Source organism: Delphinus delphis, chromosome 11 (genome assembly GCF_949987515.2).
Source record: "Delphinus delphis chromosome 11, mDelDel1.2, whole genome shotgun sequence".
Lineage (NCBI taxonomy): Eukaryota > Metazoa > Chordata > Mammalia > Artiodactyla > Delphinidae > Delphinus > Delphinus delphis.
Genome location: NC_082693.1, coordinates 36,579,451 through 36,723,629, shown reverse-complemented (window position 1 = coordinate 36,723,629; position 144,179 = coordinate 36,579,451). Strand labels below are relative to the sequence as shown.

Here is a 144,179-nt window from a genome sequence, read left to right as displayed (position 1 = left end):
TTGTATACCTGAAACCAACACAATATTGTAAATCAACTATACTTTGATAAAAATAAATTAATGAATGAATGAAAGAATGAATAATTAAATAAATAATAAATAAATAAATGCAGATCTCTAAGGTCTTTTCCAGGACAAAAATTCTAATCTGATCAGTGACAATTTTGATGAGTGATATTATTAACACATGTTTAATTAATATCCAAGATTCAAGCCTATTTTCCCAACTTTGTTTACAATGAAATATGTCTAAAGTTTATAGAGCCAGATATCTCAGAGGGCTTTTCTGCAATCTAGACCCTGCATTTGTTGAACTTTATTTTCCCCCCAAATGTTCCTATATGCAATTTTAATCCAGTATCTCTAATACTTATTTTTTTAAATGCTACCCAAACAACTATGAAGAAAGCATTGTCTTCTGGAAAATTAAATCCATTTTTCTCAGTTAACTTACATACAGCAATTATTTACAAGTTATAATGCTATTGTCATTCATTTAATATTTTAACTTCTAGTTCCTAGTTTTCCTTATTTTACAAAGTATATATTGTATATAGGCATCAGTTTGAACTCTTCTGAGTGAGAGGGTTAGGATGCAAAGAGAAGCTGTCATCATGGATTTATTTCAGATGTCTTGCCCGCCATTGTCTAATTGCCTCTTGGGCATCACCAGATAGTCTTAATAAACCCTATGTATCAGAATACTTTACATCACATAATGTACATTGAATTTTACAACCTAAATGGCAGATTTTTATTTTCTGCTGCAATTTTAAACTTCTCTGGGTCTCTATTCCCACTGTTCTTTATTCTTTATACTGTATTCAAACTCTCTCTTGAAATGGGTCTAATGAAACATTTTATATTGCTACTCCAACACCCACTCTATTAATCAAGATATTAAACGTGATGAGAGCAATCCCACTCAAATTCCACTTGGAGTGTCACATGTTGTTATCACCATGACCTCTTTATCTATAGATCCTCAGCCAGTTTTCACTGAATCATTCCATTTTGTGATTGCTCACGTTTGTCTAATCTGAATTATTTAAAATTGCGTGAGGAACTGGCATAGTGAGGAATTTGATAATGTCCAAATATAATTGTCATCCCATAAAGGAATGATTTTATAATTCTATCAAAACTGCAACTGGTTTTGTCGGAAGCCATTTGTTTTATAGAACCCAGTGCTTACTCCAAATTACAATTCCCTTAGCCTTTAGATATTTGCATTTTCTTTTAATGTTTCTGACATTAGGTAATGGTGCTGAGATTAGATTTTAAAATGTATTGCTGTGCTTCATATTTAAATATGATGGTACACTGTTCTATGTATAAGAACAGCTGTGAGACTGAAGGTCATCTGCAGGGTCTGTCTGAATGTTACACACAGAGGATATATATCAAATATTCTCTTTGTGTGTTTGGTTTTGCTCTGAAGGCTGCACGGAACTTATGCTGGGCTTGAGCCACCCAAGTCTCCAGTTACAGTATCTCAACCTAACCTGCCTGCCCCTGTCAATTCCTAGCAATAATCTACTAGGCTCCATTACCCACTCTAGTGTTTTTCCTGGGCCACGTGCTTTCAGATTTCTGGGGTATCTTGTTGTCAATCATTATTCTTGTTGTTACCATTTCATTGTCATTATAACTATCATCAGGCAACATATCCTGAACTTTATATGTGCTAGGTTGGCACATATCACAGAGAAGGCTCTTTTTCTGCTCTTGAAAGAAGATGAAATGGCTATATAGATGTCTTTTATCACTAACCTTGTTTTACCAATAAGTACCATTTATTATTATGTGCCAGATGCCATGTTAAGCAACTTATAAGCGTTATTTTATTGAATCCTCAAGGTATGACTTTTTATCTGCATTTAACAGATGATAGATTGAAATTCACTGGAGGTAGGTAATTTGCTCACGCAGAAATGCATTAGTGAAGCCACCCTTTAATTCTTGTAGGTGAAGGATATGCAGGGATGGAGGGACTTCTGGCCCCAGGAGGACAGGAGGGAGCTGGAAACTGTCACATTTATAGAATGTAGAGTATGAGGCAGATTGGTGGAGGCTCAGGGAGAACAGAGTAGAGAAAGTCTCCTACTTGGACTGATAGAAAGAGAGCAAGGAGGGAAACAGGAAAGAGTAACCTTGTTCTAGAGGTCTTCATTTCATTAATACAAAATACCCTCCTTGGTTTTTTTTTTTTGTGATACGCGGGCCTCTCACTGTTGTGTCCTCTCCCGTTGCGGAGCACAGGCTCCGGACGCGCAGGCTCAGCGGCCATGGCTCACGGGCCCAGCCGCTCCGCGGCATGTGGGATCTTCCCGGACCGGGGTACGAACCCGCGTCCCCTGCATCGGCAGGCGGACTCTCAACCACTGCGCCACCAGGGAAGCCCCCCTCCTTAGTATTATTTAATACTTTTTACCTTGAATTCCAATTCATCTTATTTTAATACAACAGTTGTACTGAATGAGCTGAGATTAGTAGGGTACAGTTATAAAGCAAATGTGTTCTTCTCCATCACTCCTTACTAAACTTGCCCCATCAAACAATCCATATCCTGCCCTTGGATGAAATCTTGAACAGGTCCCATATTTCTTTGGGTCACTGTTAGATAATATACAAATTGTCCTTTCGTTTTTACACACAGAGGACAAATCCAATGTGATAATAGGAAGTGCAAACTCCTTTTTACCCAGATTCTTCCTTATGCTGACTTGGGTCTGCTCCAGTCGTGGAAGTCTGCAACAGAGCAGAGGGGTGTGGTCCACTTCCCTCTCCGTTGCTCACCTCCTTCCTCCAGGGCTGGTAGGAGTATTATCTACTAATACGATTGTGATCTGGACGTTCCAAGCTGACTCATTGTCTTGAGGAGCAATTTTGTGGGTTTCTCAGAGATTCCCCCAGTGGAAACATACCACTGTTGATCCCTTGATACCAGCTGGCTGCTTCTACTCCTCCCTCCACCCTCGGCTTCAATGGATCACCATTGAATTTGGATGCCATCATCCCTCTCAGCCGTCCTGAGGGGGCAGATTCCTCTTCTAGACTTCAGGGAAGCTCATCTATCCCACCCCAACCCCACGTGGTTCATTTCTGGTCCACAGGAAACATGCAAATTGCCCCAGCTGTCATGCCACCACCACCAACTGTGGCGTGCTCCCTAAGCAGCTCTGCTTCTCTCTCCTCTGCTTCTTTTTTATTTTCCTTCAGGCAAGGCTTTACTGGGGCCCCTGTTGCACCAGTGGAGAGTGAGAACAAACAACAGGTTCCCTCGCTTGCTTGCTTCCTGAGGGGAGGGGAGGGATGTGTCCAGGGGTCAGGCCGGAGGGGTGGCTTAGGTGTTTTGCCCACCCCTTAGGTGGTGGTGTGCGCAGGGGGCGTGCTCAGCACCTGCTTTTGCTCCCAACACCCTGTTTTTGCTCCAGGCTCTTCAAAAGTGGCAGTTGGGTTTTTTGGCCTTCTGTATCTTTTTGTCTAGAATTTGCCCCAACTGTGCATGCACGCAGTTATTTTTAGTCCCATATAGTTTCTTAGTATTCTGTTGTCCCAGGAGAGGTGTGTCCAGGTGCAAGCACTGCAGCACTGCAGCAAAGGAGCCCAGGTCTCAGCCTGTCTCATTCCCGCCTGAGAGACTCAACACCCTTATTGGTTTGTTTTGTTTTGTTTTGTTTTTGCGGTACGCGGGCCTCTCACTGTTGTGGCCTCTCCCGTTACGGAGCACAGGCTCCGGACGCGTAGGCTCAGTAGTTGTGGCTCACGGGTCCAGCCGTTCCGCAACATGTGGGAATCTTCCCGGACCGGGGCATGAACCCGTGTCCCCTGCATCGGCAGGCGGCCTCTCAACCACTACGCCACCAGGGAAGCACCTCAACACCCTTATTCTTAAAGGGGAAGGAGCCGAAGTCCTCTTCTTCTGAAACTTCTTCCTGCTGCACAGGGGCTGCAGACCCTAGCCTTCCGTAGAGGTGTAGAAGTCCCTTGCTGACTGTTCCAAAGACCTGTAGGGACCTGGGCCACTCCCTGCTGAATGGGTTGAACTCCTTGAACCATCATGAGCCTTACTTCAAACTGTTGGAGCCTAGAAGACACAAACTTAACCAAAAGTTTAAACAAACAAGGGCCTAAAAGGAGAACAGCAGTAGCCATTAAAGGGCCTAGAAAGGGAAGGAATCAGGTTAACTTTGGGAGGGCTTCCTTAACTGTTGTCCAGACAAGGGAGGTGACGTCGCCCCCGCCAAGAAGCCATTCTTCTTGGGTACATATTTTTGTTAATCTCAGGGTTAAAGTTGAACATGTTTCTCTATTTTTAGAATGGAAGGTCTGGACCTGTTGGCCCCAGGTCTCCTTCTTGGACTGAAAAGCCTTAGTCACACGTTTACAGTAGTAGGGAAGACAACGGAGCACTAGATGAAATATGGCATAAATCAGTATGACTGAAAAGAAAAGGGTTATGAGAAAATGAAAACCTCTTGCCAGAAATTTTTTATACCCTGTGGGATTCAAGAGATCAAACTAGAGAACCAGTTTTCAACTTCCCTGCCCGTATTGAATAGCGAGGATTGGTGGTTATTTGTCTGCTGAAGCCAAGTAGCTTGCTGTCGACTTTTCTCAATGTTGGTTTCTACCTGGTATGGGCATCAGGGCTGCTTTCTTTGCTTCCCAATCTGCCCTGCTGTTCCCTTGGGTAATCTGAGAATTTTCCTTTTGGTGCCCGCAGCCGTGAATGACTGCTCCTAGCTTTGGTTTTTGGTTTATAACTTTTCCTTCCCCCAAGGTTAAGTCTCAAGTTAGGGCTGCTTGGGACCTCCTAATCGTAATACGGCTCCAAGGGACCCCAAGAGGTCTCTCCCCAGTAATGTGGTCGGACACTCAGGCACAACTAAAAAGCCATGTGAGATTAAACGCTGCTCAAATTGGCAAGTGAGAGGCCCAGAGAAGAAACAGGTGCAAGGCTTTCCGTTGACAGCAGTCACAGTACAGCTTTTGGAGGAAAGAGGCCCAGAGGGAGAGAGCAGGACAAAGTAAGTGGCTTCTGTGTCCATTAAAAACTGGTTTTCTTACCTGCCACGTCAAGGACCACCCGGGGCTCCTCGATGGAGATAGACATCTCATTGCGGGGAGCCAGGAGAATCCCAGGGCCGCCTCAGTCATGCAGCACGGCCATCTCAGCAGCAGGAGCTCCCCTTCCGCTTTGGGACTGGGGACAGTCTCACTTCCAATGACCTGTTCGTTTGCAGACTGCGTATGGACCAGGGCGTTCTTTTTGGCACTTTTGGGCCCAGTGGCCAGTTGACTTACATTCGAAGCATCCCCCCTTGCTGGTTTTACCTCTGGATGGATGGTTAAACTTCCTCGGCCCCCTTGGGTAGTCCTGGGGTTGTAAGGCATGGCTGACAGCTTCGGCCATCAGTTTAGCTTGAGTCCTGGCCTGCCTGTTTTCACATCAGTTTCTCTCTTCCTCCTCAGCTTGATCTCAATTATTAAATACCCCAAAGGCCTCTAGGAGTTGGGTCATTGGTGTTTGTGGGCCTAATTGTAACTTTGGGAGTTTCTGCCTAATATCAGGGACAGATTGGCTGATAAAATGTTGTCCCAGCAGGGATTGATCCTCAGGGGTGGATGGATCAATGTTAGTAAATTTTCTAAAAGACTCCACAAGCCATCCCTGAAAGAGGGCTGGATTTTGTTTTTTTCTTGGATCAATCCTTTTAACCTTTTCATAGTTACCTGGCTTTTTGATACACTTTCTCATCCCTTCTAGTACACATTGGACCATGTGCTTCCTGGCTTCTGTCCCCGCCTGGGAATTATAATTCCAGTGGACTCCTGATTTGGGACTGCGTCTCCAGCCATAACAAAATGTTTGTGTTGGTCCCTGGCAAGCTGGTCAGCGTGTCCCTGGGCTGCTGCCCAAGTTCTCTGCTTTTCCTCAGGGGTGCAGCAAGTAGATAAGACTGTTTGGACATCCTTCCAAGTTAAATCAAAGGCCAGAGTTAGGGCCTGAAACCCTTCAACAGACTTACTAGGGTCTTCAGAAAACTGGTCCAGTCTCTGCTTGCATTGGGCTAAATCTGTTAAGAGAAGGGCACCCGTACTCTGATTGTCCCTTTGCCATTTGCCACTTCCCTAAGAGGGCACACTTTTCCTGATCCTGGGTGACAGGAAGTTCCACTAAGCGTTACCCCAGAGGGATTAGTCTCTCCCCTCTGGTGTAATGGAGGGTATAAAGGGACATAGGGAGGCAGAGTGTGGGATTGGTCAGAGGGATCTGGAGAAGTAAACAGGTGGCTCTGGAGAAGCAGAGGATACTTAGTTTTCTCCCTGAAAATGTGGGGAAGGTTAAAAGGGGATCATCTAAAATGTCAGAAGTGGGCTTCCCTGGTGGCGCAGTGGTTGAGAGTCCGCCTGCCCATGCAGGGGACACGGGTTCGTGCCCCGGTCCGGGAAGATCCCACATGCTGCGGAGTGGCTGGGCCCGTGAGCCATGGCCGCTGAGCCTGCGCGTCCGGAGCCTGTGCTCCGCAACGGGAGAAGCCACAGCAGTGAGAGGCCCGCGTACCGCTAAAGAAAAAAATATATATATATATAAAATGTCAGAAGTGTTTTCTGATTCCCCAGGCTTTTGATTACAGGAGCCACATAGAGCAGGGTTTTGGTAAAGGACTATGAAGGCTTGGACATATGGAATGTCAGTCCATTTTCCCATCTTGTGACAGAAAAAATCCAATTGCAAAATGGTATTGTAATTTAGAGACCCATTTTTCTGGCCATTTTTCTCCATCCCCCAACTTATATAAAGACCAGGCAGTGTTACAGTAGAGTTTAAGTTTTTCCCTTTTCAGCCCCTCTATTTTTTAAAATTTCCAGTTGTTTTTAAGGATTCATTCCAGAGATGTTTTTTCTGGCTTAGAAGAGGATCCTCCCATGTTGAGTAACCTGCAAGCAAGGGCGCTCCTAGAAATGAAGTCCAGCATCCCGGAGACATTTACCAGGAGGCTTTTGTTGGAAGGGGGTTGGAGTGTCCTCCAAATTCCCTTCTTACCTAATGGGATTTTGAGCATCCTCTACTGTCCCTCGCCTAACCAGACATCTCTGGTCGTCGGTCCCTCAGGCGAGGAGTCCCTGATAGGGGACGTTTAAACCAGTACCAGTGCATTGCCAGGACTCTCCTTGAGGGGTATCTGTTGTCTGTAAAGCTTATGTCCTATAACAGTTTTCCCTACGTTGTGGTGTAGTCCTTGAGACTGAGCATCTATAAAGCCTAGGATGTGGGCTGCTTGGAAATAGCCAGCTCAGTAGGTAGTCTGTAACAAGGTTTGGGCTGCCAAAGCCTGGAGTGCAGGCCTAGAGGTGCACAAAGGAACTCCTGGAGGAATTGGGGTGGGGCGCAATGGAAAATGCCATGGGGTCAGGACCTGAGGGCCTAGATGTGGGAGCGTTCCCACAGGGGATTTTTTTTGGACGTAGAGTAAGGTGAAAGACTAGATAGCAGAAAACCCATAACCCTTTCCCCTGTCTGGCAGCTACGAGAAAACTGGGGAGAGCCTGATGATTCCATCTGAAACAGGCAACAGTGAATTTGGACAATGTTTCCCGTGTAATTTAACATACCAAATGAATTCAATTAATTTAGGATTTCTCTTTGGGATGCTTGAGGAGCACTTTGAAGCACCCCGAAGTTAGTTGGAAGTCAAAAGAACTTTAGTTAGGGGTTTCCCTGGTGGCGCAGTGGTTGAGAGTCCGCCTGCCGATACAGGGGACACGGGATCGTGCCCCGGTCCGGGAAGATCCCACATGCCGCGGAGCAGCTGGGCCCGTAAGCCATGGCCGCTGAGCCTGCGCGTCTGGAGCCTGTGCTCCGCAAAGGGAGAGGCCACAACAGTGAGAGGCCCGCGTACCACAAAAAAAAAAAAAAAAAAAAAAAAAAGAACTTTAGTTAGAATTTGATATTTGGGAAGTCTATCAAAAAATCTCAGAAAGTTTTAAAACACCTACTCAGAGTCATAAGTCACTGTGAAACAATTATTCCTTGAGGTAAGGTGAAAAAAAATTCAAAAATAAATACAGATCGCTTAAAGGCACAGAAACTCACACAATCTGATATCAAAAGCAACATTCCAGGAAAACTTTGTTCTCTTATGAGAGAGAGAAACCAAATCCAGTCTTACATTAGCCTACTCTTAGTAAAATCCATTTACCTAATTAAATGTAATCCAACCTTAGAAAACCCTGACCACATACAAAATTCTTTTCTCCATGTTCCTCTTCTGCAAACCTTCTGCAACTTTCTGTAGCCATACTTTGTCCCATATTCTTTCCATTTAGAAATAACCAGCCTTAGGACAAAGTCACCCTTTTTCCTTTAACGAAATATATTTCCATTCCTCATACCTTCTTTTCTGAAAACACACATCCTACTTTCCTTAAGCAACCATGAACTGTCTTTTTCATTAGCATTCTATAGATTGGTAGAGAACACCTCAAGGTGGCACTAAACAGCTTTAGTTTCTCTCTTACAAGAAGACAAAAATAGATAAATTTAGATCTGTTTAGCAATTAATGTTCCCAATATTTAATCTTATTTGAAATGGCCTGGATACTCAATGAATTCCTATCATTTAACTTAATTTAGTTTCAAATTTACCAAAATTTGAAGAGACTGTTTTAGTTGGATGTTTCCAAAACATAATTATTCCTATAGAGTTTACCAAAAAGGTCTTATTCCAGTTACATTTACTTTAAAATTTAATCATATCAGGTTATTTTTCCTGTTGACAAATTTCATAACAAAAACAATATGCACTTACTGACTTTCAGTAACCCTAGGTACAATAAAAATATTATACTTCATGCTGATGACTCTAAACACAGGTCTGTATTAATTAAACCCACAAGCTTAAGCCAGACAAACCAACTTCTACAGAACCAAAGGTCTCATAGTTTTCCCACTTGAATTTAAATTGGCCCTTTTTTTCCCTCAGTCTGGGAACTACAGAAGAATCCGATAGTTCCTGAGAGCCCAGGCAGATGGTTATATTGCAAAAGCAGAGGAGACAGATGCAAGTCCCTCCAGCTCAGGCAGAAAGAATAGTTACACTGCAAAGGCAGAGGAGGGGAAAATGCAAGCTCCTTTCTTTTCTTTTTGTTCTCTAAAATCCCACCAAGTAATCCAAGACTGGAGTCTCGGGCAATGTGGGCTGCGTTTGTATTTCAAGGTTTAAATGCTCCACCATGCCCACAATTTCGGCAGAGCCTTGCAGGAGCCGTTAGACAGACAAAACTACATAAAACAAAGATGCCAATGACAAAAACTTAAAGACACAAGCAAGAAGCTTTCAGGATAAAGGGGATGGGAGTGCAGGTATAAGGATCAAGGGAGAGGTAAAGGGATGAGGGACAGAAAAGACTGAAAAAGAAAAAGAGAGACAGCAGGAACATAAAGGTGAGAATACTGGGACAATCAGACTTCCAGCCGCTACACGATATGAGGTTTAAACCTCTATCATTCTCATAAATCTCCGGTCAGGAAGAGCCTGCTGGACCAGGATCTGCATGGTGTGAGGCGAGCCTCTCCCACCTCTGCTTGCCACCCATCAAGGGGAGCCATTGCCGGCCAGAGGGAGCAGGTCTCACAAGCTGAGAGGAGTGATGCTGTAGCTGCCGGATGTCACTCTCTTGGAAGGAGAAGACAGAAGTAACAGAGGACAGAGAGAGAAGAAGTAGAGAGATATTAGGAGAGGGAAAAGGACAAGGGGAAGGGGAAAGCATTGCCTGAATGAGGGTCCGGAGCTCCCCAGGGGCCAGGAAGACAGACTTACCAAACGCAGTGATGCTGAAATAAGAGGTTCAGGTGGCCACTTGTCACCCACGGGGAAGCGGCGTGCGGTGGTCCCGGAGGTGCCCAGATCCTCTCCCCAGAAGGGGACAACGGCCCGACGTAGGATGCCATAAATCTGATACCACCCAGGGTTCTTGGCCTTCCCCAGTCAATAGAAATTGACTAGAGGCCAGACAAGAAATTCAGGGAAGACTTTACTGGGGTCCCTGCTGCAGCAGGGGGAAGCGAGAACAAACAACAGGTTCCCTTGTTTGCCTACTCTCCTTCTCTGCTTGTTTGAGCCAATCTAGCCACAGCTTCTCATACAGTCCTTATGCTCCCCCAACTCCAGACACTCCAGTCAAACTCTCTAAATGAAGCGCTCTTCACTTGACATGAGGTGAAGGGGAATCACACCCTCCCCTCTCCCCATGACAGAGGAAGAAGCACACAGCATCCAAAAACTCTCTCCAAAGCACATCTTTCATTCCCCTACTCTTTGGAGGCTAGGGAATCAGTCCTACCATTTCGTAGCATGTCCTGTTTGGAGAATCTGGCTCCTCCCTTTAGATTGCGGAGTCCTTGGTACCCACTGTACTGTTGTTAGCTTTGGCGCTATCATCCAAAACTGAGACACAGAAGCCACATCAACATCTTCTTCCATCTGCACTGCTGCTCCTGCCTTCTCTTTGTTAGTATTTTCTAGTATATCTTTTCCTATCCTTTTACTTTCAACTTCCCTGTGTCATTTTGCTTTATATGTGTCTATTATAGACAGTCAATTGATTTTTTTAACCTAATACATAATCTCTGTATTTTAATTAGGTACATTTAACTCATTCATTGTGATATTGAATTTATTTCTGCTATCTTATCTTTTCTGTTTTCCATGCCTTTCTGGTTGTTTCTTTTCCCCATCTCCTTTTTTTTTTTTGACTTTGGATGAGTTGATTGAGTTTTCTTTGTTCATTTTTTCTCAAATGGTTTGAAAATTGTATAGTTTATTTCTCTTTTAATGGCTTCTATTATTAACACACATATTAAAATGTTTTTTCTAACAATTGCCAACATTAATCAGAATCTATATCCCCTAAAAAATATAAGAATCATGACAGGATTTTACTGCCCTACGTATTTGACCAATTCTCCCTTTCATCACCCATGTTGATTTAAATGTCTTTGGATTTTAATTACAGATTGTTATTAATTTTTTACAACCAATACCAGTTTCCAGGCTATTGTGCCAATTTTAAAATGTTATTTTCTTAAACAGACTTTTGAGTAAATGACCATCCTCCTCTCTATTCCACATACTTTCTCCACATACTTTTCTTTGAAGGATTTCTAAAAGCAAATGGGGCCAGTTACTATTGGGAGAGAGCAGAGAGCAGAGTGGGTAATACTTCTGTGGCCAAGCCTCAGCTCCTGGCTCTGATCTCCACTGAACCCTTGGAAGGAGCATTTTTTACCTTTTCTCATCTCCTTACCTGCTCTGATCTGAACATCGTCCTGACCACTCTCTATCCAAGCCCCTATACCTCTACCCATTTCTTATTCTTTATTTCTTAGCACTTAAAAGAAAAAGTCTATTTCGTGATTTCAACATAGGATCCAAGAAGCGGGGGGAGTTTGCCTATTTCACTGTAGCCATGAAGCCATTCTCAGCCTAGCCCAGTTTCATGAGATGCCAGCCTCAGTCATTGTCCTTAGACAAAGTAGGAAGTCACTTGGTCTGTTGTACTCTAGCGCTCCGAACTTTTTGTGATCTTGCTTGTCTTGCTGCACATAGGCAGAGCAGCATCCTTAGGGTCTATTTCCTTTGCTTCTTATCTAGCTAATAATTCTCCAGGCCATACGAGGAAATGACTCTGCAAGCTCCCCAAACTCAAGCTCTGGCTCCCTCTAGTGGCCATTGACAGGCTTGCAATGTCAGCACAACTCCAGACTCTCGCCTCTGGGCTGTTCTCAAAGGCATCATTTTCAGTAGTAGAAATCCAACTGCAGGAGCAAGGATAGGAATTGAAAAGGAGAACTCTGCACACTCTCCTACCATCACCTCCAACATCGTCCCCTCTCCGCTACCACTCCTTCCGAAGAAATTCACAGACAGCTTGGACACACTTTAATCTCCCTCTTTTAGAAGTGCTTATCTACGGTTTTCAAGCAAGGCAAGAGGGTTGTCTTCTGGTTCTCAAACTTGAGGGGGTATCTGAAGGTCAGCAGTGCCTCTCTTTGGTAGTGGACATCCAGAAAACCCCTCCAGCGGTACGACCACTGACACCATCTGCAGACTTTGCCAGGAATCCGTCAGCAAACTCCACCCCCAGGAGAGTTGTCTCATCTAAAATCTGAAAGGGAACATTCAGTTGTGAGGGTCTAATTCTTAGAAGGACTCCAGTGGGACTGGATGAAAGGAGGTACTACGTATTGCCGGTAGCTTGGGCTTGCCCTCCCTCCCAAGGACCCACCACTGACCCTCGTCCGGTCCTCCAGCCACGTGTAGTGTGGTTTCCACCTTCTCATGACAGGGCGGTTAGTGGGAGGCCATCTTCTCAGTAGGTATAGAGACTCAGAGATGTTGGGCACCTCATGTGACACAGGCTATACAGATGAACACTAACAATGGGTGACAAAGGACACCATCATGCGGAGAGGACGTGCTGCTGTTGCCACCCTGCGGTCCTCAGCCTTGCTTGACTCAAGGCCATGGTCAGTGATCACCTAGGACAGGGACTGGCAAGCTATGTCCATGGGTCAAATCTGGTCTGCCACTTGTTTTTGTACGACCCATGAGCAAAGAATGCGTTTTATATTTTTAAATGGCTGGGAAAAAATCAACACACAAAAATTATACGAAATTAAAACTTCCATGTCCATTAATAAGGTTTTATTGGAACGTGGCCCTACTCATTCCTTTATATATTGCCTAGGGCTGCCTTCATGTCATAATGGCAGAGTTAAATAGTTGCAGTGAAGACCATATGGCCCCCAAAGCTGAAAATATTTACAATGTGGTCCTTTACAGAGAAAGCTTCCTGACTTCTCTCCTAGAAGATCAATGTCTTCTAGTTCATTGCAAATTTCAGGGACTCGATTGGGTGGGGTAAAACAATGTGCAGTGGAGCCTTGCAGGGAATGAAGGTGAGTTCACATGGTGAAGGCCCTCACTGAAGATTTTGGATTTAATCCAGTGGGCCATAGGGGGTCTTTAGAGTTAGTGCCAGGATCAGAGAAGTACATTCTGGATACTTAACATGACATTAATGGGTAGGAAGGATTGAATGAGAGGAGACGTACGAGGTAGAGAGACTGGTGGTAAGGAGTAACAACTGAGGGCTTGTTGTAAGAAGAGTCCAAGAAGAGGAAGAAGTGGCTACTGGTGGCATGCTGGGGAGAGTGACAGAGAGCAGAAGACAGGCTGTGATCAAAGAGGCAAAGACAAAGAGGCTGAGGACATCAATAGAGTGTAGTAATGAGACACCAGGAGCCTGGGTCCACAGGACTTAGGGACATCCCTGAGGAATCTGGTTTTGCCAACTGGTATCATTCCTAACCAGATAATCCTGCAGGTAGATTTACTTTTGCTTTCCACTAGCATCTTTAAAATACAACATAGAACCTGACAGATTATAGACATGGAACAAAGGGATGGACACAGGAGGTAAGCAATTTGTATACATTCATAGGTAGACATGGCTGGGGAACTCTGAAAGCTAATAAGTCTTTTTCAAATCCCCCTAAATTATCAACTTCTGCCCAGACACCTCTTGGTTCCTTGCAATACATTGTCATTAGGTTGAAATTAACTGGTATGATCAGAGTTATTAAGGAGTGGAAATCATCATAATTTCTAAAGAAAAGTAGGCTACATAATTGTTCCTATAAAATTATATCAGAAGATAAGCTATTATCTCAGCCCTGAAAGTTTCCATGAACAAATCTGCTTATGACAGGAAAGGGGAAAACCATGAATTTAATAGTTTTTAAAAGGAAGCACATTGTAATATGAAAATAACTTTACCATATTACTTGAACTTACATACGGTACTATTTACACCTTTCAGAATTCATCCTCCATTTGTAAATGTACTAGAAAACATAAGGTCCAAATTAAACTTTGAGTTTAAGACTTCAGTGATGTGAACTGTACTGGAAAGAACAGTTGATTTTTATCTTTTACATTTCCATTTTAGGGTGGAGAAATTTTTTCTATGAGCATGACTTAACAGCAGCATAGATCATTGTAATAGACATAGATGGGATTTTTAAAATAACAATTCATTGTTGTAAAATAGTTGCGGAGCACAAATTTAAGGGTAAGTCCCTAAAATTTTTGTATATGTTTACTTTTCTCTCATCAATCGCAAATTTCTTACACTACTCTTAGTTCATCAATTTACTATTGCAGAACGTACTCGCTCAAAATATTTTTTAAAATGATGTTATATCTAGGTCTATAAGACGGGAAGACTTTCTGAGATTTTTAGCCACAAAAAGTCAATGATGCCCAAAGTTATATAAGAAGCAGTGACTGGAATCAGATTAAAACTTTCAGAACACCTAAACTGCACAAATGTGAAAAATTCCAAATGACTTTTAAAAATCATTATTTCAAAAGCAATTCTGAACATAAAAACGTAAACACTTTAGATCTGTATGCAGAAATACCACATTGAAAGAGGTAAAGAAGGAGAGAAATTTAAAAATAGAAAGGCTGTATAAATAAAAGGCAAAAACAGAGAGAACATTGGCCCACTTTTGATGTTCTTTCTGTCCTGGCCTCTCCCAGCACTGGATGACTCATATCAATTTTCCTTCCTCGCAAAAAACTGTCAGTGAAGCTCCTAGTTCCTGGCTCCAGCTGGCTATGGCTTAGAATGTAATATCTTCCTGGTGTTTGGCCAAGATGGAGCAGGCAGACCCTGAGCTCACCTCCTCCTACAGGCTCACTACAACTGCGCCATTTACAGAGCAACCATCTATGAGAACAACCTGAAGATTAACAGGAAAAAGACGTGCACATCTCAAGATGTAAAGAAGAAGCCACAATCACATGGGTAGGAGGGACGGAGACACAGCACAGTCAAGACCCATACTCCTGGGTAGGTGACCCACAAACAGTAGGATAGTCACAATTGCAGAGGTTCTCCCCGAAGAGCAAGGGGTCTTCCCAGCCCAATAGTCCTTCAACAGGAGGACGAGCCCCCAGAACATGTGGCTTTCAGTGCCAGCGGGGCTTGTGTACAGGAGAGCCAGAGGGCTGTAGGAAACAGAGACTTATCTTAAAGGGTGAATGCTAAATCTCACACACTCCAAATCCCGGTGCGGAGGCAGTAATTTGAAAGGAGCCTGAGTCAGACCCACTTGCTGATCTTAGAGGGCCTCCCAGAGAGGCAAGAGGCAATGGGGACTCCTCCTGGGGACACAGACGCTGGTGGCAGCCATTTTGGGGAGCTGATTCTTCCACAAGGACACTGGTACTGGTAAGCACTATTTGGAGTTCTCCCTCTAGCCTGTTTGTTCTGGGGGCTTACCCGCCCACCGGTGGGCTGGCACCAGTCCCAGGACTTCCCAGGCCAAACAGCCAGCCACACGGGGAACCAGCCCCACGTACAAGCACACCCAAAGTAATCGACCCCACCACAGCAGACGGGCCCATGCAGCCCACATAAGGGGCACCCCTTGAGCATACAGCGTGGCTGAACCCCATAGGATGTCTCCTACATAAGGTCACTTCTCCAAAATCAGGAAAAGTAACCAACCTACTTAATACATGGAAATAAACACAGAGAAGTGGGCAAAATGAGGAGACAGAGGAATATATTCCAAATGAGGTAATAGCACAAAACTTCACAAGAAGAATTTAATGAAGTAGAGCCAAGCAATCCACCTAATAAAGAGTTCAAGGTAACCTGATCACGAAGATTCTCAATGAACTCCGGAGGAGAATGGATAAATACAGTGAGAATGTTAACAAAGAGTTAGAAAATATAAAGAAGAACCAAACAGCTGAAGAATACAACAACTGAAATGAAAAATACACTAGAAGGGGCTTCCCTGGTGGCGCAGTGGTTGAGAGTCTGCCTGCCAATGCAGGGGACACAGGTTCGTGCCCCGGTCCGGGAAGATCCCACATGCCGTGGAGTGGCTGGGCCTGTGAGCCATGGCCGCTGAGTCTGCGCGTCCGGAGCCTGTGCTCCGCAAGGGGAGAGGCCACAACAGTGAGAGGCCCGTGTACCGCAAAAAAAAAAAAAAAAAAAAAAAAAAAAGAGCTGAGATTGTGACCACCTAGAGGGGTGGTTTAGGGAGGGTGGGAGGGAGGGAGACGCAAGAGGGAAGAGATATGGGAACATATGTATATGTATAACTGATTCACTTTGTTATAAAGCAGAAACTAACACACCATTGTAAAGCAATTATACTCCAATAAAGATGTTAAAAAAAAAGAGCTGAGAAAAGAAACAAAATAATTCAAAGAAGAGCTTATAAGCCAATAGAAGGGAACTAAAAAATAGTGAGCCAAGAAAGCTTAGGAGAGAAATGAAAGAAAAATAAAACTGTCACAGAGATAAAAAGCCACGTTAGAAGCAATGAAAATTGACTAAACAAAATTTAAACACATTTCTGGGGGACAGTATGTATGAGGAAATAAAATAAAATGGAACAAACTACAGAGATAATTCTTGTGAACATGTTAAACATGGTAGACACAGTAAATACAAAATAGCTACTACTTGTGTTTCTGAATAAGAAAGCAAAACAAAGGCAAAAATTTTTAATCTGATAACAGTGGTAATTATAATAATAGTTACTATTTATTTAAGCACTTGCTATGCACCAGGCACTGTTCTAAGTATTCTGAGGATTACCTTGTTTAATCCTCATAACAATCCTGGTAAGTACTATTATTCTTCCCATTTTAAAGGTGAGAAAATTGAAGCAGAGAGAAGTTAGGTAACTTCCTAAAGTCACACAGTAATGGTAGAGCCAGGATTTAAAACGAGGCAGCCTGATTTAACAATCTGTACTCTTAAACACTCAAAACATTTCTGAAGTCAAGAAAGTCTTCTAAAATTGCAGAACTAGAAAGCATATCCTATCCCAGGAAAAACTGATTCATTGTAAATAACACTAGTTTATCTCTTGGTATAGAGACTAAAATTTCAGGATAAAGAATGATGGGAGCATCCCAGTGGAAAAAGCAGGTCATAGACAAGGAAAAAATTGGTTTGGCCTCAGAATTCACCATAACCAAACTTGATGCTCTATGGTAGTGCTGCAGTCTATAAGGGTCTGAAAGACAGGAAGTGAACTATGAAAAGCTTATAGCAAGCTAAGTTGTTCTGTAAGTATAAAACTAATGAGAGGGCTTCCCTGGTGGCGCAGTGGTTGAGAGTCCGCCTGCCGATGCAGGAGACACGGGTTCGTGCCCCAGTCTGGGAAGATCCCACATGCCACAGAGTGGCTGGGCCCGTGAGCCATGGCCGCTGAGCCTGTGCGTCCGGAGCCTGTGCTCCACAACAGGAGAGGCCACAACAAGGAGAGGCCCGCGTACCGCAAAAAAAAAAAAAAAAAAAAAAACTAATGAGAAATATTTTCAGCATGTAAGATTCCAGGAAATTCAGTACAAGTTGACTTGTATCATTCTCCTACTTTAGACCATTCAAGACTATGGGTTAAAGTCCAAACTCTACAGTCAGCCTTTATGAGTTCCTTCACAGTCTCTCTTCTGCCTACTTTTTCAATCTTATCTGGGGCCAGTCGTTCCAGAGCTCTTGCTCTGCTAAATGTCATGCTCAGTTCTAAACCTTCCTTCATTGTTTTCAATTCAATAGATACTTACCAAACACCTCGGATGTTGCAAGCCCTGTGCTAGGCACTGGGGTACAACAATTCTGTAACTGAGCAGGACCCTATGGGACCTTCTTGGGACAGACCCCTTTCCCCATGTCCTCTGCCTGCCTCTTGTTTGTAGAAAAGCTGTAGTCACCCAGGCCTCCCCTGAGTCACAAAAGCCTGGCTGAAGAATTAACAATGAAAGGGTGTGAATGTATAGACAAAAATAGCGGTTGGGCCAGGAGAACGGGTAATAATTCAAACAGTAAATCAGCCATATAGCAGTCACAGAATCTTAAGCTCCTCCCTGAAGTACCTAGATAACAGTATCTGATGCACATTTCCTGAGTTGTTTTACAGATACTAAAACCCCCACCAAATAGACGTTAACTACTTGATGACCATGAGCACATAACCCCCAGACCTACTGGAGCCTGAAGATTGAAAATGTTAACCCCTGTGACACCACCTTGTTGCCTCACCATCATCCAGAGAATTGTACAGGAGCTGATCACACACCCCATGATTCTCCTCCCTCATGTTGCCTTTATAAACCCTTCCCTGAATACTGTCAGGGAGTTCAGGTCTTGAGCACGAACCACCTGTTCTCCTTGCATGGCCTTGAAATAGACCTTTCTCTGCTCCAAACTCCAATGTTTTGGATTGTTTTCTCACTGTGTGTTGGGCACATGAACTTGAGTTTGACAACAATCCTATCCTTAGGCAGCTTATAATCTAGTGGGGGAAGTCAGAATAAACAATAATTGCAAGTAGGATGCATGCCACAAAAGCGGAAGCACAGTGTGCCGTCTAGGATGCCAGGGAAGGCCTTCCTGAAAAATTGGCATTTCCACTGAAGGCTGAAGTAGAATTACCTGGGCAAACAGGGAGAAGATGGAGGTTGGGGCTTGAAGAGAATTGCAAGCAGAAGGAAAAGACCCAGAGCTGAGAGAGGGTATTATCTCTTTAAGGGACTAAAAATATCTAGTATGGCTAAATGTAACAGTTAAGGGAAGAGTGGTATGAGATGTGTCTGCAGAGGAAGCAAAGGAGAGCTGACCAGCTATACCTGCAAGTTATGTGAATGCCTTTGTGTGAGTGTCTCTGGTCACAGCTGTTTCCTGTTTGTCTTCAGTAAGGGTTATTAATAAAAATGTCTACTGTGACTGCTGAGGGCAGGGCTCTAAGTCCAGAGCACCCCACCACTGAGGTCTCCTCTGACTTGGTGGGCACAGTCTCATATGCTCTGTTGATGCCTAGGAAGACCTTATCCACCTATATCACCCACTAATGCATCCTTACGTGATAAGTAAGTTCCATGTCTTTTTGAAAAATAAACTTTTCATTTTAGAAGACTTTAAGCTAAGTTACAGAACTGTTGCAAAAATAGAACAAGAACTTCCACATACCTCCCACACACTTTCCCCTTTTGTTAACATCTTACATTAGTATGGTACATTTGTCACAACTAATAAACCAATATTGATACATGATTATTAACTGAAGTCCATATTTTATCCTGATTTCCTTAGTCTTTACCTAGCGTCTCTTTTTTGTTCCAGGATCCTATCCAGGATTTCATACTACATTTAGGCATTATGTCTTCTCTAACAGTGAGAATTTCTCAGACTTTCCTTGCTTTTAATGACCTTCACTGTTTTGAGGAGTACTGGTCAGGTATTTTGTAGAATGTCCCTCGATTTAGGGTTTGTCTGATGTTTTTCTTATGATTGAACTGGGGTTTATGCATTTTGGAGAGAAAGACTGCAGAGGTAAAGTACCAGTCTCAACACATATCAAGGGTACCTACCACCAACATGCTGGTGTTGACCTCGATCACCTGGCTAAGGTAGTATTTGTCAGGTTTCTCCACTGTAAATTTACTTTTTTCCCCTCCTTTCCATACTGTATTCTTTACAAGGAAGTCACTATGCACAGCCCACACTTAAGGGGTGGGGAGATATGCTCTACCTCCTTGAGAGCAAAGTATCTATATAAATAATTTGGAATGCTCCTGCATAGAAAATTTGTAATTATTTTATTTATTTATTCAATCATTTCTTTATATCAGTATGGACTCATAGATATTTATTTTATTATTTAGGTTATGATCCAATACTACTTATTTGTTTTGTGGCTAAAATTGTTCCAGCTTAGGCCATTGGGAGCTCTTTCAGTTGGCTCTTGTGTCCCTCTGACATACCACATTGTTGTGGTTTTTATTTCTTTGAGCGTGTCCTTACTTTCTGGAACTACAAAACACTACAGGATCATAATGTATGTTCCTTGTCCCCGCTCTAGAATAACCTTTTCTCCAAAAAACCCTGGTTCCAAGGAGAACAGTATTAGAAACCAAGATCTGGGTGTTGGGTGTGTCCATTGCTACTGGGGTGTCATAGCTTCTACGCTCTCTTAGCTGACAGAGAAAGGAAATACATGTTTGTGTGCTGACCCACATATGCACACATATCTGAATATTTATGTATCCCTCTGTACCTATATTAGGCTAAACATGAGTTCATATTGACATTTGTCACTGAAATCCTTGACCACATATATAAATCATTCCAAACTTTGCCTCTTTTCTTGTCTATAACCTCCTACTTCAACAGTAAGAAACGTAGCTCCCACAATCTGCTATTCATTCACGTAATTCCAGCATACATTTTTAGTGATTTCAGAATTGTTAACTCATACCTCCATGAAAAATGACTTTACCAACTAGAGTACAGTGATTATGTACAGTTCCTTTTACGTTTAGTCTTTGTTCCCACTCATTTCCAAAGTTAGTTAGGTCAGCACATCCCCTGACCCCACTCCCTGAAACAGTTATATTCTTTTCTCACAGTCTGCATTCCACCCTGGGATTCCCCAACCTCCTAAATAATTTTTAAATTATTTAAATCTGCTATCAATACATTAAGGTTCCCTCTTTGTGTTGTAAATTTCTTTGAATTTTAACAAATACACAATGCCATGTATTTATTATTACAGAGCCATACAGAATATCTACCACCATAAAAAAATCTATTTTACCTATTCAAACCTCCCTCCTCCAAAACTGATCTGTTTACCATCTCTACAGGTCTGTCTTTTCCTGAATGTCATATAAATTGAATCATACAAGATATAACCTTTTCAGACTAGCTTCTTTTTCTTAGCAACATACATTCAAGAGTTACCCATGCTTTTGCATGGTTGATAGCTCATTCTTTTTTTATGGCTGAAGGGTATTCCATTGTATGGAAGTACCATAGTTTGGTTATGTGTTCAACTATCAAAGGACATTGATTGCTCCCAGCTTTGTGACAATTATGAATAAACCTGCTATCGACATTTGCATGCAAGTTTTTGTGGACATAATTTTAAATTTAATTTGATAAATACTTAGGGACATGATTGCAGAATCATATGGTAAGGCTATGTTTAGCCTTGTTAACTCTAATATTATTTACTTCTTCTGCTTGCTTTTGGTTTAGTTTTCTCTCCTTATATAAGGAACTTATTCTAGTTCCTTCAGGGGAAGGCTAGGTTATTAATTTGAGATCTTCTTTCTTTTTATATATAGTTGTTTGCAGCTATAAATGTTCCCCTTAGCACTGTCTTTGCTGCATCCCATAAATTTGGGTATGCTGTGATTTCTTTTTTCCCCCAAATTTATTGAGGTATAATTGAGGTATAACATTGTGTAAGTTTAAGACAAGTTTAAGATTTAATACACTTATATATTGAAAAATCATGACTGCCATACTGTTAGCTAACACCTCCATCACATCATATAATTACTATTCCTTTTTTGTGGTGAAAACATTTAGGATTTACTCTCTTAGTAATTTTCAAGTATATAATACAGTATTATTAACTATAATCACCATGTTGTATATCAGATCCCCAGAACTTATTCATTTTACAGCTGGAAGTTTGTACACGTGGACTGACATGTCCCCATTTCTCCCACCTCCAGCCTCTGGTAAGTGTTGTGTTTTCATTTTTGTTTGTTTCAAGATATTTAATTTTAATTTGCTTCATTTTGTTTTTATTTTAATTTGTTTCAAGATGTTTTCTAATTCCCCATGTGATTTCTTCTTAGACCATTGTTTAAGATTGTGTTATTTATTTTCCACATATATGTGAATTATCCAGACTTCCTTCTGTTATTTATATCTACTTTCATTCCATCATGATTGGAGAAGATACTCTGATTTCTGTTACTTTCAATTTATTGAGACTTGTTTTGTGGCATAACATGTGATCTAACCTGTAGAATGTCCCATGTGCACTTGATAGGAACATGTATTCTGTTGTTGAACAGTGTTCTGTATGTCTGTTAGGTCTAGTTATTTTATAGTGTTCTTCATGTCTTCTATTTACTTCTTGATATTCTGTCTAGTTGTTCTATCCATTATTGAAAGTGAGGTGGTGAAGTCTCCAACTACTCTTATTGAATTGCCTATTTCTCCCTTCAGTTCTGTCCATTTTGCTTCATATATTTGGGGGCTCTGTTGTTAGGTGCATATATATTTATAATTATTACATCTTCTTGATAGAGTCACCCTTTTTTTTAACATCTTAATTGGAGTATAATTGCTTTACAATGGTGTGTTAGTTTCTGCTTTATAACAAAGTGAATCAGCTATACATATACATATATTCCCACATCTCCTACCTCTTGCGTCTCCCTCCCACCCTCCCTATCCCACACCTCTAGGTGGTCACAAAGCACCAAGCTGATCTCCCTGTGCTATGCGGGTGCTTCCCACTAGCTATCTATTTTACATTTGGTAGTATATATTAGTCCATGCCACTCTCTCACTTCATCCCAGCTTACTCTTTCCCCTCCCCATGTCCTCAAGTACATTTTCTACATCTGCATCTTTATACCTGTCCTGCCCCTAGGTTCTTCATAACCTTTTTTTTTTTTTAAGATTCCATATATATGTGTTAGCATACAGTATTTGTTTTTCCCTTTCTGACTTACTTCACTCAGTATGATAGTAGAGTCACCCTTTTATCAGTATATAATGTCTTTTGTCTTTAGAAGCAATTTTTGGGTTAAAGTCTATTTGGTCTGATATTAGTATAGCCATCCCAACTCTCTTTTGTTTATTATTTGTATGGCATAATCTTCTCCATCCTTTCATTTTCCGTGTATTTGTGTTTTTAGATCTAAAGTGATTCTTTTGTAGACAGCATATGGTTGCATCTTTTTTAAAATTCACTCTACCATCTCTGTCTTTTAATTGGAGAGTTTAATCCATTAGCATTTAATGTAATTACTGATGAGAAAGGAATTACTTTTACCATTTTTCTATACATCATATCTTTTTTCCCCTCAATTCCTCTATTACATTTTTGTATTTCATAGATATTTTCTGGTGTACTACCTTGATTTCTTTCTCATTTCTTTAATTATATATTTTTAGTTGTTTTCCTAATGATTACCTGGTGATTACAATTAACATCATAATTTATAAGAACTTAGTTCAAATCCAGCTTAGTTTCAGTAGTCTACAAAAATATAGCTTCTATATGGCTCCATCCCCTTTATAATATTATTGTCACAAATTACATCTTTATACATTGTGTGCCCATTAATATATACTTATAGTTATTGTTTTATGCATTTGTCTTTTAGATCATGTATAAAAAAGAGGTGTTACAAACCCAAAATATATTAATACTAACTTCATATTTATGTGGTTATCTTTACAAATGTTCTTTATTTCTTCAAGTGAACTTGAAGTACTGCTTAGTGTCCTTTCATTTCAGCCAGAAGAACTCCCTTTAACATTCTTATAGAGCAGGTCTATTAGCTATCTGTGTTTATCTGGGAGTGTCTTAATTTCTTCATCCCTGAATGATAGTTTTGCTGGATATAGAATTATTGGTCATTTTAGACTGCTAGGGCTACCATAACAAAATACACAGACTAAGTGGCTTGAACAACAGAAATTAATTTTTCTCACAGTTCTGGAGGCTGGAAGTCCAAGGTTGAAGTGTCAGGCAGGATTTATTTCTTGTGAGGTCTCCCTCCTCAACTTGCAGATGGCATCTTCTTGCTATGCCCTTGGATGGCCTTTATTCTGTGCATGCATGCCGTAAGAGCAATCTGTGGCATCTCTATCAGATCAGGGCCCCACCCTTATGACTTTATTTATCTTTTCACTAAACTTAAGGGTTTTCTTTTTCTATATTAATGGTTACTCTGTTTGTTGTGAGCTTTTGTTTAGATTTCATATTCCTCCAGAAGTTTACTCTGACAGTTTTTGCCAGCTTATTCACTGCTTTTGTTGAGGGATAGACTTTTGGGGTTCTCTACTCTACCATTTCACTGATACCTCTCTTTTGCCCATTAAAAAAATTGTTTTTCTTATTGTTGAGTTCTTTGTATATTTTGAATACAAGTCCTCTATTTAATATGTGATTTGCAAATATTTTCTCCCAGAAAATGACTTGTCTTTTCATTCTTTTAACAGTATCATTTGCAGAGCAAAATATTTGAATTTAAATAGAGTCTAAAATCCATTTTTTTCTTTCATGGATCATGCTTTTCCTGTTATATCAAAAACCTCATCACCAAACTCAAAATCATGTATATTTTCTCATATGTTTACTTCTATAAACTTTACAGTTTTGCATTTTATACTTAGGTTTATGATCCACTTTGAGTTAATTTTTGTGCAGGTGTAAGGACTGTGTCTGCATTCATTTTTTTGCATATGGATGTCCAATTGTTCCAGCAATATATGTTGAAAAGACTGTTCTTTCTCCATTGAACTGCCTTTACACCTTTGCAAAAATCAGTTGACTATATCTGTGTCACTCTATTTCTGGGTTCTCTATCCTGTTTCATTAATCTATGTGTCTATTATTTTTCCAGTACTATGCTACTTGATTACAGTAGCTTTTACAGTAGCTTTATAGCTTATAGATTTGAAATAGGGTAGCGTGAGTCCTCCAATTTTATTTACTGTTCTTTTTAAGTTTTGTCTTGGCTAGTCTATGTTCAGATCTGTATTTTTTACTTTAATTATCTTTTTCAAACACACCATACCAGAACAATTGCCAAGCATGGTGAACTTTAAAGTACGTAATATTAGGTAAATGTGTTTGAGAAAGAGGAATAAAGGTGTTCCAAGGGTCTCTTGCTAGGCAATCATAAAAAGCACAGAAAAATTTGTTGAAAAAAACATAAGGAAGGGCAGAAAATTTACAAGGTTTACTACTCTAAACCACTGTGGAAAATGTGGAGTTATTAAAACTGCCATCCTAGATCCCTACATTTCATACGTGATTACCAGGCAAAAGATTTTTTTAGGTCAGTGTTTGAAATTGTGAACCTATTCACTGTAACCAAAACCTCTTATAACATTATGATTGACAAAGATACAATTTTACTAGAATCAATATACACAAGTAAGCCTATCCTTTAAAAATAGAATAACTAAAAATGTTGGAATTTTGATAAAAAACAATGTCTATGACAAAAATCACCTAAGAGATAGTGTGTCACATTCTATACTAGTTTTTCCAATGATAAAATTTTAAAATGAATTTGTTGCTAAGATGAACAAGTGCCTATACTTATTCCTGATGTCTCCAGAAAAATTTAATAAATCTGAGAAAAAGAATCATTATGACAGAATATTCTTCCAAAGAACTATAAGAGCTTCTTCAGCTTAAGGGGCAATGCAAAGTTGTCACGTAATTAATGTTCCTCCTTCCAAATTAGTCAAAGTACTCAGAATGATGGATTTTTCAAACAAGCAAGAAAGCTCAGGAAATTTTATTTTTATCACTGTCTAGAAAGAAACAATGCTCATTTCTTCCTTTGAGTAATATAAATTTTAGCGTCTTCTCCTTAGTACTAAGTGTTTCAGAATCTTCAGAAAATGTTAAGAGTTAGAACTAAAATAAAATGATATTAAAATAATCAGTGGTGATCCCACTTGAAATAACTTGATCTCTACTTAAGGGAAAGCATCTATTTAATATCTTCCTTAGGAGACAATATGGCAAAGTAGAATTTTATATTCAATTATCTAACATCTCATTTCCTTGTTCCTCCAAGACACAGGAACTCTTTCTTATAGGTTCTACAATGAGAACTTTTTCTGTTGGATGCTATTAAAATTTCCTTTGTGTGTTGTAATTTGGAAGGAAAGGTGTTAATGTTGGTGGTCTCTACATTAGCATTGCCTTTATTTTCAGCTGTGTTTGGGAGTGGCGTGAGTCATTTTTCAATTTCTTTAAAAGAAATTAGGATGAGTCCTTTTTTTAATATGGCTAATAAAAAACTCATTTTGAAAGTGGCATATTGTGACTTATGGGTAATTAATACTGGCTTGCTTTACCCCTTTTGACACGAGTTTTACTTTATCCCTTTATCAGCTGAGTATATGTCATTTTAGCAGGGATTCTTTTACTTATTTGTCTCATTCACTCATTGATAACAGCTTTAGGCTAAGACAAAAAATCTGCTGCTTTTTACTAATAGTAACAAGGGTAAAAAGGGCTTACATGTCAAGATATTGAGTAGATATTAATATAATGTAGCCAAGTTTCACTTGACATCACAAATTATGTCACATTTTTACTAAGGCCCAAATTTTACTGCTTAGTTACTGCATAGTGATGATGTAGATTCTCTGATTCCTTGCAAAGTACCCCCTAAGTAGTCCACAGATGTCTTGTTTGTCCTTAACTCCCACCATATTTATTCTATTAGAGTACAAAAAAACAAAAACGCTCTCCCACTGTTCTATCTAACAAAGTAATTCTTTGCTGATGACTACTGCTGCCCTGTTGAGCACTGGTGGGAACTTAATACCATCACATGCTGTTCCTCTGCATTTCATTGTCCCTCCTACAGCTTTGCCAGGCACAGCAGTTTTCCAGAGACAACCACACTTAGCTCTCATGGTGCCCAAGCTGCATTGTTGTCCAGAGCAGGAATGGGCAGATGGTTCCCTCAGATTTCTAAACTATTCTAAGTGCAGTGCCAAAAACGTTTGGGACCCAGTGGGTTAAAGATTTTAGTAAAAGAGTTCTTTCTGTTTTTACTTAAAGCCATTTAGTTTTCTCTTCCTGTGACCCAGAAATGTGTCCAGGGAGCTAGACCCAAGGTAGACTGAGTAATAATCACTGAGCTATACTCAGAACCCTATTCCGCCAGCAGAAAATATGACCATGTCTCAAGCTGAGAATCTCTATGTTCAATTAGAGGAAAGCATTGATAAAATGTTTTTTCTTACTAAATATACAGAGGAATAATATTTAAATTGAATACTGATAATATTTGAAGTGTACAGAAGGATAAGATTTGAATTTTAAACTATTGTTTCTTTTATTCAACAATTCTTTGTTACTCCTCAGTCTTTTCATCATTAAAATAATATCACAGAACTTCTGGTTTCCAATCCAACATATAAGGAGGTTGGAAGTTGCTACTCTATCCCAACAGCAAGTAAAAAGCTGAACAAAACGAAAAATCAAAAACTCTTTATAGATCTGTCAGAGAAGTGAGGTCACAGGGCAAACCACTCTTCCCCAAATTAGAGAGACATAGAGACAGATACAAAGAATCACAACTTACCGAAGCAGAAACCCACAAGCAGAAATCTCAGTGGGAACCATGGCCAGGGTAGGAAAACCAAAACCATCACTGGTGGATTTCTGGAAGCTCAGCGTGGACAATTCTGATTGTTAAAAACTCCAGGGAGACCTGGTCACAGAAAGGGTCCTGATACTTTGATGAGTATTAATTTGGAGCCCTACCAATTTCTTATAAGGACTATGGAGGGAAAATACATTTATGCTTCCAGCAGGGGGAGAAGGAAAGGAACAATTCTGAAATATGCCAGAGCATCCTGTTCTTAACAGAGCCTACCCTCAAGAGAAATTAGTTTGGCAGAGCATAAACTATCGGAGTTGAGAGTCTAACTCACCTGGGGAAGGGAAATATCCACCTCCAGCACACTCAGTCATAATGTCCCATTTAGGAGGAAGTGAAAGGGCTAAGAAGAACCTGTGAGGTTCACAGTTCAGAGGCATAGGCGCACTAAAGATTGAGACCTAATCATTAGGACTACAGAAGGCTTCACTTCTCCCCAAAACTTACCACCATAGTATAATATTAAAGTCCTATTTAAAGGAGTTACTTTAACCCGGTATGTCTTAGTCCATTTGGGCTACTATTACAAAAATACCATGGACTGGCTGGCTTATAAAAAACAGAAATATATTTCTCAGAGTTCTGGAGGCTGGAAAGTCCAAGATCAAGGTGCCAGCAGATTCAGTATCTGGTGAGAGCCCACTTCCTGGTTCACAGGCAACCAACTTCTGGCTGTGTCCTCACATGGCAAAATGGGCAAGGGAGCTCTCTGGGGCCTCTTTTATAAGGGCACTAGTCTCATTTGTAAGGGCTCCACCCTTATGATCTAATCAAAGGCTCTACCTCCAAATACCATCACATTGGTTTCAACATTTTGTGGGAAAACTTTGAATTTGGAGGGACACAGACATATAGCACAGACTGAATCAAGAAAAAGAATTATAAGTCATTCTAAAGGGCAAAAGACAGTTTGAAAAGACAGAGCAAGCATCAGAGAACCAGACTCAGATGCAGCAAGGATATTACTATTATCTGTCCAGGAATTTAAAACAACTATGATTAATATGACAAAGGCTCTATTACAAAGTAGACAGCATGCAAGAACAGATGGGCAATGTAAACAGAGAGATGGAAATTCCAGGAAGGAATCAAAAAGAAATGCTAGAGGTCAAAAACACGGTAATAGAAATGAAGACACAACTGAGGAAAGAAAAGCTAAGCTTGAGTATATTGCAATAGAAACTTCCAAAACTGAAAAGCAAAGAGAAAAAAAGAACAGTAAAAAACAGAATAGAATACCAAGAACTGTGGGACAACTACAGCTGATTTTTGAACAACACAGGGATTAGGGTGCTGATCCCTTGTGCAATCAAAAATCTGCATATAACCTTACAGCTGGCTCTCCTTATCCATGGATTCAACCAACTGTGAATGGTGTAGTATTGTAGCATGCATTTATTGAAGAAAAAAGTCATATGAGTAGATTCAATATGGTTCAAACCTGTGTTGTTCAAGGGCCAACTGTGATGTGAAATAATAGAAAAAAATATATATATATATATATATATGTCTCTGCCTTAGTTCCTGGCACCAAGCTCCCAAAACCTTTGTAATTTCCTAAGTGATAAGAATATTAAAAGCATTTTTTCTTCTAATATTTGGTCTTTGACCCCTGTCACTGACACTGAGCTCCTAAATCCCTTGGAATTCCTGAGTAATAAGAGTGTCTTTTGTTCTAATGAAGACTTGGTGGACTCCTGGATAATTTCAGGATGGGAGCTGTTCACCAGAAACACCAAGTCATGATTAGAAGTTGGAACTTTCTACCCCAGCCCTATCTTCTGGGAAAGGGAGAGGGCCTGGAGACTGGGATACCACCAGGAAAAAAATCTGCAAATTATTGAGTCCTAGAAAAAGAAGAAAAGGGGAAAGGTGTAGAACACTTATTTAAAGAAATAATGCCAGGAAGAGATTTGGACATCCAAGTTCATGAAGCCCATAGGTCCCCAAACAAACTCAAAGAGACATTCTCCAAAATATATTATAATAAAATTGTCAAAAATCAAAGAAAAGTGCTGGTAAGGACGTGGAGAAAAGGGAATCCTTGTATACTGTTGTTGGGAATGTAAATTGGCTCAGCCACCACGGAAAACAGTATGGAAATTCCTCAAAAATTAAAAATAGAACTACCATAGGATTCATTAGTTCCACTCCAGAGTATGTCTCTGAAGGAAATGAAATCACTATTTCAAAGAGATTTCTGCACCTCTATATTCATTGCAGCATTATTTACAGTAGCCAAAACATGAAAACACCCTAAGTGTTCATTGATGGATGAACAAAGAAAATGTGATACACACCACACGAACAATGGAATATTATTCAGTCATTAAAAAGGAAATTCTGCCATTTAGGACATCATGGATGAACCTTGAGAGCATTACACTAAGTAAATTAAGTCAGAGAAACACACATAGTGTATGATCTCACTTATATGTGGAATCTAAACACACACACACACAAAACAATAGAAACAACAGATTGGTGATCATGAGGGATGGGGTGGGAGAAATGGGTGAAGATGGTCAAAAAGTACAAACTTCTGGCAATAGGATGAATAAGTTCTGGGGATATAATGTACCACATGGGGAATATAGTTAACAGTACTGTATTGTATATTTGAAAGTTGCTTAGAGAGGAGATTTTTAAAGTTCTCACCTCCCACCCCTAATTGTAACAGTGGGAGGTGATGGATGCGTTAACTAGACTTACTGTGGTAATCATATTGCAACATATACATACATAAGATCACTACTTTGCACACCTTAACTTTACACAATGTTATATGTCAATTGTATCTAAATAAAGCTGGAAAATATATTTTAAAAAAATTTAATGCACAAGAATAATGGCAACAATGTAATCATATACATTTATCTATATAAGTGAAATGAGTGACAGCAATAATATATGATACAAGGGATGGGATGGAGGAATTAGAATTATTTTATCATATAAGGTACCCATACTACCTATGAAGCAGTATAGTGGTGAGTGTGGACTAGGATTAGTTGTAAAATATATTGCAAATTCTAGGGCTACCAGTAAATTAACAAAAAAAGTGAAACTACCATGTTAATAAAGGAGAGAAAATGAAATCATGTTAAATGCTCAATCAAAACCATAAAAGGCAGAAAAAGAGTAGAAGGTAAAATAGAAACAAAGAACAAGAGCAGCAAATAAGAAACAGTAAAAAATGTGGTAGATATTAATCCAACTATATCAATAATCACTTTAAACATCAATGATCTAAATCAATCAAAAGACAGATTGACAGAGTGGATAAAAACCTGTCATCTACATGAAACTCACTTTTTAAAAAATTGAAGTATAGTTGATTTACAATATTGCGTTAGTTTCAGGTGTACAGCATAGCGATTCAGTTGTGGGTTTTTTTGCAGATTATATTTCGTTATAAGTTATTACAAGATATTTGGTATAATTCCCAGTAAAATCCTTATTGATTATCTATTTTATAGATAGTAGTTTGTATCTGTTAATCCCATACTCCTAATTTGTCCCTCGCCTTTCCCTCTACCCTTCAGTAACTATAAGATTATTTTCTATGCCTGTGAGTCTGTTTGTTTTGTATATAGATTCATTTGTATTATTTTTTAGATTATAGGAAATAGTATATCACTTATCCACATATCAGTGATATCATATAGTATCTGTGTTTCTCTGACTTATTTCACTAAGCATAACGTCCATCTCCAGGTACATCCATGTTGCTGAAAATGGCGATATTTTATTCCTTTTTATGGCTGAGTAATATACATGCCACATCCTCTTAAGCCAAGTGTCTGTTGATGGGCACTTGGGTTCTTTCTGTGTCTTGGCTATTGTAAATAGTACTGCTATGAACATTGGGGTGCATATAGCTTTTCAAATTAGAGTTTTCCAGCTGTATACCCAGCAGTGGGAATGCTGGATCATATGATAGCTCTATTCTAGTTTTTTTAAGGAAATTCCACACTGTTTTCCATAGTGCTTGCACCAATTTACATTCCCACCAACAGTGTAGGAGGGTTCTCTTTCTCCACACCCTCTCCAGCATTTGTCATTTGTAGACATTATGATGACAGCCATTCTGACTGGTGTGAAGTGATATCTCACTGTGGTTTTGATTTACATTCCTCTGATAATTAGTGATGTTGAGCATCTTTTCACATGCCTGTTGACCACTTGTATGTCTTCTTTGGAAAAATGTCTGGTTACGTATTCTGCCCATTTTTTGATTGGGTTATTTTTTCAATACTGAGTTGTATGGGCTGTTTGTATATTTTGGGTATCAACTCCTTGTTTGTCTCATTGTTTGCAAATATTTTTTTCCCATTCCATAGGTTACCTTTTCATTTTGTTGATAGTTTCCTTTGTTTTACAAAAGCTTTTAAGTTTGATTAGGTCCCATTTGTTTATTTTTGCTTTTATTTCTTTTGCCTTAGGAAAATAAGAAAACATTGGTATAATTTACGTCAGAGAATGTTTTACCTATGTTCTCATCTAGGAGTTTTATGATGTCATCTAGGTCGTTAATCCATTTTGAGTTTATTTCTGTTTTTGGTGTGAGAGAATGTCCTAATTTCAATGATTTACATATAGCTGTCCAGCTTTCCCTATACCACTTGTTGAAGAGACTGTCTTTTCTCCATTGTATATTCTTGCCTTCTTTGTCATAGATTAATTGACCCTAGGTGCATGGATTTATTTCTGGACCTACTATTCTGTCCCAATCTATATGTTTGTTTTTGTGCCAAAACCATGCTGTTTCAATTATTGTAGCTTTGTAGGATAGTATGAAGTCTGGAAGGGTTATGCCTATAGCTTTGTCCTTTTTCCTCAGGATTGCTTTGGCAGTTCTGGGCCTTTTGTGGTTCCATACAAAGTTTAGGATTTTTTGTTCTAGTTCTGTGAAAACCATCCTGGGTATTTTGCTAGGGATTGCATTAAATCTGTTGATTGCATTGGGTAGTATGGCCATTCTAAAAATACTGATTTTTCCATCCAAGAATGCTAGGTACCTTTTCATTTCTTTGAATCAGCTTCAATTTCCTTTATCAATATTTTATAGTTTTCAGTATATAGGTCTTTTACCTCCTTGGTTAAGTTTATTCCTAGGTAATTTTTTGGACACAATTTTGAATGAGATTGTTTTTTACCTCCTCTTTCTGATATTTCATTGTTAGCATAAAGAAACACAACAGATTTCTGTATATTAATCTTGTATCCTGCTACCTTTCTGAATTCATCTATTGGTTCTAATAATTTTTGTGTGGAGACTTTAGGGTTCTCTATATAGAGTATCTTGTCATCTGCAAATAGTGATAATTTTACTTCTTCCCTTCCAATTTGAATACCTCATGTTTCTTTTGCTTTTCTGATTGTTGTGGCTGGGACTTCTAATACTATGTTGAATAGAAGTGGTGAGAGTGGTTATCCTTGTCTTGTTCCTGAATTTAGCAGGAAGGCTTTCACTTTTCACCATTGATTATTACGTTGACTGTGGGTTTGTCATAAAAGGCCTTTAATATGTTGAGATATGTTCCCTCTATGCCCACTTTGATAAGACTTTTTATCATGAACAGATGTTAAATTTTGTCAAATGCTTTTTCTGTGTCTATTGAGAGGATCATATGGTTTTTGTCTTTCCTTTTGTTAATGTGGTGTATAACATTTATTGATCTGGGTGTGTTGAAGCATCCTTGGGTCCCTGGAATGAATCCAGCTTGGTCATGGTGTATGATTCTTTTTATGTATTGTTGGATTGGGGTTGCTATTTTGTTGAGAATTTTTGCATCTGTACTCATCAAAGATATTGTTGGCCTCTAATTTTTTTTTTCCTAATGTCTTTGTCTGCTTTTGGTATCAGGGTGATAGTGGCCTTATAGTATAAATTTGGGAGTGCTCCCTCCACTTCAAGTTTTTGGAATCATTTAAGAAGGATAGGTATAAGTTCTTCTTGGTATGTTTGGTAGGATTCCACAGGGAAGCTATCCAGTCCTGGACTTTTGTTTGCTGGGAATTTTTTTTTATTATTACAGATTTTGTTTCACTTCTAGTGACTGGTCTGTTCAAATTATCTGTTTCTTCTTGACTAAGTCTTGGCAGGCTGTGAGTTTCTAGAAACTCATCCATTTCCTCTAAATGGTCAAATTTGTTGTCACATAACTGTTCATAGTATTTTCTTATGATATTTTTGTATTTCTGTAGTATCAGCTGTTATTTCTCCTCTTTCACTTACTTTGTTTATCTGGGTCCTCTCTTGGTGAGCCTGGCTAGAGGTTTGTTGATTTTGTTTATCTTTTCAAAAATCTATCTTAGTTTTGTTGATCTTTTCTATTGTTGATTTGATCTCTATTTTATTTATTTCCTCTTTGACCTTTATTACTTCCTTTTTCTGCTGACTTTGGGTTTTGTTTGTTCATTTTTGGTGGGCTAAGTTGTTTATTTGAGATTTTTCTTGTATCTTGAGGAAGGCCTGTATCACTATGAACTTCCTTCTTAGAACTGATATTGCTGCATCCCATAGATTTGTAAAGTTCTGTTTTCATTTTTATTTGTCTTGAGGTATTTTCTGATTTCCTCTTTAATTTCATCATTGACCCATTGGTTTTTTAGCAGCATGTTGTTTAGTCTCCATGTGTGTGTTCTTTTCTGGGTTTTTTTTCTCTAGTTGATCTTTAATTTCAAACCATTGTGGTTAGAAAAGATGCTTGAAATGATTTCTATCCTCTTAAATTTGTTGAGGCTTGCTTTGTGACCTAGTATGTGGTCTACCCTAGAGAATGTTCTACGCAAAGTTGAAAAGAATATGTATTCTGTTGTTTTTTGTTTTTTTGGATGAAGTGTCCTGTAGATATCAATTAAGTCCAACTGGTCTATTGTGTCATTTAGGACTTATGTTGCCTTATTGATTTTTCTGTCTGGGTGATCTGTTCATTGATGTCAGTGGGGGTGTCTCCTACTATTATTTTATTATTGTCTATTGTGCCCTTTATTTCTGTTTCTATTTGTTTTATATATTTAGGTGCTCCTATATTGGATGTGTATATGTTAATGTGTGTAATATACTCATCTTGTATTGATCCCTTGTAAATCATATAATGTCCTTCTTTGTCTTTCTTTTCGACCTTTGTGTTAAAGTCTATTTTGTCATTTTTACCCTCACTTATTTTTTCCATGCCCTCCTTTTCAGACTGTGTGTCTTTTGCCCTGAAGTGAGTCTCTTGTAGGCAGTATATTGTAGGTTCTTGTTTTTTTAACCAATCTGCCACTCTATGTCTTCTTATCATTTAGTTCATTGACATTTAAAATAATTATTGACAGATTTGTACTAATTGCCATTTTAATCCTTGTTTTCCAGTTGTTTTTATAGTTCTACTTTATTCATTTCTTCTTCTTTTTGTGGCTTGATGATTTTCTTTTAGAGTATGCTTGAATGCCTTTCTTTTTGGATTTTGTGAATCTATTGTATATTTTTGATTTTTGGTTGCCATGTAGTTCAAGTATGTGGACCTATAACTATATCTACTTGCTTCAAACTGATAGTTATTCAAATTCAAACACTTTCTAAATGACCTACATTTTTATACTCTCCTTCCCCACATTTTGTGATTTTGATGTCCTATTTTACATCTCCATGCTTATTCTTTTACTATTTATTGTACTTATTATTGCGTTTACAATTTTTGTGATTGTTTTTAAATCTGTGTACTGGCTTATTTAAGTGGTCTTCAATTCTTGCTATATATTTTCCTTTCCTATTGTGATTTTCCCTTTCCTATAGATTCTTGCCTCTTTTCTATTTAGTGAAGACCCTTCAATATTTCTTTTAGGGTAGGTTTAGTATTGCTGAATTCTTTTAGTTTTTGTTTGTCTGAAAAATTCTTTACTTCTCCTTCTAGATTCTAAATGATAATCTTGCTGAGTAGAGTGTCTTGGTTTTCAGGTTTTTCCTTTTCAGGACTTTGAATATATCATGGCACTCCCTTCTGGCCTGCAAAGTTTTTGTAGAGAGATCAGCTGATAATGGGGGTTCCCTTGTAACTGACTCTTAGTTTTTCTTTTACTACCTTTAGAAACCTCTACACTCTCTCTCTTTCTCCTCTTATTTTTTGTGTAGAAACCTCTCTTTATCTTTATCTTTTGCCACTTTAATTATGATATGTCTTGGTGAGTGTCTATTTGGTTTCATCTTGTTTGGGACCCTCCCTCTGTGCTTTCTGTACCTGGATATCTGTTTCCTTCTTTAGGTTTGGAAAGTTTTCAGCCACAATTTCTTCAGATATATTTTCGATCCCTTTCTCTCTTCTCCTTCTGAGATCCCTATTATGGGTAGGTTGGCATGTTTTATATTCCCATAGGTCTCGCATGTTGCTTTCGTTTTGGTTTTTTTTTCATTTGTCTTTCAATCTGTTGTTCTGATTTGGTGGTTTCCATTATTGTATCTTCCATTTCACTTATTCATTCTTCTGTGTCATTTAGTCAGGTATTTATTGCTTCTAGATTGCTTTTTATCTCAGTGATGAGTTATCTATTTTTGATTGGTTCATCTTTATAGTTTCTAGCCCATTGTTACAGTGATCTGCATTTCTGTTGATATTCTGTCTTAATTCAGTTAACATATTTATTACCACCTTTTTGAACTTGGGATCTGGTAGACGGGTGAACTCTGTTTTATCATTTGTTCTTTCAGGTGATTTCTCTTGCTCTTTAACTGGGAGTAGTTCCTCTGCCCATTCATTTTACTTTTCTTTCTGTATGAATTTAGGAGAAAAAGTTATCTACTGTGGTCTTGAAGGGGTGTTTTTATGTGAGAGTATCCTTGTGTAGATTGTGTGTGTCCAGTGTCTTTAGTGCAACAGCTGGTTTTGATATGAATGATGCCAGTCAAGTCTTTCCTCAGTGTGTGCTGACTGTTATCCCCTTGATAAGGGGTGTGGTTGGTGATTGGAAGATCTAAAACCTGTGCAGGGTGTGAGGTGGGAGTTCCTTTCTGTTGCATGGCCATCGCTGCCCTGTCAGGCATGGGGACCTCCTCCCCGGTTGTTGGAGTAGAAGCTCTGAGGGTCAGGTTCAATCAGGCTCCATTGCCCTTGAGTGCATGCCCTCCCTCAAAAAAGGTGAATGCTGAAGCAAATGAGACGTGGTCACAGAGGACGTATGCGCTGACCATGTAGGTATCTGTGGCTCTGCTCAGAAGCAGCCCAAGGCCTCATTCCTTCCCTTGTTGTTTTGTTTTCACCCCAGATCTAGTGCAAGCCTAGCCTGGGGTTGGGGGGTCAGGGCATTGTGGCTGCAGAAACTGAGGAAGCTGCACTGCTGTCAGAGACCAGGGCTGCCTCTGTGGCAGTCTTCTCCCAGGGCCTGTCTGCCTCATATCCAACACTAAGCTCGGATGTGGAGTGGGATCAGGCCACTCTTGCTGGGAGAAGAACCACTGTGTGTTCCTGTGGTGCCCCATGTATACATTGCCACTGCTGCCCCACCCAGACCACATCCCAAGCCCCCCAGGCTGTCTCTACATAGCTAGATCGAGTCCTCTCCCAGGGCCCGTCTGCCCAAGTTTCAGCGCTAAACCGCTGCACATTCTTGTGGCACTGTTCCATGCTTGTGTTGACAATGGCTATTGCTGCCCCCCCCAAATCACACCCCAGGTCTCCCCCATGCTGGTCTGTCTCTGTATACCTAGACTGAGTATTTTTCCAGGGCCTTATTGGCCCAGACCTCACTCCAGGCTATGATGTGGAGTATGCAGGGTTACAGTGTTCACCCTGTTTGGATTGGAGAGTGTGGTGAGGCAGTAGCCGCCAGTACAAGAGTCTTTCTACCCTGTTGGCAAGTCAGTACACACACACTCCTTGCAAGTAGAGTCTAGGCTTCTCCAACCCTTCTGTCTGTCCCAGTGGTTCTTCCAGCAGCCAAGTGGGCTTGTCTTCTCCACACAGGACCCCAGGACTGGGATACCCAGATTGTGGCTCACCCTGCTTGCTCCCCAGGATGAGGATCCACCTCTGTGGACCTCCTTTTCCTTTAAGAGGGCTCCCAGGAGCTCAGGTCGCAACCAGATGCCTTTTCTCCTTCCTACCCAGTTGTGTGCTGATCTTTCTTGCAGCTTTGTTTGTACAGAAGTTCTTCTGTCAGTTTCCATGACAGCTGTTCCACATGTAGATGTATTTTGATGTGTTTGTGGGGGGAGGTGAGCTCCACATCCTCCTACTCCTCCATCTTGATCCTCCTCCACAAAAACCCACTTTAAATGTAAAGACATATATAGAGTAAAAGTAAAGGGGTAGAGAAAGATATACCATGCTAAAACTAATCAAAAGTAAGCAGGAATAACTATATTTATTTTAGACACAGCAGACTTCAAGGAAAGTTATCAGGGATAAAGATGGGCATACATAATGATAAAGCATTCAATTCTCCAAGAAGACATTGCAATCTTTAATGTGTATGTGCCTAGTGACAAAACACCAAAACATATGAGGCAAAAACTTATAGAACTGCAAGGAGAAACAGATGAATCCACTTGAATCCAGTTGTTGCAGGCTTCAACCACTCTCTATCAGAAATGGACAGATACAGCAGGTGGAAAATCAGTAAGAAGATAGTTGAATACAACAGCACCATCAATCAACTGGATCTAACTAACATCTATTGATTACTTCAACTACGATCGGATACAGTCTTCTCAAGCTCACATGGAATATTCACCAAGATACTACATTCTGGGCCATGTTACACACTTTAACAAATTTAAAAGACTAGAAATCGTACGATGCCTGCTCTCAGACCACAGTGGAATTAAAGTAGAAATAAATAACAGAAAGATAACTGGAAAATCCCAAAATATGAGGAGATTAAACAACATGCTGCTGTATAATACATGAGTCAAAGAAGAAATCTCAAAAGAAATTCAAAACTATTTTGAACTAAATGAAAATAAAAACACAACTTATCAAAGTTTGTGAGATGCACCAAAAGCAGTGATCAGAGGGGACTGAATTCATTATAGCATTGAATGCAGCTTTCCAAATACCAGCAACGAATAAGTGAAATTTTATGTTATTTTATTTTTTTAAATATTTACTTAATTACTTACTTATTTATTTATTTATTTATGGCTGCGTCGGGTCTTAGTTGCAGCACTCAGGATCTTTTGTTGCGGTGCATGGGCTCTTCGTTGCAGTGCACAGGCTCAGTAGTTGCAGCACATGGGCTTAGTTGCCCCGCGGCATGTGGGATCTTAGTTCCCTGACCAGAGATTGAACCCACGTCCCCTGCATTGGAAGGTGGATTCTTAACCACTAGACCACAAGGGAGGTCCCTGAAATTTTAAATTAAAAACACAATTCCATTTACACTAACACTCCCCAAAATGTGATAGTTGCATATAAATCTAACAAAGTACATACAAGATGTATGTGAGGAAAACTACAAAACCCTGATGAACAAAATTGAAGAACTAAATAAAAGGAGAGATATTTCATGAGAACTCAGTATTGTCAAGATGTCAGTTCCTCACAACTTGATCTATATAATCAATGCAACTGCAATCAAAATATCAGCAAGTTCTTTTGCAGATATCAACAAACTGAATCTAAAGTTTATATGGAGAGGCCAAAGACCTAGACGAGTCAACCCAATATGGAAAGAGGAGAACAAAGTCAGAGAATCAACACTACTTGACTTTAAAAATTACTATAAAGCTACAGTAACCAGGACAATGTAGTATTGGTGAAAGAATATACAAATTGATCAATTGAACAGAATAGAGAGTGCAGAAATAGACCCACATAAATATAGCCAACTGATCTCTGACAAAGGAGCAAAGTCAATACAGTGAAGCATAGATGAGCCTCTTTAATAAATGGTGGTAGAACAATTGATGCAAAAAAAAGAAGAAGAAAAAGAAAGACTATAGACATAGACTTTACACCCTTCACAAAGATTGACTCAAAATGGGTCACAGACCTAAATATAAAATGCAAAACTCTAAAACTCCTAGAAAATAATATAAAAAGAGAAAAAGATAGATGACCTTGAGTATGGTGATGACTTTTTAGATACAATACCGAAAACACTATCAATTAAGGAAATAATTGGTAAGCTGAGTTCAATTAAAATTGAAAATTTGTGGTCTGCAAAACACATTGCCACAAGAATGAAAAGATAAGACACATAAAGAAGAACAAAGCTGGAGGTATCACACTCCCTGATTTCAAACTATACTGCAAAGCTACTGTCATCAAAATGGCATGGGACTGGCACAAAAACAGACATAGATAAATGGAATAGGATAGAGAGCCCAGAAATGAACCCACACTTATATGGGCAGTTAATCTACAACAAAGGATGCAACAATATACAATGGGGAAAATACAGCTTGTTCAATAAATGGTGTTGGGAAAACTGGAAAGCTACATGCAAAAGAATCAAATTGGACTACTCTCTCACACCACGCACAAAAATAAATTCAAAATGGATTACATACTTAAATATAAGATCTGAAACTATAAAGCTTCTGAAAGAAAATAGTCAGTTCTCTCTTTGACATTGGTTGGAGTAATGTTTTATTGGATATGTCTCCTCAGGCAAGCGAAACAAAAGTAGAAACAATCAAATTGGACTATATCAAACTAAAACGCTTTTGCACAGTGAAGAAAACTATTAATAAGAAAAGCCACCCACTAAATGGGAGCAGATATTTGCAAGTGATATATCTGATAATGGGTTAATATCCAAACAGCTCATACAATCAACAGCTCATAGAACTCAACATCAGAAAAACAAACCACCCAATTAAAACATGGGCAGAGGGTCTGAATAGACATTTTTCTAAAAACAACATATAGATGGCCAACAGGCACATGAAAAGATGCTCAATATCACTAATTATCAGGGAAATGCAAATCAAAACCACAATGAGATAACCACCTCACACATGTCAGAATGGCTATTATCAAAAAGACAACAAATAACAGGTGTTGGTAAGGATGTGGAGAAAATGGAACCCTCATGCACTGTTGGTAGGAATGTAAATTGGTGCAGCTACTGTGGAAAACAGTATGGAGATTCCTCAAAAAACTTAAAATGGAACTACCATATGATCTAACAATTCCACCCCAATTGCTAGATTGGGGGGAGGGGGAATTGGATAAGGGCAGTCAAAATGTACCATAAACTTGTAGTCATAAGATTAATACGTACTAGGGATGTAGTTATAAAATAAGTAAGTAGGGACTTCCCTGGTGGTGGAGTGGTTAAGACTCCATGATCCCAATGCAGGGGTCCCAGGTTTAGTCCCTGGTCAGGGAACTAGATCCCACATGCATGCTGCAACTAAGAGTTCACATGCCACAACTAAGGAACAGGCAAGCAGCAACTAAGGAGCCTGTGAGCCACAACTAAGGAGCCCACCTGCCGAAACTAAGGCCTGGCGCAACCAAATAAATAAATAAATAAAATATAAAATAAATAAGTACTATCATATACAACATAATAAATATAATTAACACTGCTGTGTATTATGTATGAAAGTTGTTAAAAGAGTAAATCATAAGAGTTATCACACACAGAAAACAATTCCTATTTTTTTAATGTTGTATCTATATGAGATAATGATATTCACAAAACTTATTGTGATAATCATTTCAGGATGTATGTAAATCACATCATTAGGTTGTACACCTTAAACTTATACAGTGCTGTATGCCAATTATATCTCAATAAAACTGGAAGAAAAAAAAGACAAGCCACAGACTGAAGGAAAATATTTTCAAAAGACACATCTGATAAAGTACTGTTATAAAAAAATATAGAAAGAGCTCTTAAAAGTCAAGAGTAAGAAAACAAACAACCCAAATAAAAAGTGGGCAAACTAAAAGATCTTAACAGACACTTTACCAAAGAGATATGCAAATGGAAAATAAGTCTATGCATATTAAGTATAATGACATTATATGTCGTTAGAGAAATGCTAATTAAAACAATGAGATACCATTATATACTTATTAGAATGGCCAAAGTTCAGAACAGTAACAATACCGAATGCTGGAAGGATGTAGAGTAATAGAAATTCTCATTATTGCTGGTGAAATGCAAAATAGTGCAGTCACTTTGGAAGACAGTTTAGTGATTTCTTAAAAACTAAACATATGCTTACCATACAATTCAGGAATCACACTCCTTCCTATTTACCCAAAGGAAATTTATGTTCATACAAAAACTGAATGTGGATGCTTACAACAGCTTTATTCATAATTGCCAAAACTTTGAAGCTACCAAGATGTCCTTTAATAGGTGAATAGATAAACTGTGGCATATCCAGACAATGGAATATTATTCAGTGCTAAAAAGAAATGAGCTATTAAGCCATGAAAAGATATGGAGTAACTTTAAAGGCATATTACTAAGTGAAAGAAGCCAATCTGAAAAGGCTACAAACTGTATGAGTCCAACTATAAGACATTGTGGGAAAGACATAACTAGGCACACAGTGAAAAGATTAGTGGTTGCCACGGGTTTGTTGGGGAGGGAAGGATGAATAGACAGAACACAGAGGATTTTTACAGCAATGAAATTATTCTGTATGATTCTATATTGGTAGAAATATGTCATTATACATTTGTCAAAACCCATAGAATGTACAACACCAAACGATACACTTTTAGTGAAAATGATGTGTCATTGTAGATACATCAACTGTAACGTAGACACCACTCTAGTGAGGGATGCTTCTAATAGGGGAGGCTATGCATGTGTAGGGGTAGGAGGGAAATTTCTGTACCTTCCACTCAATTTTACTGTGAACCTAGAACTTCTCTAAAAAATAAATTTTACAAATTTTATATCTGTCTATCTAGATATAGATCTAGAGAGATGATAAGACTGAGGTGTATTGCTTAAAGAGTCAAGTATCCCCAAGTGGGCTTTTGAAATTCTTAAGAGGGTCAAAATTCTTGGATGTTAAGGTTTTTATTGATAAGATTCAAGGATTTCAGTAATTGCAAGAGCTAAACTTTGCTTAAAAAGGGGGAAGGATTGTTTTAAGTTCTCAAAAGCTGTGAGCCTTTATGCCGTAAAAAGCACAATTGGGCAAATTGGGGACGATGTTAAGTTTCTACAATCCAAAACTAGATTAAGGTTTATCAGCCTTAACGGGAGAAGGAGAAAAGAGAAAAAGGAGAGAAATAGGCACAGATGCGAGGGCATACCGCATACTCACCCTGGGAAAAATTCTGGATTGGTAGCCAGAGAAACCCCAAAGAAGCTTTGAGGCTTTGGGGAGGTAAATGGGTCAGGCAGCAAGCCTGATAGAGAAATCCTCCATACAGATTAGTGAGGTTAGTCCTAGCATGTCTAAGCTAGGAGGGCCAGAAATCCCTCCCCCAAACTCTATGAGGACCCCCAAATGATCAAGGGAGAGCATATGAAAATTTTCCAAGACCCTGAGGAGGGCACAAAGTGGCTTGGAGAGACCAGTGGGTGGTGAGAGGCTCCGGATCATGCTGAGTGGATGCCATTGTGTTCCCCTGACAAGTAAGAAGGGCCACAGATATGAGCAGATGCATCACAAACAGAGGCTCATGCCCAAGGACCTACTAGGAACAAGGTACACCTTCCTGTGATGAATCTGTGGAGGTCAGAGATCACGAATGAGATACCCTTTTATCTACCATGGTTTGACTCCTAAGTTCTCCCAAAACTCAGAAACTTCCCTAGAAGAGGGAGGTAAAAACTGAATTAACGAGGTTTATATTAAATTCAAACATGAAATGGCAGCAAAGCACTGCTTTGACTGAGTTGATCTGGAAGTGACGAGATTAAGTTCTCTGAATCAGTTAGAAAGGGGCCTTGAGACAGGAAGTAAATTCAATTATATAAAAATAAAGTTATATTTTGTAGTCTAAGTTTCTGATTACAGATGTTCATACCCACTTTTTGATGACTCTCCTCTACTCAGTAATCACATCCTAATGATGCAGAGGACACCTTAACTATCGTCCAAGTCCACTTTCAGCTACAGTTGAGTATGGTGAAGAGGCTTCTTTGCACAGGGCTGCTCCTTTGGGCATAATATTTTGTAGCCAAAACGCATTTTGGGAGAATAAGCACAAACTACCGAGCCTGAGTCAACTCAATCCAGCGCCTGTCTCATTTGGCTTCCTTTTTGTGAAATTTAACTCAAATAAAACCAAAGCATTTAAGCCTCCCATGTATTGGAAAATATTTCTTTTTCATAAAAACAGAGTCTATCTCAGTACTCTCATGACATATCATCTCCACCAAACACACTATAGTGGAGTAGTGGTAAGCACCCATCACAACCCCTCTCGGGTGTGCCTACTTGAACTGTAGAGGCTGGGGAACTAAAACTACATTTCCTGGTGTCCCTTACACCTAGGGCTCCAGAAGTGGCCTGGGTCCCTCCAGGCAGACAGAGCTGCACAAGACTTAATAGGAACAAGTGAGCAGTGTGAGATAAGTCACACATGAGGAAATTGATCCTTCTTGCAAACATGATGGCAAAGTTACTGGTTTTTCTGGAGAAGTTCTGGAGGAGGTGCTAATGTCTGGTCCTAGAATAACAGGTGACAGTCAGGGTGAGGTAGTGGCAGTGGGTATTTTGCTAGGACAGTCCTGTGGTGTGGTTGGATGCTTCTTCTGGCTGCTACTGCTGTTGGCTGTGCCGCAACCCACATCTAGTTCTCCGGTCCTCTCACAGTTTTTACAGACTACCTGTTAACCTCTAATAAATCCTTTTTGCTTAAACTTCCTAGAGTAGATTCTGATATATGCAGTCAAAATCCTTGATCCTTTATATTAGCCCATGCCAGAGTATAAAGCAATCTTGATGAAACACTACTAAGGTTTAAATTATATTAACATCACAATAAATTCAATCAATTCTATCTAAATGTCAATCTGGGTATCTCTGTACTTATGCACACACATATATAATGAATGTTCTGGCATTGTGTTTAAACAGCCAGACACATACAGATCTGTCAGGCAAAAGTCTCATATCTCTGGAAAAGGGTTAAAGTTTTATATGATCAAAAGGGAAAAGATAGATTAAATTAGTTATAAAGAGCTCAACTGATGTGAGATTTAGGAAAATTTATTCTTCCAGCTATGCAAGTGACAACATGATTAAATAGGCCTCGGATAAGATAAACTTATAATTTCCAGCTAAATATTCCAAGAATGGTCGTAAAGTCAGCTGCATTTTAAAAAATCCAGTCCTGTTATTCTGTTTTCTATTTTATCATGGAACTACTCCCAGTTGACTCTAATGACTCACCATACAAGGAAAAGAGATCAGTTACACAAAGCTTTAGAGTGTTGTCATAAAAAAATGTGTCATTAGTTGTTTTAATAGTGGAAAATTCTCTTCTGTGTTCTTCTCTGATTATTTATAATGCTCGCAGGAAACTCTCTTTGTATGAGGAATTCACTAAACAATTTCCAATAATAGTGGCTCTAATCCTCTGTAGCAAAAGATTCTAGTCTTCTTTTAATCTAGGAGGATCGTAAAACCAGTATGGAGGCTGCTGTTTCTTTCTCTTTGCTAATCCAGACTAGGGCTGGGGTCTGAGGTGGCAAGAACTGATGGGAAATGTCACTTCTATCTTCAAGACATTATCTTCCCATATGCTATATGGTTAGTCAAAAATCTAGATTTTGAAATCACTAAAAATTTGGTAGGTGTGTATATGTTAACCTAGAGATTTGTCCAAGACACATTTCAGAAAAGAAAGCTCCGTAGCAATGGGTATAGTTTGAGTTCATTTTTTTAAAAGAAAAATCCTGTCTATTTTAACATAACAGCGTGTAAGTCTGGAGATCTGGTAAGGAGGGAGACAGTCTACATTGTTAATAGTAGACACCTCCAGTGGGTGGGAGTTGACAAAGAGAGGAGAAAAGGAGTAGTTGTTTTCTTTGAATATGTCCATATTCCTTGGCGATTTGCAGAGGGCACTTGTGAGAATTTATTAAACAGCTTTTCAAAAGAAAAAAATTGAACAGGAAATTGTTTAGGTGACTGAGTTAGTTCCTAAAACACTGATTCTTCTACAGATAACAAGTATAAACTTCCGACAAAATACAACAATTACTTGAAGATTCTGGAGAGTAAGTGCAGTAAGAAACAACAGGCAATTCTTGGAGGAAAATTTTAAAATTGAGAGATGGAGTGGCACAAGGCGTTTCACGTTTTGGGGTATAAGATGGTTTAGCCTGAGGTCAGGCCACAGTTGTGACCATGTTCAGGACTCAAATAATCTGTAGTCTATCTGACCTACAGAATGAAAATACAGAGTTCAGGGCAACCTGAGTCCTTAGAAGGTGTGAGTGGAATCCTAGAAAAGAGAGAACCAAAGAGGGATGCCTAAATTCTGTATCTAAAATATAACCAAGTTTCTAGCTGATCCCTGAAGCATGAGCACACTGAAAATAGCTCAGGTATAAAAGAACTAAACTGAGATTTGGCCTGTCACTAAAAGAGTCTGCTGTTTAAAACCTGAGTTAACTGCAAGCTCATCCAAAGAGATCAGCAGTCTTTATAACAGAATCCAAAATCTCCACAATGTAAAATTCATAATATTCAAGATACAATCCAAAATTATGTGGCATGGCATATGAAGGATCATGAAATGTGCTTTACTCTCCAGAGAAAAGACAATGAATGGAGGCCAATCTAAAGATGACTCAGATATTGGATTAGCAGACCTAAGTCAGCAGACAAGAACTTAATCTAGCTATCACCACCAGACTTAATGAGGTAAAGAAAAATGTACTGTAATAAATTGAAAAGAAACTCACAAGAGGAATAAAACTTATGGAAAAGGATCAAATGGAAACCCTAGAACTGAAAAACACGATATCTGAAACAAAAATTCACTGGTTTTAACAGCAGAATAGTGATAACAAAGGAAAGAATCAGTAAACTTGAAGATATATCAATAGAAATTATCCAATCTGAAGAACAGAGAGTGATTGAAAGAAAATGAAGAGACATTAACAAACATGTGTGAAAATACCAAAGTCCCAAGATATTTGAAACTGAAGTCACAGAAGGAAAATAAAAAGAGAATGAGTCAGAAAAAATTTTTTGGAAAAATAATGGTTGAAAATGTACTTAATTTTCCAAGAAAACAAAAGAAAGAAAATGTCAGGTTCATATGGATTCACTGGTGAATTCTGTAAAATATATAAGGAAGAAATACTACTAATGTTACACAAACCTTCCAGAAATTAGAGAATAAGGGTACACTTCTTAACTCATTTCATGAGGGCAGCATTCCCTAACACAAAATCTGACAGACAGTATTAAATAAAATACATGAAGCTTTCATGTTAAAGGGGCTGGAAATAAATACTTCTGTAAACAAATATTCATCCCCAAATACATGTAAACTCACATCTATGAACTTGCAGGCTCACACTTTTCTAGTAAGACCTAGATTGTCTTATTATTAGACACAGCTGTACGAAGGAATATTGTGGAAACTTAGAGCTATTTAATTAAATTAACACTATTTCTTAGCTTCTTTATTAAACACTTTACAAAGCTTTATTTCTATTTCAATAATCTTTTTGTTTTTATACAGCCTCAAATCGTTTTTCAAGTATGTGAAATATAAACAAAGACATAACTGAAATATTCTAGTAGCTAGAAAGAAAAACAGTTAATTAAATTGTGAAACATCCTCATAGGAATATTGTAGTAACTCAATTCATGTCAATCAAATGACAATAGCAAAAGTTTTATGCCATAATAACAGAAAAATAAAAACATAAAATGTATAAACACTTGAATTGTAACTATGTGTACTATATGAAGAAATATTGAAAGAAAACATGCATAAATGAAAAAAATATTATACGAGTGGGATGATGATTGCTAATTTCTCCTGCTCTGTATTCTAGAGTTGTTTTACTGTTGCTCTCAATGTTCATCATAATTATTGGAAGGGAAAAATTAAGAACAAATTCACTTTTATTTATTGTAAAAAGCAGGTGTAAAGAGGCAGGTTCTGAAGATATTTCCCGGACGTTAGAGCTTAATCAAAGTAAAGACTGTGTTTAAAAGTTTTTTGTTGTTATAGAAAGCACTGAGGCTAAATTTGTTTGAAACCAAATCCAACTAAGAAAAGATTCAATTTGGAAAATAACCAATTATTGCCTGTTTGCATACTAAAATAGATCTTTCTGAGAATAACTTCATCTCAAAGATGTTTGTTATATTATTTAAAAATGAATCTATAATAGAAAGCAGAAATCAGTGAAACTCATTTGTGAATTCAGAAGAAATGCAGACATATATATATAGAATGTTAATATTCTGCTGGTTTGAGAGGTGTGCAAATATGCTTGTTAAAAATAATAAGATAAAAATTCCTTACATATTCTGATAAATAATAAAAAATAATAATTTATGTAGCTGGCAAAGTATTGTTGTTAGTTGAATATGAATATGTAATTTTTTTTTTTTTTTTTTTTTTTTTTTTTTTGTGCGATACGTGGGCCTCTCACTGTTGTGGCCTCTCCCGTTGCGGAGCACAGGCTCCGGACGCGCAGGCTCAGCGGCCATGGCTCACGGGCCCAGCCGCTCCGCGGCATGTGGGATCTTCCTGGACCGGGGCATGAACCCGTGTTCCCCGCATCGGCAGGCGGACTCTCAACCACTGCGCCACCAGGGAAGCCCTGCCAAATATCATTTTAAGAAAGAATATGGTAGCTTTTTTGAATACCCTGTTTTCTGTTGGCTCTATTATAGGGTAGCTCTAGGGTAATGGGACTTAAGTGGCTAGTTTATTAAACTGATGTAAATTTTCCCATACGTTTTAATAAAGGAATTTCTCAAGGGTGAGCATATATTTGTCTAATAAATCCCATTGTGTCTTTTGGGTTGTCAGTGTTTGAGAGAGTATTTTCTTCCTATTTCCTAAGAGAGCTTCTAGAAAATAGCCAGAATCTTTAAGGAGTAAAAAATCTCACTTAACATTAAATAAAAATTTTAAATTAAACAAAGTACCACTATTTAGGACTGCTTTGAGTAGAACTGCCATCTTTTCTGTAGTCTATTTCTATCTTTAATTAGTTGTATAAACATGGGCAAGTCATTTTATCAATCTGGACATCAGCTTCTTAATTTTTAATGAATTACAGATGGAGAAGGAAAAAAACAGGTAAACATGTATATGATCTTGGGGCCAGAGTCAGTGGGAGAAGCTTTTCTAAGCATGGCACAAATCTGGACATCATAAAGGAAAAGTTTGAAAGTTTTTATTTCCTAAAAACCAAAACCAAAATTTCTGCTTGGTAAAACAAACAAAACTTCATTATAAACAATGCCAAATGGGGAATTCCCTGGCGGTCCAGTGGTTGGGACTCTGTGCTACCACTGCAGGGGGCATGGGTTAGATCCCTGGTCGGGGAACTAGGATCCCACTTGCCGTGCAGTGTGGCCAAAAAGAAAAAACAAAGCCAAATGGCAAACAACCACCCGGGGAAATTATTTGCAATATATATGATCATATATTAATATTCCCTATATATAAAGAGCTTGAAAGAATTTACAAAATAACAAGAAAAAAATATTCAAATAAGAAAAATGAGTAAAATCACAGGTAATTTCCAAAAGAAGAAATGTTAGTCTCCAATTTTTAAAAAATGAAATGACTCAACAAATGCAAGCTTTTATAAGTGTGATATCTTTGTTACTTGTCAGATTGGTTATGACAAAACAACAGGGAATGTCTAGCATGGTGGAATGAAAAAAAAAAATGTGACTAGTTTGTTTTAGGGAAAGAGCTGCCTTTGCATTAAGTCCCCTACATACGAACAAGTTTCATTCTGAGAGTGCATTTGCAAATCCAACAAAGTTAGCATAGGTACCCAACTAACACAATAGACTATATAGTATTGTACTGTAATAGGCTTAAAATATTTTTCACACAAATAATACATTAAGAAACGAACACAAAAAATAAAGAAAACATTTTTAATCTTACAGTACAGTATCTTGAAAAGTACAGTAGTACAGCACAATAGCTGGCGCTTCTTAGCAGTACCAGCTACATCACTGCTGCTTTTACACTTGCTTCTGGACCTCCTGGGCTTGAAATAAAGGTACTGTACTACTGTACTCTATACAATACTGTAAAGTACACAAAAGCACAACCACTCGTAGAGGATGCATGCACGTGACAATGTACGCCAGACACGTGAACACGTGATTGGACATGTGAACACATGTTCGCATCTTTGAAAGTTCGCAACTTTAAAGTTTGTATGTAGGGGACTTACTGTGAAAATATCTTGGTAACTTATTTGGGATTGGCAAAGTAAAGAGAATTAGATAAGTCATTCTACTTAAGAAATAAACAGGGATTTGGGGATGGGGCAGGGAGAAGAAAAAATAAAGAGAATGGGGTAAAGCTCCTTACAGAAGGCTGAAGCTTGTTTTGGGAGAAACGGCCAAGGTTCTTTTTTTTTAAAAAGGGAAGCCAAGTATTCAATTCTAAATTATTTGCTCTACGGTTTTTTGATGAGTCTCTGACATCACCTCCTGAATTAGCAGTATAAGTTAAGTAACATTAATGTCTTGCCTTTATCTGACAAGGCTACTAGTTGCCATTAATAAAAGTGGACTCTGTCTGAGTTAAGCAAAAAGGGATTTATTTTAAAAAATATTGGGCAGCTTACCGAAGCACAGAAGGGCTAGAGAACTGGGCCTGGAAAAAACACCCAAATCATGCCTGAAGCCTGGTTCTGGTAGGGAAACACTTATCACTGTGGAGAGAGAGAGAGAGAGAGAGAGTTTTACCTTACTTTTAGTGGCATTAGATCTCAAATTATATACAAACTAACGTGTGTCTGATTGATCGTATGCCCCTGTCCTAGAACCAAAGGAGGTTGCAGAAGTGAACTGCTTTAATTCCTGCAGTGAGTAATGGATTTTTCTCCTTACCAAGACTCACAAGAAGTTCAGACTTCAGGTACCAGGTAAATGAGAAATGATCACTACAGCGGTATTTGGAGGAAAATCAAGGAGAAGTAGCCATGCCCCATATTTGGGCTAAGAGCTGGACATTGATGAAGAATCAATTGCAAAAGACAGAGGTGAACTAACAAATTGAATGCAGCTACATATAAAAAGAATCGTACACCAAAACCAAGTGGAATTTATCCCAGAAATGCAAAGTGGTTAATATGAGAAAAATCAATTAATGTAATGCACCAGAATCACTAGAACAAAGGACAAAAACGGCATGATTGTTTCAACAGATGCAGAAAGAGCATTTGACAAAATCCAACACCTCTTCATGATAAAAACATTAAACAAACTAAGAATATAAAGGAACTTCATCAACCTGATGAAAGACTTCAGCGAAAACCCACAGTTAACATCATACTTAATGATGAAAGACTGAACGCGTTACCCCTGAGATTAAGAACAAGAAAGGATGTCTGTTCTCACTGCTTTTATTCATATTGTACAAGGGCAACTAGGCAAGAAGAAGAAATAAAAGACACCCAGATTGTAAAGAGAGAAGTAAAACTTTCTATTTGCAGATGACATAATCTTGCATATAGAAAATCCAAAGGAATCCACTAAAAAAACTATGAGAACTAATAAATGTGTTAAGCAAGGTTGCAAGATGTAAGATCAATACACAAAAGGCAACTGTATTTATATACACTTGCAATGAACAATCTGAAATGAAAGTAAGAAAACAATTCCACTTGCAATAGCATCAAAAAAAAATAAAATATAAACTTAACCAAAACCCCACAAAACCTATTCACTGGAAAGTATATAACACTGTTGAAAGAAATGAAAGGAGACCAAAATAAATGGAAAGGCATCCCATGTGTTAGATTGGAAGACTTAATGTTAAGTCTTAATGTTGTTTAGATGGCAATACTTCCCAAATTGATCTATAGATTCAACCTGATCATTATCAAGATTCCAGCTGCCTTTTATTTTGCATAAATTGATAAGCTGATCCTAAAATTCATAAGAAAATTCAAGGGACCCAGATTAGCTGAAACAATCTTGAAAAAGAAGAACAAAGTTGAAGAACCCATACTTCCCAATTTCAAAACTTACTACAAAGGTATAGTAATCAAGACATAAGATCAGCTGGCACAAGAGGAGACATATAATTCAATAGAATAGAATTGAGAGTCTAAAAATAAACATTCACGTTTATAGTCAATTGATTTTTAATAAAGATGCTTGACAATCTAATAGGGAAAGGAAGTCTTTTCAGTAAGTGATGTTAGAACAAATGGATATCCACATGCAAAAGACTGAAGCTGCATAAACTCAAGATTTATACATATATGCATACAAAAATTAACAGATCAAAGACCTAAATGTATGAGCTAAAACTATTAAACTCTTTGAGGAAAACATATGCATAAATCTTTGTGACCTTGAATTAGGCAATGGTTTCTTATATAAGACACCAAAGCACAAACAACAAAAGAAAAAAATGGAGGGAATTCCCTGATGGTCCAGTGGTTAGGACTCGGTGCTTTCACTGCCAGGGTCTGGGTTCAATCCCTGGTCGGGGAACCAAGATCCTGCAAGCTGTGTGACATGGCCAAAAAAAAAAAAGAAGGAAAACAGAAAAAAGAAATAAATTTGGACACTATCAAAAGTAAAAACATTTGCGCTTCAAAGGACATCGTCAAGAAAGTGAAGATAATCCACAGAATGGGAGAATATATTTGCAAAGCATATATCTGACATGGGACTTGCATCTAGAATATATAAAGAATTATTAGAACTCAATAGTTAAAAGACAAATAGCCCAACTAAAAATGGGCAAATGATCTGAATATACACTTCTCCAAAGTAGATACACAGATGGCCAACAAACACATGAAAGGATTCATTAGCTATCACGGAATGGCAAATTAAAATCACAATGATATACAAATTCACACTCAATAGAATGGCTATAATCAAAAACACAGAAAATTACAAGTGTCGTTGAGTGTGGAGAAGTCGGAACACTTGTACACTGCTGATGGGAATGTAAAGTGGTGCAGCTACTTTGGAAAAGAGTTTGGCAGCTCCTCAAAAGGCTAAACATACTTACCATATGACCCACCAGTTTTACTCCTAGGTATAAATCCAAGGGAAATAAAAACATTTGCCACACTAAAACCTGTACGTGAATATTCATAACAACATCATTCATAATAGCCAAAAAGTGGATACAACCAAAAGGGCTATCAATTGATGAACAGATATATAAAATGTGGTATATCCATACAACAAAATATTATTCAACAATAAAAATACATAAATAATACTTTTTTTAAAAAAATGAAGTACTCCTCCATGTTACAACATGAATGAATTCTGAAAACATTATGCTAAGTGAAAGAAGCCAATCACGAAAACCCACATATTTTATGATTCCATTTATATGAAATGTCCAGAATAGTCAAATTCATAGAGACAGAAAGTAGATTAGTAGCTGCTAAGGCTGGAGGATTAGGGTGGGAGATGGGGAATGACTGCCAACGGGTATGGGATTTGGGGAAGGAGGGTGTTGAAAACAACGTTCTAAAATTGGCTGTGGTGATGGTTGCATAACTCTGTGAATATACCCACAAACCACTGTATTGTATACTTTAAATGGGTGAATTGTATGGTATGTGAAGTATATCTCAATATAGATGTTATGGTTTTTTCATAAAGTTATTTGTTTATTTGTTTTTGGCTGCGTTTGATCTTCGTTGCTGCACGCAGTCTTTCTCTAGTTGCGGCGAGCGGGGGCTGCTCTTCGTTGCTGTGCATGGGCTTCTCACTGCGGTGGTTTCTCTTGTTTCGGGGCATGGGCTCTGGGCGCGCAGGCTTCAGTAGTTGTAGCGTGCAGGCTCAGTACTTGTGGCTCGCGGGCTCGAGAGCACAGGCTCAGTAGTTGTGGCACATGGGCTTAGTTGCTCCGTGGCATGTGGGATCTTCCTGGACCAGGGCTCTAACCCATGTCCCCTGCATTGGCAGGTGGATTCTTAACCACTATGCCACCAGGGAAGCCCTATAGATTTAATTAAAAAACAAACAAACAAAAAAACAGAAGAGAAAGAGAAATCAACTGAAGTCAGAAATTAAACCCAGAAGTGACTAGGAATAAAGTACATTCCTGGAACTTTCAGAAGAGGAGTTGGGGGACTCTAGATTTACCCCAGGACATAAAATACAAGTTTTAAGAAAATTTTATCTACCACTTATGGGAAGAACTACTTCCATAGACACTAAGATTACATTGCTGTTGGTGAGTATATGAAGAAACTGGCACTCTCATGCCCTGTTGGTATGTGGGTAAAGTGGTGTAGTGTGTCAAAACTTTAAACATGCATACCCTTTACTACAGCAAACCCACTCCAAAGGATGAATGCATAAAGATGTTCATCAGAGCTTTCGTGATATTGAGAATTGGAAATGCTCGATGTCCATCTACAAGCAAAGCTTCTCAACCGTAGTCAACTCAATCCCTTTCTTAGAATATTTTATAATACTTCCTTTACAGTCCTGAAATGAAAGTCATAGATACCTACAACAAAATATACCTAATTATTATATTAAAAACAATAAAAGGAAAGTAATTTGTAACAAAATAATACGTATTTCAATATGTAAACACCCTAGACACAAAACATACTCTAGAGGGCAGTACCACCTAGTTAACTCAATTATTTAACTGGTTAAATAATTTATGATATAGGCAAACACAGGAGTGATGTAGATCTAGATTCATTGACAAATTGTTGAATCAAAAAGCAGGTTGTAAAACAGCAATTACATAGGATGTTTTATTTATGTGAAAACGTATAGAAAGGTCTAAAAAGAGACTCATCAGGATGTTGATGATTTGACAGGAATTGTCCCTAATAATGAGATTTGTAAGGATTTTTTTCTTATAAATTTGTATATTCGAAGTTTCCTGTCTGTGTAAACATTTAAGTTTATGGTAAGCCCCCATGGGAGAAAAACAACACAGATCCCTAGTGTTCTCAAGTGACAACACATCATTTACAGTGGAGATTTTTTTTTTTTTTTTTTTGCTGTATGCAGGCCTCTCACTGCTGTGGCCTCTTCTGTTGCAAGGCTCAGCGGTCATGGCTCACGGGCCCAGCCGCTCTGCGGCATGTGGGATCTTCCCGGACCGGGGCACGAACCCGTGTCCCCTGCATCAGCAGGCGGACTCTCAACCACTGAGCCACCAGGGAAGCCCTGCGGTGGAGATTTATATACCTTCTGTAGAATAGTTTCTGGCTTTCCCCAGACAGCTGCCAAAGGAAGTGGAGGAGCAGGTCCTGGTACTTGAATAGCTGAGGCCATCTCCTGGTCTCCAGGCAATCATCGTAGCTAAGTAGTTACTCCCAGGCAGGAAAGTGGTGGTCATATGCTGTGAGGGCATCCACACTTCTGGTAATTTCTGCAGAAGGAAGTTGCAGTACCTGGTCTTCTTCCACAAATGTATAAACACCAACTTGTCCTGAGGTTCCTACAACATACGGGCCCTTAACACTTCCAGGCCCCTCCCTGCTTCTGTTGGAAGAACTGTGTGAAGCGCTTTGCCAACTCAAGACCAAGTGTGAGGCCCAGCCCTGGACTACCTAAAGGTATTTGATGGGATCCAGCCCTTGCCCCCCTAACTCATGAGAAAAAAAAACAGATAAGGGAGAAGGATGGAGAAGGGGGATAAAGAGGTCTGGGAAAAGAGACAGGTGGATGAAGCTATAAAAGTGGGTATAAAATGTGAAGATCTTTGTTTCACTTGTTAATGCCCAACAGAGAGCATCCATCAAAGAGGCACTAAACAACCACTAGAAACAATGACTTGTCTAGATGACATCAGTCAGGGTCTGCTGTTAGCTACATTAGTGTTGGTCCAACAGGCATGTGGTAAGAATGGGGGCAGGAATGGAGGTTATACATGGGCCCAATGGCATGGGCTCCCATTTACCGAGGCTTATCTACCTACTGTCACTGTCAAATATCCAACCTGTCAGCAACAGAGACCAATGTTTGGCTCCCAATATGGTACCATCCCTTTAGAAAACTTACCAGCTACTTGGTGGCAAGTTGGACCCATTCCCTACACTGGACTTATTCATTCCTACAAGTAGTATCAATCTATTTTGACTGGAATTTAAACGTATTCCGACTTAGACCTCCTGCCTGAAGGGTCTTAGCAAGTACCACTGAGGGTTTAAAGTGTCTTATCTACTGACCTAGGTGTTGGTGCAGCAGTGGGCACATGACCATGGGCTCCACTGATCCTTTCACATACACCACCACCTAGACAAACTGCTGACTGATAGAGCACTGGAATGACCTGTCAAAGATTCAGATGAGGTGTTAGCTTGCAAAGAATACCTTGTGAGGAGAGGCACCACCTTCCAGGACTCAAGGTACACTCTAAATTGATATTCATCATATGGTACAGGGTCCCCAGTAGAGTACGTGAATCCATTGGCTAAAGGGTGGAAATGGGAGTACCTCTGTATACTGGTTCCCAGTGATCCATCTGGGGAATTTTCAACCTTCTTTCCCCAGAGGCAAGAGGTTTTGGCCTCCAGAGGGGAAATGCTTCCACTAGGGGACACAGGAAGAGTGCTACTAAACCCCAGCTGTTGCCTGGTCACTTCTGGCTCATCATTCCAAGAAACCAGCAGGCAAGGATAATTGACCTCGATCTTCATTATAATGGCAACTGTTAGGCAATAGGGATAAGAAAGAATATGTTTGATACTTAGGTTATCCATCTGTGTTTTGGTTTTCACTTGCCTAATTTACATGGTACATGGACAGGTACAGCAGCCACAACTAGAAAAGGACCTGGTGATGAAGGTGTCAGGCCCCTTAGTGAAGAGGGTCTGGGTCACTGCACTAAGTAAGCTACCTAGACCTGCAGAGAGTGAGAGGAGTCTACAAAGAGTGGCAGTAGAAGATGATCAGCTTCAATTATGGCCCCAAGAGCAGCTTCAAGGGCTGTTGTTAATCCCACCAACATTTTTCTAGTAAGTTTCTCCAGGAGTAAAGACCCAACAGAATTTTTGAAGAGTTGTTCCTAGATCTTATTATATGTAAATGGGTGGACAGTCATGAATATCCTGGTGCAGAGATCTCCCAATCCAGGACTGAAGAAGTCATTTTACCAGCTGTTGGAATTGTTGGAGGCTGATAAGCTTTCAACTGAATCCTTCTCCAGAACTTACCCCTGGCTCAAGAGAGCCACCCTGCCTTTCAGGTTTTAGTCAAGATGATTGGTCATTGAGGTAGGATATAGTCTTCAGAGTTCCATGTAGGAATGGCTGAGGCCTTTGTTAGACTGCATCACAATTCAACTTCTTCCTCTGCCCAATCCTGCTTCCTTTACTCTTTCCACAGGTGAGTCTTGAAAACAGCCATGTTGGTGAGTCCCACAGGGCCAGGAACTGGGCAGCCCTAGGAGCTGAAAACAGTGGCCCTTCAATAGCCAGGAAGAAATGAGAGCCCTCAGTCCTGCAGCTTCAAGGAGCTGAATTCTGCCAACAACCTAAGTGAATCTAGAGGTGGATCCTTCTGGGACTTCACTGGTGGTCCAGTGGTTAAGAATCTGCCTTCCAATGCAGGGGACGTGGGTTCGATCCCTGGTCAGGGAACTAAGATCCCATATGCCGCGGGGCAACTAAGCCTGCATGCCACAACTACTGAGCTCGGGCACCGCACTAGAGCCCGTGTGCCGCAAACTACAGAGCCCATGTGCTCTGGAACCCGCACGCCATAACTAGAGAAGAGAAATCCCTTATGCCACAACTAGAGAGAAGCCCGCACACTGCAACGAAGATCCTGTGTGCTGCAACTAAGCCCTGACACAACCAAAAATAAATAAAATAAATAAATAAATAATAAACCTTAAAAAAAAAGATACATACAAAGGATACTTACTCCAGCATTGTTTATAATGGCACAAAATCCGGACAAATCTGCATTATCAATAAAGGAATGGCTTCAAAAACAGTACATGAATACTATATAATATTGTGCAGCTAGTTAAAAAAATGACCTAGATAAGAGTACCCATTGTAAACTGTTGAGTAAAAAAACGAAGTTGCAGAAAAATATATATGATGTGATGTGTTATTTGTAAAAATAAAAATCAAAACCTCTATTTATATGTATGTGTATCTTGGAAAAAGTATGGAGAGAAACATCAATCTTTTCAAATTGGTTTTATCTAGGACTATCGCTTTCTTTTTATACCATCTTTTTCTTTATATACTTTTGTGTTGTTTGAATTATTGAAATGAATATTTATTACCTTTAAAAAAGTGAATGGAAAGTAAAATGAGGAAGTGTCTTAAAATGTACACAAGGGACTTCCCTGGTGGTGCAGTGGTTGAGAATCTGCCTGCCAATGCAGGGGACACGGGTTCGATCCCTGGTCCGGGAAGATCCCACATGCCGCGAAGCAACTAAGCCCATGCGCTCTCGTGCTCTAGAGCCCACGAGCCACAACTACTGAGCCCAAGTGCCACAACTACTGAAGCCCGTGCACCTAAAGCCCAAGCTCCGTAACAAGAGAAACCACTGCAAAGAGAAGCCCACGCACCGCAACGAAGAGTAGCCCCTGCTCGATGCAACTAGAGAAAGCCTGCGTGCAGCAACGAAGACCCAACGCAACCAAGTAAATAAATTTAAAAAATTAAATAAAAAAAAGTACACTATTTTTAGATTTAGAGAGAAGAGATAAATTAATCTACAGTAGAGAAGAGACTGAAAATGTGAAGACAGAGTAACCCGTGGAGTAGGCCCTCAGGGGATCTGTTTCAGAGCAGAGTCCCAAGTGTACCAAGGCTGATGACTTCACTGTTGTTCCACAAAGAAATGCAAAAAAAGTGTAGTTCATAAAAATTTAGTTTTTTTGTGTTGCAAATACATTTCTTTTAGGAAATCATGATGTTAAAGAGATGGGTGGACTGTTATTTGTCAGGATTAAAAAGTTAGCAGTCCTAGGGCTTCCCTGGTGGCGCAGTGGTTGAGAGTCCGCCTGCCGATGCAGGGGACATGGGTTCGTGCCCTAGTACAGGAAGATCCCACATGCCGCGGAGCAGCTAGGTCCGTGAGCCATGGCCGCTGAGCCTGCGCGTCCGGAGCCTGTGCTCCGCAACGGGAGAGGCCACAACAGTGAGAGGCCCGTGTACCGCAAAAAAAAAAAAAAAAAGTTAGCAGTCCTATGTCAGTTCCCAAACTGTTAGAAATGGTAATGGCCTGTAAATCCTAAAGTCTGGAATAAATGGATCTACAGCACCAGTAGAAACCTAAGCCTTAATCGAGAGAAGAGATAGTTCTTCCTCTGTGATGGAGGAAAACAAGTGTGTGTGTATACAGACAGTTATAGACAGACTTTGTAGGTACAGGGAAAGAAGTTGAGGAAGTTATTTCCTGTAAAGATGGTGATAAGATCTTCTCCTGGGTTCAAGGTTGAGGGGCTCAGTGGGAGTGATTGTAGGGTGAGACCTGAAGGGAGTGGTAAAATAGTGGAGGAGGTGCTGTGGGGAATTGGAGACTAACCTGACAGAAACTGGAGACTTCACATTTGGAATAATGTCTGACTATATTTTGTTTAGATTTGCTCTTTCATGAAATTGTCCTTGGTCCTTGTTGTATTCTCTCCCTTATTTGACAATCCCTGCCTCGACCCAGCACTTTCTTTTTATTCCTATTAGGTCATTTATATTCTTCCTTAGTTTATGTACTTATCTGTACCCACTAAACTGTCTCTGACACACTGTTCATTTATCTATAACCACATCGTAGCACCCTCCAGATAGTAGAGACCCAACTGATTGTTGCTGAAATAAATTTAATTCCACACAGAAGACAACTGGACAATAATCAGTATCATCCTGATTAAAATTCTTCACAGTTGTGAAAGCAAGAATAAACCACTGGCATTCAAAATATATTCCTGTAAACTAACTTAGCATGCATTTTTCATTTTTTACAAAGATACTGTATATTTGGTCATGGTTTGTAAGACTCTTAAACTGTACATCCTTTGAATTCATACACTTCTGCTATAAAAATGCCACAGAGATCATTAAACTAAAAACTTCCATTGGAATAGATATGGAAACTGAGGACCAGTAAAATTAGACAATTTGTTCAAAACTGCAAAGGTCTTGGGCTTCCCTGGTGGCGCAGGGGTTGAGAGTCCGCCTGCCAATGCAGGGGACACGGGTTCGTGCCCCGGTCCGGGAAGTTCCCACATGCCGTGGAGCGGCTGGGCCCGTGAGCCATGGCCGCTGAGCCTGCGCATCCGGAGCCTGTGCTCCGCAACGGGAGAGGCCGCAACAGTGAGAGGCCCGCGTACCGCAAAAAACAAAACAAAACAAAACTGCAAAGATCTTAAGTGACAGTCTATATTAGAACCATGTTCCCCATGTAACCGAGTGTCTTTATACCATGATTAATTACCCCTCTTGATTTGACTTTTATTTTGTATTGAATTCAGAAGAGTTAAATTAATGATAGTTGTTATCTCTGATAAAGCTCTGTCAAAAATGATACACTGATTACCTTTCATTTCTAAAGATGCTAATATAGGTTTCTGTTGCTGCATGACATGTTTGATATGTTAAGTGCTGCGTAAAGTGCAACATTCCAATTGGACAATCAGTTGAAGTTTGTTTTATGATGCATATCATGTGTGTATTTTATGGTTATAATAAAATCTACAATTTTGACAGTGGTGGTTGTTATATCAATCTTTACTCCTACATTTTATAGTTCATCTTTTATTTATTTAAAACTCAGTATCTCTATATTATACTGTAAATAAAAAATACTGAGACAATAGAGAGAATAATATATCTTCATCATGCAAACATTATTAGGAGAATACTGCATGTACAGAAATACACATGGTCTTTTCCCTGGGGATGCAAGAGATGGCCTATCATAAACCATCATCCTCTTTTCTATTTGCACATGAAAGTAAAAACCACTAGCACATTAGCACAAGAGTGTTTTTCTCTTAAAACATGCTCTCATAATACCTAGGCAGCCAACTGTAAAAAAGTGAAAATTTTACTATCTGCCAGTGAATAAATATATCAAAAGATTTGTGTTGTTTAGTCTTGCTGAAATGGTATACTGTTATTGTCAATTTAAAAATTGCAGAGGGAGGAACACTCCCAAACTTGTTCTACGAGGCCACCATCATCCTGATACCAAAACCATACAAAGATATCTCAAAAAAAGAAAATTAGAGACCAATATCACTAATGAACATACATGCAAAAACCCCCAACAAAATACTAGCAAACAGAATCCAACAACACATTAAAAAAATCATACACCATGGGCTTCCCTGGTGGCAGAGTGGTTGAGAGTCCGTCTGCCAATGCAGGGGACGTGGGTATGTGCTCTGGTCCTGGAAGATCCCACATGCCACAGAGTGGCTAGGCCCGTGAGCCATGGCCACTGAGCCTGTGTGTCCGGAGCCTGTGCTCCACAATGGGAGAGGTCAAAACAGTGAGAGGCCCCATGTAACGCAAAAAAAACCCCCCAAAAAACATACACCATGATCAAGTGGGATTTATTCCAGGGATGCAAGGATTCATCAATATATGCAAAACAATCAATGTGATACACCATATTAACAAATTAAGGAATAAAAACTATATGATCATCTCAATAGATGCAGAAAAAGCTTTTGACAAAATTCACCACCTATTTATGATAAAAACTCTCCAGAAAGTGGGCATAGAGGGAACCTACCCCAACATAATAAAAGCCATATACGACAAACCCACAGCAAACATCATTCTCAGTGGTGAAAAATTGAAAGCATTTCCTCTAAGATCAGGAACAAGACAAGGATGTCCACTCACCACTATTATTCAACATAGTATTGCAAGGCCTAGCCACAGCAATCAGAGAAGAAAAAGAAATAAAAGGAATCCAAATTGGAAAAGAAGAAGTAAAGCTGTCACTGTTTGCAAATGACATGATACTATACATAGAAAATCCTAAAGATGCCACCAGAAGACTGCTAGAACTAATCAATGAATTTGGTAAGGTTGCAGGATACAAAATTAATGCACTGAAATCTCTTGCATTCCTATACACTAACAATGAAAGATCAGAAAGAGAAATTAAGGAAACAACCCCATTCACCATTGCAACAAAAAGAATCAAATACCTAGGAATAAACCTACCTAAGGAGGTAAAAGACCTGTACTCAGAAAACTATAAGACACTGATGAAAGAAATCAAAGATGACATAAACAGATGGAGAGATATACCATGTTCTTGGATTGGAAGAATCAATATTGTGAAAATAACTATACTACCCAAAGCAATCTACAGGTTCAATGCAATCCCTATCAATTACCAATGGCATTTTTCACAGAACTAGAACAAGAAATTTTACAATCTGTATGGAAATACAAAAGACTCTGAATAGCCAAAGCAATCTGAAGAAAGAACAACGGAGCTGGAGGAATCAAGCGCCCTGACTTCAGACTATACTACAAAACTACAGTAGTCAAGACAGTATGGTACTGGCACAAAAACAGAAATACAGATCAATGGAACAGGATAGAAAGCCCAGAGATAAACCCATGCATATATGGTCACCTTATCTTTGACAAAGGAGGCAAGAATATACAAGGGAGAAAAGACAGCCTCTTCAATAAGTGGTGCTAGGAAACATGGACAGATACACGTAAAAGAATGAAATTAGAACATATCCTAACACCATACACAAAAATAAACTCAAAATGGATTAAAGACCTAAATGTAAGACCAGACACTATCAAATTCTTAGAGGAAAACATAGGCAGAACACTCTATAACATAAATCACAGCAAGGTCCTTTTTGACCCACCTCCTAGAGTAAGGGAAATAAAAACAAAAATAAACAAATGGGACCTAATGAAACTTAAAAGCTTTTGCACAGCAAAGGAAACCATAAACAAGATGAAAAGACAACCCTCAGAATGGGAGAAAATATTTGCAAATGAAGCAACTGACAAAGCAACTGACAAAAAAAAATCTCCAAAATATACAAAGCAGCTCATGCAGCTCAATATCAAAAAAACAAACTACCCGGGCTTCCCTGGTGGCGCAGTGGTTGAGAGTCCGCCTGCCGATGCAGGGGACACGGGTTCGTGCCCTGGTCTGGGAAGATCCCACATGCCGCGGAGCAGCTAGGCCCGTGAGCCATGGCCGCTGAGCCTGCGCGTCTGGAGCCTGTGCTCCGCAATGGGAGAGGCCACAACAGTGAGAGGCCCGCATACCACACACACTCACAATAAAAACAAACAACCCAATCCAAAAATGGACAGAAGACCTAAATAGAAATTTCTCCAAAGAAGGTATACAGATTGCCAACAAACACATGAAAGCATGTTCAACATCACTAATCATTAGAGAAATGCAAATCAAAACCACAATGAGGTATCACCTCACACTGGTCAGAATGGCCATCATCAAAAAATCTACAAACAGTAAATGCTGGAGAGGGTGTGGAGAAAAGGGAACCCTCTTGCACTGTTCGTGGGAACATTAAGTGATACAGCCATTATGGAGAAAAGTATGGAGGTTCCTTATAAAACTAAAAACAGAACTACCATATGACCCAGCAATCCCACTACTGGGCATATACCCTGAGAAAACCATAATTCAAAAAGAGACATGTACCAAAATGTTCATTGCAGCTCTATTTACAGTAGCCAGGACATGGAAACAACCTAAGTGTCCATCAACAGATGAATGGATAAAGAAGATGTGGCACATATATAAAGTGGAATATTACTCAGCCATAAAAAGGAATGAAATTGAGTTATTTGTAGTGAGGTGGATGGACCTAGAATCTGTCATGCAGAGTGAAGTAAGTCAGAAAGAGAAAAACAAATACCACATGCTAACACATATATAAGGAATTTAGAAAAGCAGTTCTGATGAACCTAGTGGCAGAGCAGGAATAAAGACGCAGACACAGAGAACAGACTTGAGGGCACGGGGGGGGGGGGGGCCGGAGAGGAAAGGGGAAGCTGGGATGAAGTGAGAGAGTAACATTGACACATATACACTACCAAATGTAAAATAGATAGCTAGTGGGAAGCTGCTGCATAGCACAGGGAGATCAACTCGACATTTTGTGACAACCTGGAGGGACGGGATAGGGAGGGTGGGACGGAGAGGGACTGGATATGGGGATATACGTATACATATAGCTGATTCACTTTGTTATACAGCAGAAACTAACACAACTTTGTGAAGCATTTATACTCCAATAAAGATGTGGAAAAGTTTTTTTAAAATAAAAATTATAGTTTTCTCTTTGGCAAATGTTATCATTTGACCTTTGATTAATTTTTATGAGAGAACATTTCCCCCAAAACAAATATGTAAAGAGATTTGTACATAAGTGTAAGGCCAACTGGCCCGAGGCAGGGGAACACAATCAGATTCACAGGTTGCATCAGACCGAAATTCTCCGGACCACCCAGTTCCAGAAACTGCCCTGGAGACATTCCGGACCACCCAGTTCCAGGAACTGACCTGGGGACTTTGAACCCAGCCCAGCCTTCCCACCTTTCGAGGGGCGGGACTAACGGTCCCCCAGGATACCCGAAAAGACCACCAAATAAGGAATACCCTGCGCCCTCCCAGATTCACCACACCCCTTTCCTTCTTCCCCTATAAAATCTTGCCCAACCCTCGCTCGGGCGCGACTTCTCTGGCCCCCTTTCTCTCGGACCAGTGAACCTCGCCCGGGAGCGCTCCCTAATAAAGCTCACTTGAAGCTTTCCTCTGTTTCGCGGTGCCGTTTGTTAAGATCCGACCTTACATTTGGTGCCGAAACCCGGGAAGGGTACCAAGGCCCGCAGGTTACCGCGCGAGCCGCTCCTCCCCTCCCCCAGGAGACAACCAGGGAACCTCTACTCATCCACCCGATCCGGCAGAAAACGGGGTAAGTCCCCCTCCCTTGTTCCCTCTGACCCTCAGAGTCCCTGCCCACCGGACTCCCTGTCCTTAATCGCGGCCGCGTCAGGGATTCCTCTGTCCTCTCCCCGGTCCTCGGGCAACTGTGGAGACGTCCCAATTGCCTGACCGCCCCCCGACCTGCCGTGAATTGGAGACTGAGACCAGGGACGCCTCTCTCCCTCTCCATTCACTCAGGGACAGACTGGGGGTCATGGGAACCTCACAATCGAAACCAGATTCTAAGACGCCCCTGGGGTGTCTCCTAGCCAACTTTACAGCCCTCGGTTTCTCCCAAGATCTCCGTCGCCGACGGCTTATTTTCTATTCCACTGTGGCCTGTCCACAATATCCTCTAGACAATCAATTCTGAAGGGACTTTCGATTTTAACATACTCCGTGATCTAGATAATTACTGCCGCAGGACGGGCAAATGGTCTGAGGTGCCCTATGTCCAGGTATTTTGGTATTTGCGCTCCCGCCCCTCCCTTTGCGTCAATTGTTCTACCTCTCAAAATCCTCCTTGCGAAACATCTCCTCCATCCAAAACCTCAATCCCCTTGGATTCCTCCGCACTAAATGACCCTCCCGAATCTCTCGCCTCTCCCCGCTCCAGAACTCCTCTCCAACCCCCACCCTACCCTGAAGCGGTCCTTCCTCCTCCCGAACCCGCTCCGGCCCCTCCAGGCCCCTCCAACCGCTCCCCCGCCTCCCTCAACTGTTTCTCCTCCCACGCCCCTTGCTTTGCCAATTAGTGCACAGACACGCTCTCACGACTCCCAGGATCCAAATCTCCTCTGCCCTCTGAGGGAGGTAGCAGGAGTGGAAGGACTGGTCAGAGTCCATGTCCCTTTTTCTCTCCAAGATCTCTCTCAAATAGAAAAGGGATTAGGCTCCTTTTCTGCCGACCCTTCCCGCTACATCAAAGAATTTCGCTATCTCTCTCAAGCTTACGATCTAACCTGGCACGATATCTTTGTGATCCTATCTTCTACTCTGACGAGAGGGAAAGAATTCAAACTGCTGCCCGAAACCATGCAGATCAGGTTCACCTTACCGACAACTCCATGCCTGTCGGAGTGACTGCCGTACCTGGCACCGATCCAGGCTAGACTTATCAGGATGGTCAAGATGGCCGTCGTAAACGCGACCTCATGATCCAATGCCTCCTGGCTGGCATGCAGGCTGCCGCTCATAAGGTAGTCAATTTTGAAAAACTAAAAGAGATAACCCAAGAACCTAACGAAAATCCAGCTATCTTTCTCAATCGCCTTACAGAGGCCTTAACTCTCTACACCCGGCTGGACCCCGACACCCCGGCAGGGGCAGCGGTCCTAGCCACCCATTTTATCACCCAGTCAGCCCCGGACATCCGAAAGAAATTAAAACGGGCAGAAGACGGCCCTCAAACCCTTATTCGAGATCTGGTAAAGATGGCCTTTAAAGTCTATAATGGCCGTGAGGATTTGGCAGAATCCAGCCAACAGGCTCAGATGCACCAAAAGGTGGCCCTCCGAACCCAAGCCCTCGTAGCCGCCCTAAGGCCGGCCATCTCCCATGGATCACAGCATCCACGGGGTCCGCAAAAGGCAACCCCGCCGGGGGCCTGCTTCAAATGCGGAAAAGAAGGCCACTGGCTCGCCAATGTCCCAATCCCCGACCTCCTTCTAAGCCCTGTCCCAGCTGCGGGCTAACGGGCCACTGGAAGAGTGACTGCCCTACGACTGGTCCTCCCTCAGCATCTCCATGCGGGGGGCAGGCCGACCCAACGGCATTACCACTCGAACTGCTGGGATTGGCTGACGACTGACGGCGCCCGGACTCGAAGACCCCCATCACCCTCGTCGAGCCTAGGGTAACGCTACAGGTAGCGAGTAAGTCCATCTCATTTCTGGTGGACACGGGGGCTACCTATTCGGTCCTGCCTACTTATTCCGGGCCTGTTTCTCCTTCCCAGATCTCTGTTATGGGTATTGATGGCAAACCATCCTTCCCACCCCAGACCGGTCCACTTCCATGTCATATCGAAGGACTCCCTTTTACTCATTCTTTCTTAGTCATACCATCCTGCCCAGTTCCCTTGCTAGGCCGAAATGTCCTTTTCCACTTAGGGGCCTCCCTCCAGCTCGTTAGACTTGACCCTAAGGTCCCCTCCTCCCAACTCCTGCTTCCTCTTCTCGGCCTGTCTCTGGAACCCTCCCCCTCCTATCCCCCTCTTCCAATCACACCGAACCCAATCAATCCCCAAGTCTGGGATACTTCTAAGCCCATAATAGCAACACACCATTCCCCCGTCCTCATCCGCCTAAAGGACCCCTCCAAATTTCCATCAAGGCCCCAATTTCCCATCTCTGAGACTCACCTTAGGGGCCTACAACCTATTATCACCAGACTCCTAAACCAGGGACTCCTCATCCCCAAGGACTTTCCCTGCAACACCCCCATCCTGCCTGTCCGCAAGGCCTCAGGGGATTATCAACTGGTCCAGGACCTCCGAATAATCAATGAGGCCATAATTCCTCTCCACCCAGTAGTACCAAGCCCATACACTTTGCTCTCCCATATCCCCCCATCCACAACCCACTTTACAGTTCTGGATCTCAAAGATGCCTTTTTCACTATCCCCCTACATCCCGACTCCTATTTCCTCTTCGCCTTTACCTGGACGGATCCGGATACTCATACTTCCAGTCAGCTCACCTGGACAGTTCTTCCCCAGGGCTTCCCCGACAGTCCTCACCTCTTCGGTCAGGCGCTGGCATGGGACCTCACTTCCTGCTCCCTTACCCCCAGCACACTCCTTCAATATGTAGATGACCTCCTCCTTTGTAGCCCATCTCTTAGTCTCTCAAAACAACATACTGCAGATCTCCTCAATTACCTTGGCTCTCGCGGTTATCGGGTCTCCCCAGCCAAGGCTCAGTTATCTGTATCTTCTGTAACCTACCTGGGGTTCCACCTTACCCCTACCACAAAAGGTCCAACAGCCGACCGCACCTGGATTATCCGTGAACTCCAGCCTCCGGAAACAGCGGAACAAATTCTCTCCTTTTTGGGCCTTATAGGATTTTTCTGACACTGGATCCCTAACCTTGCTCTCCTCGCTAAACCCTTATATCTAGCCACTAAAGAAACCCCTCAAGGACCCCTCACCTCTCCTTCCGCCGTTCGACAGGCCTTTCTTACCCTCCGTAACGCTCTGGTATCTTCTCCTCCCCTTTCTCTGCCCAACCCAAACCGATCTTTTCACCTTTTTGTGGATGAACGGGCCGGAATAGCCACTGGACTCCTTGCCCAGCCTGTAGGGCCTTCCTACCGCCCCGTGGCTTACCTCTCCAAACAGCTAGACCCAGCCATTCGGGGATGGCAACCATGCCTTCGGGCCCTAGCAGCCGCCGAACTGACCAAACAAACACTCAAACTGACTGGCCCACGCACTAACCGTGTTTTCCTCCCACCGGCTGGTCGACCTCCTAGGCCACAAGTCTCTCTCCCTCCTGGGCCCCTCCTGCATCCAGGAGTTCCACCTACTATTCATCGAAAACCCAGCTATTTCTCTTGATCTCTCCCCTCGCCTGAACCCGGCTTCCCTCCTGCCTATCTCTGGCACCGGGGGTTTTCCATCGCATTCCTGCCCTCATGTCATAGAAGCCTTCAAACCACCAAGAGAGGGACTCTTTGACACCCCTCTTTCAAACCCGGACCGCACCCTCTTCGTAGCATGCTCGCTCCCTGTTTTCTTAGGTTCCTTCGCAGACGCATGGAGGAAGTCTCTCGGGTGGCCACAACCCAAATGCTCCTCGGTCCTTACACCTTGCTTCCTACAGAACCCCCCACTGGTCTCCCCTAAGCCTCGGACCTCTGGTCGCCTGACTCCCCTTTCGACGCCCCCATTCAGCATGAAGTAGCCAGAGATCAGAACGCCGCCCCATTACACCAAAGATGTCGGGATATAAGGCCAACTGGCCCGAGGCAGGGGAACACAATCAGATTCACAGGTTGCATCAGACCGAAATTCTCCGGACCACCCAGTTCCAGAAACTGCCCTGGAGACATTCTGGACCACCCAGTTCCAGGAACTGACCTGGGGACTTTGAACCCAGCCCAGCCTTCCCGCCTTTCGAGGGGCGGGACTAACGGTCCCCCAGGATACCCGAAAAGACCACCAAATAAGGAATACCCTGTGCCCTCCCAGATTCACCACACCCCTTTCCCTTCTTCCCCTATAAAATGTTGCCCAACCCTCGCCCGGGCGCGACTTCTCTGGCCCCTTTCTCTCGGACCAGTGAACCTCGCCCAGGAGCGCTCCCTAATAAAGCTCACTTGAAGCTTTCCTCTGTTTCGCGGTGCTGTTTGTTAAGATCCGACCTTACAATAAGTTTTTACATAAAAGAAGAATGTTGTACCAGAAGTCACTATCTGGAGTTTTACTCCTAGAAGTTGGATTCTCCTGGGTGAGGACGTGCATATATATGTAACAAAGATACATTCAGTCAGATGGCTCATAACAGTGCTTGTTGATCTGGTTACATCACATAATTCTTTAAACAAAGTTTTCAGTGATTGTCTTAGTCATCCTTTATCACATTCTTTATAATGTACTGTTATAAACTCCTCTGTATCATTATTCCTTCAAATATCCCAAACACAGTAGAGCCCATCTAAATTCCCAAAGCTCATATCCAAAACTATACATCGTAAAACTCCCAAGACTTTGAAAACAGACAAGGCTGCCATTCATATATCCCTATATGATCCTTTCGCAATTATTTACCAAGTCCTTACTGAGGGACAGGCACTGTGCCAGAAGCTGTTGTTCGCAAAGTGTTACGGCATTGTTCCCAGGGCTCACTGTGTGAGACAGGCACTGAGCAGACCAAACACGCTGAACAGGATGGGGTTGTCAGAGAAAGGAGGGGGCACGGTAGCCAGCCTAGTTTGGGCGAGCGCCGCAAAGAGGTACCCAGTCGGCGGGGTCCCGAGAAAGTGGGGAGGAAAGTCATCCCAGGCAGGGTTCAGGGTGGCTAGTAGAGCGCAACGCGCACGTTAAGGGAGGAAGGGGCAGACGACCCGAAAAGTTGCTAGCGGCAAGGTTGGATGTAACTGAGACTTGGGTGAACCAAGGCTGCGGGGTGGCCCGGAGGCAGAGCTTCATCACTCGGGGCTGTTGGCTGGACAACGACGTGGGCGGGGTGGGGGGAGGGGCTGCAAGGACCCGCTGGTAGAAGAGTAGACACCGACGGCAGGAAGAGTAGTCAGGAGTGTGAAGAAATTGACCGGAAGAGAAACTATAAGATTAAAGAGTCAGTGACTTTAAAAAACAGCGTGAAAGGTATTTTTGAGGTAAAATAAAAGATTTGACGACCCGACGGAGAAGGAACTGACAATGGCACGCACGTTCAGTATCGCACGCTCCGACATATTCTTGAATGAATCATCACATGTCACTATCTAACCATCAAGTGGATCCGGATCAAGTTTAATTTTTTTGTTGTGGTAATTAAGACACGGGGATATGCCTAAGCTTGATGAGTCACGTGGGAAACCTCTCCAAGGCCTTTTACAAATGCCCACCCGGAGGGAAAAAAGAGGTGGGCTTACAAGTTATGGCCACTTCAGCCTCCTCTCAAGATGTAATTCAGGCGGGCAACGCTGCTGGGTGAAAATTCAATACACAGCCAAACAACATATCAACACTCTTTTCAATATCAGATTACCATAAAGATAGGATAGCAAATGCCGCGCAAACCCCCTCACGTCCCGGTCCCCAAGACCCTTCTTCATTGTCTTCAGTAGTTTAGCCCGTACAGCCGCCAAAGCAGGTCGGACTCCAGCGTGCCACGCATGGCGCATGCGCAGGACCCGAGACTTGGGAGGAGAGCTGAGGTTCTGAGGATGTTTCCCAGAAGCCCGGGCCACTCGCTACCGGCCTCCCTCTCGCTCGCAGGCCGCGTGACGTGACTCCGCCCGTCACGTTCCTCTGTCGCAAACGGTGGTTTGCCAGCGCCCCCTTGCGGTCCGGTTGAGCGCTGCGGCCGTGCACGCAGGGCCAGAGCGAGCGAGTAGGGCAAGCGCGGAGGGTCCCGCCGCCGCCGCCGCCGCCGCCGCCGCCGCCGGCGTCACCGTAGCGCGCCGACCTGTGGTGGCGCGGCTGAGTGGATAGGAGCGGAGCGGGGGGTGAGGGGGAAGAGGACGCGCGGAGCGGGGAGGGAGGAGGCCAGACGAGGCGGGGGGAGGGGGAGCAGCGGTGGCGCAAGCCGCGCGGAGCCGCGCAGCCCGGGTCCGCTCCCTGCTCCGCCGCTGCCACCCGCCCCAGGCAGCAGAGCCGGCGCCCCAGCGGCCCCCGGAACACCTCAAAGCGAACGAAGGAGTCCATGTTGGGGAACTTGGCGGCGGCGTGACGGGGACCTAGGGACTTGCAGTGGGGCCGCCGCCGCCGGAGCCAGCGCCTCGATCTCAGTCGGAGGTAAACACGGGCCGACCCTGGGGGTGGACGGGCGCGGGCAGCTGTCGGGGGAGGGTGGGGGTTACGGGCCGGCGCAGAGCCGGTGAGCGGGCCCGGGGCGACGGGAGGGCGGACAAAGTTTCGGAATCCGCGCGGCCCAGGCGGCGTTCTGCGCACGGAGGAAAGTTGAAGCCGCTTCTCGAAGCGGGGAAAGCTGCGGCGGGGAGGGCCCCCCCCTTCCCTCTCGCCACCCCACGAGGGCGGCCCCGTTTCGGCCGCCGCCGCCTAGCTGTCGGTACCCCGTCCCATTTCCTCCTTGTGGCCTACCCGCCTCCCGCCGCCTCCGCCGGCGCAGCCCGTACCCGCCCAGGGGTCCTGGGGGAGTGGGTTGAGGCTAGAGGCTCAGCTACAGGGTCGCTACACGTCCACCCCCTCCCTCCGGGGAAACGTGTCCTTCTGGGCTTCCGGGCGCTCCCTGACCCCCGCGCCCGCTTGACTCGGGAGACTTTGCTTTTGTCAATAGCGTCCAAGCCAGCTTGTGAAACCAAACTTTACTGCGTCGTGACCTCTCGGAGTGCGCGACTAGGGAAGTGCCGGCGCTTCTGAGCATCCGCGTTTACCCCATGCCCTGAATTTCAAACTCTTCTCCCACCGCCGATTTTTAAACCAATTTCCTGGACTGACAACAAAAGGGCCGGGAGATCTAAACTTAGCTGCACCAGTCGCCCCTCCTCAGATACTAGGAATTTTGAACCGTTGAAGTCAAATCTTAGAGGTGGCTGGCCGTCTTGCTCCCCATTTTGAAAAATTGTTCTAAAAGTAAGCGCCTGATTTAGAGTAGTTGATTAAAACATTCAGACTCGAACGCGGAATTTTAAAATATCCTCAAAGTATTTCTGTATCGCATTACATAAAGTGTCTACGAGGTGAGCGTTTTTCATTCATTTTGGATTGCATTTTAACATCTTTGTCATACTGCTAGTGAACTAAGATTTTTAGGCAAAACTGACCAAAACGTTTTTAATGTAATGCTTTGGCTTAGTAGATGCTGTTCTAAAATTTTCCCAATTTGGGAAATTCACTGAATATTGGAAAGAGCATGTTTAATAGATGCATTTCTTTCATTTTAAGAGAGAAGCTAATTCATACATGTGACCACTTACCTCAGTAGCAAGGTATTGATGTACATTCTTAAATAACTGGTCGTTTTTGTGTTTTATTGGTATTAAAATTTTGATATGTAATCAGGTCTTTTTCCAGACTGTTCCTTTCTCTTTCCTGTTTCTTTGGCAGTTGGCTTAATCATTTCACTTTTTTTGCTCTTGGCTAAGAGCTTCAGTAAAAAGTTTGTGGGACTTTTGTTTTTGTTGTTTAACTTACTGCGCAGAAGAAATGAAACTGTCTTTGGATTTCTTTTGTCTTATACTATCCTATCAAAGATAATCTGAATTTACTTTGTATTTTGTTTATGCATTATGAAGGTTTTTTAAAAAAAATTAGAAATTCTTATTGTAACTGCATTTTTTCACTGTATTATTTTTTGGTGCTTGCAAGTATAGTAATAATCATTCCATTTTACATTCAGATAGTGACCTTTTTGCCTGATAATTTGAGTACATCTTAAGTTTTTGGCTGGGTAAGATTTGGATATCTGCTTACTCTAAGTGTATTCATGCTGTAAAGACACTCTTCACTATGTTAAGGGGGAAAAGAACTGTGGAAGAAAATGGAAAATTGTTCCTAAATATGCTGCCTGAAACATATGTCATGGAGAAATTTTTAAGGGAAATTTTTTTGTATGCCTTTAGGCAGTGGTAACGGGGTTCTTGGGTTAAGATTGAAACTTTTCAGAGATCATTCAGCTTCCCCATAATTCTTTGGGGACTAACCAATACTTTAAGCAATTTTCTTTAAAAGTAAGCAGTTTTCTTTAAAAGCTGTGCTGTTAATCAGAGATAGGATGAATCAATGCTGTTACATGATGTTGATTCATCAGTAGCATCTTTTAGTAATAAGAGAGTGCAGAATTATCCTACTCATCTACCTAATACAGAACTTTTTTTTTTTTTAGTTTCATCAGTGAGAAATAGTTGTAAAACCTTACTAAGGAGAGTGGCAGGCATAAAAGTAATAAAGAATCAGCCCTAGAATAATTTTCATTGTAACTTCCTTTTAGTAAGCTCTACCATCATTTGCCCTTGTCTTTTCGTGATGTAAGTTGGATCTTGACTTACCTTGCCCAGTGAAATAATCTTTTCTTTTTTAAATTAATTTATTTTATTTTTGGCTGCGTTGGGTTTTCATTGCTGCTCACAGGCTTTCTCTAGTTGTGGCAAGTAGAGGCTACTCTTAACTGCGGTGCGCGGGCTTCTCAATGCGGTGGCTTCTCTTGTTGCAGGGCACGGGCTCTAGGTGCGCGGGCTTCAGTAGTTGTGGCACGCGGGCTCAGTAGTTGCGGCTCGCGGGCTCTAGAATGCAGGCTCAGTAGTTGTGGCGCACGGGCTTAGTTGCTCCGCGGCATGTGGGATCTTCCCAGACCAGGGCTCAAACCCACATCCCCTGCATTGGCAGGTGGATTCTTAACCACTGCGCCACCAGGGAAGCCCCAGTGAAATAATCTTAATTGTATCCTCTGTCCTGAAGAGTAAGTTAATAGCTTTGTATCTTATCTTGCATCCCAGGGCTAACTTTTAGTAGCATTGACTAGAGCCTAGAGTTAAAATACCCTTTATCATTTTATTGCTGTTCCCAAGACTCATCTTTGCATTGTTGTGGTCCTTGCTTTTCTTATTTAAAGCCGTGGCTTTGTAATTCCTAGTACTTAAGCACATAAAAGTTCAATATAAAATTTAAAAACAGCATTGTCATCTCTCACAAAATAATGTCCTAAAAGGTTTCACCATGACCTTTCTTCACCTAGAATCTTTAACACTCAACAGCCAGAGTGATCCTGATAAAATATATCAGATCATGTCACTTCTCTTCTCAAATGGCTTCCCTTCTCAGTAGTAGTAAAATCCATAATCCTTATTATGGTCTCCCAGGCTCTGAGCCTTTTGAGTCTCTTCATCCTCTCTGACTTCATTACTTCACTCTTTCTGTAGCCACACTTCTACTCTACTACTGAAGTGTTCTTTGATTACTCCGTAAAACACAGGCCCTCCTCCCACATTTCTTAGCCCTTTTTAAGCCAGATTTTTCTCCATAGCACTTAACACTTTCCAAGATACTGTAGAATTGGCTAACCTAAGTTTATTATATTTTTTTCTTTACTCAAATGCAAGTTCTGTGAGAATTGGGTTTGTCAGTTTGGGTCACTGTTTTGTCCCCAAACACTGAACAATGTCTGACGCACAGTAGATACTTAACAAATACGTAATGAATTAACATGCTTTCAGCTAGAAAACATTGAAAATAGTAATTGTGGTTTGAAACTTGAGACTATGCAAGTCTCATTCTTTTGCATAAACTGCTAATATAACTTGGAAAAAAGAGATGCTAAAATGGAATCACAGTGGTCTCTTAACATTAAAAAAAAAAAGAAAAAAGTTTGTTGGAGGAATGTGAGCGCCCAAAGAATACTGTGAAGGTCAGAGAGGAGGTGAGTGTGGTATTACAGAAACCAAAGGAAGAGAGTATTTCAAGGGGAGAGTAGTCAGTAGTCAAGTGATGATGAGAGTTGAATAAGGTCAGAGCTGAAAGATTTTTCTTTGGGGAATCCCCTAGCAGTCCAGTGGTTAGCCCTCCACGCTCTCACTGCTGAGGGCCCGGGTTCGATCCCTGGTCCGGGAACTAAAGTCCCACAAGCTGCCTGGCATGGCCAAAAAAAAAAAAAAAAAAAAGATTTTTGTTTACGTTTAACAACATGGAGCTCATTGGGTTTTTGAACAAGCAGAATAGTAAACTTATTTTTAAACCAATGCTCTAGTAATTGCATAACTAGATCTAAAAGTACTGGGATCAAAGATTAAGAAATTATCTACTCACATTACAGAAGAGACCTAATGTTTATCAGATATTTACTGTGTGCCAAACACTCTGTTCTAGACATTTTGCATGAATTTTCATTTGATCTTTTCAGCAGCCTTGCAGTATTGGTTGTATTTAATCCATTTTACAGAAAGGAGTCTGAGGCTCTGGAGAAGTTAAGAAGTCAGATGACTTGCTAAGTGTCAGAGCACTTGCAAAGAATCTATACCCAAGTCCATCTGACTCTTTGGCCTTTAGTTAGTCGTTACGTCAATTGACCTCCCAAACTCTGCATCAGTGTTGTCTAGTAGTAGAACTTGCTGTGATGATGCAAGTGTTCTGTATCTCTGCTGCCCAATATAGTAGCTGATAGTAACTGTAGTAGATAGTGGCTGTTGAAAACTTGAAATGTAGCCAGTGCAGTCGGGGAACAGAATAGTGGTACTGTGTTGGACAGTGCAGATATAGATCAAAAGAATCCCATGAATAATAAAGGAGAGTCTTTTCTTATTAGAGATGGAAACACATATTCCTCATTTGAAAGGAGTACTGTTTTGCTTATATTCTAGTTTTAGATGCTGTAAATGAATATTTGTAAGTAATCTTCTTTTCCTTTTTTTTTTTTAAACAATCTCAAACTTTCAGAAAAGTTCCAAGTGCAATGCAAAGAACTTTTCCCCCAAAGCTATTTGAGAGTAAGTTGCAGATGCAGGCTCATCACCTCAAACAAGGACAAGGACTTTCTTTCTGTTACATAAACAATATTAAAATTAGGAAATTAACCTTGCTATATTACTACCATATAACCCTCAAACCTCATCCAAGTTTTGCCAGTTTTCACAGTAATTTCCACTATAACAAAATGATCCAGTTCAGAATTTTGTGTTGCATTCATTTAATTGTAATGTCCTTCAACCTAGAACAATTCCTTAGCCTTTTATTGATTTTCATGACCTTGACACTTGGAAAGATTACAGGTCAGTTTTGTTGTAAACTTTCTCTCGATTTGGATTTGTCTGATACTTCTTCATGATTGGATTCAGATTGTGCATTTCTTGGTAGGAGTATCACAGTGATGATACTGTTTTCTCATGGCATCCTATCAGATGGCATAATAACAGTTTCTGTTTGTCCCCTTACTGATGATGTGCACTTTGATCTCTTAATTAAGGTGAAGTCTCCTAAGCTTCTTCACTGGCAAGTATTTTTCCTGTCTTAGTAATTAATAAGTACTTTGTGGGGAAGTATTTTGAGACCATATTAAGCCCATTCCTTATCAAACTTGCTATTTGTTGATGTTCAAATTGTCCCAGCTTTGGCCAGGGACCAAAAGCCCCTTTAAGCTAGTTTCTGTATTCTTTTGACTTGCTTTGAGCACTTCCTTACTTTTTGATACAAGAAAATGTTCCAGGCTCACCTTAAACTTTCCTTGCCACAGCCCTGGAATCAACCATTTCTCCAAGGAGTGGTTTCTTTTAGTGGAGAAAGGAATTTAGAAACCAAGATTTGAGCGCTGTATTTATGTCTCCATCTATATGTAAAAAACCATGAGTTGGTACCAGTTTCTCCAATTTCAGTACACAGTGTTTGCTTTAGTTTTCTCCTTCTCAAAATTTGTAACTACTTTCTTTTAAAAGGAATAGCCTAGCTCCCATTATCATCCTTAGTGTATTTACTTAGATGATCAATCCCTGGTATGTAACCAGTTTCCCAGTGCCACTGCTGCTTTCTCCCCTGTCTTGCATAACATTTTCACTTTGGCTCTGACACCTTGTGCCAGGATGCATTCCTCATTCCAGGCTTCTCTTATACCTCATGCAGAGCATCTTGCCATTCTGCTTGAGTTCTAGTACCTCACTCTGGGTTCTTTCACCATCCCTCATGAGGACACCTTGGTCACAGAGTTGGGTTCCCACAAATCCAGGAAGAATAGCAGCATACAGACATGTTCTTTTAAGGATTATAGTTACTTGTTTCTACAAAAGATTATTACACCAAAAGTTATAGTGAAAATTAATGACCAGATATGTTCTCAACTTTTAATTTAACCCCCCTTGAGATTCTCACATCTCTTAGTGATAAGACTGATCTTCCTCCTCATTTTTCCTTAGAGTTCTCAGATGTACTTTTGAGAGAGTCTTCTTAATGTAATTTTAGTAGTAAGGTAAAAATTAGTTGAGTTCTTTTGTATATAGGTTTTGGAGTCAATCAGACCTGGCTTTGAATGCTGATTGTCCCATATACTACTGACTGTCACCTTTCCTAGGTGACTTAATCAATGTCCCAGTTTCCTCACCTATTTTACTTTTAAGTAACATTTACCTGAGTCCAGTGGTAATAGCTGCTAACTCCATCTCTATCTTTCATCCCCTTAAGTTAGCTCTGTTTAGTGAGTGATTTTCAAGCCTTTTTAGCAGTGTTCTAGTATTGAATCTTGGTGGTGTTTTAATTCTTAGAATGTACTGTGGTATGTGTTTTGAGGGTTAAATGTGCAAAGGTGTGCCAGAGTATTCAGTTCATTTCCTGATATAAAGTAGGCATTCTCTCTACCTTTAGTTCTGTGCTACAGGTTTGTTGATATCTGTGTGTCTATTAGGTCTGGGGATGAAACATGGCCTTTGCTCTTGGGGAGCTTAGTCCTAATCAGGCCTTCTTTATTGCTCCCCAGTGTTGTTTGTATTTTGTCCTAACTAGTTTTCCATAGCTTCCTCGCTTTACCCCCTTTCTGCTGCTGGATTATTTTCAAAACTCCCAATTTAAACATCTCAGAAGCTACTCTCAAAATAGATAAGTGAGAGAGAGGTGGATTTTTCCTTAGTGATTCTCTACTTTTTACAAAACACAATTTAAGTCCTACCTTGGACTTAAACTTTAAGTCCCTTTACATTCTGGCCCATAATTATGTCTTTGCCCTTATCTTCTATTAGTTTCCTAAATGAATTCTTTCTGACTAAATTAGTCCTGAAAAGTGACCTGTACCTCACATTTGGCACTTAGCATATGCTATTTTGTTGTTCATCTTTTATATCCTATTTTTGCACTTCCACTTTTTGAAAGGGTATAGTATCTTAATCTGCCTTTGTAGTCCAATGCCAGCCCCAATACCGTAATCATAGTAGTAGTTCAGCAGCTTAAAGTAAACAGAAACAGAAATATAAACATTAAAAAGAGCAGCCACAGCAACATTGCTTTGAAAATTCTCTGGGATCAGTGAAACAGCTTACAAATGATACATGATTTGTTAACATAAATATTTTGTATGCCTGGATGGCCTGTCAGGAAAACTGTTTCTTTAAACTACTGTTCTAACTGGGGATAAAATAGTAATAACTTAAAATTTTGTAAGCTGTCATTTACCTGAAAACCTTATCATAGAAAAGCCTTCTTCAGGGGCTTCCCTGGTGGTGCAGTGGTTAAGAATCTGCCTGCCAATGCAGGGGACACGGATTTGAGCCCTGGTCTGGGAAGATCCCACATGCCGCGGAGCACCTAAGCCCATGCACCACAACTCCTAAGCCTGCACTCTAGAGCCCTCGAGCCACAACTACTGAAGCCCATGCATCACAACTACTGAAGCCCGCGCGCCTAGAGCCTGTGCTCCGCAACAAGAGAAGCCACCACAATGAGAAGCTCGCACACTGCAGCGAAGAGTAGCCCCTGCTCACCACAACTAGAGAAAGCCCGCGCGCAGCAACGAAGACCCAATGCAGCCAAAAATAAATAAATGAATGAATTTATTAGGGGGGAGAAAAAGGCTTCAGATAGGACAGCTTTAATGATTTAGGCCATATTTCTTTAGGAACTGTTGTACATGTCCAGTTACTTGGATGTAAACATGAGTAATATGAGGAAGATGCATGAAACAAAATATCTTTATTGTTTCAAAACTGCTACAGAATTAGATAAAACTGAAACAGAACATGAAGGAGAAACAAATTCAATCAAGCCCTTAAAAGAAGTTTATAGTATGTTTCATATTAATGTAACCATTCCAACTTTCTTTGATTATTACTTGCATGATGTAATTTTTTCCCATACTTTTATTTCCGTACTTTTATTTACTATGTCCTTATGTTTAAAGTGAGTTTCTCCCCCCACCCCACCCCATGATGTCATGATTCCCTCCTGGCTGTTCCTAAAGGCAGCCATGGAGCTCAATAAAATTTACTTTCCTGGAAAAAGAAAATAAAGTGAATTTCTTGCAGACAGCATGTCAGTCTTTTTAACAATCCAATCTGACAATCTCTTAATTGATGTATTTAGATTATTTGCATTTAATGTAATTATTGATATGGTATGCTCCTTTGTTCCCCATTTACTGCCTTTTTTTTCATTCTTATCCTAGGGCTTTTTTTTTTTTTTTTTTTAACATATACATATATCTATTCTTTTTCAGAGTCTTTTCCCACATAGGTTATTACAGAGTATTGAGTAGAGTTCCTTGTGCTATACAGTAGGTCTTCGTTGATTATCTGTTTTATATACAGTAGTATGTATATGTTAACCCCAACTTCCTAATTTATCCTTTCCCCACCCCCAACCTTTCCCCTTTGGTAACCATAAGTTTGTTTTCTGAGTCTGTGAGTCTGTTTCTGTTTTGTAAATATGTTCATTTGTATCATTTTTTAGGATTCCACATATAAGTGATATCATATATGTCTTTCTCTGTCTGACTTCACTTAGTATGATAATCTCTAGGTCCATCCATGTTGCTGCAAATGGCATTATTTCATTCTTTTTTAATGGCTGAGTAATATTTCATTGTATACATGTACCACGTCTTCTTTATTCATTCCTCTGTCAATGGACATTAGGTGCGTCTATGTCTTGGCTGTTGTAAATAGTGCTGCAGTGAACATTGGGGTTTATGTATCTTTTTGAATTATGGTTTTCTCTGGATATATGCCCAGGGGTGCGATTGCTGGATTATATGGCAGCTCTATTTTTAGTTTCTTAAGGAATCTTATACTGTTCTCCATAGTGGCTATACCAATTTACATTCCTACCAACAGTGTAGGAGGGTTCCCTTTTCTCCACACCCTCTCCTGTTTGTAGACTTTTTGCTGATGGGCATTCTGGCCAGTGTGAGGTCATTGTAGTTTTAATTTGCATTTTTCTAATACTTAGCGATGTTGAGCATCTTTTCATGTGCCAATTGGCCATCTGTATGTCTTTGGAGAAATGTCTGTTTAGATCTTCTGCCCATTTTTTGATTGGGTTGTTTTCTTGATATTGAGCTGCAAGAGCTGTTTGTATATTTTGTAGATTAATCCCTTGCTGGTTGCATCTTTTGCAAATATTTTCTCCCATTCTGTGTGTTGTCTTTTTGTTTTGTTTATGGTTTCCTTTGCTGTGCAAAAGCTTTTAAGTTTAATTGGGTCCCATTTGTTTATTTTTGTTTTTACGTTCATTACTCTAGAAGGTGGATCCAAGTAAGTCAGTCTTTTTAACAATCCAATCTGACAATCTCTTAATTGGTATATTTAGATTATTTACATTTAATGTAATTATTGATATGATATGTTCCTTTGTTCCCCATTTACTGCCTTTTTTGGACTAGGTGAATATATTTTAGTATTCTACTTTAAATTTATCTTTGGCCCTTCTTTTGGGCTGCATCTCTTTGCATTATTTTTTAGTGGTTGCTTGAGATCTTCTCTTGACAACTTGAAATGTGCCTAGTTTGAATTGAAGTGTGCAGTAAGTATAAAATACACACTAGATTTAAAAGATTTACTACCACAAAAATAATATAAAATGTCTCATTTAATATATTTTTTATTGATTATATGTTGCAGTATTAATATTTGGACATAATAGGGTTAGTAAAATTTACTGAATTGATTTTATCTGTTTTAACTTTTAAAATATGGCTACTAGAAAATTGAAAATTACATATGCAGCTCACATTATATTTCTGTTGCACAGTACTGCTCTAGGGATCATAATATATATGCCAGAGGATTTACTTAGAATTCATATTTACTGGTTGAAGTAAATGTAGAAGCCCTATAATTCTCCAGTGACATCTATCTTATGTTGTTATATGTATTAACACGTATACATGCAATGAAAACCCCATTAGACAATTATGCAATTTTTGCTTTCAATAATCATACACTTTTTAAAAGGACTTTAGAGAAGAAAAAGTAGTTTCTTAAATATTCCTAAATAGTTACTATTTTGTTGTTGCTCTTTGTTAATGAAACTTCAGTTTTCTCTCGTGTCATTTTTCTTCAGCCTGAAGCACTTCCTTTAGCCTGTCTTTTAAAGTAGCCCTGCTGGTGATAAATTTTCTTAGTTTTTCTTCACTGAAATATCTTCTCCATTTTCATTTCATTTTTCTTTTGAGTTAGTCTTATTTGATGTACACAAAACTGTCAGTTTTTAAATTTGTGCCTTTCACCAAGTTAGGGAGGTTTTTTGGACATTATTTCTTCAAATATGTTTTCCTGTTCCAATCTCTTTCTCCTTTTTCTGGACATGATTAGAACTTTGGATATTGTCCATAGGACCCTGAGACTCTTCATTTTCCTTCAGTCTTTTATATCTCTATTCTTCAAATTAGATCACTTCTATTGTATCTTCACATTCACTGACTCATTCCTTTGCATTTCCATCCTGTTGTTGAGATCTTATTTCAGACATTGTGTTTTTCACTTCTGAAATTTCCTTTTTTTTTTTTAATATAGTTACTATTTATCTGCTGAGAACCTCTGTCTTCCTATTCATTTCTAAAGTGTTACTTTCTTCCCCATGGAGCATAACTTATTTATATATTTAGCTTAAAATCATGCCTGACAAATGTGTTGGGTAAATATTATCTAAGGTTATTATACATATTAATAAATCATTCATTCAAAGCTGTTTATTGGGCAGTCATTTGAAGGCATGGTGCTGGATCCTGGGTTATATAGTGAATAAGGCAGATCACAGCTTAACAATTTTGTAGTCATTTGAGTCATTAAGGGTGTTACTGCTTCTCACTGTTTGAATAATTTTAATATTTAGTGACTTGGATTAATATTTGTTTTATTTTCTGGCAAAAGGCTGGTGAGTTCCAATCCTACTACTTACCACTGGCTTTGCGACCTTGGACAAGCTACTTAATTTCACTGTATGTAAAATGGAGATACCTTCTTCAAAAAATACTCTAACAGTTAAATGAGATAACTTATGATATATCAGAAAGTAATGGCTAGACCAGGACCAGATGGCTTCACAGGCGAATTCTATCAAACATTTAGAGAAGAGCTAACACCTTTCCTTCTCAAACTCTTCCAAAATATAGCGGAGGGAGGAACACTACTGAACTCATTCTACAAGGCCACCGTCACCCTGATACCAAAACCAGACAAAGGTGTCACAAAAAAAAAACTACAGGCCAATATCACTGATGAACATAGAGACAAAATTCCTCAATAAAATACTAACAAACAGAATCCAACAGTACATTAAAAGGATCATACACCATGATCAAGTGGGGTTTATCCCAGGGATGCAAGGATTCTTCAGTATATGCAAATCATTCAATGTGATACACCATATTAACAAACTGAAGAATAAAAACCATATGATCATCTCAATAGATGCAGAAAAAGCTTTTGACAAAATTCAATGCCCATTTATGAAAAAAAACCTCCAAAAAGTAGGCATAGAGGGAACCTACCTCAACATAATAAAGGCCATATATGACAAACCCACAGCCAACATCGTTCTCAGTGGTGAAAAACTGAAACCATTTCCTCTAAGATCAGGAACAAGACAAGGTTGCCAACTCTTACTGCTATTATTCAACATAGTTTTGGAAGTTTTAGCCACAGCAATCAGAGAAAAAGAAATAAAAGGAATCCATATTGGAAAAGAAGTAAAACTGTCTACTGTTTGCAGATGACATGATGCTATACATAGAGAATCCTAAAGATGCTACCAGAAAACTACTAGCGCTAATCAATGAATTTGGTAAAGTAGCAAGATACAAAATTAATGCACAGAAATCTCTTGTATTCCTATGCATTAACGATGAAAAATCTGAAAGAGAAATTAAGGAAACACTCCTATTTACCGTTGCAACGAGAAGTATCACATACCTAGGGAGACAAAAGACCTGTAAGGCAGAAAACTATAAGATACTGATGAAAGAAATTAAAGGTGATACAAACAGATGGAGAGATATACCATGTTCTGGGATTGGAAGAATCAACATTGTGAAAATGACTGTACTACCTAAAGCAATCTACAGATTCAGTGCAATCCCTATCAAATTACCAATGGTATTTTTCACAGAAATAGAACAAAAAATTTCACAATTTGTATGGAAACACAAAAGATCCCGAATAGCTAATGCAGTCTTAAGAAAGAAAAACGAAGCTGGAGGAATCAGGCTCCCTGACTTCAGACTATACTACAAAGCTACAGTAATCAAGACAGTATGGTACTGGCACAAAAACAGAAATATAGATCAGTGGAACAGGGTAGAAAGTCCAGTGATACATCCATGCACATATGGCCACCTTATCTTTGATAAAGGAGGCAAGAATATACAATGGAGAAAAGACAGTCTCTTCAATAAGTGGTGCTAGGAAAAATGGACAGATACATGTGAAAGAATGAAATTAGAACACTCCCTAACACCATATACAAAAATAAACTCAAAATGGATTAAAGACCTAAATGTAAGGCCAGACACTGTAAAACTCTTAGAGGAAAACATAGGCAGAACACTCCATGACATAAATCGCAGCAAGATCCTTTTTGACCCACCTCCTAGAGTAAGGGAAATAAAAACAAAAATAAGCAAGTGGGACCTAATAAAACTTAAAAGCTTTTATACAGCAAAGGAAACTATAAACGATGAAAAGACAGCCCTCAGAATGGGAGAAGATATTTGCAAATGAAGCAACTGACAAAGGATTAATCTCCAAAATATACAAAGCAGCTCATGCAGCTCAATATCAAAAAAACAAACAACCCAATCCAAAAATGGACCTAAATAGACTTTTCTCCAAAAAAGGTATACAGATTGCCAACAAACACATGAAAGCGTGTTCAACATCACTAATCATTAGAGAAATGCAAATCAAAACCACAATGAGGTATCACCTCACACTGGTCAGAATGGCAATCATCAAAAAATCTACAAACAATAAATGCTGGAGAGGGTGTGGAGAAAGGGAATCCTCTTGCACTGTTGGTGGGAATGTAAATTGATGCAGCCACTATGGAGAATAGTATGGAGGTTCCTTAAAAAACTAAAAACAGAACTACCATATGACCCAGCAATCCCACTACTGGGCATATACCCTGAGAAAACCATAATTCAAAAAGAGACATGTACCACAATGTTCATTGCAGCTCTATTTACAATAGCCAGGACATGGAAGCAACCTAAGTGTCCATTGATAGGTGAATGGATAAAGAAGATGTGGCACATATATAAATGGAATATTAGGCATAAAATGAAACAAAATTGAAATATTTGTAGTTAGGTGACTGGACCTAGAGTCTCATACAGAGTGAAGTAAGTCAGAAAGAGAAAAAAAAATACCATATGCTAAAGCATATATATGGAATCTAAAAAAAAAAAGTGGCTCTGATGAACCTAGGGGCAGGACAGGAATAAAGGCGCACACGTAGAGAATGGACTTGAGGACACAGGGAGGGGGAAGGGTAAGCTGGGACAAAGAGAGTGGCATGGACCTATATACACTACCAAATGTAAAATAGATAGCTAGTGGGAAGCAGCTGCATAGCACAGGGAGATAAGCGAGGTGCTTTGTGACCACCTAGAGGGGAGGGGTAGGGAGGGTGGGAGGGAGGGAGACGCAAGAGGGAGGGGATATGGGGACATATATATACATAAAGCTGATTCACTTTGTTGTAAAGCAGAAACTAACACACATTGTAAAGCAATTAATAGTGTTAAAAAAAAAAAAAGGGAAAGTAATGGCTAGAAACAGTGTGAAAATCACAGCCAAAAGTCCAGTTCTTGGGGCATTTGAAACCCCAATAATAAGATTAAATTTCGGAGAGGATCGCAGTATCTGCCCATGCCTGATGCTAGCATGAAAAAGTGTTGTTTTTTTTTGTTTTTTGCTTTTTTTAAAAGTAAGTAAGTTTTCATGGTATGTAATAACATTTCTAGGTTAGAATAGTAGTGTATCATAGGAGTAGGATTGTGAAATGCCTTTTTAAATTATGTGTGAAAAATTCATTTGAGAACACATTCATCATATACTTACATAACATAATAAAATTGTATTTATCTCTGAGCTAGCTACCTAGGTTGAGTTTAAGAAATTCTGATAATAGGTATAGCTAGAGTAAAGAGAGAGTGGATGTCCTGTGTACTATACAAAACAGTTGCTCCCCCCTCCCCCCGTATTAGTTTCACTATAGCAACTTGCACAATTTGGAAGGGATTAGTACAAAGGAAGTGACATTTCTTGAGGAACCACTCAATTAGTACAAAGGAAGTGACATTTCTTGAGGAACCACTCAAAGAATGACATTTAACATCTGTGCAAAAAAGAGACTGATTTCTAGAGTTGAAATTCTATAATGTAAAGTTTTTAAAATCTTGTTTAAACAGAACAGAGCAATATTTCAGAAGCAATGTTTTGAACCTTGTCCTTTCCCCCCCACTGCTATAGATGAAATTCATTTCCATTCCTCTGTAACAAGCATTTGTGTACATTATTTTGTGTTTCCTCTCCTTTAATTCTTAGGATTTGTTTGTTTATTTGCGAATGTTTCCTGTGCCTTACATAATTTTCCCATCTCCTTTTTTGGGAGGTAGGTAGACAGGGATTACCATTTAAATTCAGGAATCTGTCTAAGGTAGATTAAAGGTTAAATTAAAGAAATGGTCTATAGTTTTCCTGTTTGGGGTTAGAAGAAAAGTATAAAAAGACTCCAGTTCTTTCTCTGCTTCCTTGCTTCCTTCCAGGATCCCCTTTCCTCTTGGGTATTCTGCCCAGATATGAGGGTACATTGCTCTTGATCCCAAGGGCTCCTGTAGTCCTCTTGGGAGGTTTGTTGTGAGGTGAGTCTCTTAACACCTCATTGTTCTTTTTGCTTTTTTGTCTCTAGTAGGCATAAGGTTTAATCTTGTAAATGTAAACTCTACTTTTCCAGACTTGTAACTCTTGCCTTCAGCAGACCTGTAATAAATGTTGAGGAATGGGTGATGGAAAGAAACAAAAATGTAAGAGCTTCAGGTTTGCCTTTATCATTTAAATTAGTGCTTTAGTAAATGGGGTTGAGAACATGGAGGTGAGAATCTCAAGGACAAATGAAGATTACATAATCACTTCCTTCTTCTATTCCCTCCTCCATACCTTAGGCAGGGGTGGGATTTATTAGAGAAGAATTGCGTAAATATATATTGAAATTATTAGAGTACATATAACATGCTGCTGTTCTATAATTGTTTCTCATTTGGAGAAACAGTGGAAGCCTGTCATATAATTATGGTATCTTTATCTAACTCTTTATGGTTAAACTATCCAAGCATGTAGAAGGCACTCATTTTTCTTTTTAAATTAAAGTACTGCATTGTAGGAATATTCTTCTCATAGAGTGGACAACTGTCACATAAGAGTAACCCAACGGGAAGCCATCTATAGTGCCTGTCTTCCCCCATACAATGAAAAACCTGCTAGCTCTATACCATCACTAGGGTCTTAGAACGGATCTCTTTTTATAGTTCTGTCTTAGAATTTAGTGGGGTTGTGAAGTTGTGTCTGTTGCTTTTAATCTCTGTGTCTCCCCAAGCAATAGGTATGTGTTGTCTGTGAGACCTTTCAGTGCTACAGAAATACAGGAACCCTCAGATACCTCCTCTCAAGCTCAAATGTGGTGATGTAATTTGGGTGGTCTCTGTGTTGATGATAAAGACTGAGAGTATGAGTGAAGTCGTCAGTGAAAAAGTACCTTTGTTGAGAAAGTTGGTTTATATTCTAGCCCATGATTGCTCTCTCATGTCAGTCTTTACTTTTAAAAACATTTTAACATTTATTAACATATAATAAAATTGACCTTTTTGGGGTATGTAGTTCTGTGAACTTTAATACATGTTTAGATTTTTATTACTACCACCAGAGTCAGGATTCAGAATGGTTCCCAGAAAACTGCCTTGTGCTATCTTTGTAGTCTAACCTTCCCCTGACACAGGCAGCCACTGATAACGGTTCTTCATTACTACAGTTTTGACTTTTTGAGAATGTCCTATAAATGCAATTATGTATCAGTAGTAGGTAATCTTTTGAGACTGGCTTCTTTCACTCAATATATTGCCTTTAAGATTCATGTAAGTTGTTGAGTGAAACACCAGTTCATTTCTTTTCGTGGCTGAGTAGTATTCCACTGTGTGGATGAACGTATCATAGATTGTTTATTTTGATGAAATCTAGTATATCAGTTTATTCTTTTCTTGTACTGTTTTTGTCTGGTTTTGGTATCATGGTAATGCTGGATTCATAAAATGAATTGGGAAGTATTTATCTTCCAAACTCTGGAAGTGATTGTGTTATTGAAATGTTTAGTAAAATTCACCAGGGAAATTGTCTGGGGCTGGAGGTTTCTTTTTTGGAAGACTTTTAACTACAAATGCAGTTTCTTTAAATAATACTGGGGCTATTCAGTGCTATTCTACTTAATTAGTCTTGCTAGAGGTTTCAGTTTTATTGATCTTTTCAAAGGATGAGCTTTTGGTTTTATTGATTTTTTTTCTTGTTTTTCTGTTTTCAGTTTCATTGATTTTACATTTGTTCTTTAAGGATAATTTCACTAGCTTGAAGATTTTAGGTTTTTAAAGTTCTTTTCCATTTTAAACTAAGAATGTTGTTTCACTTCCTTCTGGCCTGTGTTGTTTCTAATGAGAAATCAGTAGTTATTCAAATCATTAACCTATCTTCCCCACATAAGTAATGTATTGTTATTTCAATCTACTTGTAAGATTTTTTTTCCTTTGTAATTTTCAGCAGTTTGTGGTGTGTCCAGGAATGAATTTCATTGGAACTATCCTGTGTGAGGTTTATGAGCTCCTTGAATGTAGAGGTTTATGTCTTTCAACAAATTTGGGGAGTTTCCAGCCATTATTTCTTATTATTACTCTCCTTTCCTCCCCTTCTTGAGCTTTTGACAAGAATGTTAAGGTTTTGGCATTGATTCACAGTTTCCTGAGGCACTAATGATTTTTTTCTTTTTCTATGTTTTTCTCTCTGTTGTTTAGATTGGGTAATTTCCTTTGCTCTGTCTTCCAAGTTCACTGACTTTCCATTTGGCTATTGAGTCTGTGCAGTGTATTTTCTATTTCAGTTATTACGTTTTTCAGTTCTAAAATTTCCATTTGGTGGCACTTTATTTCTTTGCTGTGATTTTCTAGCTTTCCATTTGTTTCAAGAGTATTTGATTTTACTTGTTGGAACATTTTTATTACCTGCTTTAAATCTTTGTCAGAAAATTCACCCAGTGCTGTAATATCTGTGTCTTCATGGTGTTGGTTTCTGTGGGTTGTCTTTTCCCACGAGTGTTTGAGATTTTCCTGGTTCTGTGTATGCCAAGTAATTTTGGACATTTTGAACAACTTAACAGGTTACTGTCTCAAGCTCTTTCCTCTCTGTTATATATCCATGGTATTTTCTAGATCCCTAGAACACCCCCCCCACCCCCACCCCACACACACTTTTCTGTCTTCTGGCTAGAAAGCTCAGTCTTCGTTTACACCACTGTGCTGTATACTTTCCACAGTTGCATATGGAGCCGAATGACAGGAAGACGGGAGAAAAATCAATGAGATTAGCCCAGAGTTTTTCAGTCAGCGAGTATGGTACCTTTCCCTTAGAGTTTTAGGCTTCTGCTGACCCTGCTGCTGTCACTGTTGCACCTATCGCCACCACAGGATTGCTTGGGAACTGGGGCATGGGGAATGAAGAACAGAAAGAAAAAAAAAGATTTCCTTCACTCTTGAGTATTGGGAGGCCCCTTTCCTACTCCTTGGGCAGAGCTAGATGGCTTTTCTTAGAGTGCTAGCCTGTGCACGCGCGCGCTCGCTCTCGCTCGCTCTCCCTCTCGCTCTCGCTCTCGCTCTCTCTCTCACTAGTGGTCACTTTATAGGTTTCAGGCTCCATGAAGCCCAGGCTGGAGGGAAAATTGATGGGGAAGAAATTATAAACGCACTACCAGTTTGATAATATATCAGATTTTGGGCTCTTCCCCAATCTACCTGTTATTGCTTACCTTTTAATTTTCAGTTAGCTGCTCCATTTATTCTGTCTAGGTTTTATAGTTTCATTCAGTGAGATTAACAAGGTAGAATGTGCTTATTCCATTTTACACAGAATGGAAACTTCCCAGTCTCACTTATTATCTGTTTTAGAATGTCATGGCAACTTGAATCTCCTTATTTTGTAGTTAAATATGGTTTCTCAATTATATCTTATTTTTTTCAACATATATGTGATCCTGCCATGTATAACAGTGCAAGTTTTGTCAAGGACATGATGCTACATTAAGTGTAGAAGGAAATGGGAACATTAATTTTTCTTTTAGAGTAATAGCATAGTTTTCATGAACTCTTACCAAAATTATATTACATTTGAAAAACTGTTTTCCTATTTTCAATTTAATCTATTTTCTCTGCCTGAGGATTTCTGGCTTGCCTTTCACTTTGGAAATGTTTTAGTTTTTATTCATTTTAACCTTTTTTAAAAATGATTCATTTCAATAATTAGGTTATTGCTCATCATAGAGCATAGTATGAGGTGACATCCTTCATATTAGTGGAGCCTTTTGGCACTCACTTCCTGTTGCAGACACTGTAAGAATGTTAGAGACATTCTGAAGGCATAGCTTTACTTCCTGGATCGATATATGAAGCTGGTTTTATTATAAGACCTATAAATGTGGGTGACTTCAGGTTCTTTATTTTCAGTTTACCTGGTAAGCTACAAGACATAGGATTATCTGTTCATCAGTGAATGGTGCTGAGAAAACAAGCCTTTTTTGGATATAGGTCTAGAATGAAGGAGTTGAATATGAAAAGATTCCTCGAAATTGCTACTGTTGATCAACTGCTGACAAGCAACCAAATTACTGATAACCCTGTCAAAAACTGAACTAGATAGAAAGTACTTCCAGGGCCTGATATGCAATAGTAACTGGAAGCAGAGCATGTGTCTTAGTCTGTTCGGGTTGCTATAACAAAATACCAAAACTGCGTGGCTTGTAAAGAATGAAATTGGGACTTCCCTATAAGGCCAGCTGGCCCGAGGCAGGGGAACACAATCAGATTCACGGGTTGCATCAGACCGAAACTCTCCGGACCACCCAGTTCCAGGAACTGACCTGGGGACTTTGAACCCGGCCCAGCCTTCCCGCCTTTCGAGGGGTGGGACTAACGGTCCCCCAGGATACCCGAAAAGACCACCAAATAAGGAATACCCTGTGCCCTCCCAGATTCACCACACCCCTTTCCCTTCTTCCCCTATAAAATCTTGCCCAACCCTCGCCCGGGTGCGACTTCTCTGGCCCCTTTCTCTCGGACAAGTGAACCTCGCCCAGGAGCGCTCCCTAATAAAGCTCACTTAAAGCTTTCCTCTGTTTCGCGGTGCCGTTTGTTAAGATCCGACCTTACAGTCCCTGGTGGTGCAGTGGTTAAGAATCCACCTGCCCATGCAGGGGACACAGGTTCGAGCCCTGTTCTGGGAAGCTGCCACGGAGCAACTAAACCTGTGCACCGCAACTACTGAGCCTGCACTCTAGAGCCTGCGAGCCACAACTACAGAGCCCGCATGCCTAGAGCCCGTGCTCCACAACAAGAGAAGCCTCCGCAGTGGGAAGCACGTGCACTGCAACAAAGAGTAGCCCCCGCTCACTGCAACTAGAGAAAGCCTGCGCACAGCAACGAAGACCCAACACAGCCAAAAATGAATAAATTAAAAAAAAAAAGAATGAAATTATTTCTAGAGGCTAAAAGTTCAGGATCAGGGTGCTACCATGATTGGGTGAGGGCCCTCTTCCAGTCAGACTTTCCCTTGAATCATCACGTGGTGGAAGGGATTAGGGATCTTTTTGGAGTGTCTTTTATAAGGCACTAATCCCTTTCATGAGGGCTCCACCCTCTTAACTTAAGTACATCCCAAAGGCCCCCCTTACTAATAATGCCACATCACCTTTAGGGATAAGGATTTCACCATGAATTTTGGGGGCATATAAACATTAAGACCATAGCAGCATGTAAATGAATCCAATAAAACAAAAATTGATTGAGTTTTCAGTTTTACTGTTGGTTGGTATTTATAAAGTTGGGGTGAAATTCAAAGTATTGGCAGGAATGAAAATTTTGTTGCTGTTTTTGTAAATAGATATCCTAATTTGTTGGTTCTCCATTGAATTATTTTCTGATTAAGAGTTTTATTTTTTTATTATTTATTTATTTTTTTAAGAAGATGTTGGGGGTAGGAGTTTATTAATTTATTTTTGCTGTGTTGGGTCTTTGTTTCTGTGTGAGGGCTTTCTCTAGTTGTGGCAAGCGGGGGCCACTCTTCATCACGGTGCATGGGCCTCTCACTATCACGGCCTCTCTTGTTGCGGAGCACAGGCTCCAGACGCGCAGGCTCAGTAGTTGTGGCTCACAGGCCGAGTTGCTCCGCAGCATGTGGGACCCTCCCAGACAAGGGCTCGAACCCGTGTCCCCTGCATTAGCAGGCAGATTCTCAACCACTGCGCCACCAGTGAAGCCAAAGAGTTTTATTTTTAACTAAAAAAATTTGATGTTGAAAAAATATGTAACTTGTGATCATGAGTAGAGAGATTGGTGTGTTGAAGGGCAAACACTTTGTTTATTAAAGACCTGTAAATTATTTTTTTAATTCATTACATTCAGTTAGATATTAACATACTCAGATCATTGTATGAAAATGTACTATGTTATAAAATTTGAAGAAAGAGAAAAGATACTTTTCTCCACCTATATGTCTAAACATTAGTCTGAAAAGCTTTTTCTGGGGATAAAACTTTATTGCGTGGGATCAGGTACAGTGTGTGTTTCATGTTTGCCTAATGGTCACTCCCATAGAGGAAGTGTAAAATAGTCAGAATCACCTTACCTGTTTGCATATATCCTTCGTTTGTTTTAAAAATTAAAATCCTCACTATCATGTTCAAGTTGACAATCCCATTTTTGAGTCCTTTAAGGATGGAAATGCTATAATGGTACAGAATAGTTGGGTGGGGGTAGAAAAATACATTTTAAATATATTTGGTCTTCATTGGGAAGCCTTTTTTTGCAAAGGCGTATGTTGCAAGGATACATCAGTGCTCACTGTGTGCTTCTATAATATCCTGTGCTTACCACCATTACAGCATCTGCTATACTCTGTTGTTACTGATTTTTGTTTTTGTTTTTATCAGATGTGTCAGTGCTTAAGGTCTAGTGGTACCTAGAAAATATGGAGCACTGACTAAATATTTAATAAATAAATAAATAGAAAATATGGAGTACTGACTAAATATTTAATAAATAGAGAGAGAGAGGGAGGGAGGGAGAGAGAGAGAAAGAGAAAGAGAAGGAGAGAAAGAGGCAGGCTGTAGAAATGTGGGGAGTCCGGTGTGGGGCCGGTTGAAAAAGAAGAGAAAAAAAAGAGAAAAGTGATTACTGGCTAAGGATACTAAAATCTGGAGTTCAGGAAGTAATTGAAATACTAGTAGTTGAATTTCTGGGCTCTTTAAATATCTTTTTGTATATCTTTTTCTAAATTGCTTTCTTAGGTGGTAAGCCTAAGTGTATTTGTTGGGGTAGATTTTCTTCTAATTCTCCATTACTCTGTTTTCAGTCGGTTTTCTCCTATATGCTGAAATGTGTTTTCTTGTGCTTCTCCCTCCCTGAACAAAATGTTTTCATTATTGTTTGCTTCCAGTACATATGTGTGTCTTCATATCTGCAGGCATATAGTCACTCTGTCGAAATGTTTTATGTTCTAGATAAATTATACTCACATCTGGGGCCCTCTGTAATAAGTACTTCTTTACTTTGCTAGTCTCCTTTCTTCTGTACCCAAGTTAAATAAGGGAGCAGCCAGGTGAAAATGGAATGAAATAGGACTAATTTTCATAATTCCCTCTCCAGAAAAGTTTGATGGAAAACCGATTACCTGACTGCTTGACCTGAAGCATCTTAAGGGTAAGAAGCCTTGTAAATATTTGTATACTTACTAAAAACTAAATGACACTCTTAGGTACCACCTAGGAGGTTGTGGTTGGAGCTTCACTTAAACATGACCTCTTCTTTTTTGCTGGAGTTGCCATATGTTACGGCATTTAGTGTTTTATTTCCTATATCTATATAAAGTAGAAAATAGGATACAAAAATCCTAGGGCTATTTACTTTGTGAGTCCTAGATTTTGTGTCTTGCTTCAACATTTTTATTTCCAGATAAACAGGAATCTTGATAAATATTATCAATGTAGAATAAAGAACTTATTTATCTGTGTAAGTTCCTTTTGAAGAACTATTTGACAATTTAAATTTTGTAAACATTTTACTCATATTCTTTCTATATGTGGATATTCTTTGAGTTACAGGAGTTTTTAAAATTTGTTCACTTGTTAATAATGAAAATCTGAGTCATACAGATTTATCAGTTTTAATCCTGTGATATACGTAAAATCCGTTTGGGGTGGGGAGGTATTCATGTGTTTGTGCATGTGTGTGTGTTGTTGAGTACTTTGTGCTAGTCTGAACACTTTAAATGGATTATGAGATTATGTAATTTGATTTTCATAATGACTGAAATGGTTAACTGTTTTATCTCCATTTTATAGATGAGGAAACAGGCTTAAAGAAGTCATACTACTAGTAAGTGTCAGACTAGTTAATGTTTGAACCCAGGCAGTTTTTTTCTAAAACCAGTGCTAAAGGGACATTCCTATCTATACTGAAGAGTGCTGGTATTAAAGCTCCAGGCGAAGGATATTCTAAACAAAAAAGTGTCAAAATAGCCCACTTGAAGCAAACAGGTCTACTTGCAAAGTGTGGTAAGAGTGTTATATGGTGGAAATCAGGTAGGAAAAAAAATTAGAGGGACCATTCTGCAAGGGATTTAAAAATTAACAGTGACATATTAGAAGCAGGAGGGAGTTGATTATGTAGCAAAGAAGTTGGAAAGGAAATAACTATTAAGCTGAAGGAGGTAATTGCCTTAACCTTACTCTGAAGCGAACAAGTGGAATCGCTAGGGCAAATATCCATGATAGTTTAAGCCAGATTGATAAAATAAATGTAGATAAATCAACAAAATCACATAGCCTTCAGGGCATTTTTAAAGAAACTCAAGGACACCATTGCAGAACCATTGACTCAGATGTGTAATGAGAAGCTGTTGTGCCATAGTACAGGTTGAATACAAATGTAAATAGATGCCTCTACTTAGGAAAGCTTGAGGGGCCCTCTGCAGTGAAAGTCTGAGCCACATCTCCAAACTAGGCAGCCTTCTATAGTCTTTAATAGGGTTGGCAAACGTTTTCTGAAAAGGGCCAGATCGTAATTATTTTAGGCTTTGCCAAGTATACAGTTTCTGTAGTAACTATTCAGCTTTGCCATTGTAGTGCAAAAGCAGCCATAGGCAATATATAAAGGAATGAGCATGGCTGTTCTTCAAAAAAACTTTATTTACAGAAACAGCCAGTTTTTTGACCGCTGGCCTATAATAATGGATCGAATTCCACCCCCCACCCCCACTGCCACCCCGACATCACTAACAAATAGCCTTGCTTATGGTTTCTTAAAGGGAAAATAAAAATAACATTCTTAGAGGGAGTATCAAATTTTTGAGTAGTTAATTGGCAGGCACTTAATGGTTTTAAGACTGGGATTGGGATGGAAAATGTGCATTAATAGTAATGGTTAACATTTGAATGCTTTTTATTGCTGGACAGTGTCATAAGCACAGGTATGCTGATGACAAAAATTACAATTTTTTTTTTTTTTTAAATTCTCAGGTAGCTAGGATAATGGGGTAAGATGGTGTGGTATGAATTTCCCCAAATGAAGAATTACACTCAATTATAGATCATACAGGGGCATAGTATGATTCTAAAATCAGCTAAGTTTGGAAGTTGGCTTTACTGTACATATGAATCTTGCACAAATCTTGATAAAGTGCAGATTCTTATTCACTAGTCTAGGTTGGTGCCTGAGGTATCTTTGTAGCAAGTTCCCAAGTGATATTGATACTGTCCTGAGTAAATACCAAGTGGAATAGTAACCTGTGACTATCGGAATATTTTTAGAAGTATTCTATCTCAGCAATTCCATCATTCTAGTTACTCAAATCAAAATACTGTGGAATAATCCTGGAATCTTGCTCTAACACATATGCCGCATTTAGTCTGTCAGCACATCCTGATGGCTGTATTTTGAAAACTGCTGGAATCTGAGCACTTTTCATCAACCTTGCTATTACTTTAGTACAAGCCACTGTCATCTCCCCCTCTAGATTATTGCAGTAGTCTGCTTGCTGGCCTCTGCTTTTCCCTTTGCTGCCTCCTCTGCCTTAAACCCCTTACTGGCTTATCACACTCAAAGAAGCCAATGTATTTACTTTAGCCTATAAGTTGTTACCTGATACCTGAAGAATAGCACCAGAACTAAAACAAATGTTAATGTAGGCTGAGTGGGAAGTTTTCCTTTTGTTCTTGACATTCTATCTACTTTTATTAAGGTAGACTGTGATTGAATTAACGTTTTAAAAGTAACTCTAGTCCTGACTCAAATTTCCAATTTTTAACCCACTAAAACCTTTAAATTATTCTTGTATGTGTTAGTTTCTTATTTTCTGCTTGGGTTTTGAATCAAAGTATGGGCCTTTGCATTTCTCCTTATTTAATCTAATACAGAATTTTCCTAGGCAGTACATACCTTTAATGTAGAAACTCACATGTGTACGTTATTTAACAAACTAATAGAAAAACTACCTCATGTACACATGGAAGAATCATAACTGATGAAATTGGGGATTTCTTGTGCCTAGATATTACAAAATATATTTGAATACTTCATTGCAATCACTCGTCTTGCATCAATTCAAGAAAGAATTCTAAGAGTTGATTTAAAAAATAATTTTACTTCATAAATTTGTTCCCCTCGACTAACAAATTAATTTCCTTTCCTCTGTTTCTCATTTTGTCTCTTGTAATCACCATTTTCCTAGTCCCCTAGGCCAAAATGATCTTTTACTCCTTCCTTTGTATTTATTTAGTCGCCAAATGTCAGAAATTCTTCAGCTCTTCAAAATTTGTTTCTTTTTTATTCACTTCATAGCCAATTACTCTAGCTATGCAAACATCTCTGCTTCCAGCCTCTCCCCTCTATAATCCATTCTGTGCTTTGCAGGCAGATCATTCTTTTAAAAGATTCATTTACATTGCTTATATTCATGTCAGTCTTCCTCAGAAGAATCTATAGGATTGACTCTAAACCTCTCAGTCAATCATTAGAGATCTGTCTATAATCTAGCCCTACTTGATTTATATTGCTCTGCTTATTACTCTCATTACCCTCACTGTAATCTTTCAGATGAACTTCTTGGCGTACATGCCCATTCCTTCTCAGTATATACACACAGTTGCTCTTTCACCCACTGACTTTTTTTTTTTTTTTTAACATCTTTATTGGAGTATACTTGCTTTACAATGCCGTGTTAGTTTCTGCTTTATAACAAAGTGAATCAGTTATACATATACATATGTTCCCCATATCTCTTCCCTCTTGCGTCTCCCTCCCTCCCACCCTCCCTATCCCACCCCTCTAGGTGGTCACAAAGCACCGAGCTGATCTCCCTGTGCTATGAGGCTGCTTCCCACTAGCTATCTATTTCGTATTTGGTAGTGTATATATGTCCATGCCACTCTCTCACTTTGTCCCAGCTTACCCTTCCCCCTGCCCCTATCCTCAAGTCCATTCACTAGTAAGTCTGTGTCTTTATTCCCGTCTTGCCCCTAGGTTCTTCATGACCATTTTTGTTTGTTTGTTTTTTAGATTCCATATATATGTGTTAGCATACGGTATTTGTTTTTCTCTTTCTGACTGACTTCACTCTGTATGACAGACTCTAGGTCCATCCACCTCACTGCAAATAACTCAATTTCGTTTCTTTTTATGGCTGAGTAATATTCCATTGTATATATGTGCCACATCTTCTTTATCCATTCATTTGTTTGTGGACACTTAGGTTGCTTCCATGTCCTGGCTGTTGTAAATAGAGCTGCAATGAACATTGTGGTACATGACTCTTTTTGAATTATGGTTTTCTCAGGGTATATGCCCAGTAGTGGGATTGCTGGGTCGTATGGTAGTTCTATTTTTAGTTTTTTAGGGAACCTCCATACTGTTCTCCATAGTGGCTATATCAATTTACATTTCCACCAACAGTGCAAGAGGGTTCCCTTTTCTCCACACCCTCTCCAGCATTTATTGTTTGTAGATTTTTTGATGATGGCCATTCTGACCGGTGTGAGATGATATCTTGGGGGTTTGATTTGCATTTCTCTAATGATTAATGATGTTGAGCATTCTTTCTTTTTTTTTTTTTTTTTTTTTTTTTTTGCTGTACGCGGGCCTCTCACTGTTGTGGCCTCTCCCGTTGCGGAGCACAGGCTCCGGATGCGCAGGCTCAGCGGCCATGGCCCACAGGCCCAGCCGCTTGGCGGCATGTGGGATCTTCCCGGACCGGGTCACGAACCCGTGTCCCCTGCATTGGCAGGCGGACTCTCAACCACTGCGCCATCAGGGAAGCCTGAGCATTCTTTCATTGGTTTGTTGGCAATCTGTATATCTTCTTTGGAGAAATGTCTATTTAGGTCTTCTGCCCATTTTTGGATTGGGTTGTTTGTTTTTTGATATTGAGCTGCTTGTAAATTTTGGAGATAAATCCTTTGTCTGTTGCTTCATTTGCAAATATCTTCTCCCATTCTGAGGGCTGTCTTTTCGTCTTGTTTATGTTTTCCTTTGCTGTGCAAAAGCTTTGACGTTTCATTAGGTCCCATTTGTTTATTTTTGTTTTTATTTCCATTTCTCTAGGAGGTGGATCAAAAAAGTTCTTGCTGTGATTTATGTCATAGAGTGTTCTGCCTGTGTTTTCCTGTAAGAGTTTGATAGTGTCTGGCCTTACATTTAGGTCTTTAATCCATTTTGAGTTTATTTTTGTGTATGGTGTTAGGGAGTGTTCTAGTTTCATTCTATTACATGTAGCTGTCCAGTTTTCCCAGCACCACTTATTGAAGAGGCTGTCCTTTCTCCACTGTAACTTCCTGCCTCCTTTATCAAAGATAAGGTGACCATATGTGCGTGGGTTTATCTCTGGGCTTTCTATCCTGTTTCATTGATCTATATTTTTGTTTTTGTGCCAGTACCATACTGTCTTGACTACTGTAGCTTTGTAGTGTAGTCTGAAGCCAGGGAGCCTGATTCCTCCAGCTCCATTTTTCTTTCTCAAGATTGCTTTGGCTGTTCCAGGTCTTTTGTGTTTCCATACAAATTGTGAAATGTTTTGTTCTAGTTCTGTGAAAAATGCCAGTGGTAGTTTGATAGGGATTGCATTGAATCTGTAGATTGCTTTGGGTAGTAGAGTCATTTACACAATGTTGATTCTTCCAATCCAAGAACATGGTATATCTCTCCATCTGTTTGTATCATCTTTAATTTCATCAGTCTCTTATGATTTTCTGCATATAGGTATTTTGTCTCCTTAGATAGGTTTATTCCTAGATATTTTATTCTTTTTGTTGCAGTGGTAAATGAGAGTGTTTTCTTAATTTCACTTTCAGATTTTTCATCACTCGTGTATAGGAATGCAACAGATTTCCGTGCATTAATTTTGTATCTTGCTGCTTTACCAAATTCATTGATTAGCTCTAGTAGTTTTCTGGTAGCATCTTTACGATTCTCTATGTATAGTATCATGTTATCTGCAAACAGTTGACAGTTTTACTTCTTCTTTTCCAATTTGGATTCCTTCTATTTCTTTTTCTTCTTGATTGCTGTGACTAAAAAACTTCCAAAACTATGTTGATTAATAGTGGTGAGAGTGGGCAACCTTGTCTTGTTCCTGATCTTAGTGGAAATGGTTTCAGTTTTTCACCATTGAGAATGATGTTGGCTGTGGGTTTGTCGTATATGGCCTTTATTATGTTGAGGTAAGTTCCCTCCATGCCTCCTTGCTGGAGAATTTTTGTCATAAATGGGTGTTGAATTTTGTCGAAAGCTTTCTCTGCATCTATTGAGATGATCATATGGTTTTTCTCCCTCAATTTGTTAATATGGTTTATCACATTGATTGATTTGCATATCTTGAAGAATCCTTGCATTCCTGGAATAAACCCCACTTGATCATGGTGTATGATCCTTTTAATGTGCTGTTGGATCCTGTTTGCTAGTATTTTGTTGAGGATTTTTGCATCTATGTTCATCAGTGATATTGGCCTGTAGTTTTCTTTCTTTGTGACATCTTTGTCTGGTTTTGGTATCAGGGTGATGGTGGCCTTGTAGAATTGAGTTTGGGAGTGTTCCTCCCTCTGCTATATTTTGGAAGAGTTTGAGAAGGAAAGGTGTTAGCTCTTCTATAAATGTTTGATAGAATTTGCCTGTGAAGCCATCTGGTCCTGGGGGTTTGTTTGTTGGAAGATTTTTTTTTTTTTTTTTTTGCGTTACACGGGCCTCTCACTGTTGTGGCCTTTCCCATTGCCGGGCACAGGCTCCGGACCTGCAGGCTCAGCGGCCATGGCTTACGGGCCCAGCCGCTCTGCGGCATGTTGGGATGTTCCCGGACTGGGGCACGAACCCGTGTCCCCTGCATCGGCAGGCGGACTCTCAACCACTGCGCCACCAGGGAAGCCCTGTTGGAAGATTTTTTATCACAGTTTCAATTTCGGTGCTTGTGATTGGTCTGTTCATATTTTCTGTTTCTTCCTGGTTCAGTCTCGGAAGGTTGTGCGTTTCTAAGAATGTGTCCATTTCTTCCAGGTTGTCCATTTTATTGGCATAGAGTTGCTTTTAGTAATCTCTCATGATCCTTTGTATTTCTGTAGTGTCAGTTGTTATACCCACTGACTCTTATTTGTCAGATTGGCCTAGCTAAATTCCTTTTTATTCCTTCATACTGTTTTGCTCCTTAAATGTGTTAAGCTCCTTAACATATGTAACCTGTCAACTTCAATGAAAACTTCAGTCCAAATGGATCTCTTTTCTCTAAGCTCTGATTGTATTTATGTTTGTACCAAAAAATTTATCATTAGTCTTTGTTGTTTAATACTTATATAAGGCTTCTCTTTTCAGCAAGACAGTGCTTGGTGGCAAGGAGTATAAAAGCGTACTGGATTATCCAAAAAATTTACTGGCTTGGTTTGTATTGTGTTCTTTTATGTGTAAAATAATTTCTTACAGTTTGGGGTTTTTTTTAATATGTATATTATTGGGACAAGGCAAACATTAAAATTCTCTATTATAATTCATCCTATAGGAAACCCTTTTTCAAGGAGAAATGAAGAAGAAAACTCTATATACCCTAAATGTGGGAGATCAGGACTATGAAGATATGGAAGGTAACTTAATTTTTATAAAGCTTGTGTGTTGAAGGCAAAAGTTAGTGTTTCCATACTGTTTGTTAATAAGGAGTTTTTTGTATTTACATATTTTTTTGGTTCTTAAACTGTGAAATAAGCTGCCTAAATAAGAAGTGCACACCTTTTTTTCCCCGTCTTCCCTTGTCTTATTTTTGATCAGTCAGTTTTTAGTTCATTGAGCTCTGCTCTTTTTCTTCTTAAGTTTTGCTCCCTACTGATATAGGAATGACATTTTTCTGTTTGTTTTTATTATTACTGTCCTTGGTTTTTTCTCCATTCCCTTCTTCCTGAAAAAAATCTCAAGTTCCTTTAGTGAAAGTCTGTTGGTGGTAAACTTAAGTTTTTGTATTTATTTTATCCTCTTCAAAACTATTGAAAGATATACAATTCTGGATTGGTAATTTTTTTTTTTTGGTCTCTTAGCACTTTGAAGATATTATTTAGCTATTTTCTAGTTTTCTTACTAGCTGTCAAGGAATGTCTTTTCAACCTAATTGTCATTCCCTTGTAGATGATCTGTCTTTTCCCTCTTTTTGCTTTTAAGATCTTGTTTTCATCTTTGATATTGTACAGTTTTGCTACTTTGTTTCTAAACATGGATTATTTTTATTACTCCTGTTTAGTATACCTTGTGTGTCCTTTATCTGTTGGATCATGTTTTTGTTTTATCATTTCCCAGCCATTACTGCTTCAACTATTGCCTGCCCTTTAGTCTCTTCTTCTGAACTTCAATTAATATGTTAGACTTTGTTCTGACCTCATTTCCCAACCTCTGTTTTTATATCTCCTTGTCTGTCTCTTACAGTCTAGGTAGTTTCTTCAGTTCTTCCAGTTCACAAATATTTTTTCTTCTGGGTCTAATTGCTGTTCAGTTATTTTATGTAGTATTTGAAAGTTCTGATATTTGAAGCCAGTGGACATCTAAATAAATTTATAATAAATAAATATAATACATAAATAAAAATAAATCTAAACTCATTCTTGTTTCTGCTGATTCTTACTCAAGGCAACGTATTTTCTTCTGTTTGGTAAAGTTTGATTATGAGCTCATATTTGATCCGTTTAATCTGTGGAATCCTGAGGGCCTAAATTAGGGATGCTTTCCTTCAGAGGATTTGTATGTATTTGCTTTTTTCTGAACCCATGCTGGGACCACTTTAACCCCATTTGAGGGTCTTGGCTTAAAACTGGAATCTCCTAGGATCAGTTTCCCTACCTGGATTGGTCCTAAGGTTAGTCTCCAGTTCTGAACACTAGTATGGACATGTGTTTCCAGGGCAATGTCAGCTTTTCCATTTGCTTGGCATATACTGGTCACATTTCAGCTGACCATTTCTGTATTTTTGTTTTGTTTTATGTTGAATCTTGGAGTTTCTTTTACTTTTGAGCCAGCACTGCTTACTTCTTGTGTGTTGGTTACATTGCTGGTAGGTGTTTAAATTAGTACAAACCCTAAGGGGTGTAATTTGGCAGTATCTATTCATAATACAAATGTATGTACACGTTGGTCTAACAATTCCATTTTTAAGAATTTATCCTGTAGATACACTATTAAAAATGGGAAATGAAAAGTTTTTCATTGCAGCATTGTTTGTAATAGCCCAAGTTTGAAAACAGGTGAATGTCCCATCCATAGGTTGAAACAACAAAAAACACAGACTGCTGTGTATAGTGTTCTAGCATTTGTGTGAAGAAGGAGGTTTGAAAGAATATATATTAGGATTTGCTTGTCTGTGCATTCTATCTTGTCTCTGGAAGAACACAAAACAAACAACAGTTGTTACTTGTTGCATTGGGTGGAACTAGATGGATGGGAGTAGATTTGCTTGGGAAATTTGTCACTATAACCTTTTTTTACTTTTAAATATTTGAACTATGTGATTATTACCTATTTTAAAATTAATTCATGAAAAATTCTTTTCACTCCTCCCTTAAATTATAAATCAGTAAATGTTGGGGTTATTGTGCTCAAGGAGTTTGTTTCTTATAGTGTATCTAAGATCTAATTACTTTGTAGAAGGAGGGCCTTTTAGAGTATCTAGTCCATCGTATTACCACAAACATAAGTCATTTGGTCTGGAGAAATTGAAAGCATATATCGTTGCTTTACTTTATAGGTGAAGAAAACAAAGATAATACTGCTACCATTGGTCTGTTGTACAGTGAAGCTGATAGATGTCCAATATGTCTCAGTTGCCTGTTAGAGAAGGAAATTGGTTTTCCAGAAAGCTGTAATCATGTCTTCTGCTTGACCTGTATTCTTAAATGGGCAGAGGTGAGTCTAAGTATTAAATATTATTGTATTTTAGTTCCCTAGCATGATTTCATTCCACCTAGTCTAAAGACTTGATACTGCCTTTCATAAATTATTTCACAGTAATGTGTTTTCCTCCACTTAGGACAAACATCTCTGTATTGCTCAAATTTTGTTAGTATATTCCTTTCTAAATTTTTTATATTCAGCTTTTTGTTCTTTTATGATTAAAAAATTTTAAATGCATACCATTAAAAAAAACGGGATAATGGATTAAGTATTTTTTTCTGGTAGAAATGTAGTAATTCATCTTCAGTGTACTTGACCCTCTTGTGATTATATTTACTACTAATAATAACACCTTCTCTCTGCTTTGTGTTTTATATTTTTCAGAGAATTTTTACATAGATTATTAAATTTCTTCCTTATATCAGCCTGTGGGATAACCAGAACAGATATATCAGTGTCTTTCCATTTTACAGATGTGGAAACTTGGATTTTGTGTTCTATAACTTGGCCAAGGTCTCATAACTTAAGAGACAGAAATAAATTTACAACTGCATTTTCTAGTTCCTGTGTTTCATTTATTTTGAACTAATTTCAAAGTTAGAGATATTATTGAGGTTCTTCATAGATAGTTAATGATTAAGAAACAGGAAAATTTGGGACTTTTAATGTATTATGTTGATTCATTTTGGGTCAAGTAGATCACAGTACTGTATATTGAATATTCATTATGAGCTTCATTGTTAGAAATTGTGAAATAAAAATTTATCATACTGCTCATGCTATATTTTCTGAGTTAGTAATTTGTCAGTGTGTAAAAATTAGTAAAGGAGATAAATCTTAAAAATGTTTTTAACATCAGCTGCATTCAAATTCTTTGTTGTCCTTATGCACATTGGAATTAATTGTCTATTATATAACTGGGGTTTTCAGAGTTCCGTGTCTAACTTATATTTCATCAGTAGTATGAAAAAGAGAACATAACTGTGTACTGACTCTATGGTCAAGTTCTGGGAGGGGGAAGAAAAAGATTTGTTATACCAATTGAGTTAATAATAGTATACTTGGAAACAGTTCTAAATAGATAAAAGTCTAAACTGGTTTTTGGCAAGAAAGGACTAAGGATAGGTGAAAATGTATTCTGGGAAAAAATATTTTGAGTTTAATTTAATTATTTCATATAATTGTAAATCTCTGTGTGTTTGCAGGAGCATTGACTAATGAAATAAGAATGCATATTTTTCTCTGCCACCCACCTAATGATTTCATCTGTGTTGAATTTAGTGCACCATGGTTTGCTTTGTGATTAGATATCTTAAAACTAGAGGAGATTTTGCTTCCAATAGAGAATTACTGGGTGGCTAGAAGGCTTCAATTCAGTGCTTTTTGTGAGATTGCATTCAGTGACCACATAATTGGGGGTTCAACAACCATGATTTGAGTATGTGTTTTTCTCTAAGGATTAGAATGTATAAAATAGGCTTGATTCATCATCCTTCATTACACTACATGCATCTTTGATACAACCATTAGCTTTATCATGGTGTACAAGTTCAGGTGTCTCTAGGGTAAGTATCTAGAAGTGATTGTAGACTGTGTACATATTCAACTCCACTAGATAGTGCTAAACTTGTCCATGTTTTTAACTATTGTTGAATATTTTTAAGTTAAAAATACTTGCTAACATACATAGTTTTGCAGTCAGCACTTTTCTTGCATGTAATATTTTTCTTCTTTTGTGTTACCCCTTTGGATATAAACATTTTGTTGAAGCCAAATTGCTTCTAAAAGAAAATACTTATCGACTGTACTGCCATAAATTGTGATGGGCAGTGGGGGAGTTGAGGTATTGTTTAAACAAAACTAGTTAACCTTGAAAGCAGAGAATAAACAGAATATTCTGAATTATTTCATTGTCCCTAGTGGGGATAGCAGACATCAGTTAAATAAACCATTAAGTTGAGCAGTAACAAGAACACAATCTACTAATAAAATGTTCATTATAGGGCCTCCCTGGTGGCGCAGTGGTTGAGGGTCCGCCTGCCGATGCAGGGGACACGGGTTCGTGCCGCAGTCCGGTAAGATGCCACATGGCGCGGAGCGGCTGGGCCCGTGAGCCATGGCCGCTGAGCCTGCGCGTCCGGAGCCTGTGCTCCGCAACGTGAGAGGCCCGCGTACCGCAAAAAAAAAAAAAAAAAAAAAGTTGATTATAATTAATAAATGATTACTGGTTAACAAAATCACTTCAAAATTTTCAGTTTGAATCTTTTATTGGTATGATAAAAATTAGATATATTTTGAAGTGTATCAGTGCTTTGACAAATAGAAGCAGATTTCATATTCACTAGTGTTTTTATTCATGGCCATTAGTTATTAAGATCTCTCTTCTCATTTTCCTCAGCCTCCTTCTGTTTTGAAAAAGAGGCATGTAGTTTACTTTGGATTTCAGGATTAGGAAAGATCATTTGTATTCAGACTCTGCTAACTGGCCCGGCCTTGTGCTAAGGCTTTCTTTTATATTCTTTCATTTAAATTACTATGTTAATGTTTATTTGAAATTCAAGGCATCGATCCTGAACTCTTAAGTTGTTTCTAAATATTTCAAGAGCCTGAAATTAAAATAATTTTTAAAAATTGATCCATAGTTTTAAATTTTACTAATGTTCACTTTTAGTAGGGAGTTAGAAATCAAAAGTGAAATTTACAGTGGTTGGAAATCTACATAATAAGAAAAAAGTACAGAATGTATTCAGGATCACCTTCCTAGTCTTATGTGTCTTTCAGAAATTCTGTTGAGCTATCTGAGATTTATTCTCAAGGTTTATTAAAATTTGATTCAGAATAGGTATCAAGAACCAAGAAGGACTCATTTATTTACTTTCACCTTAATATTTTAATCATTGAAGAAATTCTCCATAAGAAACAAGTAAAGTTAAAGTATTTAATTATATTTATTTTGGACACATTCCTGAAATTTCTCATGCTCTTAAAATATCTATATCCAGAGTCACAATCAGTTTCAATCTCTTCAAGTTCTAAAATTTTGGTTCTTTGGTTATTTAAAACAAAAGCCATTTAAGGACTAATTAAGTAACTGAATTTAGTCTCTAGATATTCATAGAATCTACTTACCTAGGGCAGAAAGATTCAGAATAATGGAAGCTGGTGGTCTTCATGGCCCATAGCCTAATTTCCTCCCATTAGGGACACTAGAACAAATTGAAATTAAACATGTCCATTCTGTGTTTAGTTTCAAGAAATTCACAGATGGTAAGCCTGCTGGTTTATAAAATAAAAATGATGATGTAGAAATAAAATATTGATCTAAACAAAGACACAGTAATTGACACTTAGGAAAGTTGAAGTTCTTGTTAATTTAAATCATCAGTATTAGAACTGAGAATCTGGAACTAAAGAAGGCCTTTAACCTGTTGAAATATGTATAGAACCAATACACTAAAGTTTATCAGCCACTTAGAAAGTTAATTATTTTATCCATACTGTGAGGAAAAATACAGTCTAAACATATTGAGGGCATTTAGTTTACACATAAGTTTAATCTTGATTGTCTGAGTTTGCACATTTTAAAGTAGATAATTAGAAAAGTGAAGGCTAGGGAAGTTTGACACATGGCCATAGCATTGACAGCCAATCATAATTATGATCCTCAATAGACAATAGGGTAACCTACACACACACTAAGAAAATAAGATTTAGGATTTGGCAGGTTGCCAAGAAGTGGTTACAGTTTTGACCCTTAAAAGGGTTAAAGTTTGAGGACTTGGAGACATTTCATGTTTGAAGTGGTTAAGAGTTTTTACTCTATTTAAAGGAACATGCAATATATGTGATTAGGAGGTTTTTGATATTCACTGGGATTCTTTTCTCTTTTAAGTAATGTAAATATTTCCCTTATTTTTAAAGTAATTTTTTTAATGTGATTAACTTTCCTACTATAAGCAAATTATCCTCCCTCAACTTATTTCTCTCAGTCCTCCATTTATATCAAATGCTGACAGCTTCAGTTTGAGAAAGTAAGGTTAATGAAATCAAAATTGCACAGTTGGCAAAGGTATGTTTTCTCTCATGAGACTAGAAATGAAGAGAGTCTTACTGTGGTGATGTACAGTTCTTGAAGAAGTCAGACAACAGTGTTCAATGCAGACAGGTGAGGAGTATGTTTTTGGATTAATAGTACATACCAAAAAAAATCAAAATGTGACCCGTTGACTTATATCTTGACTACTGATATGTTTTATATACAGATGTTCCCTTATGCAGTGAGTAGAAACTTATACATCATTCTAGTGATTAGATTATTGTTTGGTAACATAATTCAGCAAAGTTTTATTGCCTGGATTTTCCCAACAGTTTTTCCTAAGATGTAAATTTTTTCTTTATTCCTGTACTAAACCAAACCTCTCTGTTATGTACTTCTTTGTGAACAATAATGTAAGCATATCTGTGGGGCACTACTGTTAGTCCTTATCTTTATAATCTATAAAGCGTTGTCAAATACATTAATTAATTTAATTATTACAACTTGTGTGATAGGTGATTCAGAGCTGTCTATCTTCATCCTTAAAGTAGATTAGAGAGGTTGCTAGTTCTGACTCCTCCAGAACTTGAATTTGTGACTAATTATTCCAAATTCCTAGTTGTTTTCACTCTGTATTGATCCTTTGGTAAAACCTTTGGTAGAGCAAAGAATATTTTTATATTGTGAATGCTCATTACCTAAAGCATATGTAATAGGTTTTCATTTAATATTCTGTTTTTACCAGTTGGGTAAATTAATGTGTACTTCTGTATAGTCTAATTTTAAATGTCAGAATTTGTAAAGTGATTTATACAGATAGTTTATGGGATTTTCTGTTTTTATGCTAGAAAATGAAAGTCTTAACTATTAAATGTCAAAAGAAAAGAAAGGTTAAAAGTAATTCTACCCAACTGTTGTAATTTATTTTTAAGAATATGAAAGAGTTCCTTTTGAGTAGTTGGATAAAAAGTTTTCTTGCTGTTAATTTTATTACTGACAGCCATTTGCCCTGTAGGGATACATTCCTGAAAGCTGTCTTGAAAGAACTGGTTAAATGTGATAGGACTGTCTTGAAAGAACTGGTTAAATGTGATAGTGTACATGTAGGCCGACTACAGGTGAGCACTTCTTTAGAGGTGCAGACTAGGTATCTTGGGACCATCAAGAAGAAAGGATAGGTCCTAGTGAATGGCTTTAAAATAAGCAGCAACCTCTAATGGTATGCATTCCTAAATCATCTTTATTTGATTTTGAACTGCAGTTTTATATAATGTGCTCTATTTATTAGTAAGAGAGATAAATGTTCTAGAGATTCCCATGAACAGACAAACCTACCTAAAACATAGGTACTGAGATTTAGTCTTTAAGCACTTACCTTTAACACTTGCTTCTCTCTCTCTAGGAGGGGCTATCGGTAGGCAGCCTTTGTGATTGAGGATAGAGCAGCAGCAGGAAGCAAGAAATATTAGAAATCAAGAATCCTGAATTCCCAAATAAGGAAGGTTTCCTGTTCTTACATTTAAATATGGGTTTATCTGAGCTGGGAATTTACAACGCTTCAGAATACTAGGGTATGTTTTACTGAAATCATTAGGAAGATTATTTTTTTCTATCGAAATTGCCTCCTTAACTGATATAACCTCAGTAGAGAGCATTCACAGTAAAATGAATGCTCTGTTTTTTAATACACATTACATTGTAAAGTAGTGATCAAATTCTGTTAATTTTGTAGCTGTATCACAGAGTTGAATGATGATATTGGATTACTTTGACTATGAAACTAATTAAATTAGATACTTGAAAAATTATTGAAATAAAAGTCATTGTCAATTTAAATAGGTGAATAATTTAAGGGTATTTTTGTTGTATATAAGAACTCAAAATGGTGAATAACCAAAGGGTATTTATTTTTGTTGTATACAAGGAAAATAAAATTTGGGATAATTTTCTTTAAAACTAAAAATATATTTTAAAGAAGAATTAAGTATATTAGCTAAAATTTTTCAACATTAGTTTTAAATGTGAATTTTTTAAACCACACAACTTAAAAACTAAATTAGTTATTTTAGTGACACAAACTCTGGAAACTAAGATTAAAATATCTTTGAGATTTTCTGAATGGGTATCTGCTGGATTATAAGGATGAAGATTCCTTAGGAATGCTTTAAAATTAGGCCAATGCAAACCATTTTTTAAAACCTTTTTTTTTTTAACTTTCCTATTAAAGCTGTTTGATCATCATGTGATATATAATTTTATGCTTTAGTACCTACTGATGACAGTGTCTTTGAACTTTGGCTAATATGCTAATGTAAAGTAGCCTTATATTTTTCTTACATTATACATTAACAAAAAATGAAAGATCCATTTAGTTTTTAAAAATCTGTTTTGATTTCTTTTTCATTAAGTTCTTTAGTCACTATTAATTTATTGAGGTATGCTGTGAAGACTTAACTCAGGATAACTGAATTTCTTTTCTGTTTCCCGTTTGAAATGCTTTGCTAAACAGTTTTAAGGTCAGAAATGGATATCATCATTTCTCAGTAGCCATAGCAAAGATATTTTGTCTACTATAGGTAGCTTATTTTCTGACCTATGCTTTTTTTTAATCTGAGGAGGATAACCTGCTTTTAAGAAATTTTTCTGACGGTAAGCCTGAGCCAAAGAAAATCTGTTAACTTGTTTTCTAGTGTTAAGTAGATTATTTTTAGGAAATGTAAGTATATACAGATTACCATAATAGATAGCAGTAGTTTTCCGACTACTATTTTTTATTTCTGTTTTCTTTCTTTTTGTTTTTGAAATAGCAGTGGAACCCTTTCTCCACATGAAACCTTAGACAAATCCATGACAATTATAGTTAAGGAAAAAAGAACAAAACCAAAATCTTACTCAGAACCCTAATACCTGTAACAGATCAAAATGGAACGGCTCAGGTTAAAACTCTTGTCAGTTTGAACATGGGAAAGGGAAGAGTGCCATTTAGCGGATGTCAACAGAGGAAATTTAATAAAGAAGAAAATGGGATTGTGTAATTTCAGAGTTTTTGAAAGGTTCAATGCATCTGATATAGAATAAATTTCTTTAACACAGTGGCTTTCTTTGGATCTTCATGTTACAACTTGAAATAGATATTAAAAAATGGAATAGTTTAATTTCCATATATGTCATGAACTTTGAAAATTCCAACAAGAAAAATCACTAAGAATTCAGTCTCTCACATGTATATGTACATCATATTGTGAGTTATCTTTTTGTTAGTGAGCCAAGCTTTTTTATTGTTAGTGCTGTAAAGCTAGTTAATATTTAGAAGACTTTACACAGTACTTAGTGTATGCCATTAATTACTGTGAAAACCTCAGATTATTATTATCCCCATTTTCACAAATGAGACAAAGGAAGGCTATGTAACTTGCTCAAGGTTATACACAGGACAAGATATAAAAATAGACAGTAATCCAGAGCCCTTACACATGTCTTAATAGTTTTTTAAAAAACATGGAAGGAAACACATTTTATTATTGTTTTATCTTTTTTTTTCAAAGATTTTTTTTTTAATGTGGACCATTTTTAAAGTCTTTATTGAATTTGTTACAGTATTGCTTCTGTTTTGGTTTTATGGCCACGAGGCATATGGGATCTTAGCTCCCTGACCAGGGATCAAACCCATATCCCCTGTATTGGAAGGCGAAGTCTTAACCACTGGACTGCCAGGGAAATCCCTCTTTTATCTTTTTAATGAATTTTATCTAAATTTACCTTTAAAATAGAAATACAAGTATATTTTGAAACTTTAGTAAAAATAAATACTTGAAAGTTTCCACTTTAAAGTATTATTTTGAATTATAAATGTGTTAATATAACCTCTAGTCTAAGAAATTTCATGCAGTAAATGGTAATATAAACAACAGTCACATAGTTACGATGTTGAGTTCTTTGAACTAGAATTGCTATTTGTAATGCATTATTAAAAAGCTGTGGACAGCTTTGTTGCTACTTGTAGCAAAGCTTTTTAAGGTCAAATTTTCTGTAGGTAAAGTACTAGCATCCTAAATGCATAGTACTTGGAAGTAAGCTGAGCTGGGTTCTACCAGTCTGAATTGGTTTAATATAGTCAGGAAAGTCAAATTTCCTAATTCAGATATGGTGTAGAGCATTTTATCAAGCCCTACCTACTTAAGAAAAGAAAAATCACTTTTTAGCAGAGTAGTAAAAAGTAACTCTGTTTATATTTTGGCTGCTTCCAAAGTGACTCACGAGCTTTGTGAAAATGTATTATATGATCGAGGGCCACACACAGTCTGTTGTACTTGTGCTTTGTGTAAGCATATCTTGATATGTGCCAAAGTCCAGAAAAGCAAATATCACATTTTTCCACTAGGGAATATAGGATAATTTATCAAAACTTCATTATTATATTATCTATTAGACTATTGCTATTAAATTGCTAGAATCCTGTTTTACTTTTATAACCATAGGTATTAAAATATCGCCTTTCAGTATTTTCTTCTTAGGGTACAGAATCTTCCCTTTTACCCTAGTAAACATACTTTATCTTAAATTATTTAAATAATATAAGCCTATTCCTATACAAACATTTAATAGTATTATCAGAGAAACTCAATTATAGTTGAAGCATGTTAATTTTGAAAGTATAGGAAATATATTTATGTCAAGATAAAGATGATTTAGAATTACAGAGTGAACAAAGGACAATTTTTCTTAATTTATAAAGAAAGCCTACAATTCAGTTTGAAAAAGACCAGCAACCTAATAAAAAAAGTTAGGCAAAAGGCATGAATAGACAGTTTAAAGAAAAGGAACTTTGAAGAGCCCTTAAACGTGGAAATATTTTCAACCTTACTCATATAAAAGGAAATGTAAATTAAAACTATATGACATACCATGCTGTTAAGAATGGGACAGCTCTGAAATAGTAATATGAGCCAATTTAAAATATGTAATTAAGAGAAAAACAAGATTCAGTTCAGCATCTGAATTATATTTTATATTTAAAAGATACACGTTATGCATAAACATTGGGTATCTCCAAAAGGATACATAAGAAACTACTTCCGGAGAGGGCATCTACATGGCTGAGGGAGCAGCAGAGGAATCCTTGCTTTTCTTCATATCTACAATTTTTTTTTTTGCTGGTACAACTGCCTATTGAAAATTATTTTGGGGGAAAATATTGTCATCGAATATTAAAATCTATAAGGGACCTGTCCAAGCCATTCCTTTTACAGCTTATTTAGAGTTACTCAAGTGCTTTGGATCAGAGAGGTAGTGATTTCAGCCCAGCTTTCCTTTCATTACAGCTGTAGTACTCAACTGTGCAGCAAGTCTTAATAGGTATTATCTTGATAACAAAGATCTTATCTCTCTGATCATCGTTGTATTCCACTTATTTAGCATACAATAGGTGCTCAGTAAATGTTTGAATGAATTTTAAAAATTATGGTATTTATTACTTTGTGGAGTAATACAGGTGGAAAGCATTTCATCTTTATCTTTGAAAGAAGAAAAAATTATTTTTCTATGGTTCCTCTTCTGGTGAAAAACTTACTGTGAATGCGTTTGTTATAGTTTAATTTTGATCTGTTTTAAAGAGACATTCGTAAAGTTATAATTTGTTCATCATTTTTCAGACACTGGCTTCATGTCCTATTGACCGGAAACCTTTTCAGGCGGTGTTTAAATTCAGTGCATTGGAAGGTTGTGTTAAGGTAAGGTTTAGATTTATTTTGTAAAACAAACTCTTTAAACTTAATTGAGATGATTTTGCTTTAAATTTCCAGTTTGAGTATATTTGTGAATTCAACTTTAATGTGTTTAATTTCCATTGAAAAAATGTTTGAATGGAATATTAGATTCAAACACAAACCCCCACAAAAACTTAAGTCCAGAGTACCTGAAAATTATGTTTTCATGAAAAACATAATGTTGAGAAGATTAAACAAAATTAAATATAAAAGGGTGTCTTTGTTCTTAAATTCTGGTGCTTGAAGGAAACTGAATTTAATTCGAGAAGAATAAGGGGGTTTGTGAAGATCTTGAGAGGGACTTCTCATGGTTTCAGTGTTGTCATGGGCAGATGACTTCTTTTGTTACGTACGGTTTTATTGTAATGCTTAATCCTAGTCACATTCTTGAGATTCACATACCATGCTGATGTTACTTATGATTAAGAACCATGATTATGATTTGTATTCACATTTATTTTTGGCTTACAAATAAAAGAAGAAGAAAGAGATAGGAACATATTCCTGAGTTAATGAATAAAAAGTGAAAAGAGTAAGTAGTAATTTACGTAAAGTGAAATGTGTAAGAAAGATTTCTTGAGGTTCTCATTAGTAAGTCAAGAATGGTATACAGTTAAAAATGAGAATACTCAATATATACATATATGATGCCATTGATGGGAAAAACAAACTTCCCAAGTAGCACCAACACTTTGGTTGCTATCTTTGTGAATAGGAAGGGGCATGTAAGCAACATAAAACTATTTAAGCATTAGATGTTCTCAGTGTAGGTGTTTATAATTTGTTTTGATATATTTTTTCCAGATAAGTCTCAGTGACATAAGGTACAAATGAGATTGCAATTCAAATAAAATGACATGTGAAAGATATTGCATGTTGTAATTGTGTTAACTCTGGACATCTATACAAATTAGTATATATCTTGGAGAAAAGATAAAACATTATATATGTGTGTGATAGTATAATCAAAATTAAAGCAACACTTCTCTGAAAGACATGTTCTGTTTTTCCAGACTATATATATTATGTTGCTGAAGCTTCTTTAGCATGAGCTAGCTTCCAAAGATATTCTTCTGTAAAATTTTGTTCTGTTGCTTCATGTGAATTTTGTTCTGTTGCTTGGAATAAAAATTTATGTTTTATTTAATAGGGTTTGAGTGTTACTTAAGTTAAAAGTTTGGGGGAGTGTTAATCTAATTTTGTCAAACTTAAAAGGTATTTCTTATCGTGTGTGATATTATCCATACATTCTTTCTTTTTGTTTGAATTTTATTTTATTTTTTTATACAGCAGCTTCATGTTAGTCATCCATTTTATACACGTCAGTGTATACCTGTCAATCCCAATCTCCCAATTCATCACACCACACCACACCCCACCTCCCACCCCCTGCCCACCCCCTTGGTGTCCTTACGTTTGTTCTCTGCATCTGTGTCTCAATTTCTGTACTGCAAACAGGTACATCTGTACCATTTTTCTAGGTTCCACATGTATGCATTAATACACGATATTTTTTTTCTCTTTCTGACGTACTTCACTCTGTATGAGTCTCTAGATGCATCCATGACTCTACAAATGACCCAGATTGTTCCTTTTTATTATGGCTGAGTAATATTCCATTGTATACATGTACCACATCTTCTTTATCCATTCGTCTGTCAGTGGGCATTTAGGTTGCTTCCATGACCTGCCTATTGTAAATAGTGCTGCAGTGAACATTGGAGTGCATGTGTCTTTTTGAATTATGGTTTTCTCTGGGTATATGCCCAGTAGTGGGATTGCTGGGTCATACGGTAATTCTGTGTGTGGTATTATCCATATATTCTTAATATCTTCCTTTGCCCTTTTACTTCTTTTGAATCTTTATTATCCTTTTCCCTTTACAATTAAACTCGAATGGGTCATATATAATTGCTTATATTTTCAACCACTTGTTGGACATCTCCATCTAGAATACCAAAGGAATCTAAATATTAACAAACCCCAAACTCATCTCATTCCCTGCCCCATCCCCTAACCCCAGTTGTATGGTACCATAATCCCAGTCACCCAGATCAAAAACATCTGGGAGTTTTCCATTTTTTCTCTTTGTCTTATTTTTGCCTGTTCCTTCTGCACAATGTCTTAAATTTGTTCCCACTTCATTACCTCTTTGTAGGCCCTCATGCTGTCATCTAGACCTGTTCTACCAATAGAAATATACTACAAACCACTCTATAATATAAAATTTTTAGTAGCCGCATTAAAAGACCAAAAGGAAACAGTTAAATTGAATTTTTATATTTTATTTAATCCAACATATCTAGTGTATTATCTCAACATGTAATATTTTAGAAGAATTATTATTGAAGGATTTTATTTTTTGTTGTTGTTTTCATTGAAATCCGGTGTATATTTTACACTTACAAGTACATCTCAATTTAAACCAGCCACATTTCATATGCTTAATAGTATGTGGCTAGTGACTATTGTCTCATACAGTATAGATCTACACTGTTATAAGAACTTTTTTCCAGTTTCCTGACTTTTATAGTTTCCCTTAACTGGTTCATTCTCCATATCACTGCCAAAGAAAACAAATTTGATCATCTCATTCACATGCTTTTAAAACTCTATTTTCTGATTCCTATAGAATTATTTTCTTATTCAGGACCCTTTACAGTCTGGTCCTAATACATTGTATCAGCTTCATATCCTGCTAATTTTTTATTCCCCATCTGCATTGGCTTCTTACTGTTTCTTATAACTGTGTTCCCTCCATTTAGAATATTTTTTCCTTATACAGATTCCTACTCATTCTTGAAGACCGACTCATAAATCATCTACTCATTAAAGTCTTCTCTGATATCCTCAAAGTCAGTTCTACATGTATACAAAGATCTGTGTTTATATTTGTTATGAGCACTTAATCTATTTACATGCCCCTCTCTTACTGTTATGTTTCCCCAGAGCTTAGCACACATACTAAGTTTATAGTTTAGCATGCTTGAATTAATAAGCATATGTATTTGGGCTGCACGTTCATTCAGACAATTTTGTTTCTTTAATTTTTTGTCCTTTCAAGGGAAATGTGTAGGTTATCATTTGTGATGCCAGATTATCAGTCTAAATAGGTGATTTTGCTTTTTCTCACAGGTTCACATAAAAAGACAGTTGAGAGAAACAAATGACAAGAAAATTGAAAGCTCTTTTAAGAAACAGCTGTCCTGTCAGGAAAATTCTAAAAGCTGTATGAGGTTAGTGCTGAACTTCAGAAGTGGAATCCAACTGTGTAGAATCAGAAGATAGCTAGTAAAAAGAAAAAAAGTACTTAAAAAAATGAGGTTTTTTGTATTTAATTTGAGGTGAGGTTTAAATGTATTTAATTACTTTTAAAGCACACCCTTGATAAGTTAAGGAAGGACCAGCTGAAATCTGAGAATATAATTTATTTGACCTCTATCTTTGATGAATTAGTTTTTTTCCTAATTTGTTTTAGATTGATACTTTTGTACAATAAAAGTTACAACAGTGTAAAATTTCTGTAAAATTTTCTGAATGCTTACGCATTTTGGTACATATCAGAAACAAATATGGATAAGCATTGGTGCACAGCCCACATTTTGAGTAACTGCTCTAGTATTTATGGACAGAAAGTAGAAAGTAACTAAAGATACAGTACAACATTCTTCATGAGACAGTTGTAATTGAAACTACTTATTATCTTTCTCATTTTGTTTCTCTGTGTTATAGCAGACACTTGCTACTGCTATAACAAATGTTTATTGTTTAAAAAAAATTTTAAACACGTTTGGATTTGTTTCATTAACTGCTATTGTTAAAACGTAATTGCCTAGAAATAGTACGCAGGTTTAACAGATATTAACATATTTTTGAATTAAATTGAATTAATAGTGTACTGGAGATTCATTTATTATTAATACTTAAAATAACTTGTTACAGTACATTTAAAATGAAGCCCTTTTTGATCTGAAGTATATTTAGAGCTGTCCAAAAGTTGTCAAAGTCATAATTAAATCTATGATTCATTAGTACATTTCATCAGAATACTAATACCTTAAGAGAGTAAATATATTAGTTACCAAAACAGTTAACAATATTCCTTGAGATTTATTGAATCATGCAACTAATTTAGAACCCTGTAGCTCTTTAGAAGTTATAGACTTTTGGGAAGTTACAGACTTCTTTGGTAATCCTAAGAAAACTATAGACAACTACTATCCGAAAACATACTTAGAGATAAAAGTTTTTAGATTTTAAGGGATTCCTGGAACACTCTATTCAAGAGCCCACCCATAAAGCCAGTTAATAACTGCAGTAGAGCAAATTTTATTTACAGTTTCTTTTAATTATATCTGAGTCAGCTTTGAGTCTTCCATTTATGGTTATATAGTAAATAGCACATTTTTCCCAAGCATAGTGAAGAAATACCTTTTGCTAGCTTCATTATTGATTCATCTCCTATTCTTGGCTGTGACAATGTCATAGGTAGGCATTTTTTCAGAATTACCCAGTTCTCTTGGCTCGTGCTGAGAGTGCAGTGCTCATCATTGTATGACCTGTGATAGGGTCATACAGTGGGTCTAACAGAGCTGAGGTAGTCCACATGCTTAACTGTTTTTTCTCAAGGACTGTGGTAGAGGGATGGTATAGGGATGTAATGCAAAATACTAATGCAAAATAATAATTTGCTTTTGCTCACCAAGTCATACCCTTAATGATTTCTTCCAAGGTGGAAAATCTGTCAGCTGTTAGATTTTTACCGTACATTATTTTGGGAGTCTTTTGGATGTTTTTAGAATTCCTCTCATTCAATCTTATGTTTATGAGGCATATGCCTCATTTCCTGCACTTAGAAGATATCCCATTCAGTGTTGCCTCTCCCTTCTAAAGCTGTAAAACTCCTCTTTCTGATAGTTTCTCCCAGTTCCAGGGAAAGGGGTTGCAAGAGTGTTTTGTTTCTTGTTAGTGAATCTCCATTGCAGTCATTGGAGTGGCAGCTAAGTGGGGAGTCCAACTAATCATGCTTTCTTTGCTAAAATTTAAAACTCAGTGCATAATACTTTCAATTTGGTGGGCAGTGGATTGAAAATAAATGAGCAAAGTAACAGTTTTCTCTTATTTCATCTCTTTATTGGTGTTTACAGAAAAAAAGTCAAAAGAGAAGATCTATTAAGTGCAAAACTTTATGACTTGAAGATGATATACAGTAAGTGACTTTCTTACTTGTGTGTTCTACCTTTTTTTGTTTCTTACTTTAATGCTTGTGCCAAAGTTCTTGTAAGTAATATTTTGGCTTGGAAAATAGTCATGCACAGAACTCTGCTGAGCTCTGTACACTGTATTCAGTCCTACATAAACTGCTTTCATGGAGTCATTTATACTGTTTCCTGCCTTTTTTATTTTCATGCTCAGCTGTAAGGAGGGAAGGGGAGAGTGAATGAGTGTGTGTGTGTGTGTGTGTGGTTGGTGTGTGTGTGTGTGTGTGTGTGTGTGCGTGCACGCGCACATGTATGTTGGGAAGAAAAAGGAGAAAAGGATGTTTTCCAACTCCTTGGTTAGCAACCTACATTGTGGTCCTACTCCACTCATTAGTGCAGAAGTCCTTATGGGAACTGAGATGAAATACCTTGTGGGAGAATAACTGTAAGCAGTAACAAGAGAAGCCTGTGACAGTGAGAAGGTAATTCATAGTTCCCAGAGGAAGTTGTGGTTTGGCTTTGAGCCACACTTTTAATTTGAAACTTTATTTGGAAATAAAGCATTTCTTACATATTTATCTAAATGAGCAGTTAGATATGCCTGTCTCTTGTTGTCTAGTGTATGGTTCTTTAATACAGGAAAGCTTTGCAGCAGGGCCTGAGAAAAATGGCACTATAGTGCTTTGTGACTCCTCTTTGGAGCTCAAGCGGTTTATTCTTGTTACAAAGAACAACTTACTATAGGCTAATTGTAAGCAGGGAGAAGTGAGCATTTATTTTCCAGGCCAGGTTATAATTAATTTCTATTTATAGATAGAAAGAATTAATGAATTCATCTTAAAACTAAATGATAATCAACTTCATTTTTTATACGTTTGAATACCAAGTTTGGCTGTTGTTGTTATTGGCTTTTTTATTTGAATTAACATGATCTCAGGATTATAGATAACCCCAGATTTACAGATTAACGAATGTCTGTCTTTGATAATTTACTCTTAAAGTGGAATTTCACTAAAAGGACTTTATGGTTAGATAAGCATTTTTCTTTTGTTAAAGAACTTTAGGTATCAAAACTTCTTTGTTTTTCTGTGTCATTGCTGTAGCATAGCATCCTTTTTAATGAATAGCCTTTGTTTGGTAATTCTAGGATCTGATGTAAAATTTACTGCTAAGGAAGAGTAAATGATGTTATAGATTTTCTCTAGATAATCTGGCCCATTCTCCCTATGATAATCTTAGTTTTAAGACTACTGTAATTTTCTTTAAGTATGTATCTCCTGCCTGGACTTATTTTTAGAGAGGAAAACATAGGCAAATCTTAAATCTATAGTGCTTCAGTATGGTGAAGGCCATTTATAAGACTCTTTGATTCATTTGGATTTGAGAATTTGTTTTACTATTCAGAATATGAAATACTAAACAAGTTTTCAGGGGACATGGTAAGCCAGTTGAATAGCTAATTTTTTTCCTTCCAATTTATGTATATAAATATATATATACATATATAAATTATGTATATAAATTATGTGCATAACTTATGTATATTACATATATAAATTATGTATGACATATACAACACTAAGTTTAAAGTGTACAGCATAATGATTTGACTTACATACATCATAAAATGATGACCATGGTAAGTTTAGTGAACATTCATCATCTCATATAGATACAACATTAAAGAAATAGAAAAAAAAATTTTTATCCTTGTGATGAAAACTCTTAGGATTTTCTCTCTTAATGACTTTCATGTATAACATACAGCAGTGTTAATTATATTTATCATGTTGTACATTACATCCCTAGTACTTATTTATCTTATAACTTGAAGTTTGTACCTTTTTACTTCCTTTATCCAGTTCCTCCTTCCCCCACCACCTGCCTCTGGTAACCACAAATCTGATCTTTTTTTCCATGATTTTGTTTGTATAAGTGATACCATACAGTATTTGTCTTTCTCTGTCTGACTTATTTCACTTAGCATAATTCCCTGTAGGTCCTTGCATGTTGTTGTAAATGGCAGGGCTTTATTCTTTTTCATGGCTGAGTAATATTCCATTGTGTGGAATATGTGTGTGTGTGTGTGTATCTCACATCTTCTTTATCCATTCATCTATTGATGGACACTTAGGTTGCTTCCATATCTTAGTTATTTTTATTTTTTTTATTATTATTTTTTTTGTGGTACGCGGGCCTCTCACCATTGTGGCCTCTCCCGCTGTGGAGTAGAGGCTCCGGACGCGCAGGCTCAGTGGCCATAGCTCATGGGCCCAGCCGCTCCGCGGCATGTGGGATCTTCCCGGACCAGGGCATGAACCCCGGTCCCCCGCATCGGCAGGTGGACTCTCAACCACTGCGCCACCAGGGAAGCCCTCTTGGTTATTTTAAATAATGCTACAGTAAACATGGAGGTGCATATATCTTTTTGAATGACTGTTTTTGTTTTCTTCGGATAAATACCGAGGGATGGAATTGGTGGATCATATGATACCTCTAGCTTTAATCTTCTTTCTCAAGATTGTTTTGGCTATTCAGTGTCTTCTGTGTTTCCATACAAATTTTGGAATTATTTGTTCTGGTTCTGTGAAAAATGCCATTGGTATTTTGATAGAGATTGCATTGAATCTGTAGATTGCCTTGGGTAGTGTGGTCATTTTAACAATATTAATTCTTCCAGTCCATGAACATGATATATTTTTCCATCTGTTGGTGTTGTCTTCAGTTTCTTTCATCAGCGTCTTATAGGTTTCCAAGTACAGATCTTTTACCTCCTTAGTTAGATTTATTCCTAGGTATTTTATTCTTTTTGATGGAATTTTGAATGGGATTGTTTTCTTAATTTGTCTTTCTGATAGTTTGTTGTTAGGGTAGAGAAGTGCAACAGATTTCTGCATGTTAATTTAGATCCTGCAACTTTACCAAATTCATTGATGAGTTCCAGTAGATTTTTGGTGGCGCCTTTAGGATTTTCTGTGTATAATATGTCATCTGCAAACAGTGACAGTTTTCCTTCTTTCTTTCCAATTTGGATGCTGTTTGTTTCTTTTTCTTGTCTGATTGCTGTGGCTAGGACTTCCAAAATTATGTTGAATAATAGTAGCGAGAGTGGGCATCTTTGTCTTGTCCCTGATCTTAGAGGAAAATGCTTTCAGCATTTCACCGTTGAGTGTGATGTTCGCTGTGGGTTTGTCATATATGGCCTTTATTATGTTGAGGTGTGGTCCCTCTGTACCCACTTTATTGAGTTTTTATCATAAAGGGTGTTGAATTTTTTTTAAAAGCTTTTCTGCAGCTGTTGAGATTATTATATGGTTTTTACTCTTCAGTTTGTTAATGAGTATCACATTGATTGCTTTGTGGATATGGAACCATTCTTTCATCCCGGAGATAAATCCCACTTGATCATGGCATATATGATCGTTTTACTGTACTGTTGAATTTGGTTTGCCATTATTTTGTTGAGTATTTTTGGGTGTATGTTCACCAGTGATATTGGCCTTTAATTTTATTTTTTTGTGATATCTTTGTCTGGTTTGGTATTAGGGTTGCTGGCCTTGGAAACGTTACTTCCTCTGCAGTTTTTTGGAATAGTTTGAGAGGGGTAGATATTAACTCAGTGTTTGGTAGAATTCACCTGAGAAGCCGTCTGGTCCTGGACTTTTGTTTGTTGGGAGTTTTAAAATTTTGAATAGGTAATTTTTAATTATAGTTCTTAAAAAACGTATTTCCTGCCAGAAGGTTAACATTATCCAAGGCCTGTAACTTAATGCCATGTCTACTTATGTTAAGATGCCTGATGTCATTTGTTTGGTTTAGGATAGGCAGAATATTCTTTATACTTTATGAGTGGGTAGAACAAGAGTACTAATACCTATCATGTAATTATTAGCAGATGTCTTAACTGAACAAGTCTGGATTGAGTTGAAGGGTATTGGGTACTTACTGATTACCCATTTAGATTTTTTTCTGTGATGTTGCTTTTTACTTGTGGTGTTTAATACATCTTACTTAGACAGTTTTTCTTCTAGCATTGAGATAGATTATGTACCTGATGAAATAGCTTACATTTAATTATCATGTTTAATGAAGATTATTCAGGTGTAAATTCTAAATCCATACTCACCACATACTCAGTATGAGAAGTTCGTACTAGGAGAGCAAAAGGGAATTGAGATGAACTCATTCATTCAACAGACTCTGAAGCAGCTCTGGACTCTTAGGGTTGTAGTAATGCACAAAAGAGACAAAGTGCTTGCTAACAGAGTATCTTTTGTGGACAATAAAGAGATAAATGTATAATATGACAGGTGTTATACGTGCTTCAAAGAAGAATAAAGTAGGGTAAAGGGACAAAGGATGATGACATTCTGGAGGTGATTATATAAGGCATCAGGGAAAGCCTCTTGGATTAGATTATATTTGAACAGCAATCTAGAATAAGTAAGGGTTCAAGCCATAAATGTATCTAGAGTGTTGCAGGAGAGGGAAGAGCAAGTGCAAAAGCCTTGAGACAGGAGCAATCATGGTATGTTCAGAGAATAGCATGGAGATCAGTATGACTAGAACAATTGAATTACGTAGATGGAGGAGGAAGAGTTAAGCCATTGGCTGGGAGGTCATTTAACGCCTCCTAAATGGCAAGCACTTTCAGGGATAGTATGGACTGACATATTATTAAAGGATCTCTGGCTGTGAAGGAGAGAATAGTTCATAGGAGGGCAAGGTCCTCATAGGAGGCCTGAGAGACTAGTTTGGTGGCTGTATTCTCGGCCACAGATTATGGTGGGTTGGGCCAGGAAGATATTAGTGGAAGTGGTGAGAAGTGCCTCAATTCTGTAAATGTTGTATTTCAGAGGTGAAATTAAAAGGATTTGCTGATGGATTGATGTGAGGTAAAGAATTCAAGGGTGAGACTAAAGTCCTGGCCTGAACAACTGTTAAAATGGAGTTGCCAGTTACTGAGATGGGGAAGGCCAATAGAATGTTTGGGATGGTATAATAAAGATTTCTCTTTTGGACATGTAAGATGCTTACTCTACAACCAAGTAGAGATGCTCTGAAAAAATATGGATGTTTGCATGTCATATGCAAAAGATTTTTTCATCTTTAGATAGTTTTAATGGTAATTGGTTCATGTCGATATGTGAATTAGTGTTTGGCGCTTAAGTCATATTGATGGTTTCTTGCAGTTATCATTTCTTTCCCCACTCTTGAGTTTGGGCAAAAATGTTAATAAAGACCATGATCAGAAATAAGACTGGAAAGGAAGGTTGAGGCTGTCATAGAGAGTTGAGCAATAAAGCTAAAATTTCTGCATATTATCTTACAAGGAGTAATGTTATGCAAAAAGATACCATTAAAGGTTTTTTTCCACTGGATTACAATGTGGTGAAACCGTTTTAGGAAAACTTGGTAAAAGTTACTCCAAAAAGATAGAAAGCTAAATATCTGTTTGAAAAATTCTAGAGCTGTCTCTTTTTTCTCAGGTTGTGTTTCTTTTTTGTCTTTATGACTCATTTAGTATACGCCTTACTTGATCAATTCTGAGAACCCTTCTTTTCCCCCATTGTAACATCTCTGAAGTAGGATTCTATCTTATCATTTGTCTCGTATGATCACTGTTGACCAAGCAGCTGCATAGTTGTCACTGCCTGTGATTGTATGAACATACAAAGTGCTGTCATTAAATCTGGAGAATAGATAGCAGAAACTTGGGAGAAGATCCATAGATAATCCTGGAATTTTCTTAACCCCTAGACCTCTAACTGAGAGAGAATTGGGGGAAATTCATCAGACACATGCGCAGCATTCCCGAGAAAGTCATAAGTTGGCTAATTCTATTAAGTACATACTTAACTGCAAAGGCCAGTATAAGAGGCCAGCACCAATAATTTAGTTCTTGTATGGATTTCCTGAAGAATCACCATTGTTCTTTATTTTTCTTCCAGCTTTATTGAGATAATAATTGATATATACAGCACTGTGTAAGTTTAAGGTATACAGCATAATGTTTTGAGTTACATACATCATGAAATGATTATCACAGTAAGTTTAGTGAACATCATCTCATATAGATACATTAAAGAAATAGAAAAAAGTGTTTCCTTGTAATGAGAACTCTCAGGATTTGCTCTCTAACAACTTTGACGTATAACATACAATGGTGTTAATTATATTTATCATGTTGTATGTTACATCCCTAGTACTTATTTATCCTATAACTGGAAGTCTGCACCTTTTGACTACCTTCATCAATTCCCCCTCCTCTCAACCTTCATCTCTGGTAACCACAAGTCTGAGCTCTTTTTCTATGAGTTTGTTTGATTGTTTGTTTTTGAAGTATAATTGACCTACAACACTGTGTTAGTTCCTGGTACACACATAATGATTTGATATTTCTGTACATTTCAAAATGATCACCATGATAAATCCATTTACCATCTGTCACCATACAAAGATATTACATAATTTATTGACTGTATTCTCCACAAATCACCACTGTTCTTGATAGCATAGAGGATGATATCATGTGAAAAATGGTCATCAACAAACTTGGGTTGAAAAGTAATTCGAAAAAGTTGGATTTTGCATGTAAAGAAGTTTTATGAATGCCTTAACCAATTTATTATGCCTGTATATTCACTTTTATTAGTCAATTAAAAACTGTACCTAGGTCTATATTAGTTTCCTAGGGCTGCTGTAAAAAATTCATTACAAACCTGATGGCCAAAACAGCTGGGTGGTCAAAAACAGCTCTTTCAGTAATTCTGAAATAAAATTTCTAAGTGATGAGAAATCACTGTGACCCAACTCTGATGCAGAGATTGTGTTCTCCAAATAACATTTCCTAATAAAAGAACCAGGCCTCCTTGAAATAAATGACTGTTTACAGGTTTGAGATAGTAAATAAATAAGATGTGCCTAGAATATTTTTTTCTTAACAGAAGGCAAGGAAACTTTCAAAGCAGTGCTAGGATTGTAACAAGTCTCAAGAATCAACTAGATTGGGCTCCCTTTAGGCAAAAATGGAACAATCTGAGCATGAAGAGGATAATAACTTCAGTAACTGTCAAGGACAGTTATTGAAACCTGTCAGATATGTTTAAGTTCATGAGTTCATCATGCTACCTTGTAAGTAAACAAACACAAATTGGTCTATTTTAGAGGATGCTAGGAAGTTAACTCATTTTTAAAACCAATATATGAAAGGAAAGATACAAGCATCTACCTTGCCTTTTGTATATAAACTATACATCAAGGTAATTGAACAGGTAGTAAAGGAAAGTTTGTTTATTTTATTTATTTATTTATTTTGCGGTACGAGGGCCTCTCATTTCTGATTAAGAAATCTAACTACTAATTTATAAGACATACAAGAGACAGAGATGCGTGTTAAGTGACAAGGAGATGCAATCAACAAAATGTAGACCATAGACAAATGACCTGGTTTCTTCTGTCAAAAAGTTCCAAGGAGTTTAAAAGTGGGAGAGGGAACCTGTAGATTAAAAGAGACAAAAGAAAGATTCAACTAGTCACAGTTGGATTATTTGGATCCTTATTGTGACATGTTGTAAAAAGAAAGTAAAATATATATATATAAAACTTTAAGGACAGTTGGTGAAAATTGAACTTCAGGTGTTTGGTATTAAGGAGTTATTGGAGGTTTTTTGTTTACTTGTAATAATGGTATTAATGTTATTTTTTCCCCAAAGAACACTTATATTTTAGAGTTATTTACTGAAATAGTTGTGCATTAAAATGATATGATGTCTAGAATTTGTTTCAAAATGACTTGAGAAGGTAGTAGATAAATTAACAGTGGATGTGAATTAATAATTGTGGAGGCAGGGATATGGGTATAATGGAGTTTCATTATGCTATTTGCTCTATTTTGTGTTTGTTTGAAATTTTCTGTAATTAAAAAAAATGTACTATGAGAATTTAATTGGCCGTTTTCCCCTGATAGTGGTGCATAAAATAATTCAAGTTCTTACAGTTAACTTCAATGAAATAAAGTATATCAGCTTGTTTCGTGGCTTTTTTTTCTAGTAAGATTTTAAGTTGTGAACAGTTGTGTTTTCTGTATGGCATTTTCCAGGGTATCATACAAAGTGGTAATGGCAATTAAGTACTTAGTATTTGATTGTCCTTGGCTGTAGCTACCTGATGATAAAAGGTAACTGATCTATGCCTGTAACAGACAGCAAACAAACTTCAGAAAGCTTCAGTAATAAAAAGATGCGTGAAAATAAAAGACAATTTTAGGAAAGTAGTTTTCTCTTGAAGGCAAAGAGACTGAAACAAAGATTAAATAAAAGTAAAATAACTAAATGTTAACAGTTAAATCTGCCCTGTAGGTGTCATTTTTTGTACTTTATGGAATGTTCAAAATTGTTCATAATTATAAATTTTAAAACAATTTTAAAAGGCTGAATATCTTGGCCAAGATCACACAGTTGGAGCAGACAGAATTTGATCCAGTCTTCTGACTCTATGTCTAATGCCTCTTACCACTGCAGAATAATGCTAAAGTATGATATTATTAATATTACTCATCTTAAGCCTCTCACTTTGTGGTTGTCCACAAGCTTTGTAACTCAAATTATCATCTTTTTCTAATGGCTCGATATAAATAGCAGACTGCTCCCTACTTAGCAGACCAATTAACTTTGTAATTAACTTTATTTTGTGTTTCCTTTCAGAAATGTAATAGAGAACAGGTTTTGTTTTTGTTTTTTTTCAGGCTCAAGTTTATAAGTCATAACTATAGGAATAGAACCTTTAAGGGTTTTAACCTTTAATTTTCACATTGAGATTTCTTAGATATCATTTATTAACAAACTGCCTCATTAGAAGACCAAGAGAATCTGTAAAGTTACTTGTAATTGTCTCAAAGTTTAGAGGCAATAATGAACCTATCATGCAAAAGAGAAGCAACCTTGGACTCTTAAATGTAGGCATTTGATGACTGAGCAAGGAACTAAGATGAAAGTTAAGGTGAAGGTAGAGTTAGTGGGAAGTTGTGCAAATTAAGAACATTTTTATGTATTTACCTAGTTAGACTGAGCAGGAACCATGGTGCCCAAAGGATAATTTAAATTTATTTTTATGAAAGAACTTCTTGAGAGAACATTATCTGTCTTTTTATGATTGCTTGGCTAGATTTCAGAAGCAATGCGGTTTAGTGTCTTTAATTTTTTTCAAGTTTTTCGAAGTTTTTAATTGGGTGCCTGCCAAGTACTAGGCTCTAAGCTCAGAGCCTTTGTTATACTGGCTCGTATTGTAGAAAAAGATGTTGTCATGAAACATCTTTTGGGATGTACTGAATTCAAAAGAATGAGATAAGCTTCCGGGTAAGCATAACAGATTGAGCACCTGTTTAATTCTCTTATCCCTCCTAGAACCCTATGGAAATGACCATAAAGGAATGAAAAGAAAATAAAAATTTAAAGCCAGAAAGATAAGAGAACTAGAGAGGAGGGACAGCAGATAAGAAATGTCCATAAAGTAGAAGCTTGAAAATGGTTGTTTGAGGTGAATGGTAAACTGTCTTAGCAGAAAGCTGAAGCCCAAACCTTTCATGGAGAGAGTGGGGTTAAGAATCAAATCAGTTCATGTACCATAGAACCTTAGTCTTGGGTCTGGGGGCCTCTATTATCTCTGAAAGCAGGTATATGCAGTTGTGCTGAAAAACAGAATTGGTTAAATTTTTTTAAAGGAGAAGTATATCCTGCAGATTACTGGCCAGTGTAGGGGAAGGAGTCTATGCAGGCAAAGACTGGAGGCTTACTCTTTAGAATGAGTGGTTGAACTAGATTAAACTGTAGCACACATGGGAGTAGAGGAAACAACAGTAAAGAAAGGGAAATTAAGTCAGATGTTGAGGCCTCTAGTTCTCTACCCATGATCATTTCCCAAAGCACTTGCAATCTTGCTTGTTCCCAAAGTGGGAGATAGAAGGTATCTTCCAGGATACTGTCTTGCCTAAAGGACTTGGAGATACTGCCATTTGGGTGTGTCTGAATGAAGCAGGCAGATCTGTGCTTGATCACCTTACAGTGAAAGCCATTGAAAGGTACTGACCACCCATCCACATCATCTTCAATCAGCATTTTAGTGTCCCGCAAACAATCAAGGATCACCAGAGATTTGAGGGAACCTCCAATATAATAGAGATCAATAAAGAGACAAAGGAAAGGAACCTGATAGAAACCCAGTGCTGGGAAACAGGGAACTACTTGAAAATTAATATCCTCAGAGATAAGATAAGGGATATTTCATCAGTGAGACAAGAAAAGACTAAAAAAAGAAAACTTTTGGAAATTTAGAATATTATAGTAGAAGTTTAAAATATTGAACGGAAGTGGAAGATGAGCTTAGAAACCTCAGAAAGTGGGACAGAAGTCAAAGAGGTGATAGGGTATTAGTTCATGAGGTTCCAGTACTGAGTACTAAAATTCCAGAAAGAAAAAATAAAAGGGAGAAATTTATCAAGAAAAATACAACAAAAGAAAATTTCCCAGAATAGTAGAGTATGAGTATCCAGATAATTAATCTAATACCTAGTAAATGAGGAAAGAACTATACTAAGTGCTTTATAAAATCCTAGAACTCTGCATATAACAATATTTGAAGAGCTTCTAGAGAGAGAAAATAGACCATGTGTAAAAGAATGTTGTCAGCAACAACAGATGGAGCAGTGGAGCACTGCCTTGAAAATTCTGGGGAAAACAATTACTAACCTAGAAAATTCTGTACACTACCAAACCATCAGTCAAGTGTTAGGGCAAAATAAAGACATTCTCAAATACATAAGAGCTCAAAAATTCATTCTCACACATCCTCTCTTATAATTATACTGGAGGATATGTATGTGTCACTTAATGAGAAAGTAAACAAAGGAACAATGTGAGATTCAGAAAATGAGTTCCTAAAAGAAACAGAGAAAGGAGAAAAATAATAAAATGAGTTTTGACCCAGGAAGAAAGGGTATCGTGACAATGATGGAGGATAGTCTCAGAATGACGGTTGAACAGCAGCGTTTAGAGAGTTGTCAGTTCAGATTGGAGCAAGACAAAAGAAGAGTATTTCCAAGAGAGTGGGGAGCAAACTTGATGGATGAATTGATGTATTTGAGTGTATTAAGAGGAGATTTTTACTTTTGTTGTAGAGTTAGCTAAGTTAATGATAGATAATATAATTAAAGAAAAAAGAAAACAAAGCAGTCATTATCCCTAGGAGAAGCAAGAAGTTGTGCAAGAAAAGTAATCGTAATTCAGTACATGGTTCAGCCGAGAATGTCTGTATAGTTATAATTATGTAATATTGCTTATGTCCAATGTTGATATATCAAAAGAACATTAGGGTAGAGGAGCAGAAGTCTTTACCTTCTATAGAAAAAAAAATTGGAAAATATCTGAAACCAAAAAAATCAAGGTAGAGTAAGCATGTTATTTAGAAATAAAGAGGTGAAATATGAGAGGAGACAGCTAAAGGATTTGATGAGTGCTTTGGTGGAGCTGAAATCAGGAGTGGGGATTGCTGTAGTTTTTTTTTTTTTAATAAGTTTAGAAATGCTGTTTGACTTCTTGAAGTATGTACATGCATTACTTTGATAAAAATTAAATGAAAAGATGTATCACTGCTGTCCAAAGGATAGATTAGTAGAATGAACTTGTGAAATGGTCTCTAGGAAACCACAGTTTAGATAAATCCACCATTGGAGCTGCTCATAATCACCTGAGAATTACCCAGAAATATGTGAAATAGCTTTTGGATGAGATTTTCATACTTAGCATTGGCCAGAAAACTAACAGTTCTTCCCACAGAGAGCATTTCATCTGTGGTGGCTTCTTGACATAGGCTTCCAAGTGAAGGAATGCTGTGTCAGCAGTACGTACTTACTCAGTATTGAGTGAATGAAACCTGAATGAGAACAACTTAGCACCCTTTGGGCGTAAAAAATACTGTGTAGCTACAACACAGCAATTCTCAGTCTAGTTGAAGGAAATTGTTATTTCTAAGAATGTGGCTGGGTACCTATCACACATTTTTATTCCTGGCTTCTTTAACCACTTGAAAAAGTCAGTATCATCTTTTAAATATACATCAAAGGGTAGGAAAATAAGTTCCTGGAACTCATCCAGCACCCCTCTCCCCAGCATGAAATTTCATTTGTTACAGCAGTTCTGGGTGGGACATGTGTGAAGGATGGATAATGGCATGAAACCATACAGCTGTTATGTAGTAACTTAAAAGGAAATTAGTATGTTATTAAGTAGAGAGTAGACTGTTACCAACTGGACTGACAGAAGAAACCCAAAATACTTACAATCTTGCAGTGGCAGGAAACAGGCCTCCCAGTCAGTCAGGTTGATTTACTTTGAACAGAGTTAGTAGGGCCTTTGTGAGACAAGTTTGGCTGGAGATTGAAAGAACAGTTGTTGATTGTACTGTAAACTTTTCCCAGAGTTCTGAGGAGAGAGCAGTGGCAGTACCAGCAGCAGTTTATTGCAGACAAGTGTATTGATAGGTAGAGATGACTAATAACATAGGTTTGATGATAAAGAAAACCAAGAGCAGTAATCTATAAAGATGTTAACACAATTTTTGTGGTTAGCAGAAACTATTCCTCCTTTATCTCCCTTAACTTGGAAGTATGTATCCATAGAAATAAATTTTCAGATGGGACAGGTAAAACCAAAAAATAAGTCGTAAGCAATACAACCAAAAACGTTGCCATAGCAGAAAGCTGTTTTAATCAACACTTCTACTTTTCCTAATTCTATAAAGTTTGAGGAGGAAGGGGGAGGGTACTTAATTGAAATTGGTGACCGTGGCCAAATGGTAATTTATGGTTGACAAGGGCTGATGGCCCCAGTTCCCCTGGTCAGCTTCTACTTGAGGTGAGTTAACAGTACCTGTTGTTTAGGTCATAACTTGAAAGGATATATTAAGTGCATTATTGATATTAAATAATTTGACTTCTTTTATATGCTTTTCATTATAGGACGGTTTAAGTTTGCACATGGTGCCAGAAAATATTGACTAGAATTTTAATACTTAATGCTCCGAGCATAGCAATTTTACATGCTTCACTAGTTCTCTGTATTGCGCCCTCTTATATTTTCCTTTTGTCTGTGGCTTAACAAGATAAAATTAGCATTAAAAAAAATTTTATCAATGCAAGTACTGCTATTTTAAATACAACTTGTCTACACATTTTAACCTTCTCTTGTCAATATGCCAGTATCAATACTCGTTTAAAACCTTTTAAAATAAAAATTAAGGCAAGATCTTTTTGTGTCTTTGTACAGGAAACTCTAAACACAGTGAAATGGGAGGAAAAGAAAATGCAATAATAAAGACAAATAAGGTTTGTTGAAATAAAGAAAAATATTTTTCTTAGATTAATAACAGTTTATTATTGTTTTGGTACATAACTCTAGTGCCTCATGTATATCAAAATATTTAAATATAACTATTGGGTGGGCCAAAAAGTTCATTCGGGTTTTTCAGTACGATTTAACAGAAAAACCTAAATGAACTTTTTGGCTAACCCAATATTACCTACCTATTATGGAAAGATTTTGTTTGCTGTAACACCAACCTCTCTTTACTTTTCTAGCCTCAAAGATCAAATCCGTGTACAAATCAGTGCTTCAGAAATTTTTTCTCCAATATCTTCTCTTCTAGTAGTCACACTGGGGAATCTGCTTTTACCAGTACAGCTTACTGGTTAGTATTTTCTGCTTTTAATTTATGCTTTTTATATTTGATATTTTAGTTATTAAAGTTAACTTTTGGTAGAAATTTAAACTTGGCTCAACAAACATTATGAAAGCACCTTGTTTTATGTTCTTGTTTCTTTTGGCAAATAAAGGGAAACCTGTTACTTTGTGACCCTCTGTTATGCAGTGACTGCCTATGCTAGTGGTCTTCCTTTTCCTTAATAATAAATTTAGTTGTTCTACACAAGGTTTTTATGTGACAGAGAAGTAGGCTAGTTGTTAAATGATGAGGGAAGTACCTAATAAAGCAGAACACTTTCAGAGTAGACTCAGTCATCTTTGAATCCTTTAGTAACTGGCATTATAGATCGTGAGTAGATATTTGTGGAATTTGAAGATTAAGTTGGAGTTTTAAAATCCCATGGAGTTGGTTGAATGAACGAGACAGATTAAGATTGTGATTTAATTTTAGAGGTTGGCAAGTTACCCAAAGAAAACAATTACATCCGAGTAGCCTTTTGAAAAACCGAACTGTACCCATTTTTGGTTACAAAAATAACCATGCCTTCCTTTACTTTCTTCTTTCGTCTTACACTTAGCTTCAGGTGGCAACTATTGCACCTAGAATTCTGGCTGGAACTGCTTGCTGCAACTTTGGTTCATGGGATAGAAGTAGTGTTGCTTTTTTCTCTCAATAATAAGGCTATTCGTCTGAATTGACTTTTTAAAAATTCTGTCAAGATAGAAATTCAAGTGTTATTTTTATGAATCAGATTAGTACAATTTAGATTTATAATATAAAAAATTTAGGAATGAGTTCATTTTGAAAGTTTTTAAATAGAAAAATGTTCTTTTTTTAAAAAATGTGATTTATAATGCTAGGTATAAAAACTTCTGCTATTTATGGTATAACTCAGTTGTTATTCTGAACTTAAATATTTGGAATTCTGATGAGGGTCTAAAATTTATCTTTTAGTACAGAATTTATAGAAGTCAATGAAATCAGTGCGTTGATTAGGCAGAAGAGACAGGAACTGGAATTGTCATGGTTTCCTGATACATTACCTGGAATTGGAAGGTAAAAAAAAAATTGTTTACTAAAGTGTCTGCATGCTAACATGTGCATAAGATATCATTAATAAGGCACCAGAGGTATCTTATTCAATGGGTATGTTTCTAAGAAAGTTTTGTTTAATTCAACTTTGGTGTTTCAGTTGCCTAATGAAAAGCCCCTATTTAAAGAACCCCTTGAAAAGTAAAGAATATTTTATTTATTTGTTTAATAAATGTAGATATTTGATTACTTTAACAGGGAGAGCACCCAAATGATAAGATTCATTATTAGTAATAGCATTCAGATCTTCCATCCTTCTTCTGTCTTTTCCTCCATTCCAGTCTTCCCTGTGTGCTATTAGCTGAAGCACTGATTTTATCATGACACTTCCCATCTCCACAGTGTTATTCTAAATCACTACTTGATCAAGTCCCTACTTTGCCCTGACATTCATGACTTTCTATAATCTAGCCCTTTCTCTCTTAGTTTTTTCTGAAGCTATTAACACATTGGTAGGTACACGATGTATACTTAAATCAGGTTCCTATGTAAAGACCAAGTTCCTTGCCAGAGTTTTATATTCATTCCTGTAACATACTGTAACTTTTAGATATCACTGTAATACAGTTCTGCGAAGGGCCTTCACCCTCTAGGAATAACAGTGGAACATAAGTAAAATTAGAAAGTCCAGATATGTATAATATGAAACCTTAGAGCTGTTTTCTTTGTACATGTGCAAGTTGCACATTGTTCTTCAAGCTTCTTTCCTCCTACTCCAGAATCTCACCTTCGACTGGGTGAGATAGTCTTTTGTTATGAGACCTGACTGAACAAAATATGAATCAGAGTAGGAAGAAGCTGAGGGTGGATTGGTTGTGAGTGAAGAAACTTTGGCGTCTTAGCAGGTCCATAGAGACCCTGGGAACCTTGAAGAGCCGTCATCCTCAGATTGAGGGATTTTAGAATATAACATAGCAATAGACATCAGGTGGTTTTTTTCCTTTTTAAAAATGTATTTATTTTGATGTTTTTGGCCTTGATATATGCTGTAAAAACATAAAGAAGTCTAATAAAGAATGTGATAAACATCCATAATGTTTATCACATTCAAAATTCAAGTGATGTAGTTTTACTTTCAGTTTTTGTTACTTTTTTTAAATGTATGAACTGATTCCCCTTTGACCTTGATAATTTCTTTAAAGCCTGATTTGATTAACTCGACTAAATTATCTCTTTGGTTGCCTGGAAGTGGAGGGGGGCTGGAGCAAGGGGCATGAAGGAGCTTTCTGGGATGGCGGAAATGTTCTGTTTCTTGTTTGGGGTGGAGGTTATACAGGTGTATACATTGGTCAAAAGTCATCATACTGTGAACTTAAAATCTGTGCATTTCATTTGTGTATTTTATTTATCTGCATTTTATTATCCAAATTTATTATTTTTTAGAGTGGTGGGAAGAAAAGGCTAAAAAATTTTTGACAAAGTCTTGCATTAACTTCTTTAAACAAGAAACAACTGTTATGTATTAAGTTGCCTTTGATCTCCCTTTGCTATTAATTTATCAAAAAACATGCTTTTAAAAGGTTTTCTGTTTTGTTTTTGTTTTTTGCAGCCAGTTGGTAACCATCTTTGAACAATGAGTAACCTTGAGCTTACATTTTTAGCTATTTGGCAAAAAATAATTTAAGCACCCTGTATTTTAATGTCGCTAACCTGATTTGGAAAATTAGTACCTTTAAATTGCTGGTTTAATTTTTAAACCATTTAAACAAAAATGTCTTTTTTTTTGAATTTTCAGAATTAGTTTTATACCCTGGAATATTGAAACAGAAGTGCTTCCTCTCATCTCCTCCTCTGTGTTGCCAAGAACTATTTTTCCAACAAGTACCATATCTTTAGAAAATTTTGGTAAAGTTTTTGAAATTCTTTCTAGTTTAAAAAAAGTTATTAGCCTCTTTCAGTCTCATAAAAAGAATGAGTGTTGATGACTTAGAAAAAGTGTAAAATAAGGTATAGATAGTAAGTCCTAGATATTTCTATAAATATTTGTACAGTGACTTGACTTTAAAATTGTCCCAACTAGAAAATTCCTTTTAAGAAATTACAGCTTCATGACTTTGAGGAACTGATTAGAAGTCTCCTTTCTATTTAGGGCTTCAATGTTCAAACCATAGATCTTTAAAGTAATATCTCCTATTAATTATGAACAAATAGTTTGAGTCTTTACTATTTGTGGATAGCTGTTGTCTCTTGCTTTTGCCTAGTGATTCATTAAGCAAATGGCAGTTATCAGACGAAACATATTTTCTTTTGTTGTTTTCCCTATAAAATTGCCCACATGGATTCAAATCTTGGGATAACTCATTTTAGTAGCACTAAAAAATTGGTATTACTCAGGTGTCAGTAGCTATGCATTTATTTATAATTTGATTCACAAGTATATTTTGTTTCACTCTGTTATAGATGTCTATTTTATGCTAAAATAAGCTTAAGCCAAACTATTATCATTTTTTGAAACATACACTTTTTACTTTTTAAAAAACATGTATTATTAGGTACTTCTTGCAAAGGATATGCATTAGCACATACTCAAGAAGGAGAAGAGAAGAAGCAAACTTCTGGTACCTCAAACACCAGAGGATCAAGACGAAAACCAGCAGCAACACCTCCTACAAGGAGATCTACACGTAACACGAGAGCTGAACCAGTCAGTCAGTCTCAGAGGTCCCCAGTATCAAATAATTCTGGGTGTGATGCCCCAGATAGTAATAATCCATCTGTAAGTGTTTCCTCTTCAGGTGAGTCAGAAAAGCAAACAAGGCAGGCTCCAAAACGGAAGTCTGTAAGAAGAGGAAGAAAACTACCTTTACTGAAGAAGAAACTTCGGAGCTCTGTACCTCCCCCTGAAAAATCATCTTCCAGTGATTCAGTAGATGAAGAAATAGTAGAATCTGACATACCACCTGTGTTAGAGAAAGAACATCAATCAGATGTAGAAAGTAGTAACACTGTGCAGATAAATGTAGAAAATGAGTCTGCTAATGGCTTGAGAAGTTGCGGTGAGCCAGTAGAAGAAAGTGAGGAACATGGTGAGACCCATGATACAGAGGAAAGAGTAGAATCTGTATATTCTGAATCTGGTACCCAAGATCCTCCTGTGCTAGTTGGAGAGGAGGAGGAAATTCAAAAAGTTGAGAATACAGGTATAGAGGCTAATATGTTATGTCTGGAAAGTGAGATTTCTAAGAATACTTCTGAAAAAGGAGGTGACCCATTGGAAAATCAAGACCAAATAGCTTTACCTTCAGAATCAGAAGTAAAAGCTGATGGATGTACAGATCATCTTCCAAATGATTTTCTTACATGTTCAGGATCTGAAATCGAAGTACACCAACCTATATCAAGCCTAGGTGAGATCCCTGAGAATGCAGAGTCAGCGGTTAATGAAGACAACTTTATGGGGAGTCCTATAGTAAAAATTATTGATCATAAAGATTCTACAGTAAAAACAGAACATCTTATTGACAGCCCCAAATTAGAATCTTCTGAGGGTGGAATTATACAAACAGTGGACAAAAAATCTATTGAGAGCTCAGAGGTTCATTTGCTTGGGCATGTTGAAAATGAAGATATAGAAATAATTGCAACATGTGATACTTCAGGGAATGAAAATTTCAATAGTATTCAAGACTCTGAAAACAATTTATTAAAAAAAAATCTTAACACCAAATTGGACAAATCTTTCGAAGAAAAGACTGAATCTCTGGTTGAACATCCCAGATCTACAGAATTGCCTAAAACACATGTTGCACTGATTCAGAAGCATTTTAGTGAGGACAATAATGAAATGATACCTATGGAATGTGATTCATTTTGCAGTGACCAGAATGAATCTGAACTCGAACCGTCTGTAAGTGCTGATGCTAAACAATTGAATGAAAATTCTGTGGAGCACAGTTCCCAAAAGAATATGTCATCTTCTGGTCCTTCAAATGAAAAGGTTGAAACTGTGTCTCAGCCATCTGAAATCCCAATAGATACGATAGATAAAGCCAAGAAGCCTCGTACTCGAAGATCTAGATTTCATTCTCCATCTACAACTTGGTCTCCCAACAAAGACACTGCACGAGAAAAGAAGCGGTCTCAGTCTCCATCTCCCAAAAGAGAAACTGGAAAAGAAAGCAGGAAGTCTCGATCACCATCTCCCAAGAAAGAATCTGCAAGAGGACGGAGAAAATCTCGTTCTCAGTCCCCAAAAAAGGACCCACGAGAAAGGAGGAAATCTCAGTCTCGATCTCCAAAAAGAGATAGCACTAGGGAAGGCAAAAGATCTGAATCACTCTCCCCAAAAAGAGACACTTCTAGAGAGAACAGAAGATCTCAGTCAAGACTGAAAGATTCCTCCCCAAGAGAAAAATCCAGGTCCCGGAGCAGAGAAAGAGAAAGTGATAGAGATGGGCCAAAGAGAGATCGAGATAGAGAAAGGAGAACCAGAAGGTGGTCTCGGTCCAGATCTCGTTCTAGGTCACCATCAAGATCTAGAACAAAAAGTAAGAGTTCATCATTTGGTAGAAATGACAGAGTCAGTTATTCTCCTCGATGGAAGGAAAGATGGGCAAACGATGGTTGGAGATGTCCACGAGGAAATGATCGATACAGAAAGAATGACTCAGAGAAACAGAATGAAAATACAAGAAAAGAAAAAAATGACATCAGTCCAGATGCTGATGATTCAGATTCTGCTGACAAACATAGAAATGACTGTCCCAGTTGGGTAACAGAAAAAATAAATTCTGGGCCTGATCCGAGGACCAGAAATCCAGAAAAGTTAAAAGATTCTCATTGGGAAGAAAATAGAAATGAAAATGCAGGGAATTCTTGGAATAAAAACTTTGGTTCAGGTTGGATGTCGAACCGTGGTAGAGGTAACCGTGGCAGAGGCGCTTACAGAGGTGGTTTTGCCTACACAGATCAAAATGAAAACAGGTGGCAAAACCGAAAACCCCTCTCAGGGAATTCAAATAGTTCAGGGAATGAGACTTTCAAGTTTGTGGAACAGCAGCCCTATAAACGGAAAAGTGAGCAAGAGTTCTCATTTGATACACCGGCAGATAGGTCGGGGTGGACATCTGCATCTAGCTGGGCTGTGAGAAAGACTCTGCCAGCAGATGTACAAAACTACTATTCACGACGAGGGAGGAATTCTGCAGGTCCACAGTCTGCATGGATGAGGCAAGAGGAGGAAACAACTGAACAGGGTAACATGCTTATTTACCAACACTTTTATTTGAAGAAAGAGATTATAAATTTAATACCTTATTTATATGAGTTGAAATAATCCCTATTTATAGTTTTATGTTAAAGTGAATCCCAGTTATTTACAAGTCACTTTGTATTGTATAATAGATATACACTTCAATATTTATTTTCTTTTTCCACCCCATGCCTGCCCCAGACCTTGCCAAAGACATAAATATTTTAAGTATAATTTGCTACAGTAGAAGAATTTGAGATAGTCCTATGCAGGATTTAAATTCTGTTTCATTTATATCAGATGTGTGCACTTGAAATTTTTTTTTTAACGTTTTATTTGAATTCTATTTATTTATTTATTTATTTATTTATGGCTCTGTTGGGTCTTCGTTTCTGTGCGAGGGCTTTCTCTAGTTGCAGCGAGCAGGGGCCACCCTTCATCGTGGTGCACGGGCCTGTCACTGTCGTGGCCTCTCTTGTTGTGGAGCACAGGCTCCAGATGCGCAGGCTCAGTAGTTGTGGCTCACGGGCCTAATTGCTCCACGGCATGTGGGATCTTCCCAGACCAGGCCTCGAACCTGTGTTCCCTGCATTGGCAGGCAGATTCTCAACCACTGTGCCACCAGGGAAGCCCTGCACTTGAAATTTTTTTTATCGTTTCCCTATAAATAAGTCACTCTGCTAAAGAAAGATTTATCTTTCCTTGACTTTTCTTGGGAACATTGCAAGAAAAACTGTTGCAGATTTTTAAAAAGTGATTAACCTTCTAATTTAGTAATCTTAAATTTTATGTGATTATTTCTTTAACTAAGAAGTTTCTTGAGCTACTGATTCTTTGTGAGTGTTGACCGATGTTATTGTGTGAAGTTATGCTTTAAAATAATTTTAGTTGAATGTTTCCTTTCAGTTAGAAAATCAGCTCACGTTATTTAGGAATGACAGGATTAAACTGAATAATTGGGTATTGGTTTAGGCGTTCTGTTAATTGCTATTTTATTGTAACCAGTGGTTCTTTGTTTCTCTGGCTAAAGAAATTTGTAACATGAATTTTTTTCATAAGCCTTTTTTCTTTTGATAGATTCTAACCTAAAAGACCAAACAAACCAACAAGGTGATGGTTCTCAGCTACCTATAAATATGATGCAACCACAAATGAATGTAATGCAGCAACAAATGAATGCACAACACCAGCCTATGAATATCTTCCCATATCCAGTGGGTGTTCATGCTCCTTTGATGAATCTCCAGCGCAATCCGTTTAACATTCATCCTCAGCTGCCCTTGCATCTGCACACAGGAGTACCTCTCATGCAGGTAGCTGCTCCCACCAGTGTATCTCAGGGACCACCACCACCACCACCCCCTCCCCCTCCATCCCAGCAAGTCAGCTACATTGCTTCACAGCCAGATGGAAAGCAATTGCAGGTATGTTTTCAGCAACTCAAGTTTAATCAACATAGCCATTGTAAACATTTAGCTGTTAGGGACAGATGTTCAAGAAAGGGCTTCCTGGCTGGATATCCATACACAGTGACTTACTCGGTTAGGTTTATGGTAAACCTTCATAACCCCCTTTTCACTGTCCTTCCCCAAACCTCCCACTCCCAAATGAGAAAATGAACTGAATGCATAGTATCAAATCTGAGCTACATACAGGCTGTTGCTGATACCCAAACAGGTTTCTTGGTCAGGTTAAAAAGACCAAAATTATGCGCCAAACTAGAATCAAGTGGTGGACACTTTCCCTGATTTATTGGACTTTCAGGGGGTGGGAACTTGTTGTGATTGGGTACTGTGATAAACCTTGTACTGTTTTGTTCAAACACCAGATAAAGCTGTTCATCGTCCATTACCCTCTGTGTTTCATTTTCATGAATTTACCATGTGGAAAAAAGTGCCTCTGAGGCACTTCTTAAATATAGAAAAATTTCAATAATAATCTATAAACATTGTGTTGATTATAGTTTCATGTCTACATCTCAGAAATTCTAGAATCCTGACAGCAAGAGTTGGAAGAGCAGGGGAGTGGGAATTTGGGATCTTGTATCTTTTTCTGCTGTCAACTTACTGCAAGTCATTTGACTTCACTGTCTCACTTTCCTCCATCTTTGAAGGGGGGGCATCTACTCTCAAGAGCCTTGTAGGAAAGATACTGTTATTAATGCTGCTCTGCTTCTTGTTGGTTTTAGTGTTGCTGTCAGAACATTACAATACATATATATTTTTTAAAAGTCATCATGAAATATTTAAATGGGGCTCTGTTGAAGAATGTTACTCATTTTTCTTCAGAGTCCTTTAGATATAAATGACCTGAAATATGCATTTCCCTTAAGTACTTAGGTATTGGATTGCTTTGATTTTTTTTTTTTTGATGTTATTTCTAATAGGTGACTAAAAGACTTCTATTGAGTACAAGTAATTCATTAACTGATGATAACTCTTTAAAACAGGGTATTCCTAGTGCTTCTCATGTAAGTAATAACATGAGTACACCAGTCTTGCCTGCTCCGACAGCAGCCCCAGGAAATATGGGAACAGTTCAGGGACCAAGTTCTGGTAATACTTCGTCATCAAGTCACAGCAGAGCTTCTAATGCTGCTGTAAAATTGGCAGAAAGCAAAGTAAGTGTTACAGTGGAAGCCAGCGCAGATAGCTCGAAGACAGACAAGGCAAGTTCAAAGTTGAGAGCAACTTACATGATTCTGTATATGATAAAGATGAAAAAATAACAGCTTTCTATTGTATAAGTGGTGAAGGGAATTTATTGTTGATAGTCTTAAATTCCAATATTATTTAAAGGGTTCTGTCTGAATATGTTGGTGCCAATTGAATTACTGGTAGTATTTCATATTTATTTTTAGAAGTGTTTGGTATGTGTTAGTAAATAACTATTTTGTATTTATAACACTAATATTTGAATAGTTCCTTGCAATAATGTAAATGTAAATGTAAATGTTTCAATTTTATATTTTTAAAGAATTTTTTTTGAAAGTACGTGATTGGGCAAATAATAATTATACATTTTCCTCTTATCAGAAATTGCAAATTCAAGAAAAAGCAGCACAGGAGGTAAAATTGGCCATTAAGCCATTTTATCAAAATAAAGATATCACCAAGGAAGAATATAAAGAGATTGTGCGGAAAGCGGTAGATAAAGTAAGTTATAGCTTTAGTGGAGTTATGTACATATTGTTTTGAACATGCCTGTTTTAATAAAGGAATGCTTAATTAAATTAATTAAAATAGTAAGAGGTAGCTTCTACCATTCTTGTCTGTTTTTTTACCTTTTGAGATAACGAAACGTGTACCCAACAGGAGATAATGAAACATTAAAAAATGTCTGGTTATCTCTTTGGCATATTTGTTTTTCATAAAGCTATTTTCCTTTAATCTGTTTAAGTATGAGAAAAATATTCCCCCTTCTTTTTTTTTATAGGTTTGTCATAGTAAGAGTGGAGAAGTAAATTCTACTAAAGTGGCAAATCTGGTTAAAGCCTATGTAGACAAATACAAATATTCACGGAAGGGAAGCCAAAAGAAAACTCTGGAAGAACCTGTGTCTGCTGATAAAAACATAGGCTGAAGTGGGGAGCACTATAAAGGACACTATCAAGATACCTGCAAAGTGCAATTTCAACATGTACCTTTAATGGAAAATCATACGTAACTGTGATTGAAATTTGGTTTTGATAAAATTATTTTTTTTAATGTAGGATATAATGTTTTGCTCTAAATAAATATAGTTCTGCACCGCAACTTCTATATCTTTTCCTCCCTTCCACCCCCCCCCCAAAAAAAAAACAAATTCAAGGGAAAGTAAAGGGGTTAAAGGAATGTGCATTTTTACAAGGACTGTGTTATATTGTGGATACTGGAAGAAGATGTACAGCTCTTTGATTTGAACAGTGGAGTGCATAAATGAACTTCTGAGTGCACTGGTTTTGGAAGAGATATATATAGTACATTTATTCTGTCAGGCTAAAAATAAAGTATGATCTTTATGATTTTTCTCTCTAATTATACAAAGATAAATAATGTATTACCATGAAAAATATTTCTAATAACAGAACATACCAATTGCAGGGTTCCTACTGTGTATTTTTAAAGCACACATCTGAGTAAATTGCTTAGATAGAAAACAAATTATCACACGAGTAAAATTCAGTGTTCAAAACTTTAGAACACTGTTCACCTGTTGTATCACCAAATAAAGGTTATGCTGCTTGGTTTTCTTTTGTGCCTTTTTTTCCCCCAGTTGAGATGAAGCAATTTGATTTGCTAGATTTACAACTTCGGCAGTCTAAGCTCTGTTGAATTTAGAAGACCTGTTTGGAGAAAGTGTTGACTTTGTAAAAATTATGTTCTTCCATAACATCTTCTACTTATCAGAGATGGTATATTGATTGTGCCAATTGGAGAATTGCTTTTAAGTAGTGACCCTCCCTTCCCTGTGGCTACGGTAGAATCATGACATTTGCTTCAGTGGCTTTCAGATTGTTGCTCATCTGACTAATCACTAATGAAATTCTTCTCGCATTTTAGAAATCTCCAAAGGCTTTACAGTGAATAAAGTGTTAATTTGGTGACCATTTGGTGGCCATTAACCATGTTGCAAAATTCTAGATATTAAAACCGGTGTTTTGGAAAAAGGAGAGGAATTAAATAATGGAGTCTTGGTTAGGCTTTCAGGGACTAGAGATTGGTTTTTTTTTTAGTACTATTTTTATTAAAGGTAAGTTTAAAATGTTCTAGCCTTATCATTTTATTTGGCATCTTGGAAGAAAAAATGGATTATTTCCATGATAAACTGTTTCATTCCAGTAACAGTTTTCAATAGATACCAAATGATTGGAAGGCACTTCAGATAAGATCTTATGGCACAAAGATGGATCTGTGCCTCAGTGAGACAGACTGACCCTTGTTCTAGCTAAATAGTGAAAGCAATACTCTTTAGGACTGTGCTTTTCTGAAGTAAAGATTATCTGTTTCTCAATTTTATGTGTATAATACTTTCCTGGTGCTAGCTTTGATAGGCGAATTTTGAAATATTGGCCCCAGTAATGATTGTGCTAGTTCATAATCTTTATTAGGTTATGAGTATAATCCCAAAAGTGGTAGAAATATTTCCAAGCAGTTTCTGATCTTTATTCTGCATTTCTGGGCATTTGTAATATGGTATTCTACTGATTTATATATATTTTTAATTAAAGTTTGTGTTTAGGTTATGATGGGGAAAGAGTTTTGGAAGTATATTTCTTCTAATAAAATATTAAGACAGTGTTTTAAATATCAGTGCACACCTCATCCGCTTCAGTTTTGAACTCTAGAAACAATTGTGTGAATTTTTAATCTATTTTGGGTTAAAGCTGGTTCACATTTAGAAAATTTTGTAGCAAATTGCCTAAATTGATTAATCACACAACATATTTTTCCGACATTTTCTTTCAGTGACATTTGGGAGTTGGATGACAGTTTAAAATTTGCTTTATACCGTTTAGCTTGTGCAAACATGTTTAAAAGTTTTGAAGAAAAATAGGTGGTGTGGTCAAGAGTTAAAAGTCTCGCATCTTTGGTAGCAGTGCTAAGAATTAATTCCACCTTTCTCGAATAACAACAGTGTACTACTCTGTATCTGGTTGGGGTACTGGTTGGCCTGCAATTGAAATAGCTAATGAAGAATATTACTGGACTAGAATCAACTTTGAAATATTTAAGAATGTATTAGAAAGTGCATGCTTTATGTTAAAAAAATACATTGCTTTTTAACATTTCCCATTCTTGCTTTTATCAGAAATTTACATTAATTTTGCATGTGCACAAACTTAAAAACATTTTGTGGGGTTACAGATTCCTCTTGTTATTTATGAAGATTCAGTATTAACTTTTGAAACCTTGGTCTCTTTAACTTCCTAGTCACATTGACTGATGTTTTAGGCTATAGTGACGCCTAGAATTTTGAGACTAAAATTAGTTATTTTAACATTCCAAAATTTTTGATTTTTCTCCTCTGGTAATTATATTTTTTCCATCATTTTCCTTTAAATGGCCACAGTGTGTACTGCTTGAACGTTCCATCCAAAAGATGTAGCTTCACGAGCACAGTGCTTGCTCCATGGTCCGTGAGACGTTGTTTGTAGTATGAGGATGGAGTGCTGTCTACTGAAACAATACTCTTATTAAACAGATATGTAGTATGTAATATTTTCTAATAAATTCTTTTGATAAACAAAGTAGTGTCTTTAACATTTTATTATTAAGATTCCTGGGAAATGGTGACTTTCACCACATAAGCTCTTTCCAAACATGTGTTGCAGTATTTCTTGGATTTGTACCAAAGTAGTTAGGCTTAGCATCGTAGTTAACGTAAATGTCCAAGTTGTAAAGCAAGGGGAGTTAGCTGTAAGCATGTATTTTAGTAGCATTTTTTCCTAACTACATATCATTGTAGGAAATTAGAAAAGCTTATTTAGTAAATTAAAAAATC

General features: G+C 38.1%; 1 protein-coding gene across 6 annotated transcripts; it reads left to right on the top strand.

The window, feature by feature from the left end:
• The first annotated feature begins 70,580 nt into the window (after positions 1–70,580).
• On the top strand, positions 70,581–141,924 carry SCAF11 (SR-related CTD associated factor 11). Of its 6 annotated transcripts, none has more exons than XM_060024628.1 (16): positions 70,581–70,825; positions 92,904–92,957; positions 100,291–100,372; positions 102,511–102,668; positions 112,344–112,421; positions 115,593–115,693; positions 117,605–117,666; positions 130,978–131,036; positions 131,289–131,398; positions 132,368–132,469; positions 134,241–134,350; positions 134,998–137,700; positions 138,774–139,009; positions 140,146–140,364; positions 140,732–140,851; positions 141,132–141,924. In XM_060024628.1, exons 3-16 carry the CDS (start codon positions 100,312–100,314, stop codon positions 141,276–141,278), a joined length of 4,266 nt encoding a protein of 1,421 aa, XP_059880611.1. In that variant the 5' UTR covers positions 70,581–70,825; positions 92,904–92,957; positions 100,291–100,311; the 3' UTR covers positions 141,279–141,924. The 6 variants fall into 6 exon arrangements, with proteins under 6 accessions (XP_059880611.1, XP_059880609.1, XP_059880607.1 ...); XM_060024626.1 differs by having other exon boundaries at positions 138,774–139,120; positions 140,146–140,316; XM_060024624.1 differs by having other exon boundaries at positions 138,774–139,120.
• The last annotated feature ends 2,255 nt before the right edge of the window (positions 141,925–144,179 follow it).

Coding starts and splice junctions, on each gene's coding strand:
- SCAF11 (XM_060024625.1), top strand. CDS start 100,312: ATGAAGAAGAAAACTCTATATACCCTAAATGTGGGAGATCAGGACTAT. Junction 115,694..117,604: donor AATTCTAAAAGCTGTATGAG/GTTAGTGCTGAA, acceptor TGGTGTTTACAG/AAAAAAAGTCAAAAGAGAAG. Junction 131,037..131,288: donor CAATAATAAAGACAAATAAG/GTTTGTTGAAAT, acceptor TTACTTTTCTAG/CCTCAAAGATCAAATCCGTG.